Source organism: Brienomyrus brachyistius, unplaced genomic scaffold, assembly GCF_023856365.1.
Source record: "Brienomyrus brachyistius isolate T26 unplaced genomic scaffold, BBRACH_0.4 scaffold76, whole genome shotgun sequence".
NCBI lineage: Eukaryota > Metazoa > Chordata > Actinopteri > Osteoglossiformes > Mormyridae > Brienomyrus > Brienomyrus brachyistius.
In genome coordinates, this window is record NW_026042351.1 from 921,249 (window position 1) to 1,062,003 (window position 140,755).

At 43.6% G+C, this 140,755-nt stretch overlaps 3 protein-coding genes across 7 annotated transcripts; all 3 read right to left on the minus strand.

The window, feature by feature from the left end:
- Positions 1-9,182: 9,182 nt before the first annotated feature.
- On the minus strand, positions 9,183-98,486 carry LOC125726803 (uncharacterized). 2 transcript variants are annotated; one of them, XM_049003292.1, is made up of 2 exons: positions 98,242-98,486; positions 9,183-10,038 (listed from the first exon to the last, which is right to left on the minus strand). In XM_049003292.1, the coding sequence occupies exons 1-2, from the start codon at positions 98,351-98,353 to the stop codon at positions 9,293-9,295; spliced, it is 858 nt and encodes a 285-aa protein (XP_048859249.1). In that variant the 5' UTR covers positions 98,354-98,486; the 3' UTR covers positions 9,183-9,292. The 2 variants fall into 2 exon arrangements, with proteins under 2 accessions (XP_048859249.1, XP_048859248.1); XM_049003291.1 differs by lacking the exon at positions 98,242-98,486 and adding an exon at positions 11,312-11,746.
- On the minus strand, positions 33,798-86,315 carry LOC125726802 (E3 ubiquitin/ISG15 ligase TRIM25-like). The gene is made up of 5 exons (XM_049003290.1): positions 85,817-86,315; positions 82,814-82,909; positions 82,008-82,241; positions 81,678-81,836; positions 33,798-33,857 (listed from the first exon to the last, which is right to left on the minus strand). The coding sequence occupies exons 1-5, from the start codon at positions 86,300-86,302 to the stop codon at positions 33,828-33,830; spliced, it is 1,005 nt and encodes a 334-aa protein (XP_048859247.1). The 5' UTR covers positions 86,303-86,315; the 3' UTR covers positions 33,798-33,827.
- Positions 98,487-119,571: 21,085 nt separating the features above from the next.
- On the minus strand, positions 119,572-121,274 carry LOC125726804 (stonustoxin subunit beta-like). 4 transcript variants are annotated; one of them, XR_007388407.1, is made up of 3 exons: positions 120,781-120,809; positions 120,565-120,639; positions 119,589-120,282 (listed from the first exon to the last, which is right to left on the minus strand). XR_007388407.1 is itself a non-coding variant. In XM_049003293.1 (2 exons), the coding sequence occupies exons 1-2, from the start codon at positions 120,412-120,414 to the stop codon at positions 119,753-119,755; spliced, it is 552 nt and encodes a 183-aa protein (XP_048859250.1). In that variant the 5' UTR covers positions 120,415-120,545; the 3' UTR covers positions 119,592-119,752. The 4 variants fall into 4 exon arrangements, 1 of the variants encoding a protein (XP_048859250.1); XR_007388408.1 differs by lacking the exons at positions 120,565-120,639; positions 120,781-120,809 and adding an exon at positions 121,147-121,274 and having other exon boundaries at positions 119,572-120,282; XR_007388406.1 differs by having other exon boundaries at positions 119,572-120,282; positions 120,565-120,908.
- Positions 121,275-140,755: the final 19,481 nt, after the last annotated feature.

Below are 140,755 nucleotides of genomic sequence, written 5' to 3' on the forward strand. Positions count from 1 at the left end.
GGACAGGGACTAACAAACATCCACAATGACGGACCAGGGTAACAGGCAAGACCAGGACTTAAAACAGGACAAGACTAAGCAAAGTAATCAGACAAGGCTGGAGACAATCAGGGACGCACACGCGGGTAATCAGGGGGCGTGGCACACACGAGGAGCCGACGAGCCGGGTCATGACAGGTATATTTTTGGGGGATTATTTATGGGTGTATGTGTATAAATGCGTTTTTATATGTGTATATTTCATGCCCGTATGAGGGTATATTTGTACGTTGATTTGTGTATATACATGTGTATATGTGGGTGTATATGTGTATATGTATTTATCTTTTTTAATTATTTGTTGTATGTTTAATGATTTTTTTTTTCAGGACCCCAGGAAGAATAGCTGCAGCATGGCTGTAGCTAATGGGGATCCTTTGAATAAAACTCAAACTCAAACCCCTTCTTCAACCGGGGGTATTCCTTTTAAAGCCGCTGTTCTATCCTCAGCGGTCCAGGGTCTATATACTAACATAGTTTCGGGTCCTGCATTATTTGGGCCTCGATTTGGATTTGCCACTTCTACGAGTGGACACACCAAATCATTCTCCCAGTCTTCCTGTTCTGTGTCATTTTTTGGATGCCAGCGTACTTTACTTGTCTCCAAATCCTTTAACGGATACAGAGAAGGGTTAGACCCTCGGGTCATCATTCGAGATGATTCCCCTCCTCCTATTTGTCGTCTATTTACAGCTGGAACTGGTGCAGGCGCAATCAGTGGAATTTGTGGGGGCAGTAAAGGAACTGGAGCGGCAGAAGATTTTGTTGCCGTCTCCTCATCTAGTGTAATTAAAGTCGCCTGTAATTTTTTCTCCTTATTTCCCTTTTTTTGCTGTCTTTTATTATCTCTTAATTTACTCTGTTCTAACCATGCATCAGAAAAAACATATTCTTTTTTTCTGTCTTTACCTTCTTTCTTATTGGTAGTCTGTAACATCTCCAGTTTTAAGTTTCCCTGTAATTTTAATATATCTGGAGTGTGGAGTTTTCCTTCAAACCCATGTTTTTTCCTCCATCTCTGACTACTTATTTGTCCTGATCCTGGCTTATATCCTTCCATAAACTTCTCATCTCCCTCTAGTTCCATTTGTTTACTTTGATTCTTCCCCATTGTTACCTTTTAATGGATACACTACAAAAAATAAAAAATCCTAAAAGCAAGTCCCTGGCATGAGACCTCAGGAGGACACCAACACGGCCTTCTACTGCTCACTATTAGAGCAGCGGTGTTAGTTTTCAGGGATGAAACCCGTCCTTTATCCTTCAGTCACCAGTATGTTGTTGCTTTTAGGGTGGATCGTGTAGGTTAATCTAAAACCTATAAAAACACATCCACATACATCAATATATATATTTCCAACAACGCCTACTTTCTCTCCCGGTTAATTTCGGCTAACCTCAACCACATGCATGTCTTGGCCACCTACTTATTTAGGTGCCGTATCTCTCACTTGGCCACCTACTCACTTAGGTGCCGTATCTCTCACCTGTATAGTGTGCTCTCTGATCCGTCACCGAGGTCCTTCAGACATCACCAGACGTCGAGCGCAGTTCTAACCACCGGCCTGATGACGAATTCACATCACAGGTCTTTCTTGCACCCGACTTCGAGTGGCTGTCGACAGACTTCGGTGTCGCTTCTCTCGGCGTACTGGAGACGTCTTCGGGGTTCCTCGGATCCGGCTCGAAGGACCAAATTCTATGTTGGGGAAAGCGCCCGGCGTTTCCACCCCAACTCCACATTTACGAGACACACACAGGTTACAGTTTTACTTGCAAGGGTACCCACACTCTCTGCAATGCAAACTACAGCAGAATGTGTTACAAAGGGTGGTTCCCCTTGACTTCTTTATTTATAGTCAATGGGGGGCGCAAGAGAGGGAAGTGAGATTCTTATCTAAGTAGGCAGCTGTTAACCACTTACTTAGAGTACAATAGCTAAGAGTATGAGGCTAGAAGATAAGAAATAACGTATACATATATATTTACACTCATTGCTGATCATACAGAAATGATTAACAACTGTTTCTTCAACCTAACACAGGTCCAATTCGCAGTGTCACCCCTCCTTGGGACAGAACCAGGACTCCAGCTCAGATGGTGCCCCCCCCCCCGGGCAGCACCTGGAAATGTGGGGAGGCAGAGAGCATGGATGGTCAGAACATGCGTTGACACATAAATGGACAAGCATATTGGATAAGAATGGCATTGCTTAATGTGACAGTACCCCCCCCCCCCCCAACCCACCAGAAGCATGTGCTCCGGCCATGAAGTCCAAGGGGGTTAGACAACAGGGATGGAACCAGACTGGACTCTGGACTAGACAGGGGACGACAGAACAGATGGTAGACAGGACAAGACCAGACAAGACTAGACAGAACACTAGACAGACAGCAACACCAGACATAAGAGCAGTTGCAGGACATCACTAAGGACATGGAGCGGATAAAGAAAAAGCTAGGAACCACAGGTACAGCAGTCCTGTCAGACCCCAAAACAGGACGGACAGGTGGAGGGTCAACAAGAACAGGGGCACAGGATGCACAAGACAAGGAGAGATACAGGTGGGACAGAGCAACAAGACAAACACTGAGGCACAAAAAGGAATAACATGGGGCATCCAGGGAAGCCAGGTGAAGATTCGGGGCTGGGGACCCTCCTAGGCCCCTTTCCAGGTGAGGCTGAACTCTGCCGAATCACAGGACCAGAGGGTCTGGGAGGGCCAGCAGGGCAGGAGGACGTGAGGGGTTGGCGGGCGATGAGAGAACCGCAGAGCAGTAGGGCAGCAAGGAGACAACAGGACAGGAACAGGAAGATGGCAAGGGACATACAGGGCAAGAGCAGAGACTGGCAGACCCTCTCTGGGAGACAGACATTCTGCCTGCCGCTTTCTTGGACTCCTGTTGATACTGGTGACCAGAAACTGGGACCAGAGTAAACGGAGTCTGGGATGAAGGAGGGACCCACGTATCAGGACCCAGGGCACTCTAGCAGGACATCCTCTGGATCCATCTTCTCTGGGCTGGTGGCAGCCTGCAGGCATGTGCCGGTGGGACGTCAGGATAGAAAGTGGGCACCGGCTGGACGTCTGGGGACATTGAGGTGGGTGCTGGCCAGGCATCAGGGGACAGAGAGGTGGACGCTGGCCTGACATTATGGAGCAGTGTTTCAGGTTTCGGCTGGTACCGGGAACAGGGAACCGTGTCAGATTCTATGAGAAGCCTAGAGGCAACCAAGGCCTCACCTGTGTTGGACACTGTGGGTGCGGCCTGAGCGGCCCTCTCTGGGCCGGGAGCCTTAAGTGCGGATGTAACGACTGCAACGGCTGGCTCTCCTGGGCCAGATGCTGTAGATGCAGTGTCTTTCAATCACGAGTGCGCTTCCCTAACCATTACGTCACCACTGCTCACTACTATGTGTACTATTAAAAGAGGCAGTAGGGTCTTGTCCAGCCAGCTGACAAAACGTTTCCACATTTAATTGGAACGAAGGACGGTAGGAAACATCTGTATTGTGTGCAGACTTCCAATAAAACCATGTTGAAGCAAAGTCCGACCTCTACTGTGGTCCAGCACTCTGACAACCATAGAACTAGGAGTGAAGCCTGTTCTTCTGTGCTGGAGAGCTTTGGGGAGCATGTTTTGGCGAACAGGGGGATCACAGTAAATCCCAGAGAAGCATCATCGTCAGACTTCAAGTGACAATGAGGACGCAGGTCGCCCTACGGCAAACGACATGGAGACGGCGGGCTCCTTTTCTCCAGAGCACCCCACCTCTGCGGGGTTCAGCACACTCACTCCATTCCAGAGGGCCCTGAGGATCTCCGCTATAGCTGTCACACCCTCCACTTGGGAGTCCGGGGAGAGGGCGGCTATGCCCTCCGTCAGAGATGGGTCATTCTCTCTGGGGAAAGATGTACTGCGGCCTGAACCAGCGACATTAGGTATGCTTGACACAAGCAGCAGTGATCGGCTGTAGGGACCTGGGGAACCTACTGGGGCTTGTCGAGTTCCTTCAGTCTGTTGGGTGCCAGGATGAACGACTCTGGGAGCAGGTGTTGTCAGACAATAAACTGGGATTTACTGGGATCAAGATGGGAGGCTAGGGAACGAGCAACATGGAGGGCACCACATCAATGGGGAACACAGGGCCAGGAAGCACTTATACAGGAATAACAAGGGAACAGACTGGAAGTAGCTGGGAGTGTTTAACATGAGGGATGGAACGAGACGCGAGACCAATGAGCAGCAGGCATGGCTTATTAGAGCCACGTCAGGGAGGTGGCAGGACATGACGTTTGGGGCTATGGTTAGGGTTAGGATTAGGCTTAGGTTTAGGGTAAAGTGTTTGTGGCAGAGAGCGGTCAGTAGTACAAGGACACGACTACGCCACCTGGGGTATTTCACCACAGGAAAAATTACTCTAAATTAAGAGCACACAAGTTCATTTACCGAATGGAGCTAGAGACGTGTTTGTACTATTAACAGGTTGTTGAAAATATAAAACAAAGAAACAAGACAAGCGCTTTAGCATCAACAACCTTAAAAAATAAACCAGCAACCAGCCTTTGGCCACTGGCTGACTAAACTCAAGCAGGAGACAGGTGTCCGGGGAAGTTGATCAAAAGGGGGAATAGAGTCCCTTAAACTAACACACACACACACACACACACAGACACAGACACACACACACACACACACACGCACACGTACACACACACCTGTGCTCCACCACACTGATCCCCACACAAATATACTGCACAAGGTGAAAGTGTGAACACTACCACCCCAGACCAATCAAATCTTAGTTAGCCAGATCAATCGAGGCAGCCACTGCTCACAGTCTCCCAGAAAATACCCCAATCTAACCAAGAATCTGAGTGTTGAAAACTATGAAGAGTGCAAACAATGAGTAGCAGAATACAGGCTGTCCCTCTGTATCAGTCCCATACAGAAAGAAAGGGCGGCCCAAAGTCTGTTAAGTCGCAGAACTAGGGAATGAAACAGCTCCAAATGCAGGAAAAGGTGCGACGATCCTTAGCGCGTTCCAAGGCTCCCAGCACATCGCCGATGTCCCACCGAGGATCAGGAGCTTCAAGCAGCAGTTGTTGGGCGACATCGGACCGGCTGAGGACAAGACAAGACTGATGGAAAAGAAAAACTGACGTAGGAAACACAGCAGCCACAGTGCAGGTTCAAACTATTATTGTCTGACAAACCTGCTGGAAGAGGCATAAACTGAAGCTGACGAGCAACTGAAACTGTAATCCTGGCAACAACCGTAACTACAATTAAAACACATCAAGTAAAGCAACTGACAAGTAGCTATAGGCCTAGTCACCAGAATAACTTGCAACCACTGGAGCTGCAACACAGACACAAGAGAAACACTGCAATATAAAATATTACCATTAGCCATTTAAATCAAGCAGAGGATTAACGCTAATTAAAACAGCAAAACCTCCCACCAAGACACAGAATAAGTGTGAACCTCAGCCAGCATGCCAGCGTACCACGGCAGACCACTGCGGTGTGGAAGGGGAGTTACCGGACCGGGAAACGCCAATGACGCCTCCACACACTAGGGGTCCCCACACACACTTACCGGAAATAATCAACAAGTCCTACCCGCAAAATTCCACACTGCTACAGTTGGATGGCCCTGGGATTTTTCTCAAGAACCCCAAGGCTCAATGGAAGTACCGCGAGATTCTTAAACCCTTACCTGAGGGAGGAGGCTTCCAGCGTAAGGAGAGGTTCACCAGAATCCCTGGGCTGGATGGACATCGTTCATCCTTTACCTGGGGAATGAGGCTCCCAACTCGTGGTGACTTACCCAAGCCCTGGTGCTGGATCATCATTAAATGCTTACATGGGGAAAGAGAGACCTTACCCTTGGCCTCCAAGCCTGGAAGTACCCTGAGCTCTAGACCCAAGCTTAACCCTAACCCATAAGCATAGGTTCGCAGCATGAACGGTTCTCAAATGATACCAGAAAACCATACATGTTCTTAATCTGAAAATCAGTTCATCGTTTTCCCAGAAGGTGGCAGCACATCAACACTGCAAGCTTGGCACATCCCTTTGGATACAATGAGCTATCCTTACATTTTGAAATTTTTTAAAACTTATTTAAATCAGTAAAACAAATTACTTCCAAAAAGGATAGAATCATGTCTACCCAATACCACTTGGCACCATGTTAGTGTGAATGGAGTTTTCACTCCAGCCCTGAGGGATTCAGAGCAGACACAAAAGATTGTGAAGCCATGTGTGATTTACAGTGAAAGGTGACTGAACACAACGCACAGCCTCTGTTATGACTCCACTGTTCACCATGGTTCAGCACCATCTATATTTCTATTATTTTTAAGGTATTTTACTTGTGGTTTTACACTTAACATGGTATCGACAGGCTTGCTCCAAAGAGATCTCATTGTATTTACACAGTGACAGTAACGCTGCCTTATCTTGCGAGAGGAAGTAGCATATGGGTGCGCTGCTAACGTTAGCATTAGCAAACCTAGCTGCCTAGCAGTGTTGGTAGTAACTCGTCAGTGTAATTCCACTACTTTTGTTTGCACCATGTATTTCAACATCGACGCGATGTTACTGTGATCACTATGCAACCTTTAGCCCACTGTTATTTTCCTTGATTATGTAATTATACTGGGCAGGTCAGGCAGAGGGAGCAGACGCTGATGCAGCACATTGCCGCACCAACCACACGTCCAAACTGCTGGCGATCCTGGCCGGCGACCCCCCAGGCAGACACACGGTCGAATCCCACCCTTATTATAATTACTTTTATATACAGTAATTGGTAATTAGTAATTTTCAGTAGCTTGCACAAGGCTGCTGACTAGCAACGTTATTCGTTGGCTGAATCCGAAATAGCTGTAGTGCTACGATGCTGGATTGTTACAGGGACAGTGATAAATGCAGACCCCTTTATTCTGATTGCGTTAAAAATCAAATGTTTTTACTCAGATTTCATCCATTTGGTGGTGTGCTCTCTATAATGTGCCATGTTTTCCTAAAAGCAGATTTTTTAAAAAGAATGGCAAAATAGAGCAGCGCACTGAATTGTAATGCCTGTATCTTGAAACGTAGCGTGTTGTCAGACTCTCTGATACACAGCTCTATGGTCCATACAGAGGAGATGAGGAACATGCAGTCTGCTAAGTCACGTGGTTACCTTTCGTTAGGTGGCTACGTTTACATGCCTTAACGCAATTAAGATGTTTTCATGTAAACAGATTAATCGGGGAGCTCATTTATAAAGGCTTCGTGTGACTGAAAAAGACGAGAAGCATTCATACATACATTTATAGGAAGATTTTGGGATTTACAAAAAAAAACGTTTTGTGAAAACAAATCTTGTGAACGAGGTTGAGAGATGCTGTTTCGACAGAATCCTGTAGAGGGCACTGTGTATGCTAAATCGAAGGCTCCAGGAATGTATTTGGCATTTATGATCATAAACAATAATAATTGAAATATTTGTGGGCACATGGCAATTGGCTCTGAGATTAAAGTTTTTTAAAATGAATTTGTTTAAATTTTTGGGCCGGCATGGTGGTGCAGTGGTTAGCACTGTTGCCTCACACCTCTGGGACCCAGGTTCGAGTCTCCGCCTGGGTTACATGTGTGTGGAGTTTGCATGTTCTCCCCATGTCGTCGTGGGGTTTCCTCCGGGTACGCCGGTTTCCCCTCACAGTCCAAAAACATGCTGAGGCTAATTGGAGTTGCTAAAAAATTGCCTGTAGGTGTGAATGGTGTGTGAGTGTGCCCTGCGATGGGCTGGCCCCCCCATCCTGGGTTGTTCCCTGCCTTGTGCCCATTGCTTCCGGGATAGGCTCCGGACCCCCCGCGACGCAGTAGGATTAGCGATTTGGAAAATGGATGGATAGATGTATGATAGAATGATTAAGCTGTAGCACATTTCAAATAATATTTCATTTGTAACACATTTGTTCTCCAAACTTCTACATTTTTAACCTTTGGCCACAAGATCATCTTCTTCCTGCCAGTATCTTTTCTTTTCCTTTGATCCTCGGTTGTTGGAATCTGCTCTGCTGCTTGGAAGTTCCCTGGGGAGTTAGTGTTGGGGGGTTCTGGTGGAATGTGACCATCGGCAGCCATGGGCTGGATAGCGCTGTGGTGCTCAGCCTGGCTCTGTGCCCTTCTAGGGGCTCTGTGTCCTTTGTTAGCACAAACATTTTGCACACCTGACATTACCATGCATACAGTATTTCTCGTATTTTACAAAATACAAAAACACTGATCTGTAGAAAAAAACATTTTATTTCATGAACTAAGTCAAATATGAATCATAAAACACAATTAAAATACTTTTTTTGAATACATGCCTCAGAAATTGCACATCCCTGATTGTGCGTTACCTTCATGCTGCCTTGAAATTTTTGATTTCTTCACTGTAGCCCTGTTATACAATCTTATCTTAACCTTCTGAATTAATCCTATTTTTATTTCTTAAATATTCCCTCCACCACCCCCCCTCTGAGGAGGACTGCTTTATTTACAATTAATCTAATCCTATGTTATACAATCTTATCTTAAAAATAGGATTAATTAAGATAAGGTTATTTCTTAAATATTCCCTCCACCACCCCCCCTCTAAGGAGGACTGCTTTATTTATAATTAATCTAATCCTATGTTATACAATCTTATCTTAACCTTATGTTAACTAACCCTATTTTTATTTCTTAAATATTCCCTCCACCACCCCCCCTCTGAGGAGGACTGCTTTATTTATAATTAATCTAATCCTATGTTATACAATCTTATCTTAACCTTATGTTAACTAACCCTATTTTTATTTTTTAAATATTCCCTCCACCACCCCCCCTCTAAGGAGGACTGCTTTATTTATAATTAATCTAATCCTATGTTATACAATCTTAAGCTTACCGTAACCTATCCTATCTTAATTTTATTCTATGTTATCTTATCCTATCTTTCTTATCTTATGCTATGCAATCCTATCTTATTCTTATACTATGTTATCTTATATAATCGTATCCTAAACTTATGGTAATTTATCATGTCTTTGTAAAACATAAAATGGCATACAAGTTAAGACTATCTTAACTTGTCCTATCGTATTATATACAATCTTAACCTTATCCTATCTTAATCTTATCCTATAGTACCTTATGCTATAGAACTACATGGTATTTTATCTTATCCTAAGTATGTATGACAACTCTCGTGTAATTATGTGCTGAATCTACAGGGAAATGTAGCTATGTGCATCTGACTGATAGCCCATTTCCACACCCATCTCCTGAGCCCTGGGCATGGTACTTAGCTGCTCCAGTGCATCAATAGGAAAGATGAACTCATCTTCATCAATCCTACGCCTCTTGGTTGAATGAGTACCCTCATTATCCTCATTCTTCCCCTGTTTCGCTAAGTTAATTTCATTTAAATGTCTGTTCCAAAACTCCTGACACCAGTACTCAGTAAAGCACTTGGCGTCATAGGTCATTTTAGAGTACTTTGTTACATAATAGTTATACAACCAATAGAATTTTTCCAGGTGAGATGAGGCGGCTACAGCCTGTGCTGGAGCCTGAAGCAGAGGGGTCAGATGAACCAGGCCTGGAGCTGAAAATGGATGTGGAGCTGGGCTTACAGGTGTGACTAAGTGTGGGGATAAAACAGAGGAGCCCATAAAAAGAAATGGGGATGAAACAAAAGGGGAGGGGGCTGAAGACAGAAATAAAAATGAAGAGGAGGAGAAGGTTGGTGAGCTGGGCTTAGGCTCTAACCCCTTCTGTTGGTCATACCTCCTTCTTCGCCCTGACTGGCCTCCCGCCGTATTTCTACGGCGGCCTGTGCCCTGCTGACCCCTGCTGGTTGCCACCGGGATGGCAGCAGATCCAGGAGAGGCAGACGTGGTCAGGGAGCTGGCTGCCGGCGGCCTGGTGCGGCACTTCTTCCGACGGCCAGCATCACTGGAACTGGTTTGTCCTTTGGGATTATAAAGACAGGGGACAGCATATTTAATTTAAATGAAACATTATGTCACTGTACAACAACACTACATCACAACCATCACAGATATCACACTTGGCAGTCGGTATTGCACACTAAGAAAAATTCTGCAGTCTTTATTGGATACAGGAAACACACGCTTGGGAAACTTATGCGCTGGTCTTGACTTGGGCCGTCTGCGTTTCAGCAGGGGAACCTGACCTATAAAAACAAGCCAGTTTGTGCACAGATTCCCTGATACGCAGAACAACAGCGAAAAACAACACTGGAAAGGTTCATGTGCATCAAATATAGCAGCCCACTCAATCCAAATGCTGGCATCAACAACTGACTATTAAGTCAAATCCTTTACATATCTTACACTTTCCATAAGTTGCATTATTTATTCACTCTCAAGGTACCAAACTAAGATTTATGCTTTTTCTGATTACTACCGCGTTTCCCCGCAAATAAGCCCTAACATGATTTTTCAAGAAGCTCGTAATATAAGCCCTAGTTATTGTCCCATGGATTGTACGGTAACTAGAATGAGATGCGGTTATACTACGAGAAGGCTACATGGACAAGAGGCGCTCATTTAAGGACAGAGTTATTGCTAAACATGAGAGATTGGGGACACTGGTTCTACAGGAAATTGAGTTGCGAGATATTCAGGACGGAATTTGGAACTTGGAGATTTACGATGATGTTCCAGAAGAACATGACTACGACTATATTTGAATAAACATATGCAGTATACAGCAGAATTTTGTTCATGAATAAATTCACCGTCAAATTGTTTACATGGAAAGATACTGTTGATGACATGATGTCTGTGTTTGAATAAATGTGGATTTTTTTTCATGAATACCGGTAAATATACTGTAGCATGTTATACTTGGGAAAATACTACCTTAATATAAGCCGTAACGCGTCATTTGGAGCAAAAATTAATATAAGACCCTGTCTTATTTTCGGGGAAACACCGTATATTAGGACATATTCAGCTGTTACTTTACCACTTCATGATGATTTTCTCTGATTTTTAAACACAGCACAGCCACAGATTTTACTGATTTCATTATATAATGCAGTAGACATGCAAAAAGACTCCCGTATATTAAAGCTAAAGGTGAACTACTTTATTATTTAGACATGTACTTCTAAAACAAGATAATAGAACAGAAGATTCAAGAAGACTAGTCAAGCATATTCTGACTTTAACTCTTTAAGTGCTGAGTTAGTCTGGGCATCATTTTGCCATCCTTACCTCGGCCAACTGGACCGGGGATGTATTCCGGGGCGATCCGCACACTGACTGCACCTTTCGGCAGCAGCCAGTCAATCCTCTGGAGATTCACGGTGGTTTTCACGATGGACATCTTTCGCGTCTTCTCTCTTGCTGATAAACTGCAAGTCTGAGCTGCTTTAAATGTTCAAATGAAAACTCTAAACGGAAAAGAATTGTTATGATTCGGTTGCTAAGCTACGGTGGCCGATTGGTGTCAGAGCGCTGCAAAGTCTTCAAACGCTTTAATCAAATGACGAAACATACGATCTACATTTACAAAAGCGCAGAAACGTAGAAGTACCACAAATTTTTAAGACAAGTTTAAAAACATATAAGCGCTGAAAATCCGCTCACAACACAGTTGTGAAGTTTCTGGGTGACAAAGAAACAAGACGGACCAATTATGGTTTAACTGTATATCGAATGTTTACGAAATGTCGATATCTTATCAAAACAGGATATAGAATGAAACACTACATTATATCAATCAATCATTCGGTCGCCATTAAAAATATAGAATAATATTCCTTCCTTGTTATAAGTAACACGAGAGCTGCGGTCTTGAAGTTGCACAGACTCCCAGAATTCATAGCGATAATTACGCGACCCATTCAATTAGTGGGTTTTTTTGATAATTGGGAATGCGTTGGGTGCGTTCGACTTCACTTAGGTCTGACTGCAGCTGACGTGAGGGGGAGCGCCATCTGCCGGCGGCTGCAGGAGTGTAATATAATAATATAAACTGTAATATAAACTTGTAATATAAACTGACAGCAGCCAAACTAGACAACTTCTACTCCTCGTAGTGCGAGACCTGACTGAGATGGCCGCACTGCCAGAAGGGTGTAGATACATCTATACAAATATCACCTGCATGCACATTACTTCTTCTACAATAACCAACTCCTGATCCAAACTGCTAGCAGTGAAAAGATAGCTGCCAGGAAAAAGATCAAATACATTTATTTCAAGGATTCAAAGTTTTTATTGTCATGCACAGAATACAATGCAATTCTTACTTGAATGCCTTCTTCACAGACTAGACGATTAAACACATAAAGCAGCGCAAGATTACAGTAACTAACAATAAATAAACGATTAACTTATGTGTACTATTAGAGCATTTATTGAAACTTTACTTCTTTACAGGCTTTTCGGGAGAAATAGCAGATAACGCATCGGAACTTCCAGAGATACAAACGTCATGCTAAAATTGTTCAGCCAATAAGGGCAAAGTTGTGTCACGGAGGCAGTTCCAGTTTGTGCAGCCGGCTGAGAGGTTTTTTTTATTATTTTTGTTATTGAAGCTTTAAATTACAACAGAAGTAATAGCTGACCAGTGACCATTAACATTAACAAAACAAACAAGAACATTTACGAGACATTTACAAAATAAGCCAGGGGCACATAGTAGCGACATTTACAGTTATGCCGGCTGAAAGGTGCTGCACGATCTTACTTGCTCTCTGCACGTGCTGCACGATCTGTCACGATCGTCTTGTAGGTTTTTGTACCATGTGACTTGGTGACGTTAGGTGACGTTTTGCAGGGCCGGCTTTATGTCGGACAAAAGAAATCTAACCATGATGCAGTAATTCTAGAGGCAGCAAAGCAGACTAACCAAAGATCTCATAGTAAACAAAGGAATGTGATACTGCAGTTAAGTCTCAAAACAAAGCTTTTACAATGTTAAATAGTACTCACAACTTTCAGAATTTGATTGAGTACAAAAAGTTGCAGGCTAACGTAAGGAGGGTAGTTAAATGAGCAAAGAGGGAGTTTTGGAGGTCCTTCTGTAATTCAGTAGGACGGGAAACTGACATTAGTAAAGTCTGGGGAATGATAAAAAAGATGCATGAGATTAAAAGGGAGTATGGATATTCAGTTCTAAATGATAATAACATAATAACAGTTACAGATGGGGAAAAAGGCAAAATGTTAGTTTTGTGGTTTTTCATTCCCTGCTAAATCAGAAGTCAGAAGCCGCCGGTGTAGATCCAAATTCAGTCTTTATTGCAAACAAGTTACAACCAAGGCCGGACACTTAAAGTGTGTCCAGTACTGTTTTATACCTATTTTTATACAAGTTCTTATCATTTAACAATATCTCGTCACTTAAGCATCATCATTCCTTCAACCATTCACAATCATTGTTTTTTACATCAATCCACACCCCTAGGTGATAAGTTTGTCCATCATTTCTTTTACTGTTTGGTCCCTCAGCCGAACATAATGGTGGTGCGACCATCTCCAATTGGTTTTTTAAAAATGCTCAGTCGTGAACTTTTGGGGAACTCGGGCGAATACCTTCCTTCAGTAGCAAACCTTGGCAGCTTCAACCTGTTGCACATTGTCTAATTAGAGGGTTGATAATATATTTGTCATTCAACATAATGATAAGGCATAACACTAATAAAGGTGGATATTCATGCATTCAGGGCTAACATAAAGTAGCTAACAGAAAGTTTGAGGCTAATACAAGGTGCAAATACATACTCAATTGATTACATTGTGTTGATTACATTATAATGATTACATTGCAATGATTACATCACGGGAATTTGGCATGCTTTTTAATAATACCGTAATGATTATATTCTACATTGTATAGTGCTAAATAATATCCCATATATTTCCCCCCTTTGGGATTCTAAAGAGTCCCACACACAATTCTGTCCATCCAGCCTAGGAGGGAGGGCTAAAACCCTAAGATCTAGGGAAATTCCACTCCCAGCCCGCCACAGGCGCGGCCCCCCTTCGGGGTCCATGGCTGACATGGCTCACAAACTATCAACACTCAGAATCAACCAACAGCAATGAACTCCCCAGGATACATTGCATATATTATCAGGAATACATAATCTACCAGGAGTACATCACCTACCACAAGCTCATTACATAAACATATACGGCTAATGCAAAGATAACTGAAAGGTTAACTGATAACACTGTAGATTACTATAACAGGCACTCTGTCATGAGCAGGAAAGTCCCAGGTGTCGTGGGCAGCAGGCAGGCTGCAGCGTTTCCAACATGGAGTATTCACAGGCGGTACGGCCGAACTTCAGCTATGGGCAGGAGCGTATCCAAGGTGTCTATGTCGCCATCCGTTTCCGTGTTGGTCCAGGAGGTTGCCGCTCCAAACGGTCCTCCCACCACTCTAAACATTGCAGCTATAGTCGCCTGCTGAGACAGCGCTCTTCCCACTAGGGAGCGAACAAGAGGAACTACACAACAAAAGATTAGTAGCAAAGCAAGAATGAACACAGCACGCACACAGAGTGCTTTCATAAGGGCTTACTGCCAACTACCCCACATATTATAGCACCAGTCAAACAACCCGTCATGTTGTCCCGAATTTCTCGCCATCTCATCCTGTAACCCCTGCAACTTTCTCATACCCTCAGTAAATGAAACATCCAGGGCTGTATTAATGGGAATAAATGTACAGCACTGATCCCCGAACAGCACACACACTCCCCCTTTCTCTGCCAGGAGTCAATCCAGGGCCATCCTGTTCTGTCATGCCTTCAGACTGGTGGCCTGAAGCTGCTCCCCCAGAGATGCGAGTGCCTCCTGAGTATAGTTGGTAAACCTCTGCTGATTATAGTACAAATAATTTTTCCATTCCACATTTTTGTTAACAGTAGGCCAAATTAATATTGATTCAAACCCTGCAGCTATCTCACTTCTCACCTTATATTTGTCTGAAATGCCCCTCGGCTGGCATATGGCATCTATATACACACTGGGATCATCTTCGCAGCTCGTAACAAACCTGTGGGACCTAGAGGGCTGTTTGTCAGAGTAAATATCCACCTGGCTAGCTAACATCCCCCTAGTGCAGAGGCCTCCATAATTATTGGGGAGAGGAGGCCTCAATCCTCCCTCCTGACCACACAGCCACCACGTATCTGCCAGAGGTACGCTCTGGTTCTCTAATGCATCCAGCGGAATGCTCCATACTTCTCCATTCTGCACTTGGTCGCCTTTCACATCCCAAACAGTTCCACAGTTTCCCCCGGAGATCCCCACCTCCTCTGTCCCATTATTCTTAAAACACTCACAAGGAAGTCCCTTGAAAAAAACTCAATTTCTGCCCCATAATATATCGCTGTCCACCTTCCCAAGGCCTAAACTGTCCACCCTATAAGCATATTTAATATTTCCCTGGTATATCAGGCACCAATATGGACAGTACTGCATGCGCACTTTCGGACTAGATTTAAGTTTGCATACTTTATCAGGGGAATCAAACCATCCTGACACAGACCCTTCCAGACCCTTCTAACTCTCTCCATTCCCCAGTCTCCACACTGGTTATTAGTGGACTCCCTGAGCTGGAATCTCTGCACTCGCACACACCACACAATCCTCCTCCCTAATGAAGCAGCGGTGTATCAGCCCCTTTATACCACCAATTTCCACTATTATGTTTTGGTAACCCATCCTGGTTTACGTCATCTTGGGTATATCCTACAGTTTGCTCACTCTTCTCACTTCCATAGCTCCCACCTACATCTCTCCGCTTTCGCTCATTGTCACCTGAGAGGTTATTCAGCATCAGTGGACCAGGTCGAGTCAGTGAAGTCAGTTGTCCTGAACTCTCCTGTCTTGTGGTCCTGCTGCACACCCAGACCTGAAGGGCCTGGTATATCATTGGTAGAGTAGTAGTAGATATCTTTATTGCCATTTGCACAGGAACAGGTCAGTAGAAGTACATTGGAATTCTTGTGCGTATCTCCCAGAGTCATTTTAAAAAAATAGAGAGACAGAGGAGAAGAGATAGTTTTTTAAAACATTAAATAACATAATATAAAAAATGTAAATAATAAAAGCAGCCAACACACTAATTCCAGAACGTAATACAGTAAGTGGTTACACACTGTGTACAGATGCAGATACAGGATACAGAGTGCATGGCCTGGGTGTGTGAGTGAATTATTTCACAGAAATAATATCAAGACAGTATAATGTACAGAAAAGTGGAATATTGCACATGTTTGTTAGACTATTGCACTGAAAGAGTTATTTGACTACCTAAGAGAAAGAATGAAAGTGAGGCTGTAGTGCTCCGATGTGTCTGATTGCCTCTTTGGAGTGGTAACTGTCCAGGTAATGTCCACGGGGGAAGTGGGGGGCCTGTATTTCATACCCACTTTAATGTGCTTAGCCATCAGTCTAACTGTGGCTGGGATAAAGCTGTTGTAGAATCGTGTTTTGTAGGCGGTCATGCTCTCTGGCCTGCGGTGTCTTAGGTTGTATCATAAAGTTCTTCCTCCTAAACAGGCATAATGCTGGGTGATGTTGATCACTGAGTATGTTTTGAGTTTTCCTCCGACAGCATTGTGTATATAATGTGTCCAAAGAGGGGAGGTCAGAGCCAATGATCCTTTATCCTGCAGTTTTTACAACAACTCCTTGAAGAGATTTCCTCTCACTGCCACTGGTAAGGATACTTTCAGTGATTCCTCTATAGGTCTGTGTGAGAGGCTGACGTCTGAGTCCTCTATAAGCCTGTGTGGGGGGCCGACGTCCGAGTCCTCTATAAGCCTGTGTGAGGGGCTGACGTCTGAGTCCTCTATAGGTCTGTGTGAGAGGCTGACGTCTGAGTCCTCTATAAGCCTGTGTGGGGGGCCGACGTCCGAGTCCTCTATAGGCCTGTGCGAGGGGCCGGCGTCCGAGTCCTCTATAGGCCTGTGCGAGGGGCTGACCTCCGAGTCCTCTATAGGGGCTAGTCCGGACTCGGACGTCCGAGTCCTCTATTGGCCTGTGCGAGGGGCTGACGTCCGAGTCCTCTACAGGCCTGCGAGGGGCTGGCGTCCGCGTCCTCTATAGGCCTGTGTGAGGGGCGTCTGAGTCCACTATAGGCCTGTGTGAGGGGCTGACGTCTGAGTCCTCTATAGGCCTGTGCGAGGGGCTGACGTCCGAGTCCTCTATTGGCCTGTGCGAGGGGCGTCTGAGTCCTCTATAAGCCTGTGTGGGGGGCCGACGTCCGAGTCCTCTATAGGCCTGTGCGATGGGCTGACGTCCGAGTCCTCTATTGGCCTGTGCGAGGGGCTGATGTCCGAGTCCTCTATAGGCCTGTGCGAGGGGCTGACGTCCGAGTCCTCTATAGGCCTGTGCGATGGGCTGACCTCCGAGTCCTCTATAGGCCTGTGCGAGGGGCTGACCTCCGAGTCCTCTATAGGGGCTAGTCCTGACGTCCGAGTCTTCTACAGGCCTGTGTGAGGGGCTGACGTCCGAGTCCTCTATAGGCCTGTGTATACATCAAATATCATATATATCCATCCATCCATCCATTTTCCAAATCGTTTATCCTACTGGGTTGCGGGGGGTCCTTTCCCGGAGGCAATGGGCACGAGGCAGGGAACAACCCAGGACGGGGGGCCAGCCCATCACAGGGCACACTCACACACCATTCACTCACACATGCACACCTATGGGCAATTTAGTAACTCCAATTAGCCTCAGCATGTATTTGGACTGTGGGGGGAAACCGGAGTACCTGGAGGAAACCCCACAATGACATGGGGAGAACATGCAAACTCCACACACATGTGACCCCGGCGGAGATTCGAACCTGGGTCCCAGAGGTGTGAGGCAACAGTGCTAACCACTGCACCACCATGCCACCCCCAGGATAAAACATATAAAATGATAAACAATAAAAACTATACAATTAGGAAGCAATCAGTCCCGCGTACATGATCAGCCAGAAAATACTTGCATTCATCTAAACTTTTATAAACTTTAAACTGCCTTTGCTTGCTGGCCTGTGGGCTGATGGACAAACTTGAATGCCTTGCAGGATAGGATAGGATGCACATTCTTTATTGTCCATTAAATCCCTCTATCAAGTGTCAATAGGCTCCAAACAACCAAATGTAATGAAAGAATATTTAAAAAAAGGGAAAAACATACAGAAATAACCAAAAATAAAAAAATTGTAAATAAATAAAGACTAACCAAAGTAACTTTACTGTCCCCGTCAGTTATCAGTCATCAGTCAGTCATCACCCTGACTAAACTGTATAATGAGCAGATAGGACTGTCTCTACATGGTTAGATTGTGTTTAATACAACAACTGGAATACCGCATACAAGGCACAAAAGCACTGTGGGGAATAGAGCATTATGGGAACAGTAGTCCTATTATTACACCTCCTCCTTTTAGCTTAAGTCAAATGTGCTGTGTACCTTTTGACATTAATTTCTGTTACTGCTATCAACAACCTCCTTCTCTCTCTCTCTCTCTCTCTCTCTCTCTTCTACTGAACTTCCCTCTTTGTTCACAAGTCCATTCTGTCAGGTGGTTTTCCAGTCAACTTGACTTAGTAACAGTCCCTGTAGGCCAAAGATGACCTTTACAGTCTCTACAACATATGGTCTAGGAGTATCTGCAGGTCTGACGACTCCCAGCAGTCCCTTCTGTGCTAATCCAAACTGTCTGACCAGATGTCAGTTCTGCGAGAGGTCTGGAGTGGAGTCTGCGGTTGTAGTGTTTTGCCTGCTGACGCCTTCTCTCCTCATCCTGCTTGCGAAAAACTTGCAGATCTGGCCATTTAGGACCCAGCTGTCCACCATCTGGCTAATCTGTGCTGTGATACCGGGCCACCATACTGACAGTGTAGCTCTGGCTCGGCATTTTGTAATTCCCTGATAGCCTTCATGCAGACGCTGAAGAACATCCGCTCTCAAGGGGGGAGGTATCACAAGTCCTTCTCCCTTCATGAGAAGGTCGTGAACAAGGTGAAAATCCATTGTGCGCTGCCAGTATGGTTTAATGTCTGGATCTAACTTACATCTCTCTGGCCATTCTGTGAAACAGTGGTTTGTCACTTGTCTGCATACGTCGTCTTCTTTCTGCACTGTCTTTATCTCCTCCAGCCTTTTGTCTCCACGTCTTTCTCTAGCTGAAGATGCCGTTCAATCAAAATGAATATTTTACTCACTTATCTTTTGGTCTTTTATGATTCTATGTGTACCACCTCCAAATTATTTTGAAGATTTGAATTTCATTGTATCCAAATTAATTTGGAACGGCAGACAACCCAGGAAACGGTTCTCAGTTTTACAGCGCACCAAATCAGACCGTGGCCTCGCCCTCCCTGATTTTAAGCTCTAGCATTGGGCATTTCAAATTAGGGCTATGCGCACTTGGACAGACGCAGGCAGTGTAGTGTCGTGGAGAGGTATTGAATCGGCTATAGTGCATCCCCACGGACTCCAGGACTTACCTTTCCCAGGGATAGGTCTTCGTAAATCACGACACAAACTTGGTTGTATCTTTTCATCCACCTTAGCTGCATGGTACAACGCTGAAAAAGTAATAGGTCAACAATCTCCTTTATGGAACAATTTCCACTTTCTGTCAGACTATAAAGCTTTTGTTTGTCCCCCCTGGTCATCCAAGGGGGTTTTCACATTTTCTAATACGTTTGATGCGAATGTTGTGCGCACATTCCAGGACATTCAAAAAGAATACAGTCTGCCTGGCTTCTCATTTTTCTTCTACCTCAGGCTACAATCCACAATGAAGGCCTATGTTGTGCCATGGAATTCTGTCTTAGATGATCACCCAATGTTTAGCTTTGTGACAACATTATTGTCCATAATGACAACAGAGGATAAAACTAGACAGGATACACAAAGCCCAGCAAACAAAATTTACTCAAAATAGTACCGACTCCTGAGAAACAAATGCTGCTGTTTTACTTTGCCTTTCCACTAATACACATTAAACACCAAAAAATAAAAAAACAAAAAAATCTCACCTAACCTTCCCAGGGAGCGATCAGGGAGTCACATCTCCACCATATACTGGTGAAATCCTGCCGACTGCGTCAAATCTGTAGCGGTTAGGGAGGAAGCAGAGAGGGACACAGAAATGGAGACCCGACTACGCCACTCTGGGAAATTCACCCAGAGAATTAAGTACAGGAGTTTGCAACCCACTCCGATATAAAAGGACACAGATTCGTAATCACCGCCTGGGGGACGTGAAGACCATGAACACTGCCTTTATTATTTTGCTTCCAGTTAACACTCCAAAGGAAAAACCAAACAGCAAACAAATTACTACCCACAAATGGTACAAATCAAATCATGTTAGAATAACACTCCAATCACACAAAGAAACCCAAACCCAGCAGCTATTACCTTGGGGTGGGGGGACACACTGTCAGAAGGTACTCCATGGGGTCAGCACATCACATGGCGTAGATACACACACCAGGGGGGTGGGCTAAGAAGGCAGAGCGACCACGACCACGACCTAACCCCCCCCCCAAACCAGATCCTCACCACCCAACACCAAGCCTCCCCAACGGCGCCCCACGGTTTACGTACAACAAACTAAACAAAACACATAAATACTTAATACTAATTAAACAGGAAACCCGAAAACAAAATAAACGAAACAAAAGCAGAAAACACAGCAGGACAAAACAGCAGCAATTGCAGTGGCTCAGTATCCCGCCGGCTGCCTGGCTCACGCCGGTCCGGGACACTCCACCAAATCGCCATCCACTGACTGAGTACAAGCGCTATTAAAAGGGAACCTTAAAACGGGAAACAACTGCAAGTGGCTAGGTTACCAAGCCCTCGCAAACTGCAGCGATGGAGATACCCACAACTTTGAAAAAGGAGATACTGGCACATGGAGAGTCGCGTCACTGGTTACAGGGCGGTCCAACAGACAACTACAACTGGATCTTATATACGCACGCTGGCCACAACAATTAATCAATCAATTTAACAAAATCACGATACCTTAAGAGATCGCACCCTCCAGCTCCATCTCACTACAATAGTTACTACTCTCGCTGCTGAAGGTTTATACAAACAAGATTAATTCAGTGAGGAACCTCCCTCAAAGGTACAACGGCAAACACCCGCCTGCTTCAGATCACAGGCCCAAGTTCTGAATCACTATTCTACCAACACACAGGTAGAAGATGAAGAACTCTCCTCAAAGTAGTGCTGTCAGTTGGACCTTGTAACATGAATAATCATAGTGGAGAGTTACAATTTTATAATTTTAATGGGAAGATGTGAGATTTTTATTGGGGGGGGGGGGGGTCCCACTTTCAGAAACAGCCAGTGAGACTCGTTTACCTCAATCCTTCTGACCATGTGAGTCTCATTAATGAAACCGTATCTTAAGCCCAGCCGGAGCCCACCTCCCCAAGGGTACACTCTACTTTCCCAGAAAATACCAAGATGGATTCAAATTCAACTCCGAAACCTACTGTCAGTTTTTAGAAGACACTTTCTTCAAGCAGTGGTACAGGAAACAGTCAGCATCTTTCAGCAGGACCATGATTTTTATGCAGGACAATGCTCCATCGCATGCATCGAAGTACTCCACTGCATGGCTAGTCAGTAAAGGCCTTAAGGATGACAGAATAATGACATAATCACCTGACATAATCCCTATTGAGAACTTGTGGGCCCTGCTTAAACGGGAGATTTACAGTGAAGGAAAGCAGTACAGCTCTCTGAACAGTATCTGGGAGGCTGTGGTTGCTGCTGCACAAAAAGTTTATTGTCAACAGATCAAGAAAATACCAGATTCCATGAATGGAAGACTTATTGCTGTTCAGGAGCCGGACTGCTTGGGGGAAGAAGCTATTGCACAGTCGTGCAGACCTGCTCCTGATGCTGCAGAATCTTCTTCCGGATGGAAGAGGGGTAGTAGACAGTTGGTGGGTATTGTGCAGTTTGGGGATTTGCGTTGGTGTTTTTGGGCTCATCATCCCAGGTCCTGCGGACCCATACATGCTGGTGCTGAGCTCTGTTACTGATATTCTTAAGTATTATTTTTAATAATTGATGCACTTGCACTCGATCTTTGATACAATGTTTTGTCGCTTTTAATCTTTCCAAGCACTTTGCATACCGGGGCGACGCCCAGCACCGTACAGTGTCAATCTGCTTCCTCATTTGTATGTCGTTTTGATAAAAGCTTCTGATAAATAAGTAAAATGTAAGTCAGTATAAATGTATATACAACAGTAACTATGGTAGATTTCTCTCTGGTAGGTCTCTCTGACCTTACTGCCCTGGGAGAAAAGCCCAGTGTAACATGGGCTAAAATGTAAATGTGTAGTTTTTTAGATCTTAATCTGAAAATCCGTTCTTCGTTTTCCCAGAAGGTGGCAGCACATGATCACTGCAAAACTGCAAGCTTGGCTTGTCGCTTTGTATACAATAGTGCGCTATCCGTATATTAAAAATACTACATAATTACATACATCAATCAATATCAAGAACAGAAAGATGCCCACACAATATACCAAAATCTTAAAATCCCCCTTGGCTGCATGTTACGCTGTAGTTTGGTTTGTCTAAGCTCCACACTTTCCCAGAATTACCCTGGACTGCTTCCAGTACGGAAGCCCAAAGAATCAGACACGAAGCTCACATAACTTGGCAAGAGGCCCCTGAATTACCTGAAGTGGATGGAGTTTTCACCTCGGCGCATGGGGATTCAGAGCAGACACAAATGAGCGCGAACCCATGTGTGATTTACAGTAAAAGGTGACTGAACACAATACACAGCCTCTGTAGTGTCTCCACTGTCCAGCAGGGGGTGCCACATGAAAGCTGCCCAGCAGGAGTAAACAGGTTTCCGGAGATGATGCATTGCAGTCCCACAGTCCTCTAGTCTTAAGTGCTCAAATTTTGTGGTGCCTCTATACCTTAGTCTCATAGTCCATAGTGCCCAATTCCCCTTTGCCCCACTTCCATGATCCACAAGTCCCTAGTCTCCTTGTTTCTTAGTCCCATAGTCCCTAACACTGTAGCCCCTTTTCCCCTGGTCCCCTATTCCCTTAGTCCCATAGTCTCCTAGTCCTGTGGCCCCTAATACCATAGTCCACTACTCCTTGGTCCCCCAGTTCCTACTCCCTATTCACCTTGTATTAAGCAGGGAGCAGGATTCTGAGGCCATCTGATATGCTTTACAATGAAGCTGTGCTAAAACCAGTATATGCATGAGGGTGTTTGCGCTGCCCTGCACTAGACTGGCTGTTCCTGTAAATCACTTATATGGAAGTGCCTGTGGAACACAGATAAAATCCACATGTCTGAGGTGGCTGGCATCTGGTCTTTCTCATGTGTCAGGCCTGCGATGCAGCATTCAAACACATGGTCTCCTTTTACAGCCAGCAGGTTACGCAAACGTACCGCTCAATCGGGGCCATGCGGACAGCTGTCTGCCATCTCTGATTGGCCGTCGAGTCTACGGACCCCAAAGGTTAAACTGGACACTGGCAGGCGTGTCTGATTCATCAGATTCCCGTCTGCTGGGTTGGGCAGCATCACATTGAGGAAGAACCTCATTGTGTTTTCAGCTACCTGGCATTAGGAGCTGATTACTTCAAGTCATTAGGACTTTTTTCATAGAGATTCTCTAGCTGAACAAGTAGAGTGTTGCATTTATGATGCATTGGTCATGGGTTCAAATCCCCCAAGAATATGCATAAAACATAACCCTTCCCACTGCTGTAAGTCACTTTGGGTAAACAAGTCTGGTAAATGCAAAAGTGTTTCTACAAGTGATACAACAGCATGCCCTACTGGTCAGATTAAAATGCTGTTTGGATATATTCCATTTCATAATGTGGCTTCTGATTATAACATCAATGTGTAATAGGAATTGATTGGAAACGTATTCACTACTTCTTTTACAAATGTATTTATCTGGACGAATTGGTCCAATTGATCTCTCTTACCTTAGACCCCTGGGAGAAAAGCTTAGTGTCCATGGGGTTAAATGTAAATGGATATTCTATGTGATGAGTAATATAATCTGGGTTAAGGACGACTCAGATGCAGTAGCTCTGGGAAAGACACAGGCTTTATTAAGGGAATACAGCAAACAACACTTGGAACAACGATGACGGAGCTGAGGAACCATGAGAGCAGGAACATTTATACACAGTAATCACCGATGGGAGAGAGGTGTAGGAGGCTAACAGATCAGGGTGGAGAACGTCAATGATGGGATACAGCTGGGGAGGGTTAGGAGAGTTACGGAGGGCATTTAGTGACCTCTGCTGGCTCAATTGGGAGGAGACGGGATAGATCGTCACAAGTACTAAGATGTGATGCATCCATCTTCCAAACACTTATCACAAGGGTATCCCAGAGCCAATTACAGGAAACGCAGGGCACAAAGCTGGGGTCCACCATGGATAGAATGCCATTTAATCACAAGGCACACTCACAGTTATGGAGTCCGGACAATTTACAGATGCCTGTCTGAGTCGCTGCAGGAAGAAACCCATGTGGGATAAAGAGAGCAAACAAACGCCACACAGACAGTGTAGGAGAAGGATGGAAACATTCAACACTGCAGCTGCAAGGCAGCCCTGTTACCCACTGAGTCGCCCCTCACTGGATTCTCATGGTTAAAACAGGACAACATGCCCAATACATTCAAAATGCACATGTGGAGGATTTCAGCCATATGGTTTTGAGTAACTTCTACACCCACGTACCATGTGTGAGATGGAGCCGGCCAGTTCCTCTTATGGTCCAATTCTGCTCATGCGTTACTAAGATTATGGTACTTAGGTCCTCCATCCATCAGATCCTCTTCTCACTGTGGTCATGCTCATCCACTCTGGACACCGTACGCTTGGTAAAAGACTCTCATCTCTGTATCCTTGGTAGCGAAAGAAAAAGGGGGTTTGCTGAACTAGATGGGCTGAGACTGGAAACAAAGAGGATCGTGAGGGATCACAAATGGGAGGACTGGCAACCGGGAAGGTCACAGGCAGCAGGAAGGTTTAACATCAATGACCGGACTGGGGCTGACGAGACAAATAGATACTTAAATGCAAAGACTAACGAGGGGCAACAAGCAACAGGCATGAATCATCAGGGTCACGCTAATGAGGAGACAGGAGGGTCAGGCAGGTGTGATGGGTAGGACATGACAGTGGTCATGTGACACGGGCTGTTACTGTCACCATGAGGAAGCGCAGGAATGTAAACAGCTTGGAAAAGGCAGCTGGTGTTTTTCTCCTTTATTTCTGTGTGAGCCTATAGTGGATCCCGTGTTGGATGGGATCCTGTCTCTACTGCGTGTCAGTCGTAAGCGGATCACACTTCTTACCGTTAGGGGGATGCCTGTGGTTTACAGTGGCTTGCAAAAGTATTCGGCCCCCTTGAACTTTTCCACATTTTGTCACATTACAGCCACAAACATGAATCAATTTCATTGGAATTCCACGTGAAAGACCAATACAAAGTGGTGTACACGTGAGAAGTGGAACGAAAATCATATATGATTCCAAACATTTTTTACAAATAAATAACTGCAAAGTGGGGTGTGCGTAATTATTCAGACCCCTTTGGTCTGAGTGCAGTCAGTTGCCCATAGACATTGCCTGATGAGTGCTAATGACTAAATAGAGTGCAACTGTGTGTAATCTAATGTCAGTACAAATACAGCTGCTCTGTGACGGCCTCAGAGGTTGTCTAAGAGAATATTGGGAGCAAAAACACCATGAATTCCAAAGAACACACCAGACAGGTCAGGGATAAAGTTATTGAGAAATTTAAAGCAGGCTTAGGCTACAAAAAGATTTCCAAAGCCTTGAACATCCCACGGAGCACTGTTCAAGCGATCATTCAGAAATGGAAGGAGTATGGCACAACTGTAAACCTACCAAGACAAGGCCGTCCACCTGAACTCACAGGCCGAACAAGGAGAGCACTGATCAGAAATGCAGCCAAGAGGCCCATGGTGACTCTGGACGAGCTGCAGAGATCTACAGCTCAGGTGGGGGAATCTGTCCATAGGACAACTATTAGTTACAGGACAACCTGTAGCAGGACTTGTAGTCTTTCAGGCACTCGGCCCCAGATTTTTAATTACTTTGACTTTATATCTGAATCCGAATGTGGCCATTAGCAATTTCATATATATATGTATATATTCAGGACGCTAATTGTCGCACTGCCTTTATTGTTATTTATTCTATTCTACTGCCTTTATTGGCCCTACTACCCCATTTCGTTGTGCTCATACACAATGACAGTAAAGTTGACTTTGACTTATGAAGTGAGAAGGCCATGGATAGAGAAGTTGTGCTAATGCTAACTGTGACTACGGCGGTCAGATTTATTGGACCCAGCTGATGACTCCTATGACTCCCTAAGACTTTTGCACAGTACTGTATATATCTCAGGATTCCTAATGAAACAGGATTTATGTGATTTTTTTCTGGTAATTGGTAATCACCTACACTACTTGATGATGATCAGGTGCTTTTCTGTTGTTGTACTAACGTGCCTTATTAAGATTTTATGTTATTTATGTTTACTTAGTTAATATATGATTAATTTGATTATGTTATTATCTTTACTAAGTTACCTCAGGACCGCTGTAGGTTTTGAGTTAATAAACGGTCTGCCATCTGCCGCCCCCTGCTGGCCAAAGCGTCGCCGCTGCGATATCAGGCTGCTGCGCTCAGTGAGCAGAGAGCGCGGATTAAGTCTGTTACTCAGTTACGTTCTGGGCAGCGCGGAACCGGGACATTAATGGGATAGAATAGGAAGCCTTTATTGTCAGTGTACAGGTAGCAAATACAATATATAGACAGAAATATAAAATATACATATAGAGGGGAGGGGAAAAGCTCCCCCCACTCATCAGGCTTAGATTTCATTACATTTTATTTTTTTCAGAATCAGAATTCACTCTATTGGTACAACTGCATGTACTATGAATTTGTTTTGGCAGTTTTGGTGCATTTACAGACAACATAGAACATAAGTCAGAGAAAAACAGTCATTTTGTATGTTTGTTCAGCTTACAGAACCCAATTATTAACATACGTCACACTTCAGACAGAGTAAAAAGGGTTATACTGGTTATAAAGCAGAGATTTTACCTTTTTGCCACGGAGAAGCAGCGACATGTGAGACTCTGATAAGGTAAAAATGATTCCTCCAGCACACAGTGAGCTATCCCAGCATGCACAGCGACACGGGGGGGTTTGGATAAACCCAAAACTCTGGATTGAGGGGTTCAGTGAATGAGGAGGTGAATCTGTACAGGAGGGTCAGTCCATCAGAGGAGACTCTGTAGAAGGACAGAGCACCAGCCCCCCAGTCCAGATACACTCCTACTCTGCGGGAGCCTGAGGGCTCTATGGGTATGAGAGTCGGTTTATTATTGTGCAGGACAGAGTAACTGTTAGTATTACAGTACAGACTCCATGACTTGTCATTGAATCCAAGCCCACAGTCACTCCCTCCTTTCCTCCTGATCCCTTTATAAGTCACTGCTATCCAGGCTCCATTTCCACTCCACTCAGCCTCCCAGTAACAGCGACCAGTCAGACTCTCTCTCCACAGAACTTGGCTCCATCTGTCAAATCTCTCTGGATGATCAGGATATGGCTGCTCTGCCCCCCCTGTCACCTTCCTGTCCCCCCCCCCCGACAGAGACACTTCTCTGCTGTTGGGGTCCAGCGTCAGCTGGCAGGAGTCTGTAGGCAAGAGGAAGAGCGATTGATGCCATGACAAAGCCCAGCATCTCCATCATTATCACTGTCACACCTCACACACTCACTCACACAGAACTCGCTCCAATACACACATTTTATTCCCAATATACTCATGTAGCCGCCCGAGTCTGCGGCGCTCCGGCTGCCCCCTGCGCTGTGAGACACGCCGCGCTGAGAGACTCGCTGGGGCCAAACTGCACTTTAGCCTGCGCTCTATTATTCTGTACGATACATAAAATATAAAAAGTCTAATATGTGAATTACCTCAGGAAATGTTGGTCGCCCGCGCGACGCCGGTGGGAAGACGCGCCGAAATGACGCGCATGTTAAACTAATAGGCTTAATTACAGGTAAATAAAATTACAAACAGCATTCATCAAACATATTAACCATAAAATTACACAACAAAGATTACCACTAAAAGTGAGTTTGTCTTTAGGTCACAATATGAACGTCTTTTAATCCACTTTGGACACACACCTCTCTCCAGCAGCGCGCCGACTCGACGCTCCCAACGCGGACGCATCTAGGCTGGTTCTCCGCAAAGCGCAGCACTCGCGTATTACACCGCGTATGCGTACATGGAAACGTTCATATTTCTCTGGTCAAGCTGTGTACTTTGCACATGCGCACGTGTCCTATTTAAGTATTAGTAGTAATTCTGATATTCCCTGCACACGTACCACAGCCGCGAGGTCTGTGTATGTTTCCCTACGTTTTACAAATTCAGAGCGGCAGTTCACGGGGCTGCCAGCTTTGATCAACTGGCTGGTGTGAGATTTTCAATTTGGTCAACAAGTCTGCACACATATGCATACGCATTTATATGTATGTAACAGTTTTATTACCGTGCAAATTGGCTGTAGGGTTTGCAAACTACCCCAATCCTCATCAAAATCATCTATGTTGGCGTTTAAAGACAAATTTGGAGTGCGGCAGGCGGTCGTCCGCGGAGGAGTAAAATGCATCATAAAAGTCTATACAAACACGTCCGCTTATACGTGCGCGGAGAGGTACCAGTCTGGCTGCCACGTTTTCTGTGTTGATTCCGGCTTCGTCTGTGCACTTACATGAGGATAACAAGACGCATGCGCGACGTGCAGTGCCACCAGAAATTGGGGTGGCAGTATGGTCACGTTTTGTCACGGAACATTGTCTTTACTAACGGTACAGATAGTATTAAAGTAGCATCTGATTTTTTTAAGAATGAGTGTCCAGAAGAGCTGTATATTTTCACAGACAAGAAAAGAAATATTCCGAACACTATTGTGTCCTTCTTTGTACAGCGTCTTCAAAATTTAATGGCAGTATAAGTTTCTAAGAAAGCAGTGTCATGCGTACAAGGTACAATGAAATTCTAACCTGAAATTCTTACTTGCCTACTTTCATGAGCAGCATTATTTTTCATACAGTTCCATCCATCCATCGATTTTTCTGACACTTATCTAATATATAACATATAATCTATTTGTGTGTGTGTGTGTGTGTGTGCGGTTATATATATTATATATATATCCATCCATTTTCCAAACCGCTTATCCTACTGGGTCGCGGGGGGTCCGGAGCCTATCCCGGAAGCAATGGGCACGAGGCAGGGAACAACCCAGGATGGGGGGCCAGCCCATCGCAGGGCACACTCACACACCAGTCACTCACACATGCACACCTATGGGCAATTTAGTAACTCCAACTAGCCTCAGCGTGTCTTTGGACTGTGGGGGGAAACCGGAGTACCCAGAGGAAACCCCACAACGACATGGGGAGAACATGCAATCTTTGTCATCGTCTACTGGATATAAAATATCTTCAAACTGGATAATAAACAGATCAATCTTGAGAAATAAAGTAGCTATTTTAAATATAGAATAATTAACTGACTTACACTGGAACAGACCCAATACAGAAAAACGTATTGCAATAATAACATCATGTAGCAAAATTTGTCAGAAGGTTTAGTAGTGACTTGGCTCGAATCGGAAGAGATGAAGAAAACAAAATTATAAATGAGATTTACTGCTTTAACCTGCAAACCAGTCATTCGTCTTACTGATACAGAAAAAATTGTAGGAGGTGACTTACAGAATAAATTGTATGATTATATATAAACATAAGGCAGAAGGAGCCTTTGTTAGATTGTGGCAAAAATGGCTTGAACAAGGTGAGCAGAACTCAGCCTATTTCTTTAGGCTAGAAAGTCAGCAAGCCTATCATCAAGCTAACCATGACTATGTATAGTTATTGCAGTCACTGGATGATTAAATAAAACCAGACAGTAGTAAAACTGCATATAGTTCACAGTACATGGTAAACAAACCAAGCGGGCTTGTAGCTCTAATCAAAGCGTGTTCTTCAGAGTGCCGTCTTGACTCCTTGTACAACATTTAATGCCACAACCTCATACTAACAAGTGAGACTGGAAACGAAGGAACCGACCAAGATGGTTTTCTCGCACTGCCCCCCGGTGGACATGACCTTCAGTCCTCCAGATAGATGTAAACTACGCACGCAAGTGTAGTCGTGCCGTGTGAAGTCATGGCCCTAAAGCACAGACTTAGGAGATGTTCAGTGTCACAGCCAGTTTGGGTAAGACTGCAGGTGCCGTCTTAGGCAATATTAATGAATCTGAAAAAAAGTACAGTCAGCGAATGCACAAAAAGGGCAAATGTGAGGGAAGGAAGCCCCCCCCCCCCCCCCCCCGGACCTCACTGCTCATAGATACTGTAGCTCACACAAGATAAGGATGCAGATAAAAGGTTTTGATGAGCTGTTACTGAGTGATACCAAAAGTTCCTGCTACCCAAACAAAGCGAGGGCAGTTTCCCAGCTTTCAGCATTACAGTGCATGATGACACCTAGGACAGGCTGGGCTCTTACCCCACCGCCCGCCGCTGACTTGGTTTGGATCCCCTGCTGTAGCTACAGCCCACACTAGGCAGTGAGGAGCAGCCCCAGTGTCAGCCATTCCTGCTCTGACTGACTTCAGGGGGAACAAAGTGCATCAAAGCCCACAGCTACTCTCTCTCTCATCTGACTCCAGTTGTGTGTCACCTACACACTGGGTCAGACAATGTGTTTAATACATTAAACTGATCTTTACTGAATATCAGGTCTGTGGCTGGAAAATCATTATTAATGACTGATTTTAATATCAAGATAAACCTTGATTTTTATGCGTTAAACTGAAATGGGGTCAAATGAAAACTATGCAGCAGCCCTGATCAAACCAGCTACTCCTACCTGCCCTTTATCAGTGAGACTAGAGCACTTAGGGAAGGAGGTGGAGCCGCCGCCTTATTTAATGGGTTTGAATTATTTTTACAAGTCAGGCACTACTTTCTGTCAGAAGGGTAATTATGAATCTGAATGAACAGAAATTACATGTGGAGTTCCTCAAGGGTCCGTTATTGGCAGTGGGCAGTGGTGGCTTAATGGTTGTTGGATTGAATCCCCGACCAGCAAGGCACCGCTGAGGGACCCTAAGCAAAACACTGCTCTCAGGGCGCTGAATTAGCTGCCCCTTGCTATGTCACGATGTCACATATGGGTTAAATGCAGAGGACACATTTCGGTGTTGTGCACTGTGTGCTGTGGTGTGTCAACACTGATCACCAATTAGAATTATAATCCTCACTGAGCCTCTTTGTTCATCATCTACATGCTTCCATTTGCTCAGATTACGGAACACTATAAAATCTCTGGAACACTTAAGGCCATGTTGTTAGTAATTTAAAAAAAATCACAACAAATAATAATCCATTCTTATGCATTATAATCATGGCTTTAAATATTTATCAAAAGGCATAACACATTATAGGCATGCTTATTATGCATAATGAATGATGTATGAAGCTTTCATCTTTAGTGCCTTATAAATACCTTCATAATGCATTACAATGATCGGTATAAGCATTAAGGATGCTTTGTATTGCATTATGAAGGTATCTATAGTGCCTTATAGCTGAGTGTGTCATAAAGCATTCATAAAGCGTTATAATGGTGGATATAATGTGTTATGCTTTTTTATAAATATTTATAGCTGTGTTTATAATGCTTTATGAGTGCAGTATAATTAAGCAATAACATATAAGAAGATACTCCGGTATATCATGGCTGTGATTCGGTCAAAGGTAGAAGGCTATAGGCCACCACAAAAAAAAAAAAAAAGTTCTCATAACATCAGTGCAAGTGGGAGGGGCCATCGTGTCCAAACCGTCCGCATACCTGGATAATTCAGTCAATCACCAATATAGTTTTGTCTAATATTTCCGGTGCCAGCAGTAAAACAACTAGCCAGCTTATTATCGGAGTAACTTTGCATTATAAATGAAAACCAGGTCTAATAAATAAAATAGTGGCACTTGAGTGGCGAAGAGATCATGAGGCAGATTGCAAAGTTCAGTTATTGGCATCTTTAATAGCGCGATCGGTAAGAGGACAGTTGGCAGCTTATAAAAACTTACTCTGGAACAGATTAGAACAAATCCAACAAAACGGAATACATATGAGCCTTTACTCTCACTGTCACCTATGTTCATTTTTTAAACTGGTGGAAATGCAGGCAGGTTCTGAAAAGGCATCAAGTGACAACCAGCCCAGCACCGGCTCCATGTTGGTGGAAATGAGGCATCAGTACAGTGTTCCCAGGTCCAGCCCAAGGTCTGCTTAAGATCCACCCAACAGAAGCTGAAACTAGCACAATAAGAGAGAGAGAGAAGGATTTCTCTCTAAACCAGATACGGAAAAGCTTGTTCATGTGTTTATTTCCAGCAGGCTAGACTATTGAAATGGTGTCTTTGCAGGTCTTGGTAATAAATCAGTCAGACAGCTGCAGCTCATCCAGGATGCTGCCACCAGAGTCCTCACTAACACCAAGGAAGTGGAGCATATCACACAGCTCCTTAATCACTGCACTGGCTTCCTGGGTTGATTTTTAAATATATTATTCGTTGTCTACAAGGCACTAAATGGCACTAACTTCCTTAAACCTTTGAAGCATCCAGACCCCTGAAACTTTACTCAGTGTCCCAGAATGAAGACCAAACAGGCTGAAGCAGCTTTTAGTTTCTATGCTCCCTGTCTATGGAATAAGCTTCCTGAAGACCTGAGGTCTGCTAACACTGTCAGTTCATTATAATCAGGGATTAAAACGTTACTGTTTGCTGCAGGTTCTCAATAAATTAAATCAGCAGGAGTTGAGTCATACGCTGCCTCTACAATGTCACTTCTTTTAAGTTAACTGTTTGTTTTTTGGGCTTTTAGACTTTTTAAAATTGTCTTTTAAATTGACAATTGTCACGATCTCGCTGGACGCGGGTAATCGCACAGGTGGGCGAGCAAGCGGAAAGCAGGCAAACAGGCAGGATTCAGGGTATACGGGGGTTTAATGGGGAGACTCAGGACTGAAAACATCTGACGCCGACTAACATCTATGACTGACAAGGGAAACAGGTAAGACCAGGACTTAAATAGGACGGGACTAATCAAAGTAAGTGGACAAAGCTGGAGACGATCAGGGAAGCACAAGTGGGTAATCAGGGGGCGTGGCACACATGAGAAGTGGACGAGCCGGGCAAGACAACAATGAACGTGTTTGTAAGTCCCACACCAAAGTTCTGAAGTACCGAAAAAGTATCGCAGTTGCAGTGGTGCTTTTTGGTACTGGAACTTCTGGTACTGGTACTCAACTGGAAGTTAATGGAAAAGGGAAAGAACCAAAAGTACCGAACCTGGTGCAGTGGAAAAGCACCCTGAATAAACTTGCCTTACTTAGCAATTGGATTTAAAGTCCACTGAGATAAAAAGCTCATGTAAATGTGAAAGACCCGGAGGCAGCGGGAGAGAGAAAGAGAAGCTCCACTAGCAGTAGAAAATGAAACACAATAAAACACACTCCACCTCATACAGGGAGAGAGAAGTGTGTGTGTGAACAGACTCACAGTGTAAGAATTCTTCTCTGGTCCTGGGCACTAATACTGGTAGGACGGTGTCTTTGGTAACTAGAAGGAGACAGAGAGAAACAGCGATGTGAGTAAAAGGAATTTACTTGTGGGAGATGGACTTCACTCACTGTGGAGATAACAGCAGTGGGGTATTATCATTATGAGGGACAATAAAAAATAAAATTGCATTTTAACAAACTGCAAATCATGGTAAGTTACACATAATACAGATTTTTGGTTTCTGTAATGTAGAAGAAACATGTTTCATGTGATCTGGGTTTTGCAGCCAGTAGAATGTGAAGCTCTTTCACCAGTTATCACAAAGATTTAAACTTATTGTAAACAAACTGACTTGGTCACACAAATGTGAGGCTGACTGTACTGCATACTCTCTCTGCAGCTGTTCAACCCCAGGTGTGAGACCCTTCAGCCAATCAGTCCTCTAATTAGTAATCCAGCAAAAGCAGCCCTTTCTGGGTAAGATTGGCCAGCCCTGGTCTATATTAACATGAACAGACTAGAAAATGTATTAACCTGGTGATGGATCTCTGCCATTTTCATTCTGCAAACATTCTCCAGTTGATCTTTCAGCTCAGAAACCGCCTTCCTCAAATTCCCAAAATCAGATCTGGGACTGACAGAGATTCTGGGTCCAAATCCAGCTTCAGGAGTGACAGGAAGAGCCTGGCGCCTCTACAGACACACAGTCTGATTAAACAGCTTCATCAACACAAATGTGTATTGCAATCTAATTAACAGAACCTTTAACATCTGACCAATGACAGACTAGTTGAAATACAAATGAGAACATGCATCCATTTGAATACTCTGGTTTTCTTATTGCCAAAGTAGCTGTTCTGTTACCTGGAGGAAATGGACGTGATCCTTTGTGTGTGAAAGCTGCTCCAGCTCAGAGTGTCTCCTCTTCAGTTCATCAATCTCCTGCTTCAGTCTGTCCATGTCTCCTTCAGCCTGACTCACTGCAGCCTTCTCCTGATCTCTGATCAGCTTTGTCACCTCAGAGTGTCTTCTCTCAATGGAGCGGATCATCTCAGTGAATATCCTCTCGCTGTCCTCCACTGCTGACTGTGCTGAGCTCTGTTGGTGACACAGGGAGCAGAGGACGGTAAATTACAATTGGCCCCTTTTGAGACTCCAGAGAGCCTCATTGTACAATAGAGATGTGAGCCGACAGGAGGTATAAAAACAGCACAGGGCTGGGGTTTGGAGCGACACCATGCTGGACGCCTCAGGTACTGAAACCCATCCAGCACAGATTGGAAATGATCGCTCATTAAGCTCATACACTGTCAGCTGCAGGGATTTGGCAGAGACTGGTGGCTGTATGGGGCAGGTTGGTTGTCACCATTAGGTCTCAGTTTAATAGGTGACTTTTTTAGTGTTTATTTGCATTACGCTGGGTTGTGAAAAGTTGCATTTTTCTCAAATGGGCCTTTTATGGTATTTTTTAAATAAATAAACTACTACTGCTGCAACACTTGGTTAAACTCTGTAATCCAGCAACTTTATCCCACTGACCCAGAATAACCCACAGCAGCATTAATTTGATTAATCCGCACAAGTCTGTAAATCTGCAATCTGTTGAATCTGAAAGAAGATACAATATGATTACAAGCCAGCTGTTATCTTCTCCTCAGGTTCATACTCACTGTGACTGAGCCCACAGCCTCTCTCAGCTCCTGCAGCTCCTTCTCTCTCATCTGAATTCTCTGCTGAAATTCCCTCTGTATTTCACCCATTTGTTTCTACAGATAGAAAACAAGACAACAAAACAAGTTTGTTTCATTAGCTGAGATTACATTCATTTATCATCCTGTCCAGGGTGGACCCCAGCCTTGGGCCCTATGCTGCCTGGGAAAGGCTCCAGGCACTCCCCCTGACCCTGACCTGGATTACCGGATAGGAGATGGATGGATGGATGGATGGATGGATGGATGGATATTCATTAATGATTTATTGACTGTAGGTAGGATTCAATGGACATAGACCCTTTGGTCCTGTTTCCACCTGGTATTAACATGCGTCCTGGGTGATCCAATCACAAGTGGACAGCGCTAATTACCCAGGACGCATTGAAGATGCATTGAGATCCGATCACTCAAACCACATTAGGAGGTGGTCTGGGCTGCATATGGCCACATTCTTATAGCAATGTGAAGGCGAATGTGTCCTGGGCTGCACTGCAGGACCGGCTACTCAACTGACGTCCTATTAGATTGATGTCAGATCGCATGTCAGTTGATAATGGGCCACTGTGTATAAACTGCACTGTGAACAACAACAATGCATCTTTTCTCCTGCGACCCTAAAAACTCTGAATCTGCAGGGAAGTTGGTTTAATATTGGACTGTTTGACCCATTCATATGGAAACTGTGACAAAGTCTGCATCACTGATGTTCCACGCAAATTCAGAAAGGAAAATGTGTAAAATGGGATTCATTAAAGATTCTTCAGAATTTGAACATATCATATATTTAATGTGCATGTTGGGGCGCAGCCTGGTGCAGGCAGGGAAACAAGGTGAGGATCCACTTAAAAGCTCCAAGACAAAGGGAATTAAGGAGACTGAACCAAACTGGAAAGACACACAATAAAGGAACAATAAGGGGTCAAAACTCACCAGGGAAAAAGTAGCTAAGAAAATGACACGTAGACTAACAGAGGGAATGGGGCAGCTAGTGATGTTAAGCTTGACAATAAAAAAGCGATTCACTACATTCTGAAGCACAGCTTCAGTTTCCTTCGTTCCACCCTGAACACGTGACCATGGTCATCTGAAGCTTCATTCTGCACTCAACCATGTGACTGCTTTGGAAACTGAAAATGTGGCACAATCCTCATTACCGGTTTCAAACCTGTTGTACAGCACATATTTCGGCGTACACACACACTGCAGCGTAAGTTTTAATCATCATAATAATTTAATAATAATTCATTTTCAATAATTAATTTAATAATTCAATAATTTAATAATAATTGTATGAATGATAATAATAATTGTATGAATACATAATATCAGATTTGGGTGAGGGTATTACCCAATAATCTGTATAATTTTCCCAGTATAGAGACCAAGAAACAAATGATTGATGAGGCTTTGGTCAATATGCACAACCCTTCACCATAGTGGATAACGCAGGATTTAGGGAGGTTGTGGGGATCCTGGATCCAACCTACATTCTCCCATCCAGGCAAACATGAAAGGGTTTGGTGACAGAAACATTTAAGATAGAAAAAGAGAAAGCAAAGGAAGAGGTGAGAAATGCCAAAGCAGTAAGACTAACATCTGACATGTGGACATTCATACATATGGAAGCTTATTTAGCAGTCAAATGCCATTTTATAAATGATAAGACTGAGCTGTTGACCTTATTATTGGGAGCAGGAAAATTCCCAGAGTCTCATTCTGCAGAAAACATGGCTGCAGTCGAGGCAGCCTGATGGAGGAGTGGGGAATACAGAATAAAGTCCGATGGCTCACACTGACGCTGCACAAAATGTGATTGTCTGTGTCAGACACACAACCTGCATTGCAGGTTTCTGTAGCCAATCTAATGCTCAGGCTGCTGTAGCGAATTAACAAAGACAGATGTGAGACAATTAACCAATAACAACAGTGCAGGGAAAACAGGCAACAAGTGCAGTAACTTATATTAATGAACACAAGACTAGGAAAACTCCCACAAACACTGAAAGTAAGAAACACACACAAGGAATTCAATACTTAGAAAGTACAGAAACATGTGGAACATAATAAAACAAGGCACAAGCTTCACAAGCAGAACAGAGAACTAACAAACACTGGGAAGAATAGAAAAGCAATAATTAAATGAAAGAGGTGAGGTTGGTTCCTGACCTGCCTCAAACCCTTAACCAGCTGGTCCCAGCCTCTGTGTCACACACTCATCCCAATGAGCCAAATGCAGCCATGTGGGGAAAAGGAAGAACACACTAGGGCCAAAGACGATGAGAGGACAAAGGGGATGGATAGCGATGGCTGCTGGCCACACGGGGAAGAGACACAAGGACAGGCACTGAGGCGAAGCTTCATTATTTATGTCAAAGCTGCTCCACGCGTTATTAATATTAGTGAAATGTGCCGGTAAAAATGACATGAAGGTAAAATTAAAGCATGTAGGTAAGAATGTGTGTTCAGTAGCCAAGCAAATGGATGTGTGAATAGAAACATATAATAACAGTGTAATTGTTTATATAGTTTTATATTGGGCTGTCCGGGGGCTTGAATTCCAGGTTAGATATTCAGTCCCACTGCAGCCCTGACTACTTTTACTTCATTTGTTCCAAGTCAGACATAATTCAGCATATTAGACAAAACAATGAACCTCTTTGTTAATATTGTCATAAATTTTGAGCTTCACTGGTTATCATTGAAAGCCAAAATATTATCCTATGGCAACCAACACAATGCTTTAAAGGCTGAACCCTTTAACCTTGAATAGAAAAGTATTAATCTACGTATATCTTGGTACCGAAAGACCTTTTTTAACATGTACATTTGTACTGTGTTGATGTAGGTAAGGTAAGGTAAGGTAAGGTAAGGTACGGAGGTAAGGAGCACACACTGAGTACAGTGCCTTACCGCACCCACCACACGACGAACCACCTCAGGGATGAGAACCTGAGTGCAGCCGTGCAGTGGGTGACACCTCAGCACCACACCAGTCCCAATGGAACAGTGTGAGTTTTATCCGGTGGCTGCAGTGCCAATCCTGCAAAACACCTCCTGATGCAGTATAAATATGCATGTGGATAATGTGAAAAGTTAAACTTTATTGTGAAAATATTATTTTATAATAATAATTGTCTAATGAAAATCGCAACATTATTACGAAACAATAAATTGTCAAATTTAAAAATTATACATAGAAGACAAGTGTTATTATGAAACATAATTTTATGAAATTTATGAAATTTTATGAAATTATTTAAAAATAAAAGGATTCATTATTGAAATATTTATCATTTTATTTATATTTTTTGATATACTTATTATTTTATTTTGAGTGTCATGGCGTCCCGTACAAACATCTTCGGCGGCACGGCCTTACTGTACTGTGGCTCTAGTGAGTTCTTCTGTACTATGAAGGGTTACTGGCTTTTCGGGGTAACTTGTCGGATGTAAGGTACCACAGTTTAAATGGACTTCATATTCGTTTACTTACATTTTGCCCAGACTACCTTAAATCCGACAAGCTAGTAACCCCGCTAGTAAGACCGGACAAGTAGGTCATGACAACTTTACCGAACCAGACTTGATCTGAGTGTTTCGTAGCAATTACACTAACATGTGTTAAGACAAAATCCATTTATTTAAAATTTACTTTTAGATAAGAACAATAATTGATACTTTCGCTGATCCCTTTGGGGAAATTCTTTTAGATAGAAAGGGGAAATTCTTTTAAATTAGCCTGACCTGTATCTCCGCCCTTCCTGTAGCAGCTGAGACTGTATCATGGCCTCTGTGTTCATCCATCGTAGAGAGATAACAGATACACTGCTGGTCGGTACGGCAGTAGACCTCCAGCGGTTTGTCATGGTGGGAACAGACCTTGTCCTTCAGATGGCCGATGGCATCAATGAGCTTGTGCTGTTTTGCATGGTGGAGTTTGTTGTGAAGCTGCAGGTCAGTTTCACAGTAGGAGGCCAGACACACCAGGCAGGACTTGACAGCTTTGTGTTTTCTCCCAGTACAGACGTCACACTCCACATCTCCAGGTCCAGCATACTGGTCAGCAGGAGCAGCTGCTTGTAGTCCAGTCTTCTTCAGTTTCTCCACCACTTCAGCCAGCATGGTGTTTCTGCCCAGAACAGGTCTGGGTACGAAGGTTTGTCTGCACTGGGGGCAGCTGTAAACTCCAGCATGATCTTCCTGATCCCAGCAGCTCTTAATGCAGCTCATACAGTAACTGTGTCCACAGGGAATAGCCACTGGATCCTTTAGTAGATCCAGACAGATTGCACAGCTGAACTCGTTTACATCCACTGCAACTCTGGCTTCTGCCATTTTACCACGAACACTGATAGGATTCAGTCTCGTTTTCTCTCACAGTCGTCTGTGTGTGACAGTGGGAGGAACTTCCTGCTTCTCAGGCTGCAGCAGGTGTGGTTTTGGACTGAGACCAGACTGAGAAGAGCAGACTGGGCAAACAGTGGAGCTGCAGTTTATGAACAAAATAGTACATTATACAAACTGTACCCAAAGCGAACATTTATTTATCTTTTATGAGAATAACAGCTACTGACATTGTTTTTCTGTAAACAAACTATAATCCTACTCTTTGATTTTGTGCAGTAGATAGAAATTAGGTATAAAGGTATAAGAGAGCAGATCTACTGAGAATGAATTTCTGTGTCTGTTTAGAATCACGTTTGGGATCATGTGGTTTCAGGTGAAACATGCAGGGATGTGCAGTTATAGACAGACTGTGTCAGGATTAGACAGAACAAGCTTTGACAAGTACTGTCAATGCACAGATTTGTTTTTTTACATTATTCTATATACAATATTCATGAAAATATATGTCATCTCTTCCTTTTCTTTCTGTGTGTTTGTGCAGGGAGTGTATTTATGTTAGGAAGGACAGTCAAGTTCAGAGTGATCATTTTAATCATCCAAAATAATTCCATACTCTAATAATGAAAATTTATTCTAGATATTCATTGAACACTACTCTTATATTTAAACCAAAAGTTAATGGACCAGCTTCAGCCATCCCCATGAACAGAAAGATCATATATCAAAAAAGTATCCAACAAATTCCAATAACCGCAGTACAGGGTTATGGGACACACACATCACAGGAAGCACAGGGCACAAGGCAGAGACACCCTGGATGGGATGCCAGTCCATCACAGGGCAAACACTCACTCACATGCTGAGGACAATCAAGAGACACTAATTCACCAAACTGCATGATCTTGGACAGCATGAGGAAACCTGAGGAAACCAGCAGGAACACGGGGAGAACATGCAAGCTGTACATGCAGAACCAGGAGTGGGAACCACACCCACAAACCTGGAGGTGTGAAGTGAGAGCAGCTGGTCTGAAGTCCTGAAGGGAGCTGGAGCGCCATTTCTTTGGAACAGTGTGGAGCCGTCCTGCATTACTGCTTATCCTGTACAGGGGGGTGGGGAGCCTGGAGCCTGTCCCAGGTGGCACAGGGCGGGGGACACAATGGACAGGATACTAGTTTATAGCAGAGCACAAACTCACACATACAGACTCACACTAAGGGCAGCTTAGAGATCCCAATCGGCTGATCGCAGTTTCATGTTCTCCAAAGTAGGAGGAGAAAGCCCACATTGGAAGAACATGCAGACTTCACACATACAGCAGGAGGGACAGGAAACAAGCCAAGAGACAGAGGTTACACCCCGAGACCCCACACCCCCCCACAATCACACATACTGTTAGGATTTATGTAAAAGTTATATTTTAATGCTACAAAATGATGACTGACTATGAACTTCATATTCCAGAACTGTGTTGGAATCTATGCTGACTGTAAGAATGTTACCTTACAGGATTTACCCGTTTCTGTGCCCTGTACCTACAGTAAGGAGCTGGGATCTCTGCTCCTACAAAGCAGACAGACTCACTCACATATGATTACAGTTCTAGTACATAGCAGATACCGTTGCTGAAAGTGGTGAACAAGTGAGGCAAATATAACAATGCAAACATGCCGCTGTCAAGGTGCTGCCTGGGCACTAGTGCAGCTAGGCTGGTATTTCTGGGCTCCACAGACATCACTGGTGGTTGGTGTCGTGATCACCGGGGTGAAAGACTCGTGCAGCAGGTGTTTCTCGGACAACAAACAGGGACTTACTGGGATCAGGATGGGAGGCTATGGAACCGGCAACACGTAAGGCACAACATCAGTGATCGAACTGGGGAACACAGGACCAGGAAGCACTTAAATGGAGGACTAATGATGGAAGAGACTGGAGACAGCTGGGAGTGTTTAACACGAGGGCTGGAACGAGACGTGAGACCAACAAGCAGCAAACATGGCCTGTTAGAGCCACGTCAGGGAGGAGGCAGGACATTTAATTTCATTTTTATATAGTGCCTCACAGAGTCGTCCCAAGGCACTTTACATAGATGTGTAGTCATACATTACAACATCATTAAAGACAGTAATACACAACGGGAAAAAGGAAAGAAAGATATTAAATAAAGAAAGCCAGATGACAAAGGAGGAGAGGAACCAAAACCCCCAAGTAAGGAGATAAAACAGCCCTCTGGGGGTCCATGGACAACTGGCTGCCCAACCCCCCCGGCAGACTAATATTACTGAGAACAGAAAAGAGTGGAGCTGCTTGCTAAAGGCCAGGTGTGAGGTGTGATTAAAGTCTGTCAATAAGCCTGTTCTCCACGCTGGCCTGTGTAGGGTGACACTCAAGGCTGCACCCAGGATGACACAGTTAGCAGGTCCAATTCGCAGTGTCACCCCTCCATGGGACAGAACCAGGACTCCAGCTGAGATGGTGCCCCCCCCGGGCAGCACCTGGAAATGTGGGGAGGCAGAGAGCAAGGATGGTCAGAACATGCGTTGACACATAAATGGACAAGCATAGTGGATAAAAATGGCATTGCTTAATGTGACAGTACCCCCCCCCCCCCCCAACCCACCAAAAGCATGCGCTCCGGCCATGAAGTCCAAGGGGGTTAGACAACAGGGATGGAACCAGACTGGAGTCTGGACTAGACAGGGGACAACAGAACAGATGGTAGACAGGACAAGACCAGACAAGACTAGACAGAACACTAGACAGACAGCAACACCAGACATAAGAGCAGTTGCAGGACATCACTAAGGACATGGAGCGGATAAAGGAAAAGCTAGGAACCACAGGTACAGCAGTCCTGTCAGACCCCAAAACAGGACGGACAGGTGGAGGGTCAACAAGAACAGGGGCACAGGATGCAGAAGACAAGGAGAGATACAGGTGGGACAGAGCAACAAGACAAACACTGAGGCACAAAAAGGAATAACATGGGGCATCCAGGGAAGCCAGGTGAAGATTCGGGGCTGGGGACCCTCCTAGGCCCCTTTCCAGGTGAGGCTGAACTCTGCCGAATCACAGGACCAGAGGGTCTGGGGGGGCCAGCAGGGCCGGAGGACGTGAGGGGTTGGCGGGCGATGAGAGAACCGCAGAGCAGTAGAGCAGCAAGGAGACAACAGGACAGGAACAGGAAGATGACAAGGGACATACAGGGCAAGAGCAGATACTGGCAAACCCTCTCTGGGAGACAGACATTCTGCCTGCCGCTTTCTTGGGCTCCTGTTGATACTGGTGACCAGAAACTGGGACCAGAGTAACCGGAGTCTGGGATGAAGGAGGGACCCACGTATCAGGACCCAGGGCACTCTAGCAGGACATCCTCTGGATCCATCTTCTCTGGGCTGGTGGCAGCCTGCAGGCATGTGCCGGTGGGACATCAGGATAGAAAGTGGGCACCAGCAGGCCGTCAGGAGATGAGGTGGGCACCGGCTGGACGTCTGGGGACATTGAGGTGGGTGCTGGCCAGGCATCAGGGGACAGAGAGGTGGACGCTGGCCTGACATTATGGAGCAGTGTGGCAGGTGTCGGCTGGTTACCAGGGAACCGTGTCAGATTCTATGAGAAGCCTAGAGGCAACCAAGCCTCACCTGTGTTGGACACTGTGGGTGCGGCCTGAGCGGCCCTCTCTGGGCCGGGAGCCTTAAGTGCGGATGTAACGACTGCAACGGCTGGCTCTCCTGGGCCAGATACTGTAGATGCAGTGTCTTTCAATCACGAGTGCGCTTCCCTAACCATTACGTCACCACTGCTCACTACTATGTGTACTATTAAAAGAGGCAGTAGGGTCTTGTCCAGCCAGCTGACAAAACGTTTCCACATTTAATTGGAACGAAGGACAGTAGGAAACATCTGTATTGTGTGCAGACTTCCAATAAAACCATGTTGAAGCAAAGTCCGACCTCTACTGTGGTCCAGCCCTCTGACAACCATAGAACTAGGAGTGAAGCCTGTTCTTCTGTGCTGGAGAGCTTTGGGGAGCATGTTTTGGCGAACAGGGGGATCACAGTAAATCCCAGAGAAGCATCATCGTCAGACTTCAAGTGACAATGAGGACGCAGGTCGCCCCACGGCAAACGACATGGAGACGGCAGGCTCCTTTTCTCCAGAGCACCCCACCTCTGCGGGGTTCAGCACACTCACTCCATTCCAGAGGGCCCTGAGGATCTCCGGTATAGCTGTCACACCCTCCACTTGGGAGTCCGGGGAGAGGGCGGCTATGCCATCTGTCAGAGATGGGCCATTCTCTCTGGGCAAAGATGTACTGCGGCCTGAACCAGCGACATTAGGTATGCTTGACACAAGCAGCAGTGATCGGCTGTAGGGACCTGGGGAATCTACTGGGGCTTGTCGAGTTCCGTCAGTCTGTTGGGTGCCAGGATGAACGACTCTGGGAGCAGGTGTTGTCAGACAATAAACTGGGATTTACTGGGATCAAGATGGGAGGCTAGGGAACGAGCAACATGGAGGGCACCACATCAATGGCGAACACAGGGCCAGGAAGCACTTATACAGGAATAACAAGGGAACAGACTGGAGGTAGCTGGGAGTGTTTAACATGAGGGATGGAACGAGACGCGAGACCAATGAGCAGCAGGCATGGCTTATTAGAGCCATGTCAGGGAGGTGGCAGGACATGACGTTTAGGGCTATGGTTAGGGTTAGGATTAGGCTTAGGTTTAGGGTAAAGTGTTTGTGGCAGAGAGCGGTCAGTAGTACAAGGACACGACTATGCCACCTGGGGAATTTCACCACAGGAAAAATTACTCTAAATTAAGAGCACACAAGTTCATTTACCGAATGGAGCTAGAGACGTGTTTGTACTATTAACAGGTTGTTGAAAATATAAAACAAAAAAACAAGACAAGCGCTTTAGCATCAACAACCTTAAAAAATAAACCAGCAACCAGCCTTTGGCCACTGGCTGACTAAACTCAAGCAGGAGACAGGTGTCCGGGGAAGTTGATCAAAAGGGGGAATAGAGTCCCCTAAACTAACACACACACACACACACACACACAGACACAGACACACACACACACACACACACACACACACACACGCACACACACACACCTGTGCTCCACCACACTGATCCCCACACAAATATACTGCACAAGGTGAAAGTGTGAACACCACCACCCCAGACCAATCAAATCTTAGTCAGCCAGATCAATCGAGGCAGCCACTGCTCACAGTCTCCCAGAAAATACCCCAATCTAAACAAGAATCTGAGTGTTGAAAACTATGAAGAGTGCAAACAATGAGTAGCAGAATACAGGCTGTCCCTCTGTATCAGTCCCATACAGAAAGAAAGGGCGGCCTAAAGTCTGTTAAGTCGCAAAACTAGGGAATGAAACAGCTCCAAATGCAGGAAAAGGTGCGACGATCCTTAGCGCGTTCCAAGGCTCCCAGCACATCGCCGATGTCCCACCGAGGATCAGGAGCTTCAAGCAGCAGTTGTTGGGCGACATCGGACCGGCCGAGGACAAGACAAGACTGACGGAAAAGAAAAACTGACGTAGGAAACACAGCAGCCACAGTGCAGGTTCAAACTATTATTGTCTGACAAACCTGCTGGAAGAGGCATAAGCTGAAGCTGACGAGCAACTGAAACTGTAATCCTGGCAACAACCGTAACTACAATTAAAACACATCAAGTAAAGCAACTGACAAGTAGCTATAGGCCTAGTCACCAGAATAACTTGCAACCACTGGAGCTGCAACACAGACACCAGAGAAACACTGCAATATAAAATATTACCATTAGCCATTTAAATCAAGCAGAGGATTAACGCTAATTAAAACAGCAAAACCTCCCACCAAGACACAGAATAAGTGTGAACATCAGCCAGCATGCCAGCGTACCACGGCAGACCACTGCGGTGTGGAAGGGGAGTTACCGGACCGGGAAACGCCAATGACGCCTCCACACACTAGGGGTCCCCACACACACTTACCGGAAATAATCAACAAGTCCTACCCGCAAAATTCCACACTGCTACAGTTGGATGGCCCTGGGATTTTTCTCCAGAACCCCAAGGCTCAATGGAAGTACCGCGAGATTCTTAAACCCTTACCTGAGGGAGGAGGCTTCCAGCGTAAGGAGAGGTTCACCAGAATCCCCGGGCTGGATGGACATCGTTCATCCTTTACCTGGGGAATGAGGCTCCCAACTCGTGGTGACTTACCCAAGCCCTGGTGCTGGATCATCATTCAATGCTTACATGGGGAAAGAGAGACCTTACCCTTGGCCTCCAAGCCTGGAAGTACCCTGAGCTCTAGACCCAAGCTTAACCCATAACCCATAAGCATAGGTTCGCCGCATGAACGGTTCTCACCTGATACCAGAAAACCATACATGTTCTTAATCTGAAAATCAGTTCATCGTTTTCCCAGAAGGTGGCAGCACATCAACACTGCAAGCTTGGCACATCCCTTTGGATACAATGAGCTATTCTTATATTTTGCAATTTTTTAAAACTTATTTAAATCAGTAAAACAAATTACTTCCAAAAAGGATAGAATCATGTCTACCCAATACCCCTTGGCACCATGTTAGTGTGAATGGAGTTTTCACTCCAGCCCTGAGGGATTCAGAGCAGACACAAAAGATTGTGAAGCCATGTGTGATTTACAGTGAAAGGTGACTGAACACAACGCACAGCCTCTGTTATGACTCCACTGTTCACCATGGTTCAGCACCATCTATATTTCTATTATTTTTAAGGTATTTTACTTGTGGTTTTACACTTAACATGGTATCGACAGGCTTGCTCCAGAGATCTCATTGTATTTACAGTGACAGTAACGCTGCCTTATCTTGCGAGAGGAAGTAGTGGATATGGGTGCGCTGCTAACGTTAGCATTAGCAAACCTAGCTGCCTAGCAGTGTTGGTAGTAACTCGTCAGTGTAATTCCACTACTTTTGTTTGCACCATGTATTTCAACATCGACGCGATGTTAATGTGATCACTATGCAACCTTTAGCCCACTGTTATTTTCCTTGATTATGTAATTATATTGGGCAGGTCAGGCAGAGGGAGCAGACGCTGATGCAGCACATTGCCACACCAACCACACGTCCAAACTGCTGGCGATCCTGGCCGGCGACCCCCCAGGCAGACACACGGTCGAATCCCACCCTTATTATAATTACTTTTATATACAGTAATTGGTAATTAGTAATTTTCAGTAGCTTGCACAAGGCTGCTGACTAGCAACGTTATTCGTTGGCTGAATCTGAAATAGCTGTAGTGCTACGATGCTGGATTGTTACAGGGACAGTGATAAATGCAGACCCCTTTATTCTGATTGCGTTAAAAATCAAATGTTTTTACTCAGATTTCATCCATTTGGTGGTGTGCTCTCTATAATGTGCCATGTTTTCCTAAAAGCAGATTTTTTAAAAAGAATGGCAAAATAGAGCAGCGCACTGAATTGTAATGCCTGTATCTTGAAACGTAGCGTGTTGTCAGACTCTCCGATACACAGCTCTATGGTCCATACAGAGGAGATGAGGAACATGCAGTCTGCTAAGTCACGTGGTTACCTTTCGTTAGGTGGCTACGTTTACATGCCTTAACGCAATTAAGATGTTTTCATGTAAACAGATTAATCGGGGAGCTCATTTATAAAGGCTTCATGTGACTGAAAAAGACGAGAAGCATTCATACATACATTTATAGGAAGATTTTGGGATTTACAAAGAAAAACGTTTTGTGAAAAAGACACAAATCTTCTGAACGAGGTTGAGAGATGCTGTTTCGACAGAATCCTGTAGAGGGCACTGTGTATGCTAAATCGAAGGCTCCAGGAATGTATTCGGCATTTATAATCATAAACAATAATACTTGAAATATTTGTGGGCACATGGCAATTGGCTCTGAGATTAAAGTTTTTTAAAATGAATTTGTTTAAATTTGTGGGCCGGCATGGTGGTGCAGTGGTTAGCACTGTTGCCTCACACCACTGGGACCCAGGTTCGAGTCTCCGCCTGGGTTACATGTGTGTGGAGTTTGCATGTTCTCCCCATGTCGTCGTGGGGTTTCCTCCGGGTACGCCGGTTTCCCCCCACAGTCCAAAAACATGCTGAGGCTAATTGGAGTTGCTAAAAAATTGCCTGTAGGTGTGAATGGTGTGTGAGTGTGCCCTGCGATGGGCTGCCCCCCCCATCCTGGGTTGTTCCCTGCCTTGTGCCCATTGCTTCCGGGATAGGCTCCGGACCCCCCGTGACCCAGTAGGATTAGCGGTTTGGAAAATGGATGGATAGATGTATGATAGAATGATTAAGCTGTAGCACATTTCAAATAATATTTCATTTGTAACACATTTGTTCTCCAAACTTCTACATTTTTAACCTTTGGCCACAAGATCATCTTCTTCCTGCCAGTATCTTTTCTTTTCCTTTGATCCTCGGTTGTTGGAATCTGCTCTGCTGCTTGGAAGTTCCCTGGGGAGTTAGTGTTGGGGGGTTCTGGTGGAATGTGACCATCGGCAGCCATGGGCTGGATAGCGCTGTGGTGCTCAGCCTGGCTCTGTGCCCTTCTAGGGGCTCTGTGTCCTTTGTTAGCACAAACATTTTGCACACCTGACATTACCATGCATACAGTATTTCTCGTATTTTACAAAATACAAAAACACTGATCAAAGTCTGTAGAAAAAAACATTTTATTTCATGAACTCAAATATGAATCATAAAACACAATTAAAATACTTTTTTTGAATACATGCCTCAGAAATTGCACATCCCTGATTGTGCGTTACCTTCATGCTGCCTTGAAATTTTTGATTTCTTCACTGTAGCCCTATGTTATACAATCTTATCTTTACCTTATATTAACTGATCCTATTTTTATTTCTTAAAATATCCCCTCCACCACCCCCCTCTGAGGAGGACTGCTTTATTTATAATTAATCTAATCCTATGTTATACAATCTTATCTTAACCTTATGTTAACTGATCCTATTTTTATTTCTTAAATATTCCCTCCACCACCCCCCCTCTGAGGAGGACTGCTTTATTTATAATTAATCTAATCCTATGTTATACAATCTTATCTTAACCTTATGTTAACTGATCCTATTTTTATTTCTTAAATATTCCCTCCACCACCCCCCTCTGAGGAGGACTGCTTTATTTATAATTAATCTAATCCTATGTTATACAATCTTATATTTACCTTATGTTAACTGATCCTATTTTTATTTCTTAAATATTCCCTCCACCACCCCCCTCTAAGGAGGACTGCTTTATTTATAATTAATCTAATCCTATGTTATACAATCTTATCTTAGCCTTATGTTAACTAACCCTATTTTTATTTCTTAAATATTCCCTCCACCACCCCCCCTCTAAGGAGGACTGCTTTATTTATAATTAATCTAATCCTATGTTATACAATCTTATCTTAGCCTTATGTTAACTAACCCTATTTTTATTTCTTAAATATTCCCTCCACCACCCCCCCCCTCTAAGGAGGACTGCTTTATTTATAATTAATCTAATCCTATGTTATACAATCTTAAGCTTACCGTAACCTATCCTATCTTAATTTTATTCTATGTTATCTTATCCTATCTTTCTTATCTTATGCTATGCAATCCTATCTTATTCTTATACTATGTTATCTTATATAATCTTATCCTAAACTTATGGTAATTTATCATGTCTTTGTAAAACATAAAATGGCATACAAGTTAAGACTATCTTAACTTGTCCTATCTTAACCTTATCCTATCTTAAGTTTATCCTATAGTACCTTATGCTATAGAACTACATGGTAACATATCCTAATTTTATCTTATCCTAAGTATGTATGACAACTCTCGTGTAATTATGTGCTGAATCTACAGGGAAATGTAGCTATGTGCATCTGACTGATAGCCCATCTCCACACCCATCTCCTGAGCCCTGGGCATGGTACTTAGCTGCTCCAGTGCATCAATAGGAAAGATGAACTCATCTTCATCAATCCTACGCCTCTTGGTTGAATGAGTACCCTCATTATCCTCATTCTTCCCCTGTTTCGCCAAGTTAATTTCATTTAAATGTCTGTTCCAAAACTCCTGACACCAGTACTCAGTAAAGCACTTGGCGTCATAGGTCATTTTAGAGTACTTTGTTACATAATAGTTATACAACCAATAGAATTTTTCCAGGTGAGATGAGGCGGCTACAGCCTGTGCTGGAGCCTGAAGCAGAGGGGTCAGATGAACCAGGCCTGGAGCTGAAAATGGATGTGGAGCTGGGCTTACAGGTGTGACTAAGTGTGGCAATAAAACAGAGGAGCCCATAAAAAGAAATGGGGATGAAACAAAAGGGGAGGGGGCTGAAGACGGAAATAAAAATGAAGAGGAGGAGAAGGTTGGTGAGCTGGGCTTAGGCTCTAACCCCTTCTGTTGGTCATACCTCCTTCTTCGCCCTGACCGGCCTCCCGCCGTATTTCTACGGCGGCCTGTGCCCTGCTGACCCCTGCTGGTTGCCACCGGGATGGCAGCAGATCCAGGAGAGGCAGACGTGGTCAGGGAGCTGGCTGCCGGCGGCCTGGTGCGGCACTTCTTCCGACGGCCAGCATCACTGGAACTGGTTTGTCCTTTGGGATTATAAAGACAGGGGACAGCATATTTAATTTAAATGAAACATTATGTCACTGTACAACAACACTACATCACAACCATCACAGATATCACACTTGGCAGTCGGTATTGCACACTAAGAAAAATTCTGCAGTCTTTATTGGATACAGGAAAGACACGCTTGGGAAACTTATGCGCTGGTCTTGACTTGGGCCGTCTGCGTTTCAGCAGGGGAACCTGACCTATAAAAACAAGCCAGTTTGTGCACAGATTCCCTGATACGCAGAACAACAGCGAAAAACAACACTGGAAAGGTTCATGTGCATCAAATATAGCAGCCCACTCAATCCAAATGTTGGCATCAACAACTGACTATTAAGTCAAATCCTTTACATATCTTACACTTTCCATAAGTTGCATTAGTTATTCACTCTCAAGGTACCAAACTAAGATTTATGCTTTTTCTGATTACTACCGCGTTTCCCCGCAAATAAGCCCTAACATGATTTTTCAAGAAGCCCGTAATATAAGCCCTAGTTATTGTCCCATGGATTGTACGGTAACTAGAATGAGATACGGTTATACTACGAGAAGGCTACATGGACAAGAGGCGCTCATTTAAGGACAGAGTTATTGCTAAACATGAGAGATTGGGGACACTGGTTCTACAGGAAATTGAGTTGCGAGATATTCAGGACGGAATTTGGAACTTGGAGATTTACGATGATGTTCCAGAAGAACATGACATGAATATTTGAATAAACATATACAGTATACAGCAGAATTTTGTTCATGAATAAATTCACCGTCAAATTGTGTACATGGAAAGACACTGTTAGAAGATGACATGATGTCTGTGTTTGAATAAATGTGGATTCTTTTTCATGAATACCGGTAAATATACTGTAGCATGTTATACTTGGGAAAATACTACCTTAATATAAGCCGTAACGCGTCATTTGGAGCAAAAATGAATATAAGACCCTGTCTTATTTTCGGGGAAACACCGTATATTAGGACATATTCAGATGTTACTTTACCACTTCATGATGATTTTCTCTGATGTTTAAATATAATATAATGCAGTAGACATGTAAAAAGACTCCCGTATATTAAAGCTAAAGGTGAACTACTTTATTATTTAGACATGTACTTCTAAAACAAGATAATAGAACAGAAGAAGATTCAAGAAGACTAGTCAAGCATATTCTGACTTTAACTCTTTAAGTGCTGAGTTAGTCTGGGCATCATTTTGCCATCCTTACCTCGGCCAACTGGACCGGGGATGTATTCCGAGGCGATCCGCACACTGACTGCACCATTCGGCAGCAGCCAGTCAATCCTCTGGAGATTCACGGTGGTTTTCACGATGGACATCTTTCGCGTCTTCTCTCTTGCTGATAAACTGCAAGTCTGAGCTGCTTTAAATGTTCAAATGAAAACTCTAAACGGAAAAGAATTGTTATGATTCGGTTGCTAAGCTACGGTGGCCGATTGGTGTCAGCGCGCCGCAAAGTTTTCAAACGCTTTAATCAAATGACAAAACATACGATCTACATTTACAAAAGCGCAGAAACGTAGAAGTACCACAAAATTTTAAGACAAGTTTAAAAACATATAAGCGCTGAAAATCCGCTCACAACACAGTCGTGAAGTTTCTGGGTGACAAAGAAACAAGACGGACCAATTATGGTTTAACTGTATATCGAATGTTTAAGAAATGTCGATATCTTATCAAAACAGGATATAGAATGAAACACTACATTATATCAATCAATCATTCGGTCGCCATTAAAGACATAGAATAATATTCCTTCCTTGTTATAAGTAACACGAGAGCTGCGGTCTTGAAGTTGCACAGACTCCCAGAATTCATAGCGATAATTACGCGACCCATTCAATTAGTGGGTTTTTTGATAATTGGGAATGCGTTGGGTGCGTTCGACTTCACTTAGGTCTGACTGCAGCTGACGTGAGGGGGAGCGCCATCTGCCGGCGGCTGCAGGAGTGTAATATAATAATATAAACTGTAATATAAACTTGTAATATAAACTGACAGCAGCCAAACTAGACAACTTCTACTCCTCGTAGTGCGAGACCTGACTGAGATGGCCGCACTTCCAAAAGGGTGTAGATACATCTATACAAATATCACCTGCATGCACATTACTTCTTCTACAATAACCAACTCCTGATCCAAAGTGCTAGCAGTGAAAAGATAGCTGCCAGGAAAAAGATCAAATACATTTATTTCAAGGATTCACAGTTTTTATTGTCATGCACAGAATACAATGCAATTCTTACTTGAATGCCTTCTTCACAGACTAGACGATTAAACACATAAAGCAGCGCAACATTACAGTAACTAACAATAAATAAACGATTAACTTATGTGTACTATTAGAGCATTTATTGAAACTTTACTTCTTTACAGGCTTTTCGGGAGAAATAGCAGATAACGCATCGGAACTTCCAGAGATACAAACGTCATGCGTGTGACTAAAATTGTTCAGCCAATAAGGGCAAAGTTGTGTCACGGAGGCAGTTCCAGTTTGTGCAGCCGGCTGAGAGGTTTTTTTTAATTATTTTTGTTATTGAAGCTTTAAATTACAACAGAAGTAATAGCTGACCAGTGACCATTAAGATTAACAAAACAAACAAGAACATTTACGAGACATTTACAAAATAAGCCAGGGGCACATAGTAGCGACATTTACAGTTACGCCGGCTGAAAGGTGCTGCACGATCTTACTTGCTCTCTGCACGTGCTGCACGATCTGTCACGATCGTCTTGTAGGTTTTTGTACCATGTGACTTGGTGACGTTAGGTGACGTTTTGCAGGGCCGGCTTTATGTCGGACAAAAGAAATCTAACCATGATGCAGTAATTCTAGAGGCAGCAAAGCAGACTAACCAAAGATCTCATAGTAAACAAAGGAATGTGATACTGCAGTTAAGTCTCAGAACAAAGCTTTTACAATGTTAAAAAGTACTCACAACTTTCAGAATTTGATTGAGTACAAAAAGTTGCAGGCTAACGTAAGGAGGGTAGTTAAATGAGCAAAGAGGGAGTTTTGGAGGTCCTTCTGTAATTCAGTAGGATGGGAAACTGACATTAGTAAAGTCTGGGGAATGATAAAAAAGATGCATGAGATTAAAAGGGAGTATGGATATTCAGTTCTAAATGATAATAACATAATAACAGTTACAGATGGGGAAAAAGGCAAAATGTTAGTTTTGTGGTTTTTCATTCCCTGCTAAATCAGAAGTCAGAAGCCGCTAGTGTAGATCCAAATTCAGTCTTTATTGCAACAATTAAGTTACAACCAAGGCCGGACACTTAAAGTGTGTCCAGTACTGTTTTATACCTATTTTTATACAAGTTCTTATCATTTAACAATATCTCGTCACTTAAGCATCATCATTCCTTCAACCATTCACAATCATTGTTTTTTACATCAATCCACACCCCTAGGTGATAAGTTTGTCCATCATTTCTTTTACTGTTTGGTCCCTCAGCCGAACGTAATGGTGGTGCGACCATCTCCACTTGGTTTTTTAAAAATGCTCAGCCGTGAACTTTTGAGGAACTCGGGCGAAAACCTTCCTTCAGTAGCAAACCTTGGTAGCTTCAACCTGTTGCACATTGTCTAATTAGAGGGTTGATAAAATATTTGTCCTTCAACATAATGATAAGGCATAACACTAATAAAGGTGGATATTCATGCATTCAGGTCTAACATAAAGTAGCTAACAGAACATTTGAGGCTAATACAAGGTGCAAATACATACTCAATTGATTACATTGTGTTGATTACATTATAATGATTACATTGTAATGATTACATCACGGGTATATGGCATGCTTTTTAAAAATACCGTAATGATTATATTCTACATTGTATAGTGCTAAATAATATCCCATATATTTCCCCCCCCCGGGTTCGAGTCTCCGCCTGGGTCACATGTGTGTGGAGTTTGCATGTTCTCCCCATGTCGTCGTGGGGTTTCCTCCGGGTACTCCGGTTTCCCCCCGCAGTCCAAAAACATGCTGAGGCTAATTGGAGTCGCTAAATTGCCCATAGGTGTGCATGTGTGAGTGAATGGTGTGTGAGTGTGCCCTGCGATGGGCTGGTCCCCCATCCTGGGTTGTTCCCTGCCTCATGCCCATTGCTTCCGGGATAGACCCCGGACCCCCCGCGACCCAATAGGATAAGCGGTTTGGAAAACGGATGGATGGATGGATATTTCCCCGCTTTGGGATTCTAAAGAGTCCCACACACAATTCTGTCCATCCAGCCTAGGAGGGAGGGCTAAAACCCTAAGATCTAGGGAAATTCCACTCCCAGCCCGCCACAGGCGCGGCCCCCCTTTGGGGTCCATGGCTGACATGGCTCACAAACTATCAACACTCAGAATCAACCAACAGCAATGAACTCCCCAGGATACATTGCAAATATTATCAGGAATACATAATCTACCAGGAGTACATCACCTACCACAAGCTCATTACATAAACATATACGGCTAATGCAAAGATAACTGAAAGGTTAACTGATAACACTGTAGATTACTATAACAGGCACTCTGTCATGAGCAGGAAAGTCCCAGGTGTCGTGGGCGGCAGGCAGGCTGCAGCGTTTCCAACATGGAGTATTCACAGGCGGTACGGCCGAACTTCAGCTATGGGCAGGAGCGTATCCAAGGTGTCTATGTCGCCATCCGTTTCCGTGTTGGTCCAGGAGGTTGCCGCTCCAAACGGTCCTCCCACCACTCTAAACATTGCAGCTATAGTCGCCTGCTGAGACAGCGCTTTTCCCACTAGGGAGCGAACAAGAGGAAGTACACAAAAAAAGATTAGTAGCAAAGCAAGAATGAACACAGCACGCACACAGAGTGCTTTCATAAGGGCTTACTGCCAACTACCCCACACATTATAGCACCAGTCAAACAACCCGTCATGTTGTCCCGAATTTCTCGCCATCTCACCCTGTAACCCCTGCAACTTTCTCATACCCTCAGTAAATGAAACATCCAGGGCTGTATTATTGGGAATAAATGTACAGCACTGATCCCCGAACAGCACACACACTCCCCCTTTTTCTGCCAGGAGCCAATCCAGGGCCATCCTGTTCTGTCATGCCATCAGACTGGTGGCCTGAAGCTGCTCCCCCAGAGATGCGAGTGCCTCCTGAGTATAGTTGATAAACCTCTGCTGATTATAGTACAAATAATTTATCCATTCCACATTTTTGTTAACAGTAGGCCAAATTAATATGGATTCAAACCCTGCAGCTATATCACTTCTCACCTTATATTTCTCTGGAATGCCCCTCGGCTGGCATATGGCATCTATATACACACTGGGATCATCTTCGCAGCTCGTAACAAACCTGTGGGACCTAGAGGGCTGTTTGTCAGAGTAAATATCCACCTGGCTAGCTAACATCCCCCTAGTGCAGAGGCCTCCACAATTATTGGGGAGAGGAGGCCTCAATCCTCCCTCCTGACCACACAGCCACCACGTATCTGCCAGAGGTACGCTCTGGTTCTCTAATGCATCCAGCGGAATGACATCTGAGTCCTCTATAGGCCTGTGTGGGGGGCTGACGTCTGAGTCCTCTATAGGCCCGTGTGAGGGGCTGACGTCTGAGTCCTCTATAGGCCTGTGTGAGGGGCTGACATCTGAGTCCTTTATAGGCCTGTGCGAGGGGCTGAAGTCTGAGTCCTCTATAGGCCTGTGTGAGGGGACCGACGTCCGAGTCCTCTATAGGCCTGTGTGGGGGGCTGACGTCTGAGTCCTCTATAGGCCTGTGTGAGGGGCTGACGTCTGAGTCCTCTATAGGCCTGTGTGAGGGGCTGACGTCTGAGTCCTTTATAGGCCTGTGCGAGGGGCTGAAGTCTGAGTCCTCTATAGGCCTGTGTGAGGGGACCGACGTCTGAGTCCCCTATAGGCCCGTGTGAGGGGCCGACGTCTGAGTCCTCTATAGGCCTGTGTGGGGGGCTGACGTCTGAGTCCTCTATAGGCCCGTGTGAGGGGCTGACGTCTGAGTCCTCTATAGGCCTGTGTGAGGGGACCGACGTCTGAGTCCCCTATAGGCCCGTGTGAGGGGCCGACGTCTGAGTCCTCTATAGGCCTGTGTGGGGGGCTGACGTCTGAGTCCTCTATAGGCCTGTGTGAGGGGCCGACATCTGAGTCCTCTATAGGCCTGTGTGGGGGGCCGGCGTCTGAGTCCTCTATAGGCCTGTGTGGGGGGCTGACGTCTGAGTCCTCTATAGGCCCGTGTGAGGGACCGACATCTGAGTCCTCTATAGGCCTGTGCGAGGGATTGACGTCTGAGTCCACTATAGGCCTGTGTATACATCAAATATCATATATATCCATCCATCCATCCATCCATTTTCCAAATCACTTATCCTACTGGGTTGCGGGGGGTCCGGAGCCTATCCCGGAAGCAATGGGCACGAGGCAGGGAACAACCCAGGATGGGGGGCCAGCCCATCGCAGGGCACATTCACACATCATTCAAATATCATATATATGATTTATTAAATTTAGATTTAAGTTTGCAGTCAATTCAATTTCCACGTTTCTCAATTTTCACGTTGCCTTTTTAAACGCAATTATGTGAATTTTAAGTAAAAATGTAGAATAAAATTGTTGTGATAATTATCAATGTCATTTCCTATGAAAAAAACTTTACTATTGTACAATATTGCCCAGCCATAGGCTGATTTCAAAATTGATTTACATATTGTCTGTCTGTCATTATACATAAGAACATAAGAACTATACAAACGAGAGGAGGCCATTCGGCCCATCAAGCTCGCTTGGGGAGAACTAAACTAATAGCTCAGAGTCGTTAAAATCTTATCTAGCTCTGATTTAAAGGAACCCAAGGATTCAGCTTGCACTACATTATCAGGAAGGCTATTCCATACTCTGACTACACGCTGTGTAAAGAAGTGCTTCCTTAAATCCAGCTTGAAATGTTCTCCCGCTAATTTCCACCTATGGCCACGAGTTCGTGTATTTAAACTAATGCTGAAGTAACTATTTGGTTGAACAGCATCCAAACCTGTTAGAATCTTATATACCTGGATCATGTCCCCCCTCAGTCTCCTTTGCTTGAGACTGAACAGATTAAGCTCAAGTAACCGTTCCTCGTATGACATTCCTCTAAGACCAGGAATAATTTTTGTGGCCCTACGCTGCACCTTTTCTAAGGCCACAATGTCCTTTTTAAGATATGGTGACCAAACCTGCACACAATATTCTAGGTGAGGTCTCACCAAGGAATTGTATAATCTTAGCATTACCTCCCTTGACTTAAACTCCACACACCTGGAGATATACCCCAACATCCTATTGGCCTTTTTTATTGCTTCCCCACACTGGCGAGAATGGGACATGGAAGCATCAACATACACACCAAGGTCTTTCTCATGATCAGCTACCTTTATTTCAGTGACACCCATGAAATACCTGTACTTTATATTTCTGCTCCCTAGATGGAGTACCTTACATTTATCGACGTTAAATTTCATCTGCCAGGTATCGGCCCAGTCACTAATTAAATCAAGATCCCGCTGTAGCTGCTGAGCCACTAATTCAGTATCTGCTACACCACCCACCTTGGTGTCATCTGCAAATTTCACCAGTTTACTGTATATATTGGTATCCATATCATTTATGTAAATTAGGAACAATAGTGGTCCTAAAATCGAACCCTGCGGTACCCCACTATGAACGCAAGCCCACTGTGACATTGTGCCTCTTATAACTACTCGCTGTTTCCTATCTGTTAACCAGTTATCAATCCAGGTCGCTACGGTACCTAAAATACCTGTCGCTTTGAGTTTAAGTAGGAGCCTCTTGTGGGGGACAACATCAAAAGCCTTTTGGAAATCTAAGTAGATGACATCATAGGCCTTCTTATCATCAACTTCCTGAGTAGCTTCCTCAAAAAACTCCAACAGATTTGTTAAACAGGATCTACCTCTCCTAAATCCATGCTGGCTATCCCGCAAAATGTTATTGGAGTCCAGGTAATCTACCATTTTCTCTTTGATTATAGCCTCCATAACTTTACCAGTTATACAAGTTAGACTGATTGGCCTATAGTTAGACAAATTACTTCTATCCCCTTTTTTGAAAATATGCGTTATGAAGGCGTGCTTCCAATCAGAAGGTACCACACCTTCAGATAAGGATTTTTGAAACAGTAAAGTTAAGGGTCGGCAAATAATATCCCTCATCTCTTTTAACACTATAGGTAAGATGCCATCAGGGCCCTGTGATTTATTTATTTTGAGCTTAGCTAGGCTTTGCAAAACATCTGCTTCAGTTATATATATATTAGCTATAGACAATGCTGGATAGGTAATAACTGGTAAATTACTATGGTCCTCAACAGTGAATACCCGTGCAAAACTATCATTGAACTAATTTACTATATCAATGTCGTTTACTATTATAAGACCCTTACTATCCTGCAGATTAGTAATTTCAGGTTTTAGAGCTCTTTTAGAGTTAAAATACTGGAAGAAACTTTTAACGTCATCCTTAGCTTCCAATGCAACCATCCTTTCGACATTTCTTTTAGCTCGTCTAATATAATTTTTTAACTCAGCCTGTAGACTTAGATATTCCTGCTTAATTCTGTCATCATCAGTTATTTTCCATTGCTGGAACAAAGCCCTTTTCCTCCTTACTTTATACTTTATTTCCCTAGTAAACCACCTAGGTTTCAATTTCCTAGATTTATTCTTGCTGGAAACAGGTATGAAGTCCTCTTGCACTTGCAATAATGTGCTTTTAAAAAATTCCCAGGCCTCTTCAACAGTTTTGTTATTTAACTCCATCCAGTTCACATTTTCTAGTTTTAGTCTCATACACTTAAAGTCAGCCTTCCTAACGTTATATATTTTTGATTTGGACTTAGCTCTTCGAACACTAAACTTAACCTCAAATTTGACCATGTTATGATCGCTACTGTCAAGTGGTTCTAAAATGTCTAATTTACCAATCCTGTCCTGGTTATTAGAGAGAACAAGATCAAGAATGGCATCTCCCCTGGTAGGGGTGTTAACAAACTGAGTAAAAAAACAATCCTGTACTAATTCCACCATCTCCAGTTCATTTTCTGAAGAGGCAGTGACAATGTCCCACTGCATTCCTGGTAGATTAAAATCACCCATAACTACCACATCATTTTTATTGCTCATAGTCCTAATATCACTGTATAACAATCTGCTTTCTTCAGCAGCTATATTAGGTGTTCTGTAACAAACACAGACAATTAGGCTATTTGAGTTTTTAGCATCTAATTTTACCCATATTGCTTCCGTAGTTTTATTTATATCAGTAAGTTCCCTTGCCTGCAAGTTTTCCTTTACATATACTGCAACACCACCTCCCTTTTTTCCTATACGATCCTTACGGAACAACGTGTAACCATCCATATTATATTCTTGTCCATCCTTTTCACTCAACCACGTTTCAGTTATTCCTATAATATCATAAGAGTCTGATGAGATAAAAGCCTCTAAATCATGAATTTTATTCCTAATACTTCTGGCGTTTAAATACAGACAACAAAGGGTAGGCCTATTACGGTGCCCACTTACAATATGATTATTTGGGGCTTTCCGTTTCCCCCCACTGACATAGTTAACTAACCTCCCTGCCCCCCCAGTCCCTAGTTTAAACATTCCTCAACTACTCTTCACATACGCCTCCCCAATACACTGGTTCCCCTCTGGTTCAGGTGCAACCCATCCGGCTTGAACAAGTCCCACCTGTTCCAGAAGGTCCTCCAATGCCCCATAAACCTAAACCCCTCTTTCCTACACCATCCTTTTAGCCACGCATTTAATTTCCTTATCTCAGCTAACTTAGCCTGACTTGCACGTGGCACGGGGAGTATTTCGGAGAATACCACCGTGGACGTTCTGCTTCTAAGCTTATTGGCGACTTCTATAAATTTATCCTGCAGAACAGCCCTTCTACCCTTGCCTATGTCGTTGGTGCCAACATGCACCACGACAACTGGATCCACCCCAGCTGGGGCCAAAAGCTTATCCACACGATCTGGAAGGTCTCCTACCTGGGCACCAGGCAGGTAAGACACCGTACGGGACCCTCTATCACGCGTGCACACATAACTGTCTACTCCCCTAATAATGGAATCCCCCACTAGCACAACCTCCCTCTTCCTGGGGGGAGGGGGCTCCTCAGTGCCCAAGGGCCCACCTGCCTCCCCAGTCCGTTCCGGCTCTAAAGCTGGAAGAACCTGAAACCTGTTCGACACAGTCACCTCAGGTGATGCCGCCTCTGCAACGTGTGTACGCCCTTTCCTGCGTTTACGACCTACGGTCACCCAGCTCTCTCAACCTCTCTGCTCTTCATTCTCCCCCCTCCCGGCTAGTGGCATACACACCTTCTCCCTAAAAGGCGTATTAACTTGCTCCTCTAACTCACTGTTGCATTGGATGAGAGCCGGTTGCTCCTCAAGGTCGCGAACCTTGACCATGAGCGAGTCCACTAGCTTACATCGCTCGCAGATGAAGTCCGACTGGACACTAACGTCCAGAAGGGCAAACATGTTGCAAACGCAACACTGAGCCGGCCCCATAATTAACTAACTCACTATGACCCCGTACTCCCAGCCCAGTAAATTTATATAGCGTATTTAACTTTAAAGATTAATTAGCATACCGTTAAATGCAATAAAGTGCCGAGTACACTAAAATAAGTTACTTGGGTTGAAACGGAACTTAATTATTATTTTTATTTAAAATTTTAAATCCGATAAATTTACTACTACTTACCAAAAGAACTTCTGCCTGAACCAAGTATGAACTAAAAACAAAACAAAATCGAAGTTGCTCTTGGGAGGTCGAAAAACCACAAAAACCTTGCAGAATTAATCAGGATAAAACATATAAAACGATAAATAATAAAAACTATACGATTAGGAAGCAATCAGTCCCGTGTACATGATCAGCCAGAAAATACTTGCATTCATCTAAACTTTTATAAACTTTAAACTGCCTTTGCTTGCTGGCCTGTGGGCTGATGGACAAACTTGAATGCCTTACAGGATAGGATAGGATGCACACTCTTCATTGTCCATTAAATCCCTCTATCAAGTGTCAATAGGCTCCAAACAACCAAATGTAATTAAAGAAAATTTAAAAAAAGGGGAAAAAATACAGAAATAACCCAAAATAAAAAAATAATAAATAAATAAAGACTAACCAAAGAAACTTAACTGTCCCCCTCAGTTATCAGTCATCAGTCAGTCATCACCCTGACTAAACTGTATAATGAGCAGATGGGACTGTCAGTACATGGTTAGATCGTGTTTAATACAACTGGAATACTGCATACAAGGCACAAAAGCACTGTGGGGAATAGAGCATTATGGGAACAGTAGTTCTATTATTACACCTCCTCCTTTTAGCTTAAGTCAAATGTGCTGTGTACCTTTTGACATTAATTTCTGTTACTGCTATCAACAACCTCCTTCTCTCTCTCTCTCTCTCTCTCTCTCTTCTACTGAACTTCCCTCTTTGTTCACAAGTCCATTCTGTCAGGTGGTTTTCCAGTCAACTTGACTTAGTAACAGTCCCTGTAGGCCAAAGATGACCTTTACAGTCTCTATAACATATGGTCTAGGAGTATCTGCAGGTCTGACGACTCCCAGCAGTCCCTTCTGTGCTAATCCAAACTGTCTGACCAGATGTCAGTTCTGCGAGAGGTCTGGAGCGGAGTCTGCGGTTGTAGTGTTTTGCCTGCTGACGCCTTCTCTCCTCATCCTGCTTGCGAAAAACTTGCAGATCTGGCCATTTAGGACCCAGCTGTCCACCATCTGGCTAATCTGTGCTGTGATACCGGGCCACCATACTGACAGTGTAGCTCTGGCTCGGCATTTTGTAATTCCCTGATAGCCTTCATGCAGACGCTGAAGAACATCCGCTCTCAAGGGGGGAGGTATCACAAGTCCTTCTCCCTTCATGAGAAGGTCGTGAGCAAGGTGAAAATCCATTCTGTGCTGCCAGTATGGTTTAATGTCTGGATCTAACTTACATCTCTCTGGCCATTCTGTGAAACAGTGGTTTGTCACTTGTCTGCATACGTCGTCTTCTTTCTGCACTGTCTTTATCTCCTCCAGCCTTTTGTCTCCACGTCTTTCTCTAGCTGAAGATGCCGTTCAATCAAAATGAATATTTTACTCACTTATCTTTTGGTCTTTTATGATTCCATGTGTACCACCTCCAAATTATTTTGGAGATTTGAATTTCATTGTATCCAAATTAATTTGGAACGGCAGACAACCCAGGAAACGCTTCTCAGTTTTACAGCGCACCAAATCAGACGGTGGCCTCGCCCTCCCTGATTTTAAGCTCTAGCATTGGGCATTTCAAATTAGGGCTATGCGCACTTGGACAGACGCAGGCAGTGTAGTGTCGTGGAGAGGTATTGAATCGGCTATAGTGCATCCCCACGGACTCCAGGACTTACCTTTCCCAGGGGTAGGTCTTTGTAAATCACGACACAAACTTGGTTGTATCTTTTCATCCACCTTAGCTGCATGGTACAACGCCAAAAAAGTAATAGGTCAACAATCTCCTTTATGGAACAATTTCCACTTTCTGTCAGACTATAAAGCTTTTGTTTGTCCCCCCTGGTCATCCAAGGGGGTTTTCACATTTTCTAATACGTTTGATGCGAATGTTGTGCGCACATTCCAGGACATTCAAAAAGAATACAGTCTGCCTGGCTTCTCATTTTTCTTCGACCTCAGGCTACGATCCACAATGAAGACCTATGCTGTGCCATGGAATTCTGTCTTAGATGATCACCCAATGTTTAGCTGGATCGATCCTGTCGAGGCATCTAAAGGCACAGTCACAAACATTTACAACAATTTACTCCTTAACGTTCATAAGCCTTTGAAGATTCTGTCAAAATGGGATTTAGAACTTTCTAGGTTAGGATTCCACCCGGTTTGGGAAACAGTGCGGTCAAATCTTTGCCTTACTTCCAAAAACCTTAGTCATGTACGTATTCACTTTAAAACTATCCATTGTTTCTATTGTAACTCTACAAACGGTATCTCATCAAACCTGCTCCCCATCCATACTGCAGCATTTGCAACACTGACACTACCGGTACGTTTCTACATGTTCTGGGACTGTCCAGTGACCCAACATTTATGGAAGCTTGTCACTCGTATGTAATGTGATCTTACTGGACTATACTTTGACATGGAGCCTTGCTTACTACTGCTTAACGATGACTTGATGTACCAGTTCTCATTACGTGATAAAAAACTGTTAAAGGCAGGCTTTACAGCTGCTAAGAAAACCACACTACAGCGATGGATACACCCTGATACAAACCTGAAGCAATTCTGGATTGTCTCATTCCATTACATTGTCTGTTTAGAGTATACAACTGCAAAGATTAACAAGGCAAAGCAATCACTGTAAATACCTGGAGGAATATGGCTGCTGCTCTTAAAGAGCTTCTTTGAATGGTCTAATTTATATGAGTTTGCTGCCAACATGTCAAGTGTGAAAAGTTGTTCTGTGTTTCCTTTTCTTTTTTTCTTTTCTTTTTTCTCCTTTCTCTTGCTGCTTTTTTGTCATTTATTCTTGTGGTATCTCTGTCCTGCATGTGCCTTCTGATAAATTGACGGAATGATAAAATTATAATCACAAAAAAAACAGCCTCAACTACAACATTATACATTTTTGCTGTACACAGTATCTTGTCACGGTTGATCAAAACATGATTCACCCCTGTATTCCCATAAAGTGTCCTGTAGGGCCTGGATTAGGTCCACAGCTCTAGCTAGATCAAGGGAAGGTGCTTGAAGCATGTCTGACAGATATTTGGCTTCCCCAAGAATCTTCCTAAGAACTGCTAGAATTCCAATAAAGGTAAGGTCTACTTGTGAAAGCAGGCCCCGTGCATCCACTGATCTCTCCGCACTGCTCTCTCCATCTATCTCATGTAGTACACGCAATACAGCTGGCAGTCTGTCCATGAGATTTTTACATGCATAGTACCTGCATGCCCATCTGGTATCACTGACTTTCTGTAGCTCTCTTGGTGCATCCTGATACATGTCTTGTTGAACTGACAACCATTTCTGGTGAACATAAGACCCTGACATGTACCAATGAAAAAAAACATGAGTTCCATGTGCGATCTTTTCAGGTATCGTGATTTTGTTGAATTGATAGATTAATTGTTGTGGCCAGCGTGCGTATATAAGATCCGGTTGTAGTTGCGTGTGGGACCACCCTGTAACCGGAGACGTGACTCTCCATGTGCCAGTATCTCCTTTTTGGGTCACCCCATTCAACAGCAGGGCCATATTTAATCTCCTCCTTAGCTTCCGCTTCTAAATGGTCAAAAAGAAAAAATGCTTGATCAGCAGACGACAGAAGCCGGGCCCGCATACAAACTCGCACCTCTTCCTCCCACTCCTCAAAGCTCACACCAGACCTGCCCCCAAACATTGGACACTTCCGGTCTCTAGAAATAAAAGTAAAACGTTCAGTATAGACACGAGGCTCGACCGAAACAGGTGGAGGTGCGGGGGAGGATTGGGTGGCAGTAGAGGGACCTGGAACTTCTGCTCGTTCCTGGTGCAAACGATCATTATCAGGCTGGAGCTGCCCCAACAAATTCCTGAGCTGCTGCACTTCGTCGTCCATAATGACAATAGGACAATAAAACTAGACGGCACAAACGAAGCCCGGCAAACAAAATTTACTCAAAATAGTAGTGGCTCCTGGGAAACTAATGCTGCTGTTTTGCTTTGCCTTTCCACTATGACAAATTAAACACCAAAAAAATAAAAAACCAAAAAAAAATCTCACCTAACCTCCTCAGGGAGCGATCAGGGAGTCACATCTGCACCATGTACTGGTGAAATCCTGCCGACTACGCCCACTCCGATATAAAAGCACACAAATTCATAATCACCGCCCGGGGGACGTGAAGACCATGAACACTGCCTTTATTATTCTGCGTTCAGTTAACACTCCAAAGGAAAAACCAAACAGCAAAGCAATTACTTTAAAAATTACCCACAAATGGTACAAATCAAATCATGTTAGAATAACACTCCAATCACACAAAGAAACCCAAACCCGGCAGCTATTACCTTGGGGTGGGGGGGGGGACACTGTCAGAAGGTACTCCACAGGGGCACCACATCACATGGCGTAGATACACACACCAGGGGGGTGGGCTAAGAAGGCAGAGCGACCACGACCACGACCTACCCCCCCCCCCCCCCAAACCAGATCCTCACCACCCAACACCAAGCCTCCCCAACGGCGCCCCACGGTTTACGTACAACAAACTAAACAAAACACATAAATACTTAATACTAATTAAACAGGAAACCCGAAAACAAAATAAAAAACGAAACAAAAGCAGAAAACAGCAGCAATTGTAGTGGCTCAGTATCCCGCCGGCTGCCTGGCTCACGCTGGTCCGGGACACTCCACCAAATCGCCATCCACTGACTGAGTACAAGCGCTATTAAAAGGGAACCTTAAAACGGGAAACAACTGCAAGTGGCTAGATTACCAAGCCCTCGCAAACTGCAGCGATGGAGATGCCCACAACTAGGCTAATTTAGTGAGGAACCTTCCTCAAAGGTACAACGGCGACTCCCGCCTGCTTCAGATCACAAGCCTATGTTCTGAATCACTATTCTACCAACACACAGGTAGAAGATGAAGAACTCTCCTCAAAGTAGTGCTGTCAGTTGGACCTTGTAACATGAATAATCGTAGTGGAGAGTTACAATTATTATTTTAATTTGAAGACGTGAGATTTTTATTGGGGGAGGGTCCCACCTTCAGAAACAGCCAGTGAGACTCGTTTACCTCAAACCTTCTGACCATGTGAGTCTCATTAATGAAACCGTATCTTAAGCCCAGCCGGAGCCCACCTCCCCAAGGGTACACTCTACTTTCCCAGAAAATGCCAAGATGGATTCAAATTCAACTCCCAAACCTACTGTCAGTTTTTAGAAGACACTTTCTTCAAGCAGTGGTACAGGATAAAGTCAGCATCTTTCAGGAGGACCATGATTTTTATGCAGGACAATGCTCCATCGCATGCATTGAAGTACTCCACTGCATGGCTAGCCAGTAAAGGCCTTAAGGATGACAGAATAATGACATAATCACCTGACATAATCCCTATTGAGAACTTGTGGGCCCTGCTTATATGGGAGATTTACAGTGAAGGAAAGCAGTACAGCTCTCTGAACAGTGTCTGGGAGGCTGTGGTTGCTGCTGCACAAAAAGTTAATCGTCAACAGAACAAGAAAATACCAGATTCCATGAATGGAGGACTTATTGCTGTTCAGCAGCCGGACTGCTTGGGGGAAGAAGCTATTGCACAGTCGTGCAGACCTGCTCCTGATGCTGCAGAATCTTCTTCCGGATGGAAGAGGGGTAGTAGACAGTTGGTGGGTTGGATGGTACCGGTCAGTCACAATGCTGGTGGCCTTACGGATGCAGTGGGAAGTGTAAGTGTCCTGCAGGCTGGGGAGGGAGCTGCCGATGATGCACTCAGCGGTCTGCACAGTCTTCTGAAGGGTCCGGACCGCTGAGCGCGTCATCAGAAGCTCTCCAGCCTGCAGGACACTCGCACTTCCCACTACATCCGTAAGGAGGTGGCTATATTGCTCACTAATTGATATTTCATGTCAGAATTGTTTATTTGGAAATTATGTGATGTTTGTTTATTAATCGCACTTTGAAAGATGATAATGAACAAGGGAGATGGGAAAATGTAGGTGTTCCATTTAGTTGCATAATAATTGTGCACACTAATAGTTGTGTAATAATTCTGCACACTAATAGTTGTGTAATAATTCTGCACACTAATAGTTGTGTAATAATTCTGCACACTAATAGTTGTGTAATAATTCTGCACACTAATAGTTGTGTAATAATTGTGCACAGACATGTATTCCCCTGATAATGTTCACACTCACATTTCTGGGAACATTGGGAGCAGCGTGTGGCTCTGTGGGCTAAGCCTGTGTGCTTGTAATCAGAAGGTCGCAGGTTCAAACCCAGCCTCAGCCTGTGGGTCCTTGAACAAGGCCCTTAACCCCTGGGTGCCGCTACAGGTGGCAGCCCTTCGCAGACAACTTCCTCTATGGAAAAAAAAGAGCAAGTTGTGGGAGGCGTAAAGACAATTTCCCTACAGGGACAATAAAAGTGTCGGTTATTATTATTATTTCCCTTGCATAACATTCAGGCTTCAGGTTCATTAACATTTTGGACTGACTGATGACACTATATTTGTTTATTATTAAAATTAATCCCAAAAACACAACTCGCCTAATAATTGTGAACACAGTGTATTACATTGTGGGAACCAAATGTCCCCCACGATGAGATAAAAACCTTTTGCCATGTAAGGATATTTTTCACTCCCCACACCCCACAAACATAACCTCAATTTCATAAAAAAATCTGTGAATAGAATCACAAAACTGGAAATACCTAAAATCTTGTATTTTGTTTGCTTACTTATGGTTAAGGTTGGGGCTGGGTAGACTGTCATTGTTGGGATTAGAGTTTTCACCATAGAAACAAATGGAGAGTCCCCACAAAGACATAATTACAAACCTCTGTGTGTGTGCGCGTGTGCGTGCGTGTTTGTGTGCGCATGTGCGTCTGTGTGTGTGTGCGCATTAGCGTGCATGTGTGCGCCTCTGTGTGTGTGCGTCTGTGTGTGTGTGCGTCTGTGTGTGTGCGTCTGTGTATACCTGGCTACAGAAGATGGATGGATGGACAGATGGAATTTGCAACCTTACTAAAGAGTAGCAGAAGCACTTCTGACACTTGAACCCTGATGATAAGTACAATTATTTATGTAAAAGTGCATCAGTTTTGTACTTAGTGGCATTTGCCAAACATGCTTGTAAAGGTGAATTCTGCCAGAGGTCAGTGCTGTGGGTTGGCGTTTGGCTCAGTGGCTTATATCACTATGCTCCTGTGACTAAGGCCCTTAACCCCAAACGCACCGGTGACTGCCTGCGTCTGCCTTCTCAAAGAAACAATTTTAAATTGTTTGACTGTGGAATTTGAGCTTCATGGGTCCAAACCTGCTTAGTCACACCGCCTTAAGTTTGCTGCTCAACTCGCCGCTTTCTAAATTGTAAGTCGCTTTGCAAAAAAATATCTCCAAAATAAAAGTAAATGTTCTTTTTTGCAGGAGAAAAAATGATCAACATGTGTTTCAAACGGTACAAAAGTGGGTCTGACCTTCATGCAGTTTCAACAAAACGTGGGTGGGGACAAGGGACGTCGCGATATAATGTGATCATACGATTACGTTTGCAGCAAAATAAAAGGACAGCGATAATGGTTCCCAGCAACACAAACCAAAGACAATTGGATGAAAGCAGAGTGGAATATGGGAGTATGGTAGACGATCCTTTCATAGCATCCAGATTTCTTAATGTTTGCTAGGCTGAGTTTGTTTATATGGCGAGGAGCCCAGCACCAAGTTACACAAGAAAATAAGCTGGAGGAAAGCAGCAGGCAAAAGCCTGACCCAGACGCAGCCCCGGTGCACGCCGGTTGGCGGCTGGGGAAACTTGCCGCGTATCGCCCCTACGGCGGCTGTTTCAGCTCACGGTAGGAAGCCGCCATCTAGTGGTGCGCTTTTGGAATTGCATGCAGCGATAAAGTTCCTCGAAATTATTACAGTATCATGGACCTAAAGACTCATTGAGGTTTCACTCAAAACACAATATTGTGCAGTTTGGGGATTTGCGTTGGTGTTTTTGTGCTCATCATCACAGGTCCTGAGGGCCCATACATGCTGGTGCTGAGCTCTGTTACTGATATTCTTAAGTATTATTTTTAATAATTGTTGCACTTGGACTCGATCTTTTATACAATGTTTTGTCGCTTTTAATCTTTCCAAGCATTTTGCATACCGGGGCGACGCCCAGCACCGTACAGTGTCAATCTGCTTCCTCATTTGTATGTCGTTTTGATAAAAGCTTCTGATAAATAAGTAAAATGTAAGTCAGTATAAATGTATATACAACAGTAACTATGGTAGATTTCTCTCTGGTAGGTCTCTCTGACCTTACTGCACTGGGAGAAAAGCCCAGTGTAACATGGGCTAAAATGTAAATGTGTAGTTTTTTAGATCTTAATCTGAAAATCCGTTCTTCGTTTTCCCAGAAGGTGGCAGCACATGAACACTGCAAAACTGCAAGCTTGGCTTGTCGCTTTGTATACAATAGTGCGCTATCCGTATATTAAAAATACTACATAATTACATACATCAATCAATATCAAGAACAGAAAGATGCCCACACAATATACCAAAATCTTAAAATCCCCCTTGGCAGCATGTTACGCTGTAGTTTGGTTTGTCTAAGCTCCACACTTTCCCAGAATTACCCTGGACTGCTTCCAGTACGGAAGCCCAAAGAATCAGACACGAAGCTCACATAACTTGGCAAGAGGCCCCTGAATTACCTAAAGTGGATGGAGTTTTCACCTCGGCCCATGGGGATTCAGAGCAGACACAAATGAGCGTGAACCCATGTGTGATTTACAGTAAAAGGTGACTGAACACAATACACAGCCTCTGTAGTGTCTCCACTGTCCAGCAGGGGGTGCCACATGAAAGCTGCCCAGCAGGAGTAAACAGGTTTCCGGAGATGCTGCATTGCAGTCCCACAGTCCTCTAGTCTTAAGTGCTCAAATGTTGTGGCCCCTCTATACCTTAGTCTCATAGTCCATAGTGCCCAATTCCCCTTTGCCCCACTTCCATGATCCACAAGTCCCTAGTCTCCTTGTTTCTTAGTCCCATGGTCCCTAACACTGTAGCCCCTTTCCCTCTGGTCCCCTATTCCCTTAGTCCCATAGTCTCCTAGTCCTGTGGCCCCTAATCCCACAGTCCACTACTCCTTAGTCCCCTAGTTCCTACTCCCTATTCACCTTGTATTAAGCAGGGAGCAGGATTCTGAGGCCATCTGATATGCTTTACAATGAAGCTGTGCTAAAACCAGTATATGCATGAGGGTGTTTGCGCTGCCCTGCACTAGACTGGAAGTTCCTGTAAATCACTTATATGAAAGTGCCTGTGGAACACAGATAAAATCCACATGTCTGAGGTGGCTGGCATCTGGTCTTTCTCATGTGTCAGGCCTGCGATGCAGCATTCAAACACATGGTCTCCTTTTACAGCCAGCAGGTTACGCAAACGTACCGCTCAATCGGGGCCATGTGGACAGCTGTCTGCCATCTCTGATTGGCCGTCGAGTCCACGGACCCCAAAGGTTAAACTGGACACTGGCAAGCGTGTCTGATTCATCAGATTCCCGTCTGCTGGGTTGGGCAGCATCACATTGAGGAAGAACCTCATTGTGTTTTCAGCTACCTGGCATTAGGAGCTGATTACTTCAAGTCATTAGGACTTTTTTCATAGAGATTCTCTAGCTGAACAAGTAGAGTGTTGCATTTATGATGCATTGGTCATGGGTTCAAATCCCCCAAGAATATGCATAAAACATAACCCTTCCCACTGCTGTAAGTCACTTTGGATAAACAAGTCTGGTAAATGCAAAAGTGTTTCTACAAGTGGTACAACAGCATGCCCTACTGGTCAGATTAAAATGCTGTTTGGATATATTCGATTTCATAATGTGGCTTCTAATTATAACGTCAATGTGTAATAGGAATTTATTGGAAACGTATTCACTACTTCTTTTACAAATGTATTTATCTGGACGAATTGGTCCAATTGGTCTCTCTTACCTTAGACCCCTGGGAGAAAAGCTTAGTGTCCATGGGGTTAAATGTAAATGGATATTCTATGTGATGAGTAATATAATCTGGGTTAAGGACGACTCAGATGCAGTAGCTCTGGGAAAGACACAGGCTTTATTAAGGGAATACAGCAAACAACACTTGGAAGAATGATGACGGAGCTGAGGAACCATGAGAGCAGGAACATTTATACACAGTAATCACCGACGGGAGAGAGGTGTAGGAGGCTAACAGACCAGGGTGGAGAACGTCAATGATGGGATACAGCTGGGGAGAATTAGGAGAGTTACGGAGGGCCATTAGTGGCCTCTGCTGGCCCAAACAGGAGGAGACGGGACAGATCGTCACAAGTACTAAGATGTGATGCATCCATCTTCCAAACACTTATCACAAGGGTATCCCAGAGCCAATTACAGGAAACGCAGGGTACAAAGCTGGGGTCCACCATGGATACAATGCCATGTAATCACAAGGAACAATCACAGTTATGGAGTCCGGACAATTTACAGATGCCTGTCTGAGTCGCTGCAGGAAGAAACCCATGTGGGATAAAGAGAGCAAACAAACGCCACACAGACAGTATAGGAGAAGGATGGAAACATTCAACACTGCAGCTGCAAGGCAGCCCTGTTACCCACTGAGCCGCCCCTCACTGGATTCTCATGGTTAAAACAGGACAACATGCCCAATACATTCAAAATGCACATGTGGAGGATTTCAGCCATATGGTTTTGAGTAACTTCTACACCCACGTACCATGTGTGAGATGGAGCCGGCCAGTTCCTCTTATGGTCCAATTCTGCTCATGCGTTACTAAGATTATGGTACTTAGGTCCTCCATCCATCAGATCCTCTTCTCACTGTGGTCATGCTCATCCACTCTGGACACTGTAAGCTTGGTAAAAGACTCTCATCTCTGTATCCTTGGTAGCGAAACAAAAAGGGGGTTTGCTGAACTAGATGGGCTGAGACTGGAAACAAAGAGGATCGTGAGGGATCACAAATGGGAGGACTGGCAACCGGGAAGGTCACAGGCAGCAGGAAGGTTTAACATCAATGACCGGACTGGAGCTGACGAGACAAATAGATACTTAAATGCAAAGACTAACGAGGGGCAACAAGCAACAGGCATGAATCATGAGGGTCACGCTAGTGAGGAGACAGGAGGGTCAGGCAGGTGTGATGGGTAGGACATGACAGTGGTCATGTGACACGGGCTGTTACTGTCACCATGAGGAAACGCAGGAATGTAAACAGCTTGGAAAAGGCAGCTGGTGTTTTTCTCCTTTATTTCTGTGTGAGCCTATAGTGGGTCCCGTGTTGGATGGGATCCTGTCTCTACTGCATGTCAGTCGTAAGCGGATCACACTTCTTACCGTTAGGGTGATGCCTGTGGTTTACAGTGGCTTGCAAAAGGCCGTCCACCTGAACTCACAGGCCGAACAAGGAGAGCGCTGATCAGAAATGCAGCCAAGAGGCCCATGGTGACTCTGGACGAGCTGCAGAGATCTACAGCTCAGGTGGGGGAATCTGTCCATAGGACAACTATTAGTTACAGGACAACCTGTAGCAGGACTTGTAGTCTTTCAGGCACTCGGCCCCAGATTTTTAATTACTTTGACTTTAATGAATCCGAATGTGGCCATTAGCAATGTCATATATATATATATATATATATATATATATATATATATATATATATATAATATATATTCAGGACGCTAATTGTCGCACTGCCTTTATTGTTATTTATTCTATTCTACTGCCTTTATTGGCCCTACTACCCCATTTCGTTGTGCTCATACACAATGACAGTAAAGTTGACTTTGACTTATGAAGTGAGAAGGCCATGGATAGAGAAGTTGTGCTAATGCTAACTGGGACTACGGCGGTCAGATTTATTGGACCCAGCTGATGGGCTCCACAAGTCCCCACGTGTTCTGAGCTACAGATACAGCTAAACTGTCTGACAACAAGCCAGTGAAGTCAAACAGCCTGCAGGGCCAGTCACCCCATCTGGGCGCAGGAGCCCAAAACAGAACAAAGGCTTTTGTTTTCTGACTTTGACTCACAATTGGGCAAATAGTGATAAATCATCCTCCCCCCTGAGAGTTACCCCAAAACACATCATCTTTCACACGTTGTTCTGTTGATCATGTCCCCAAGAGGGAAGCCAGACTTTCCCAGAATGGCAGCTGCTCACTGTAACATGCATTAAGAGATTGAAAAGTGCTGGTGAACATCCTGCCTGGACGCTGGCCACTGCGATGGTGAACATGAATAGGGTGAATGGAATGATATATGTGGACTTTCATGGAATATAAACTGTGAATCGTCCATTTATCCAGCAAACCCCACTATAACAGTACCACCACCCAGTCCACCCGCCTGCATCCTGAAATATCACCTGAAATATCAGGCGAAACATCAACACAAGCAGATGGCTTCCATATTAATGCAATGGGAGCAGAAACAGCTGTGGGCTGGCCCCCCATCCTGGGTTGTTCCCTGCCTCGTGCCCATTGCTTCCGGGATAGGCTCCGGACCCCCCGCGACCCAGTAAGCGGTTTGGACAATGGATGGATGGATGGATGGATATATATATATATATTAATATATATATATATTAGGCAGTCACATAAACTTTTAAAATGATCTCCATGTTGATTTAAACCTATGATATTATGTCTGTCAAACTGTTTGCCCTTAACCGTTTCAAAATCTCTCCTAAAGTCATCCCAGTATTGGCAGTATTTTCAATATACTCATGTATTTTTTGACATGACCACTAGCTCACCTCATATAGCTAATCAATACCTCAGTGACTTTTCAAAACTAGTTTCATGAATTAATTGAGCTGGTGGTGAAATTTCAATTTCAATACATGAAATGGCCGAGGTGAACCTGAGGAGAGGTTTAGGAACCATATTGGTGTTCATCTAGCCATCCAACAAGATATCAGTAACTTTTTGGAGAACATAAGAAATTCCTTTTAGTTTTTTTTGTTTTACTCATAATTTGCACATGTTCTAATATTAAAATTTGTTTTTAATACTGAGAAAATATAAATTTACTACCCAGATAAATAGCATTAAACATTAAACATTTCCTATGACTCCCTAAGACTTTTGCACAGTACTGTATATATCTCAGGATTCCTAATGAAACAGGATTTATGTGATTTTTTTCTGGTAATTGGTAATCACCTACACTACTTCATTGATGATCAGGTGCCTTTCTGTTGTTGTTGTACTAACGTGACTTATTAAGATTTTGTGTTATTTATGTTTACTTAGTTAATATATGATTAATTTGATTATGTTATTATCTTTACTAAGTTACCTCAGGACCGCTGTAGGTTTTGAGTTAATAAACTGTCTGCCGTCTGCCGCCCCCTGCTGGCCAAAGCGTCGCCGCTGCGATATCAGGCTGCTGCGCTCAGTGAGCAGAGAGCGCGGATTAAGTCTGTTACTCAGTTACGTTCTGGGCAGCGCGGAACCGGGACATTAATGGGATAGAATAGGAAGCCTTTATTGTCAGTGTACAGGTAGCAAATACAATATATAGAAAGAAATATAAAATATACATATAGAGGGGAGGGGAAAAGCTCCCCCCACTCATCAGCCTTAGATTTCATTACATTTTATTTTTTTCAGAATCAGAATTCACTCTATTGGTACAACTGCATGTACTATGAATTTGTTTAGGCAGTTTTGGTGCATTAACAGCCAACATAGAACATACGTCAGAGAAAAACAGTCATTTTGTATGTTTGTTCAGCTTACAGAACCCAATTACTTGTTTTATTAACATACATCACACTTCAGACAGAGTAAAAAGGGTTATACTGGTTATAAAGCAGAGATTTTACCTTTTTGCCACGGAGAAGCAGCGACATGTGAGACTCTGATACGGTAAAAATGATTCCTCCAGCACACAGTGAGCTATCCCAGCATGCACAGCGACACGGGGGAGTTTGCCCCCCCCCATGTCACCTTCCTGTCCCCCCCTGACAGAGACACTTCTCTGTTTGCAGTGTTGGGGTCCAGCGTCAGCTGGCAGGAGCCTGTAGGCAAGAGGAAGAGCCATTAATCCCATGACGAAGCCCAGCATCTCCATCATTATCACTGTCACACCTCACACACTCACTCACACAGAACTCGCTCCAATACACACATTTTATTCCCAATATACTCATGTAGCCGCCCGAGTCTGCGGCGCTCCGGCTGCCCCCTGCGCTGTGAGACACGCCGCGCTGAGAGACTCGCTGGGGCCGAACTGCACTTTAGCCTGCGCTCTATTATTCTGTACGATACATAAAATATAAAAAGTCAAATATGTGAATTACCTCAGGAAATGTTGGTCGCCCGCGCGACGCCGGCGGGAAGACGCGCCGAAATGACGCGGGTGTTAAACTAATAGGCTTAATTACAGGTAAATAAAATTACAAACAGCATTCATCAAACATATTAACCATAAAATTACACAACAAAGATTACCACTAAAAGTGAGTTTGTCTTTAGGTCACAATATGAACGTCTTTTAATCCACTTTGGACACACACCTCTCTCCAGCAGCGCGCCAACGCGACGCTCCCAACGCAGACGCATCTAGGCTGGTTCTCCGCAAAGCGCAGCACTCGCGTATTACACCGCGTATGCGTACATGGAAACGTTCATATTTCTCTGGTCAAGCTGTGTACTTTACACATGTGCACGTGCCCTATTTAAGTATTAGTAGTAATTCTGATATTCCCTGCACACGTACCACAGCCGCGAGGTCTGTGTATGTTTCCCTACGTTTTACAAATTCAGAGCGGCAGTTCACGGGGCTGCCAACTTTGATCAACTGGCTGGCGTGAGCTTTTCAATTTGGGACAAGTCTGCACACATATGCATACGCATTTAAATGTATGCAACAGTTCTATTACCTTGAAAATTGGCTGTAGGGTTTGCAAACTACCCCAATCCTCATCAAAATCATCTATGTTGGCGTTTAAAGACAAATTTGGAGTGCGGCAGGCGGTCGTCCGCGGAGGAGTAAAATGCATCATAAAAGTCTATACAAACACGTCCGCTTATACGTGCGCGGAGAGGTACCAGTCTGGCCGCCACGTGTTTTCTGTGTTGATTCCGGCTTCGTCTGCGCACTTACATGAGGATAACAAGACGCATGCGCGACGTGCAGTGCCACCAGAAATTGGCGTGGCAGTATGGTCACGTTTTGTCACGGAACATTGTCTTTACTAACGGTACAGATCGTATTAAAGTAGCATCTGATTTTTTTAAGAATGAGTGTCCAGAAGAGCTGTATATTTTCACAGACAAGAAAAAAATATTCCGAACACTATTGTGTCCTTCTTTGTACAGTGTCTTCAAAATTTAATGGCAGTATAAGTTTCTTAGAAAGCAGTGTCATGCGTACAAGGTACAATAAAATTCTAACCTGAAATTCTTACTTGCCTACTTTCATAAGCAGCATTATTTTTCATACAGTTCCATCCATCGATTTTTCTGGCACTTATCTAATATATAACATATAATCTATTTGTGTGTGTGTGTGTGTGTGCGGTTATATATATATATATATATATATATATATATATATATATATATATATATATATATATATATATATATATATCCATCCATCCATTTTCCAAACCGCTTATCCTACTGGGTCGCGGGGGGTCCGGAGCCTATCCCGGAAGCAATGGGCACGAGGCAGGGAACAACCCAGGATGGGGGGCCAGCCCATCGCAGGGCACACTCACACAGCAGTCACTCACACAGGCACACCTATGGGCAATTTAGTAACTCCAACTAGCCTCAGCGTGTCTTTGGACTGTGGGGGCAAACTGGAGTACCCAGAGGAAACCCCACGACGACATGGGGAGAACATGCAATCTTTGTCATCGTCTACTGGATATAAAATATCTTCAAACGGGATATTAAACAGTTCAATCTTGAGAAATAAATTAGCTATTTTAAACATAGAATAATTAACTGACTTACACTGGAACAGACCCAATACAGAAAAAAGTATTGCAATAATAACATCATGTAGCAAAATTTGTCAGAAGGTTTAGTAGTGACTTGGCTCGAATCGGAAGAGATGAAGAAAAGAAAATTATAAATGAGATTTACTGCTTTAACCTGCAAACCAGTCAGTTGTCTTACTGATACAGAAAAAATTGTAGGAGGTGCCTTACAGAATAAATTGTATGATTATATATAAACATAAGGCAGAAGGAGCCTTTGTTAGATTGTGGCAAAAATGGCTTGAACAAGGTGAGCAGAACTCAGCCTATTTCTTTAGGCTAGAAAGTCAGCAAGCCTATCATCAAGCTAATCATGACTATGTATAGTTATTGCAGTCACTGGATGATTAAATAAAACCAGACAGTAGTAAAACTGCATATAGTTCACAGTACATGGTAAACAAAAGAAGTGGGCTTGCAGCTCTAATCAAAGCGTGTTCTTCAGAGCGCCATCTTGACTCCTTCGTCCTTGTACAACATTTAATGCCACAACCTCATACTAACAAGTGAGACTGGAAACGAAGGAACCGACCAAGATGGTTTTCTCGCACTGCCCCCCGGTGGACATGACCTTCAGTCCTCCAGATAGATGTAAACTACGCATGCAAGTGTAGTCGTGTCGTGTGAAGTCATGGCCCTAAAGCACAGACTTAGGAGATGTTCAGTGTCACAGCCAGATTGGGTAAGACTGCAGGTGCCGTCTTAGGACAATATTAATGAATCTGAAAAAAAGTACAGTCAGCGAATGCACAAAAAGGGCAAATGTGAGGGAAGGAAGCCCCCCCCCCCCCCCCCGAACCTCACTGCTCATAGATACCGTAGCTCACACAAGATAAGGATGCAGATAAAAGGTTTTGATGAGCTGTTACTGAGTGATACCAAACGTTCCTGCTACCCAAACAAAGCGAGGGCAGTTTCCCAGCTTTCAGCATTACAGTGCATGATGACATCTAGGACAGGCTGGACCCTTACCCCACCGCCCGCCGCTGACTTGGTTTGGATCCCCTGCTGTAGCTACAGCCCACACTAGGCAGTGAGGAGCAGCCCCAGTGTCAGCCATTCCTGCTCTGACTGACTTCAGGGGGAACAAAGTGCATCAAAGCCCACAGCTACTCTCTCTCATCTGACTCCAGTTGTGTGTCACCAACACACTGGGTCAGACAATGTGTTTAATACATTAAACTGATCTTTACTGAATATCAGGTCTGTGGCTGGAAAATCATTATTAATGACTGATTTTAATATCAAGATAAACCTTGATTTTTATGCTTTAAACTGAAATGGGGTGAAATGAAAACTATGCAGCAGCCCTGATCAAACCAGCTACTCCTACCTGCCCTTTATCAGTGAGACTAGAGCACTTAGGGAAGGAGGTGGAGCCGCCGCCTTATTTAATGGGTTTGAATTATTTTTACAAGTCAGGCACTACTTTCTGTCAGAAGGGTAATTATGAATCTGAATGAACAGAAATTACATGTGGAGTTCCTCAAGGGTCCGTTATTGGCAGTGGGCAGTGGTGGCTTAATGGTTGTTGGATTGAATCCCCGACCAGCAAGAACACTGCTCTCTGGGCACTGAATTAGCTGCCCCTTGCTATGTCACAATGTCACATATGGGTTAAATGCAGAGGACACATTTCGGTGTTGTACACTGTGTGCTGTGGTGTGTCAACACTGATCACCAATTAGAATTATAATCCTCACTGAGCCTCTTTGTTCAACATCTACATGCTTCCATTTGCTCAGATTACGGAACATTATAAAATCTCTGGAACACTTAAGGCCATGTTGTTAGTAAAATTCACAACAAATAATAATCTATTGTTATACATTATAATCATGGCTTTAAATATTTATCAAAAGGCATAACACATTATAGGCATGCTTATTATGCATAATGAATGATGTTTGAAGCTCTCTTCTTTAGTGCACTATAAATACCTTCATAATGCATTATAATGATCGGTATAAGCATTAAGGATGCTTTGTATTGCATTATGAAGGTATCTATAGTGCCTTATAGATGAGTGTGTCATAAAGCATTCATACAGCATTATAATCATGGGTATAATGTGTTATGCTTTTTATAAATATTTATAGCTGTGTTTAGAATGCTTTATGAGTGCAGTATAATTAAGCAATAACATATAAGAAGATACTCCGGTATATCATGGCTGTGATTCAGTCAAAGGCACAAGGCTACAGGCCACCACAAAAAATTTAAAAAAATAGTTCTCATAACATCAGTGCAACTGGGAGGGGCCATCGTGTCCAAACCATCCACATACCTGGATAATTCAGTCAATAACCAATATAGTTTTGTCTAATATTTCCGGTGGCAGCAGTAAAACAACTAGCCAGCTTATTATCGGAGTAACTTTGCATTGTAAATGAAAACCATGCCGCAGATTATGAGGCAGATTGCAAAGTTCAGTTATTGGCATCTTTAATAGCGTGATCCTTAAAAGGACAGTTGGCAGCTTATAAAAACTTATTCTGGAACAGAAAAGAACAAATCCCACAAAACGGAATACATATGAACCTTTACTTTCACTGTCACCTATGTAAATTTTTTAAACTGGTGGAAACACAGGCAGGTTCTGAAAAGGCATCAAGTGACAACCAGCCCAGCACCGGCTCCATGTTGGTGGAAATGAGGCATCAGTACAGTGTTCCCAGGTCCAGCCCAAGGTCTGCTTAAGATCCACCCAACGGAAGCTGAAACCAGCCCAATAAGAGAGAGAGAGAAGGATTTCTCTCTAAACCAGATACGGAAAAGCTTGTTCATGTGTTTATTTCCAGCAGGCTAGACTATTGAAATGGTGTCTTTGCAGGTCTTGGTAATAAATCAGTCAGACAGCTGCAGCTCATCCAGGATGCTGCCACCAGAGTCCTCACTAACACCAAGGAAGTAGAGCATATCACACAGGTCCGTAATCACTGCACTGGCTTCCTGAGCATCATAGGATTAATAATTAAATATTACTTGTGTACAAGGCACTAAATGGCACTAACTTCCTTGAACCTTGTGAAGCATCCAGACCCCTGAAAGTTTACTCAGTGTCCCAGAATGAAGACCAAGCAGGCTGAAGCAGCTTTTAGTGTCTATGCTCCCTGTCTGTGGAACAAGTTTCCTGAAGACCTGAGGTCTGCTAACACTGTCAGTTCATTATAATCAGGGATTAAAACGTTTTTGTTGCTGCTTTGTTTCAATAAATTAAATTAGCAGGAGTTTAGTCATACGCTGCCTCTACAATCTCACTTCTTTTTAGTTAACTGTTTATTTGTATTTTGGGCTTTTAGACTTTTTAAAATTGTTTTTTAAATTGACAATGAACGTGTTTGTAAGTCCCACACCAAAGTTCCGAAGTATCGAAAAAGTACCACAGCTGCAATGATGCTTTTGGTACTGGAACTTCTGGTACTGATACTCGACTGGAAGTTAATGGAAAAGGGAAAGAACCAAAAGTACCGAACCTGGTGCAGTGGAAAAGCACCCTGAATAAACTAGCCTTACTTAGCAATTGGATTTAAAGTCCACTGAGATAAAAAGCTCATGTAAATGTGAAAGACCAGGAGGCAGCGGGAGAGAGAAAGAGAAGCTCCACTGGCAGTAGAAAATGAAACACAATAAAACACACTCCACCTCATACAGGGAGAGAGAAGTGTGTGTGTGAACAGACTCACAGTGTAAGAATTCTGCTCTGTTCCTGGGCACTAATACCGGTAGGACGGTGTCTTTGGTAACTAGAAGGAGACAGAGAGAAACAGGGATGTGAGTAAAAGGAATTTACTTGTGGGAGATGGACTTCACTCACTGTGGAGATAACAGCAGTAGGGTATTATCATTATGAGGGACAATAACAGGCATTTTAACAAACTGCAAATCATGGTAAGTTACACATAATACAGATTTTTGGTTTCTATAATGTAGAAGAAACATGTTTCATGTGATCTGGGTTTTGCAGCCAGTAGAATGTGAAGCTCTTTCACCAGTTATCACAAAGATTTAAACTTATTGTAAACAAACTGACTTGGTCACACAAATGTGAGGCTGACTGTACTGCATACTCTCTCTGCATGGTCCACATCGGGGGGGGGGGGGGCAATTCTACCCGCAAAGTCCAGTGTGTACGCAGGTCTTTGGGGTAACCTTTAGGTCAGCTGTTCAACCCCAGGTGTGAGACCCTTCAGCCAATCAGTCCTCTAATTAGTAATCCAGCAAAAGCAGCCCTTTCTGGGTAAGACTGGCCAGCCCTGGTCTATATTAACATGAACAGACTAGAAATGTATTAACCTGGTGATGGATCTCTGCCATTTTCATTCTGCAAAAATTCTCCAGTTGATCTTTCAGCTCAGAAACCGCCTTCCTCAAATTCCCAAAATCAGATCTGGGACTGACAGAGATTCTGGGTCCAAATCCAGCTTCAGGAGTGACAGGAAGAGCCTGGCGCCTCTACAGACACACAGTCTGATTAAACAGCTTCATCAATACAAATGTGTATTGCAATCTAATTAACAGGACCATTAACATCTGACCAATGACAGACTAGTTGAAATACAAATGACAATATGCATCCATTTGAATACTCTGGTTTTCTTATTGCCAAAGTAGCTGTTCTGTTACCTGGAGGAAATGGATGTGATCTTCTGTGTGTGAAAGCTGCTCCAGCTCAGAGTGTCTCCACTTCAGTTCATCAATCTCCTGCTTCCGTCTGTCCATGTCTCCTTCAGCCTGACTCACTGCAGCCTTCTCCTGATCTCTGATCAGCTTTGTCACCTCAGAGCGTCTTCTCTCAATGGAGCTGATCATCTCAGTGAAGATCCTCTCGCTGTCCTCCACTGCTGACTGTGCTGAGCTCTGTTGGTGACACAGGGAGCAGAGGACAGTAAATTACAATTGGCCCCTTTTGAGACTCCAGAGAGCCTCATTGTACAATAGAGATGTGAGCTGACAGGAGGTATAAAAACAGCACAGGGCTGGGGTTTGGAGCATCACCATGCTGGATGCCTCAGGTACTGAAACCCAGCCAGCACTGATTGGAAATGATCACTCATTAAGCTCATACACTGTCAGCTGCAGGGATTTGGCAGAGACTGGTGGCTGTATGGGGCAGGTTGGTTGTCACCATTAGGTCTCAGTTTAATAGGTGACTTTTTTAGTGGTTATTTGCATTACGCTGGGTTGTGAAAAGTTGCATTTTTCTCAAATAGGCATTTATGGTATTTTTTTAAATAAATAAGCTACTACTGCTGCAACACTTGGTTAAACTCTGTAATCTAGCAACTTTATCCCACTGACCCAGAATAACCCACAGCAGCATTAATTTGATTAATCCGCACAAGTCTGTGAATCTGCAATCTGTTGAATCTGAAAGAAGATACAATATGATCACAAGCCAGCTGTTATCTTCTCCTCAGGTTCATACTCACTGTGAATGAGGCCACAGCCTCTCTCAGCTCCTGCAGTTCCTTCTCTCTCATCTGAATTCTCTGCTGAAATTCCCTCTGTTTTTCACCCATTTGTTTCTACAGATAGGAAACAAGACGACAAAACAAGTTTGTTTCATTAGCTGAGATCACATTCATTTATCATCCTGTCCAAACTGGAAAGACACACAATAAAGGAACAATAAGGGGTCAAAACTCACCAGGGAAAAAGTAGCTAAGAAAATGACACGTAGACTAACAGAGGGAATGGGGCAGCTAGTGATGTTAAGCTTGACAATAAAAAAGCGATTCACTACATTCTGAAGCACAGCTTCAGTTTCCTTCGTTCCACCCTGAACACGTGACCATGGTCATCTGAAGCTTCATTCTGCACTCAACCATGTGACTGCTTTGGAAACTGAAAATGTGGCACAATCCTCATTACCGGTTTCAAACCTGTTGTACAGCACATATTTCGGCGTACACACACACTGCAGCGTAAGTTTTAATCATCATAATAATTTAATAATAATTCATTTTCAATAATTAATTTAATAATAATAATTGTATGAATGATAATAATAATTGTATGAATACATAATATCAGATTTGGGTGAGGGTATTACCCAATAATCTGTATAATTTTCCCAGTATAGAGACCAAGAAACAAATGATTGATGAGGCTTTGGTCAATATGCACAACCCTTCACCATAGTGGATAACGCAGGATTTAGGGAGGTTGTGGGGATCCTGGATCCAACCTACATTCTCCCATCCAGGCAAACATGAAAGGGTTTGGTGACAGAAACATTTAAGATAGAAAAAGAGAAAGCAAAGGAAGAGGTGAGAAATGCCAAAGCAGTAAGACTAACATCTGACATGTGGACATTCATACATATGGAAGCTTATTTAGCAGTCAAATGCCATTTTATAAATGATAAGACTGAGCTGTCGACCTTATTATTGGGAGCAGGAAAATTCCCAAAGTCTCATTCTGCAGAAAACATGGCTGCAGTCGAGGCAGCCTGATGGAGGAGTGGGGAATACAGAATAAAGTGCGATGGCTCACACTGACGCTGCACAAAATGTGATTGTCTGTGTCAGACACACAACCTGCATTGCAGGTTTCTGTAGCCAATCTAATGCTCAGGCTGCTGTAGCGAACTAACAAAGACAGATGTGAGACAATTAACCAATAACAACAGTGCAGGGAAAACAGGCAACAAGTGCAGTAACTTATATTAATGAACACAAGACTAGGAAAACTCCCACAAACACTGAAAGTAAGAAACACACACAAGGAATTCAATACTTAGAAAGTACAGAAACATGTGGAACATAATAAAACAAGGCACAAGCTTCACAAGCAGAACAGAGAACTAACAAACACTGGGAAGAATAGAAAAGCAATAATTAAATGAAAGAGGTGAGGTTGGTTCCTGACCTGCCTCAAACCCATAACCAGCTGGTCTCAGCCTCTGTGTCACACACTCATCCCATTGAGTCAAATGCAGCCATGTGGGGAAAAGGAAGAACACACTAGGGCCAAAGACGATGAGAGGACAAAGTGGATGGACAGCGATGGCTGCTGGCCACACGGGGAAGAGACAGAAGGACAGGCACTGAGACGAAGCTTCATTATTTATGTCAAAGCTGCTCCACGCGTTATTAATATTAGTGAAATGTGCCGGTAAAAATGACATGAAGGTAAAATTAAAGCATGTAGGTAAGAATGTGTGTTCAGTAGCCTAGCAAATGGATGTGTGAATAGAAACATATAATAACAGTGTAATTGTTTATATAGTTTTATATTGGGCTGTCCGGGGGCTTGAATTCCTGGTTAGATATTCAGTCCCACTCCAGCCCTGACTACTTTTACTTCATTTGTTCCAAGTCAGACATAATTCAGCATATCAGACAAAACAATGAACCTCTTTGTTAATATTTTCATAAATTTTGAGCTTCACTGGTTATCATTGAAAGCCAAAATATTATCCTATGGCAACCAACACAATGCTTTAAAGGCTGAACCCTTTAACCTTGAATAGAAAAGTATTAATCTACGTACATCTTAGTACCGAAAGACCTTTTATAACATGTACATTTGTACTGTGTTGATGTAGGTAAGGTAAGGTAAGGTAAGGTACGGAGGTAAGGAGCACACACTGAGTACAGTGCCTTACCGCACCCACCACACGACGAACCACCTCAGGGATGAGAACCTGAGTGCAGCCGTGCAGTGGGTGACACCTCAGCACCACACCAGTCCCAATGGAACAGTGTGAGTTTTATCCGGTGGCTGCAGTGCCAATCCTGCAAAACACCTCTTGATGGAGTATAGAAATGCATGGCGATAATGTGAAAAGTTAAACTTTATTATGAAAATATTATTTTATAATAATAATTGTCTAATGAAAATCGCAACATTATTACGAAACAATAAATTGTCAAATTAAAAAATTATACATAGAAGACAAGTGTTATTATGAAATATAATTTTATGAAATGTATGAAATTTTATGAAATTATTTAAAAATAAAAGGATACATTATTGAAATATTTATCATTTTATTTATATTTTTTGATATACTTATTTATTTTATTTTGAGTGTCATGGCGTCCCGTACAAACATCTTCGCCGGGCACGGCCTTACTGTACTGTGGCTCTAGTGAGTTCTTCTGTACTATGAAGGGTTACTGGCTTGTCGGATGTAAGGTACCACAGTTTAAATGGACTTCATATTCGTTTACTTACATTTTGCCCAGACTACCTTAAATCCGACAAGCTAGTAACCCCGCTAGTAAGACCGGACAAGTAGGTCATGACAACTTTACCGAACCAGACTTGATCTGAGTGTTTCGTAGCAATTACACGAACAAGTGTTAAGACAAAATCCATTTATTTAAAATTAACTTTTAGATAATAACAATAATTGATACTTTCACTGATCCCTTTGGGGAAATTGTTTTAGATAGAAAGGGGAAATTCTTTTAAATTAGCCTGACCTGTATCTCCGCCCTTCCTGTAGCAGCTGAGACTGTATCATGGCCTCTGTGTTCATCCATCGTACAGAGATAACAGATACACTGCTGGTGGGTACGGCAGTAAACCTCCAGCGGTTTGTCATGGTGGGAACAGACCTTGTCCTTCAGATGGCCGATGGCATCAATGAGCTTGTGCTGTTTTGCATGGTGGAGTTTGTTGTGAAGCTGCAGGTCAGTTTCACAGTAGGAGGCCAGACACACCAGGCAGGACTTGACAGCTTTGTGTTTTCTCCCAGTACAGACGTCACACTCCACATCTCCAGGTTCAGCATACTGGTCAGCAGGAGCAGCTGCTTGTAGTCCAGTCTTCTTCAGTTTCTCCACCACTTCAGCCAGCATGGTGTTTCTGCCCAGAACAGGTCTGGGTATGAAGGTCTGTCTGCACTGGGGGCAGCTGTAAACTCCAGCATGATCTTCCTGATCCCAGCAGCTCTTAATGCAGCTCATACAGTAACTATGTCCACAGGGAATAGTTACTGGATCCTTTAGTAGATCTAGACAGATTGCACAACTTAACTCATTTACAGTTGAAACCAAAAGTTTACATACACTGTATAAAAAGACATATAACTTTTTTTTCTTACTGTCTGATATTAAATCATACAAAACCCTTTCAGTTTTAGGCCCGTTCGGATTCCCAAAGTAATTTATTTTTGCTAAATTTCAAGAAAAAGTGTGAGAAAATTTTTTAGAGATTTTTTTAGTACTCTCTTCAAAGTCAAAAGTTTACATAAATTTGCTTAGTATTTGGTAGAATTGCCTTTAAACTAAATGACTTGACGCAAACGCTTTGGGTATCCGTCCACAAGCTTCTCACAACAGTTTAATGGAATTTTGGCCCATTCCTCCTGACAGAACTGGTGTAATTGAGTCAGGTTTGTAGGCCGCCTTGCTCTCACACGTCTTTTCAGCTCTGACCACAAATTTTCTATGGGATTGAGATCAGGGCTTTGTGATGGCCACTCCAAAACATTGACTTTGTTGCCCTTAAGCCACTTTGTAACCAATTTTGCAGTATAAAAAGTTATATGTCTTTTTATACAGTGTATGTAAACTTTTGGTTTCAACTGTACATCCACTGCAACTCTGGCTTCTGCCATTTTACCACGAACACTGATAGGATTCAGTCTCGTTTTCTCTCACAGTCATCTGTGTGTGACAGTGGGAGGAACTTCCTGCTTCTCAGACTGCAGCAGGTGTGGTTTTGGACTGAGACCAGACTGAGAAGAGCAGACTGGGCAAACAGTGGAGCTGCAGTTTATGAACAAAATAGTACATTATACAAACTGTACCCAAAGCAAACATTTATTTATCTTTTATGAGAATAACAGTTACTGACATTGTTTTTCTGTACACAAACTATAATCCTACTCTTTGATTTTTTGCAGTAGATAGAAATTAGGTATAAAGGTATAAGAGAGCAGATCTACTGAGAATGAATTTCTGTGTCGGTTTAGAAACATGTTTGGGATCATGTGGTTTCAGGTGAAACATGCAGGGATGTGCAGTTATAGACAGACTGTGTCAGGATTAGACAGAACAAGCTTTGACAAGTGCTGTCAATGCACAGATTTGTTTTTTTACATTATTCTATATACAATATTCATGAAAATATATGTCATCTCTAACTTTTCTTTCTGTGTGTTTGTGCAGGGAGTGTATTTATGTTAGGAAGGACAGTCAAGTTCAGAGTGATCATTTTAATCATCCAAAATAATTCCATACTCTAATAATGAAAATTGAACACTACTCTTATATTTAAGCCAAAAGTTAATGGACCAGCTTCAGCCATCCCCAGGAACAGAAAGATCATATATCAAAAAAGTATCCAACAAATTCCAATAACTGCAGTACAGGGTTATGGGACACACACATCACAGGAAGCACAGGGCACAAGGCAGAGACACCCTGGATGGGATGCCAGTCCATCACAGGGCAAACACTCACTCACATGCTGAGGACAATCAAGAGACACTAATTCACCAAACTGCATGATCGTGGACAGCATGAGGAAACCTGAGGAAACCCACAGGAACACGGGGAGAACCAGAACCAGGACTGGGAACCACACCCACAAGCCTGGAGGTGTGAAGTGAGAGCAGCTGGTCTGAAGTCCTGAAGGGAGCTGTAGCGCCATTTCTTTGGAACAGTGTGGAGCCGTCCTGCATTACTGCTTATCCTGTATGGGGGGGTGGGGAGCCTGGAGCCTGTCCCAGGTGGCACAGGGCGGGGGACACAATGGACAGGATACTAGTTTATAGCAGAGCACAAACTCACACATACAGACGCACACTAAGGGCAGCTTAGAGATTCCAATCGGCTGATCGCAGTTTCATGTTCTCCAAAGTAGGAGGAGAAAGCCCACATTGGAAGAACATGCAGACTTCACACATACAGCAGGAGGGACAGGAAACAAGCCAAGAGACAGAGGTTACTCCCCGAGACCCCACACCCCCCCACAATCACACATACTGTTAGGATTTATTTAAAAGTTACATTTTAATGCTACAAAATGATGACTGACTATGAACTTCATATTCCAGAACTGTGTTGGAATCTATGCTGACTGTAAGAATGTTACCTTACAGGATTTACCCGTTTCTGTGCCCTGTACCTACAGTAAGGAGCTGGGATCTCTGCTCCTTCAAAGCAGACAGACTCACTCACATATGATTACAGTTCTAGTACATAGCAGATACTGTTGCTGAAAGTGGTGAACAAGTGAGGCAAATATAACAATGCAAACATGCCGCTGTCAAGGTGCTGCCTGGGCACTAGTGCAGCTAGGCTGGTATTTCTGGGCTCCACAGACATCACTGGTGGTTGGTGTCGTGGTCACCGGGGTGCAGCAGGTGTTTGTCAACAACAAACAGGGACTTACTGGGATCAGAATGGGAGGCTATGGAACCGGCAACACATAAGGCACAACATCAGTGATCGAACTGGGGAACACAGGACCAGGAAGCACTTATATGGAGGACTAATGATGGAAGAGACTGGAGACAGCTGGGAGTGTTTAACACGAGGGCTGGAACGAGACGTGAGACCAACAAGCAGCAAACATGGCCTGTTAGAGCCACGTTAGGGAGGAGGCGGGACATTTAATTACATTTTTATATAGTGCATCACAGAGTCGTCCCAAGGCACTTTACATAGATGTGTAGTCATACATTACAACATCATTAAAGACATTAATACACAACGGGAAAAAGGAAAGAAAGATATTAAATAAAGAAAGCCAGATGACAACGGAGGAGAGGAACCAAAACCCCCAAGTAAGGAGATAAAATAGACCTCTGGAGGTCCATGGACAACTGGCTGCCCAACCCCCCCCCCCCCCCCCCCCGCAGACTAATATTACTGAGAACAGAAAAGAGTGGAGCTGCTTGCTAAAGGCCAGGTGTGAGGTGTGATTAAAGTCTGTCAATAAGCCTGTTCTCCACGCTGGCCTGTGTAGGGTGACACTCAAGGCTGCACCCAGGATGACACAGTTAGCAGGTCCAATTCGCAGTGTCACCCCTCCTTGGGACAGAACCAGGACTCCAGCTCAGATGGTGCCCCCCCCCGGGCAGCACCTGGAAATGTGGGGAGGCAGAGAGCATGGATGGTCAGAACATGCGTTGACACATAAATGGACAGGCATAGTGGATAAAAATGGCATTGCTTAATGTGACAGTACCAACCAGAAACTGGGACCAGAGTAAACGGAGTCTGGGATGAAGGAGGGACCCACGTATCAGGACCCAGGGCAGTCCAGCAGGACATCCTCTGGATCCATCTTCTCTGGGCTGGTGGCAGCCTGCAGGCATGTGCCGGTGGGACGTCAGGATAGAAAGTGGGCACCAGCAGGCCGTCAGGAGATGAGGTGGGCGCCGGCTGGACGTCTGGGGACATTGAGGTGGGTGCTGGCCAGGCATCAGGGGACAGCGAGGTGGACGCTGGCCTGACATTATGGAGCAGTGTGGCAGGTGTCGGCTGGTTACCAGGGAACCGTGTCAGATTCTATGAGAAGCCTAGAGGCAACCAAGGCCTCACCTGTGTTGGACACTGTGGGTGCGGCCTGAGCCTCCCTCTCTGGGCCGGGAGCCTTAAGTGCGGATGTAACGACTGCAACGGCTGGCTCTCCTGGGCCAGATGCTGTAGATTCAGTGTCTTTCAATCACGAGTGCGCTTCCCTAACCATTAAGTCACCACTGCTCACTACTATGTGTACTATTAAAAGAGGCAGTAGGGTCTTGTCCAGCCAGCTGACAAAACGTTTCCACATTTAATTGGAACGAAGGACGGTAGGAAACATCTGTATTGTGTGCAGACTTCCAATAAAACCATGTTGAAGCAAAGTCCGACCTCTACTGTGGTCCAGCACTCTGACAACCATAGAACTAGGAGTGAAGCCTGTTCTTCTGTGCTGGAGAGCTTTGGGGAGCATGTTTTGGCGAACAGGGGGATCACAGTAAATCCCAGAGAAGCATCATCGTCAGACTTCAAGTGACAATGAGGACGCAGGTCGCCCTACGGCAAACGACATGGAGACGGCGGGCTCCTTTTCTCCAGAGCACCCCACCTCTGCGGGGTTCAGCACACTCACTCCATTCCAGAGGGCCCTGAGGATCTCCGCTATAGCTGCCACACCCTCCACTTGGGAGTCCGGGGAGAGGGCTATGCCATCTGTCAGAGATGGGCCATTCTCTCTGGGCAAAGATGTACTGCGGCCTGAACCAGCGACATTAGGTATGCTTGACACAAGCAGCAGTGATCGGCTGTAGGGACCTGGGGAATCTACTGGGGCTTGTCGAGTTCCGTCAGTCTGTTGGGTGCCAGGATGAACGACTCTGGGAGCAGGTGTTGTCAGACAATAAACTGGGATTTACTGGGATCAAGATGGGAGGCTAGGGAACGAGCAACATGGAGGGCACCACATCAATGGGGAACACAGGGCCAGGAAGCACTTATACAGGAATAACAAGGGAACAGACTGGAGGTAGCAGGGAGTGTTTAACATGAGGGATGGAACGAGACGCGAGACCAACGAGCAGCAGGCATGGCTTATTAGAGCCACGTCAGGGAGGTGGCAGGACATGACGTTTGGGGCTATGGTTAGGGTTAGGATTAGGCTTAGGTTTAGAGTAAAGTGTTTGTGGCAGAGAGCGGTCAGTAGTACAAGGACATGACTATGCCACCTGGGGAATTTCACCACAGGAAAAATTACTCTAAATTAAGAGCACACAAGTTCATTTACCGAATGGAGCTAGAGACGTGTTTGTACTATTAACAGGTTGTTGAAAATATAAAACAAAAAAACAAGACAAGCGCTTTAGCATCAACAACCTTAAAAAATAAACCAGCAACCAGCCTTTGGCCACTGGCTGACTAAACTCAAGCAGGAGACAGGTGTCCGGGGAAGTTGATCAAAAGGGGGAATAGAGTCCCTTAAACTAACACACACACACACACACATACACACACACACACACACACACACACGCACCTGTGCTCCACCACACTGATCCCCACACAAATATACTGCACAAGGTGAAAGTGTGAACACCACCACCCCAGACCAATCAAATCTTAGTCAGCCAGATCAATCGAGGCAGCCACTGCTCACAGTCTCCCAGAAAATACCCCAATCTAACCAAGAATCTGAGTGTTGAAAACTATGAAGAGTGCAAACAATGAGTAGCAGAATACAGGCTGTCCCTCTGTATCAGTCCCAAACAGAAAGAAAGGGCGGCCCAAAGTCTGTTAAGTCACAAAACTAGGGAATGAAACAGCTCCAAATGCAGGAAAAGGTGCGACGATCCTTAGCGCGTTCCAGGGCTCCCAGCACATCGCCGATGTCCCACCGAGGATCAGGAGCTTCAAGCCGCGGTTGTTGGGCGACATCGGACCGGCTGAGGACAAGACAAGACTGACGGAAAAGAAAAACTGACGTAGGAAACACAGCAGCCACAGTGCAGGTTCAAACTATTATTGTCTGACAAACCTGCTGGAAGAGGCATAAACTGAAGCTGACGAGCAACTGAAACTGTAATCCTGGCAACAACCGTAACTACAATTAAAACACATCAAGTAAAGCAACTGACAAGTAGCTATAGGCCTAGTCACCAGAATAACTTGCAACCACTGGAGCTGCAACACAGACACAAGAGAAACACTGCAATATAAAATATTACCATTAGCCATTTAAATCAAGCAGAGGATTAACGCTAATTAAAACAGCAAAACCTCCCACCAAGACACAGAATAAGTGTGAACCTCAGCCAGCATGCCAGCGTACCACGGCAGACCACTGCGGTGCGGAAGGGGAGTTACCGGACCGGGAAACGCCAATGACGCCTCCACACACTAGGGGTCCCCACACACACTTACCGGAAATAATCAACAAGTCCTACCCGCAAAATTCCACACTACTACAGTTGGATGGCCCTGGGATTTTTCTCCAGAACCCCAAGGCTCAATGGAAGTACCGTGAGATTCTTAAACCCTTACCTGAGGAAGGAGGCTTCCAGCGTAAGGAGAGGTTCACCAGAATCCCCGGGCTGGATGGACATCGTTCATCCTTTACCTGGGGAATGAGGCTACCAACTCGTGGTGACTTACCCAAGCCCTGGTGCTGGATCATCATTCAATGCTTACATGGGGAAAGAGAGACCTTACCCTTGGCCTCCAAGCCTGGAAGTACCCTGAGCTCTAGACCCAAGCTTAACCCTAACCCATAAGCATAGGTTCGCAGTATGAACGGTTCTCACCTGATACCAGAAAACCATACATGTTCTTAATCTGAAAATCAGTTCATCGTTTTCCCAGAAGGTGGCAGCACATCAACACTGCAAGCTTGGCACATCCCTTTGGATACAATGAGCTATCCTTACATTTTGAAATTTTTTTAAACTTATTTAAATCAGTAAAACAAATTACTTCCAAAAAGGATAGAATCATGTCTACCCAATACCCCTTGGCACCATGTTAGTGTGAATGGAGTTTTCACTCCAGCCCTGAGGGATTCAGAGCAGACACAAAAGATTGTGAACCCATGTGTGATTTACAGTGAAAGGTGACTGAACACAACGCACAGCCTCTGTTATGACTCCACTGTTCACCATGGTTCAGCACCATCTATATTTCTATTATTTTTAAGGTATTTTACTTGTGGTTTTACACTTAACATGGTATCGACAGGCTTGCACCAGAGATCTCATTGTATTTACAGTGACAGTAACGCTGCCTTATCTTGCGAGAGGAAGTAGCATATGGGTGCGCTGCTAATGTTAGCATTAGCAAACCTAGCTGCCTAGCAGTGTTGGTAGTAACTCGTCAGTGTAATTCCACTACTTTTGTTTGCACCATGTATTTCAACATCGACGCGATGTTAATGTGATCACTATGCAACCTTTAGCCCACTGTTATTTTCCTTGATTATGTAATTATACTGGGCAGGTCAGGCAGAGGGAGCAGACGCAGATGTAGAACATTGCCGCACCAACCACACGTCCAAACTGCTGGCGATCCTGGCCGGCGACCCCCCAGGCAGACACACGGTCGAATCCCACCCTTATTATAATTACTTTTATATACAGTAATTGGTAATTAGTAATTTTCAGTAGCTTGCACAAGGCTGCTGACTAGCAACGTTATTCGTTGGCTGAATCCGAAATAGCTGTAGTGCTACGATGCTGGATTGTTACAGGGACAGTGATAAATGCAGACCCCTTTATTCTGATTGCGTTAAAAATCAAATGTTTTTACTCAGATTTCATCCATTTGGTGGTGTGCTCTCTATAATGTGCCATGTTTTCCTAAAAGCAGATTTTTTAAAAAGAATGGCAAAATAGAGCAGCGCACTGAATTGTAATGCCTGTATCTTGAAACGTAGCGTGTTGTCAGACTCTCCGACACACAGCTCTATGGTCCATACAGAGGAGATGAGGAACATGCAGTCTGCTAAGTCACGTGGTTACCTTTCGTTAGGTGGCTACGTTTACATGCCTTAACGCAATTAAGATGTTTTCATGTAAACAGATTAATCGGGGAGCTCATTTATAAAGGCTTCGTGTGACTGAAAAAGACGAGAAGCATTCATACATACATTTATAGGAAGATTTTGGGATTTACAAAGAAAAACGTTTTGTGAAAAAGACACAAATCTTGTGAACGAGGTTGAGAGATGCTGTTTCGACAGAATCCTGTAGAGGGCACTGTGTATGCTAAATCGAAGGCTCCAGGAATGTATTCGGCATTTATAATCATAAACAATAATAAATGAAATATTTGTGGGCAAATGGCAATTGGCTCTGAGATTAAAGTTTTTTAAAATGAATTTGTTTAAATTTTTGGGCCGGCATGGTGGTGCAGTGGTTAGCACTGTTGCCTCACACCTCTGGGACCCAGGTTCGAGTCTCCGCCTGGGTTACATGTGTGTGGAGTTTGCATGTTCTCCCCATGTCGTCGTGGGGTTTCCTCCGGGTACGCCGGTTTCCCCCCACAGTCCAAAAACATGCTGAGGCTAATTGGAGTTGCTAAAAAATTGCCTGTAGGTGTGAATGGTGTGTGAGTGTGCCCTGCGATGGGCTGGCCCCCCCATCCTGGGTTGTTCCCTGCCTTGTGCCCATTGCTTCCGGGATAGGCTCCGGACCCCCCGCGACCCAGTAGGATTAGCAGTTTGGAAAATGGATGGATAGATGTATGATAGAATGATTAAGCTGTAGCACATTTCAAATAATATTTCATTTGTAACACATTTGTTCTCCAAACTTCTACATTTTTAACCTTTGGCCACAAGATCATCTTCTTCCTGCCAGTATCTTTTCTTTTCCTTTGATCCTCGGTTGTTGGAATCTGCTCTGCTGCTTGGAAGTTCCCTGGGGAGTTAGTGTTGGGGGGTTCTGGTGGAATGTGACCATCGGCAGCCATGGGCTGGATAGCGCTGTGGTGCTCAGCCTGGCTCTGTGCCCTTCTAGGGGCTCTGTGTCCTTTGTTAGCACAAACATTTTGCACACCTGACATTACCATGCATACAGTATTTCTCTTATTTTACAAAATACAAAAACACTGATCAAAGTCTGTAGAAAAAAACATTTTATTTCATGAACTAAGTCAAATATGAATCATAAAACACAATTAAAATACTTTTTTTGAATACATGCCTCAGAAATTGCACATCCCTGATTGTGCGTTACCTTCATGCTGCCTTGAAATTTTTGATTTCTTCACTGTAGCCCTATGTTATACAATCTTATCTTAACCTTATGTTAACTGATCCCATTTTTATTTCTTAAAATATCCCCTCCACCACCCCCCTCTGAGGAGGACTGCTTTATTTATAATTAATCTAATCCTATGTTATACAATCTTATCTTAACCTTCTGAATTAATCCTATTTTTATTTCTTAAATATTCCCTCCACCACCCCCCCTCTAAGGAGGACTGTTTTATTTACAATTAATCTAATCCTATGTTATATAATCTTATCTTAACCTTATCTTAATTAATCCTATTTTTATTTCTTAAATATTCCCTCCACCACCCCCCCTCTAAGGAGGACTGCTTTATTTATAATTAATCTAATCCTATGTTATACAATCTTATCTTAACCTTATGTTAACTAACCCTATTTTTATTTCTTAAATATTCCCTCCACCACCCCCCCTCTAAGGAGGACTGCTTTATTTATAATTAATCTAATCCTATGTTATACAATCTTATCTTAACCTTATGTTAACTAACCCTATTTTTATTTCTTAAATATTCCCTCCACCACCCCCCCTCTAAGGAGGACTGCTTTATTTACAATTAATCTAATCCTATGTTATACAATCTTATCTTTACCTTATGTTAACTGATACTATTTTTATTTCTTAAATATTCCCTCCACCACCCCCCCTCTAAGGAGGACTGCTTTATTTATAATTAATCTAATCCTATGTTATACAATCTTATCTTAACCTTATGTTAACTAACCCTATTTTTATTTTTTAAATATTCCCTCCACCACCCCCCCTCTAAGGAGGACTGCTTTATTTATAATTAATCTAATCCTATGTTATACAATCTTAAGCTTACCGTAACCTATCCTATCTTAATTTTATTCTATGTTATCTTATCCTATCTTTCTTATCTTATGCTATGCAATCCTATCTTATTCTTATACTATGTTACCTTATATAATCTTATCCTAAACTTATGGTAATTTATCATGTCTTTGTAAAACATAAAATGGCATACAAGTTAAGACTATCTTAACTTGTCCTATCTTATTCTATACAATCTTAACCTTATCCTATCTTAATCTTATCCTATAGTACCTTATGCTATAGAACTACATGGTAACATATCCTAATTTTATCTTATCCTAAGTATGTATGACAACTCTCGTGTAATTATGTGCTGAATCTACAGGGAAATGTAGCTATGTGCATCTGACTGATAGCCCATTTCCACACCCATCTCCTGAGCCCTGGGCATGGTACTTAGCTGCTCCAGTGCATCAATAGGAAAGATGAACTCATCTTCATCAATCCTACGCCTCTTGGTTGAATGAGTACCCTCATTATCCTCATTCTTCCCCTGTTTCGCTAAGTTAATTTCATTTAAATGTCTGTTCCAAAACTCCTGACACCAGTACTCAGTAAAGCACTTGGCGTCATAGGTCATTTTAGAGTACTTGGTTACATAATAGTTATACAACCAATAGAATTTTTCCAGGTGAGATGAGGCGGCTACAGCCTTTGCTGGAGCCTGAAGCAGAGGGGTCAGATGAACCAGGCCTGGAGCTGAATATGGATGTGGAGCTGGGCTTACAGGTGTGACTAAGTGTGGCAATAAAACAGAGGAGCCCATAAAAAGAAATGGGGATGAAACAAAAGGGGAGGGGGCTGAAGACGGAAATAAAAATGAAGAGGAGGAGAAGGTTGGTGAGCTGGGCTTAGGCTCTAACCCCTTCTGTTGGTCATACCTCCTTCTTCGCCCTGACCGGCCTCCCGCCGTTTTTCTACGGCGGCCTGTGCCCTGCTGACCCCTGCTGGTTGCCACCGGGATGGCAGCAGATCCAGGAGAGGCAGACGTGGTCAGGGAGCTGGCTGCCGGCGGCCTGGTGCGGCACTTCTTCCGACGGCCAGCATCACTGGAACTGGTTTGTCCTTTGGGATTATAAAGACAGGGGACAGCATATTTAATTTAAATGAAACATTATGTCACTGTACAACAACACTACATCACAACCATCACAGATATCACACTTGGCAGTCGGTATTGCACACTAAGAAAAATTCTGCAGTCTTTATTGGATACAGGAAACAAACGCTTGGGAAACTTATGCGCTGGTCTTGACTTGGGCCGTCTGCGTTTCAGCAGGGGAACCTGACCTATAAAAACAAGCCAGTTTGTGCACAGATTCCCTGATACGCAGAACAACAGCGAAAAACAACACTGGAAAGGTTCATGTGCATCAAATATAGCAGCCCACTCAATCCAAATGCTGGCATCAACAACTGACTAAAGTCAAATCCTTTACATATCTTACACTTTCCATAAGTTGCATTATTTATTCACTCTCAAGGTACCAAACTAAGATTTATTCTTTTTCTGATTACTACCGCGTTTCCCCGCAAATAAGCCCTAACATGATTTTTCAAGAAGCCCGTAATATAAGCCCTAGTTATTGTCCCATGGATTGTACGGTAACTAGAATGAGATGCGGTTATACTACGAGAAGGCTACATGGACAAGAGGCGCTCATTTAAGGACAGAGTTATTGCTAAACATGAGAGATTGGGGACACTGGTTCTACAGGAAATTGAGTTGCGAGATATTCAGGACGGAATTTGGAACTTGGAGATTTACGATGATGTTCCAGAAGAACATGACATGACGACTATATTTGAATGAACATATACAGTATACAGCAGAATTTTGTTCATGAATAAATTCACCGTCAAATTGTTTACATGGAAAGATACTGTTAGAAGATGACATGATGTCTGTGTTTGAATAAATGTGGATTCTTTTTCATGAATACCGGTAAATATACTGTAGCATGTTATACTTGGGAAAATACTACCTTAATATAAGCCGTAACGCGTCATTTGGAGCAAAAATTTATATAAGACCCTGTCTTATTTTCGGGGAAACACCGTATATTAGGACATATTCAGCTGTTACTTTACCACTTCATGATGATTTTCTCTGATGTTTAAATATAATATAATGCAGTAGACATTTAAAAAGACTCCCGTATATTAAAGCTAAAGGTGAACTACTTTATTATTTAGACATGTACTTCTAAAACAAGATAATAGAACAGAAGATTCAAGAAGACTAGTCAAGCATATTCTGACTTTAACTCTTTAAGTGCTGAGTTAGTCTGGGCATCATTTTGCCATCCTTACCTCGGCCAACTGGACCGGGGATGTATTCCGGGGCGATCCGCACACTGACTGCACCTTTCGGCAGCAGCCAGTCAATCCTCTGGAGATTCACGGTGGTTTTCACGATGGACATCTTTCGCGTCTTCTCTCTTGCTGATAAACTGCAAGTCTGAGCTGCTTTAAATGTTCAAATGAAAACTCTAAACGGAAAAGAATTGTTATGATTCGGTTGCTAAGCTACGGTGGCCGATTGGTGTCAGAGCGCTGCAAAGTCTTCAAACGCTTTAATCAAATGACGAAACATACGATCTACATTTACAAAAGCGCAGAAACGTAGAAGTACCACAAAATTTTAAGACAAGTTTAAAAACATATAAGCGCTGAAAATCTGCTCACAACACAGTTGTGAAGTTTCTGGGTGACAAAGAAACAAGACGGACCAATTATGGTTTAACTGTATATCGAATGTTTACAAAATGTCGATATCTTATCAAAACAGGATATAGAATGAAACACTACATTATATCAATCAATCATCCGGTCGCCATTAAAAATATAGAATAATATTCCTTCCTTGTTATAAGTAACACGAGAGCTGCGGTCTTGAAGTTGCACAGGCTCCCAGAATTCATAGCGATAATTACGCGACCCATTCAATTAGTGGGTTTTTTGATAATTGGGAATGCGTTGGGTGCGTTCGACTTCACTTAGGTCTGACTGCAGCTGACGTGAGGGGGAGCGCCATCTGCCGGCGGCTGCAGGAGTGTAATATAATAATATAAACTGTAATATAAACTTGTAATATAAACTGACAGCAGCCAAACTAGACAACTTCTACTCCTCGTAGTGCGAGACCTGACTGAGATGGCCGCACTGCCAGAAGGGTGTAGATACATCTATACAAATATCACCTGCATGCACATTACTTCTTCTACAATAACCAACTCCTGATCCAAACTGCTAGCAGTGAAAAGATAGCTGCCAGGAAAAAGATCAAATACATTTATTTCAAGGATTCAAAGTTTTTATTGTCATGCACAGAATACAATGCAATTCTTACTTGAATGTCTTCTTCACAGACTAGACGATTAAACACATAAAGCAGCGCAAGATTACAGTAACTAACAATAAATAAACGATTAACTTATGTGTACTATTAGAGCATTTATTGAAACTTTACTTCTTTACAGGCTTTTCGGGAGAAATAGCAGATAACGCATCGGAACTTCCAGAGATACAAACGTCATGCTAAAATTGTTCAGCCAATAAGGGCAAAGTTGTGTCACGGAGGCAGTTCCAGTTTGTGCAGCCGGCTGAGAGGTTTTTTTTTATTATTTTTGTTATTGAAGCTTTAAATTACAACAGAAGTAACAGCTGACCAGTGACCATTAAGATTAACAAAACAAACAAGAACATTTACGAGACATTCACAAAATAAGCCAGGGGCACATAGTAGCGACATTTACAGTTACGCCGGCTGAAAAGTGCTGCACGATCTTACTTGCTCTCTGCACGTGCTGCACGATCTGTCACGATCGTCTTGTAGGTTTTTGTACCATGTGACTTGGTGACGTTAGGTGACGTTTTGCAGGGCCGGCTTTATGTCGGACAAAAGAAATCTAACCATGATGCAGCAAAGCAGACTAACCAAAGATCTCATAGTAAACAAAGGAATGTGATACTGCACTTAAGTCTCAAAACAAAGCTTTTACAATGTTAAAAAGTACTCACAACTTTCAGAATTTGATTGAGTACAAAAAGTTGCAGGCTAACGTAAGGAGGGTAGTTAAATGAGCAAAGAGGGAGTTTTGGAGGTCCTTCTGTAATTCAGTAGGACGGGAAACTGACATTAGTAAAGTCTGGGGAATGATAAAAAAGATGCATGAGATTAAAAGGGAGTATGGATATTCAGTTCTAAATGATAATAACATAATAACAGTTACAGATGGGGAAAAAGGCAAAATGTTAGTTTTGTGGTTTTTCATTCCCTGCTAAATCAGAAGTCAGAAGCCGCTGGTGTAGATCCAAATTCAGTCTTTATTGCAAACAAGTTACAACCAAGGCCGGACACTTAAAGTGTGTCCAGTACTGTTTTATACCTATTTTTATACAAGTTCTTATCATTTAACAATATCTCGTCACTTAAGCATCATCATTCCTTCAACCATTCACAATCATTGTTTTTTACATCAATCCACACCCCTAGGTGATAAGTTTGTCCATCAATTCTTTTACTGTTTGGTCCCTCAGCCGAACGTAATGGTGGTGCGACCATCTCCACTTGGTTTCTTAAAAATGCTCAGCCGTGAACTTTTGGTGAGCCTGTTGCACATTGTCTAATTAGAGGGTTGATAATATATTTGTCCTTCAACATAATGATAAGGCATAACACTAATAAAGGTGGATATTCATGCATTCAGGGCTAACATAAAGTAGCTAACAGAACATTTGAGGCTAATACAAGGTGCAAATACATACTCAATTGATTACATTGTGTTGATTACATTGTAATGATTACATCACGGGTATTTGGCATGCTTTTTAATAATACCGTAATGATTATATTCTACATTGTATAGTGCTAAATAATATCCCATATATTTCCCCCCTTTGGGATTCTAAAGAGTCCCACACACAATTCTGTCCATCCAGCCTAGGAGGGAGGGCTAAAACCCTAAGATCTAGGGAAATTCCACTCCCAGCCCGCCACAGGCGCGGCCCCCCTTCGGGGTCCATGGCTGACATGGCTCACAAACTATCAACACTCAGAATCAACCAACAGCAATGAACTCCCCAGGATACATTGCATATATTATCAGGAATACATAATCTACCAGGAGTACATCACCTACCACAAGCTCATTACATAAACATATACGGCTAATGCAAAGATAACTGAAAGGTTAACTGATAACACTGTAGATTACTATAACAGGCACTCTGTCATGAGCAGGAAAGTCCCAGGTGTCGTGGGCGGCAGGCAGGCTGCAGCGTTTCCAACATGGAGTATTCACAGGCGGTACGGCCGAACTTCAGCTATGGGCAGGAGCGTATCCAAGGTGTCTATGTCGCCATCCGTTTCCGTGTTGGTCCAGGAGGTTGCCGCTCCAAACGGTCCTCCCACCACTCTAAACATTGCAGCTATAGTCGCCTGCTGAGACAGCGCTCTTCCCACTAGGGAGCGAACAAGAGGAACTACACAACAAAAGATTAGTATCAAAGCAAGAATGAACACAGCACACACACAGAGTGCTTTCATAAGGGCTTACTGCCAACTACCCCACATATTATAGCACCAGTCAAACAACCCGTCATGTTGTCCCGAATTTCTCGCCATCTCATCCTGTAACCCCTGCAACTTTCTCATACCCTCAGTAAATGAAACATCCAGGGTTGTATTATTGGGAATAAATGTACAGCACTGATCCCCGAACAGCACACACACTCCCCCTTTTTCTGCCAGGAGCCAATCCAGGGCCATCCTGTTCTGTCATGCCATCAGACTGGTGGCCTGAAGCTGCTCCCCCAGAGATGCGAGTGCCGCCTGAGTATAGTTGATAAACCTCTGCTGATTATAGTACAGATAATTTTTCCATTCCACATTTTTGTTAACAGTAGGCCAAATTAATATTGATTCAAACCCTGCAGCTATCTCACTTCTCACCTTATATTTCTCTGGAATGCCCCTCGGCTGGCATATGGCATCTATATACACACTGGGATCATCTTCGCAGCTCGTAACAAACCTGTGGGACCTAGAGGGCTGTTTGTCAGAGTAAATATCCACCTGGCTAGCTAACATCCCCCTAGTGCAGAGGCCTCCACAATTATTGGGGAGAGGAGGCCTCAATCCTCCCTCCTGACCACACAGCCACCACGTATCTGCCAGAGGTACGCTCTGGTTCTCTAATGCATCCAGCGGAATGACATCTGAGTCCTCTATAGCCCTGTGTGAGGGGCTGACGTCTGAGTCCTCTATAGGCCTGTGTGAGGGGCTGACGTCTGAGTCCTCTATAGGCCTGTGTGAGGGGCTGAAGTCTGAGTCCTCTATAGGCCCGTGTGAGGGGCTGACGTCTGAGTCCTTTATAGGCCTGTGCGAGGGGCTGAAGTCTGAGTCCTCTATAGGCCTGTGTGAGGGGACCGACGTCTGAGTCCCCTATAGGCCCGTGTGAGGGGCCGACATCTGAGTCCTCTATAGGCCTGTGTGGGGGGCTGACGTCTGAGTCCTCTATAGGCCCGTGTGTGGGACCGACATCTGAGTCCTCTATAGGCCTGTGTGAGAGGCCGACATCTGAGTCCTCTATAGGCCTGTGTGGGGGGCCGACGTCTGAGTCCTCTATAGGCCTGTGTGGGGGGCTGACGTCTGAGTCCTCTATAGGCCCGTGTGTGGGACCGACATCTGAGTCCTCTATAGGCCTGTGCGAGGGATTGACGCCTGAGTCCTCTATAGGCCTGTGTATGCATCAAATATCATATATATATATATCCATCCATCCATTTTCCAAACCGCTTATCCTACTGGGTTGCGGGGGGTCCGGAGCCTATCCCGGAAGCAATGGGCACGAGGCAGGGAACAACCCAGGATGGGGGGCCAGCCCATCGCAGGGCACATTCACACATCATTCAAATATCATATATATAATTTATTAAATTTAGATTTAAGTTTGCAGTCAATTCAATTTCCACGTTTCTCAATTTTCACGTTGCCTTTTTAAACGCAATTATGTGAATTTTAAGTAAAAATGTAGAATAAAATTATATCGTGATAATTATCAATATCATTTTCTATGAAAAAAACTTTACTATTGTACAATATTGCCCAGCCATAGGCTGATTTCAAAATTGATTTACATATTGTCTGTCTGTCATTATACATAAGAACATAAGAACATAAGAACTATACAAATGAGAGGAGGCCATTCGGCCCATCAAGCTCGCTTGGGGAGAACTAAACTAATAGCTTAGAGTTGTTAAAATCTTATCTAGCTCTGATTTAAAGGAACCCAAGGATTCAGCTTGCACTACATTATCAGGAAGGCTATTCCATACTCTGACTACACGCTGTGTAAAGAAGTGCTTCCTTAAATCCAGCTTGAAATGTTCTCCCGCTAATTTCTACCTATGGCCACGAGTTCGTGTATTTAAACTAATGCTGAAGTAACTATTTGGTTGAACAGCATCCAAACCTGTTAGAATCTTATATACCTGGATCATGTCCCCCCTCAGTCTCCTTTGCTTGAGACTGAACAGATTTAGCTCAAGTAACCGTTCCTCGTATGACATTCCTCTAAGACCAGGAATCATTTTTGTGGCCCTACGCTGCACCTTTTCTAAGGCCACAATGTCCTTTTTAAGATATGGTGACCAAACCTGCACACAATATTCTAGGTGAGGTCTCACCAAGGAATTGTATAATCTTAGCATTACCTCCCTTGACTTAAACTCCACACACCTGGAGATATACCCCAACATCCTATTGGCCTTTTTTATTGCTTCCCCACACTGGCGAGAATGGGACATGGAAGCATCAACATACACACCAAGGTCTTTCTCATGATCAGCTACCTTTATTTCAGTGACACCCATGAAATACCTGTACTTTACATTTCTGCTCCCTAGATGGAGTACCTTACATTTATCGACGTTAAATTTCATCTGCCAGGTATCGGCCCAGTCACTAATTAAATCAAGATCCCGCTGTAGCTGCTGAGCCACTAATTCAGTATCTGCTACACCACCCACCTTGGTGTCATCTGCAAATTTCACCAGTTTACTGTATATATTGGTATCCATATCATTTATGTAAATTAGGAATAATAGTGGTCCTAAAATCGAACCCTGCGGTACCCCACTATGAACGCAAGCCCACTGTGACATTGTGCCTCTTATAACTACTCGCTGTTTCCTATCTGTTAACCAGTTATCAATCCAGGTCGCTACGGTACCTAAAATACCTGTCGCTTTGAGTTTAAGTAGGAGCCTCTTGTGGGGGACAACATCAAAAGTCTTTTGGAAATCTAAGTAGATGACATCATAGGCCTTCTTATCATCAACTTCCTGAGTAGCTTCCTCAAAAAACTCCAACAGATTTGTTAAACAGGATCTACCTCTCCTAAATCCATGCTGGCTATCCCGCAAAATGTTATTGGAGTCCAGGTAATCTACCATTTTCTCTTTGATTATAGCCTCCATAACTTTACCAGTTATACAAGTTAGACTGATTGGCCTATAGTTATACAAATTACTTCTATCCCCTTTTTTGAAAATAGGCGTTATGAAGGCGTGCTTCCAATCAGAAGGTACCACACCTTCAGATAAGGATTTTCGAAACAGTAAAGTTAAGGGTCAGCAAATAATATCCCTCATCTCTTTTAACACTATAGGTAAGATGCCATCAGGGCCCTGTGATTTATTTATTTTGAGCTTAGCTAGGCTTTGCAAAACATCTGCTTCAGTTATATATATATTAGCTATAGACAATGCTGGATAGGTAATAACTGGTAAATTACTAAGGTCCTCAACAGTGAATACCCGTGCAAAACTATCATTGAACTCATTTACTATATCAATGTCGTTTACTATTATAAGACCCTTACTATCCTGCAGATTAGTAATTTCAGGTTTTAGAGCTCTTTTAGAGTTAAAATACTGGAAGAAACTTTTAACGTCATCCTTAGCTTCCAATGCAACCATCCTTTCGACATTTCTTTTAGCTCGTCTAATATCATTTTTTAACTCAGCCTGTAGACTTAGATATTCCTGCTTAATTCTGTCATCATCAGTTATTTTCCATTGCTGGAACAAAGCCCTTTTCCTCCTTACTTTATACTTTATTTCCCTAGTAAACCACCTAGGTTTCAATTTCCTAGATTTATTCTTGCTGGAAACAGGTATGAAGTCCTCTTGCACTTGCAATAATGTGCTTTTAAAAAATTCCCAGGCCTCTTCAACAGTTTTGTTATTTAACTCCATCCAGTTCACAGTTTCTAGTTTTAGTCTCATACACTTAAAGTCAGCCTTCCTAACATTATATATTTTTGATTTGGACTTAGCTCTTCGAACACTAAACTTAACCTCAAATTTGACCATGTTATGATCGCTACTGTCAAGTGGTTCTAAAACGTCTAATTTACCAATCCTGTCCTGGTTATTAGAGAGAACAAGATCAAGAATGGCATCTCCCCTGGTAGGGGTGTTAACAAACTGAGTAAAAAAACAATCCTGTACTAATTCCACCATCTCCAGTTCATTTTCTGAAGAGCCAGTGACAATGTCCCACTGCATTCCTGGTAGATTAAAATCACCCATAACTACCACATCATTTTTATTGCTCATAGTCCTAATATCACTGTATAACAATCTGCTTTCCTCAGCAGCTATATTAGGTGTTCTGTAACAAACACCGACAATTAGGCTATTTGAGTTTTTAGCATCTAATTTTACCCATATTGCTTCCGTAGTTTTATTTATATCAGTAAGTTCCCTTGCCTGCAAGTTTTCCTTTACATATACTGCAACACCACCTCCCTTTTTTCCTATACGATCCTTACGGAACAACGTGTAACCATCCATATTATATTCTTGTCCATCCTTTTCACTCAACCACGTTTCAGTTATTCCTATAATATCATAAGAGTCCGATGAGATAAAAGCCTCTAAATCATGAATTTTATTCCTAATACTTCTGGCGTTTAAATACAGACAACAAAGGGTAGGCCTATTACGGTGCCCACTTACAATATGATTATTTGGGGCTTTCCGTTTCCCCCCACTGACATAGTTAACTAACCTCCCTGCCCCCCCAGTCCCTAGTTTAAACATTCCTCAACTACTCTACACATACGCCTCCCCAATACACTGGTTCCCCTCTGGTTCAGGTGCAACCCATCCGGCTTGAACAAGTCCCACCTGTTCCAGAAGGTCCTCCAATGCCCCATAAACCTAAACCCCTCTTTCCTACACCATCCTTTTAGCCACGCATTTAATTTCCTTATCTCAGCTAACTTAGCCTGACTTGCACGTGGCATGGGGAGTATTTCGGAGAATACCACCGTGGACGTTCTGCTTCTAAGCTTATTGGCGACTTCTATAAATTTATCCTGCAGAACAGCCCTTCTACCCTTGCCTATGTCGTTGGTGCCAACATGCACCACGACAACTGGATCCACCCCAGCTGGGGCCAAAAGCTTATCCACACGATCTGGAAGGTCTCCTACCTGGGCCCCAGGCAGGCAAGACACCGTACGGGACCCTCTATCACACGTGCACACATAACTGTCTACTCCCCTAATAATGGAATCCCCCACTACCACAACCTCCCTCTTCCTGGGGGGAGGGGGCTCCTCAGTGCCCAAGGGCCCACCTGCCTCCCCAGTCCGTTCCGGCTCTAAAGCTGGAAGAACCTGAAACCTGTTCGACACAGTCACCTCAGGTGATGCCGCCTCTGCAACGTGTGTACGCCCTTTCCTGCGTCTAAGACCTACGGTCACCCAGCTCTCTCGACCTCTCTGCTCTTCATTCTCCCCCCTCCCGGCTAGTGGCGTACACACCTTCTCCCTAAAAGGCGTATTAACTTGCTCCTCTAACTCACTGTTGCATTGGATGAGAGCCGGTTGCTCCTCAAGGTCGCGAACCTTGACCATGAGCGAGTCCACTAGCTTACATCGCTCGCAGATGAAGTCCGACTGGACACTAACGTCCAGAAGGGCAAACATGTTGCAAACGCAACACTGAGCCGGCCCCATAATTAACTAACTCACTATGACCCCGTACTCCCAGCCCAGTAAATTTATATAGCGTATTTAACTTTAAAGATTAATTAGCGTACCGTTAAATGCAATAAAGTGCCGAGTACACTAAAATAAGTTACTTGGGTTGAAACGGAACTTAATTATTATTTTTATTTAAAATTTTAAATCCGATAAATTTACTACTACTTACCAAAAGAACTTCTGCCTGAACCAAGTATGAACTAAAAACAAAACAAAATCGAAGTTGCTCTTGGGAGGTCGAAAAACCACAAAAACCTTGCAGAATTAATCAGGATAAAACATATAAAACGATAAACAATAAAAACTATACGATTAGGAAGCAATCAGTCCCGTGTACATGATCAGCCAGAAAATACTTGCATTCATCTAAACTTTTATAAACTTTAAACTGCCTTTGCTTGCTGGCCTGTGGGCTGATGGACAAACTTGAATGCCTTACAGGATAGGATAGGATGCACACTCTTCATTGTCCATTAAATCCCTCTATCAAGTGTCAATAGGCTCCAAACAACCAAATGCAATTAAAGAAAATTTAAAAAAATGGGAAAAAATACAGAAATAACCCAAAATAAAAAAATAATAAATAAATAAAGACTAACCAAAGTAACTTAACTGTCCCCCTCAGTTATCAGTCATCAGTCAGTCATCACCCTGACTAAACTGTATAATGAGCAGATGGGACTGTCAGTACATGGTTAGATCGTGTTTAATACAACAACTGGAATACTGCATACAAGGCACAAAAGCACTGTGGGGAATAGAGCATTATGGGAACAGTAGTTCTATTATTACACCTCCTCCTTTTAGCTTAAGTCAAATGTGCTGTGTACCTTTTGACATTAATTTCTATTACTGCTATCAACAACCTCCTTCTCTCTCTCTCTTCTACTGAACTTCCCTCTTTGTTCACAAGTCCATTCTGTCAGGTGGTTTTCCAGTCAACTTGACCTAGTAACAGTCCCTGTAGGCCAAAGATGACCTTTATCAGTCTCTACCACATATGGTCTAGGAGTATCTGCAGGTCTGACGACTCCCAGCAGTCCCTTCTGTGCTAATCCAAACTGTCTGACCAGATGTCAGTTCTGCGAGAGGTCTGGAGCGGAGTCTGCGGTTGTAGTGTTTTGCCTGCTGACGCCTTCTCTCCTCATCCTGCTTGCGAAAAACTTGCAGATCTGGCCATTTAGGACCCAGCTGTCCACCATCTGGCTAATCTGTGCTGTGATACCGGGCCACCATACTGACAGTGTAGCTCTGGCTCGGCATTTTGTAATTCCCTGATAGCCTTCATGCAGACGCTGAAGAACATCCGCTCTCAAGGGGGGAGGTATCACAAGTCCTTCTCCCTTCATGAGAAGGTCGTGAACAAGGTGAAAATCCATTCTGTGCTGCCAGTATGGTTTAATGTCTGGATCTAACTTACATCTCTCTGGCCATTCTGTGAAACAGTGGTTTGTCACTTGTCTGCATACGTCGTCTTCTTTCTGCGCTGTCTTTATCTCCTCCAGCCTTTTGTCTCCACGTCTTTCTCTAGCTGAAGATGCCGTTCAATCAAAATGAATATTTTACTCACTTATCTTTTGGTCTTTTATGATTCCATATGTACCACCTCCAAATTATTTTGAAGATTTGAATTTCATTGTATCCAAATTAATTTGGAATGGCAGACAACCCAGGAAACGCTTCTCAGTTTTACAGCGCACCAAATCAGACGGTGGCCTCGCCCTCCCTGATTTTAAGCTGTAGCATTGGGCATTTCAAATTAGGGCTATGCGCACTTGGACAGACGCAGGCAGTGTAGTGTCGTGGAGAGGTATTGAATCGGCTATAGTGCATCCCCACGGACTCCAGGACTTACCTTTCCCAGGGGTAGGTCTTCGTAAATCACGACACAAACTTGGTTGTATCTTTTCATCCACCTTAGCTGCATGGTACAACGCCGAAAAATTAATAGGTCAACAATCTCCTTTATGGAACAATTTCCACTTTCTGTCAGACTATAAAGCTTTTGTTTGTCCCCCCTGGTCATTCAAGGGGGTTTTCACATTTTCTAATACGTTTGATGCGAATGTTGTGCGCACATTCCAGGACAAGAATACAGTCTGCCTGGCTTCTCATTTTTCTTCGACCTCAGGCTACGATCCACAATGAAGACCTATGCTGTGCCATGGAATTCTGTCTTAGATGATCACCCAATGTTTAGCTGGATCGATCCTGTCGAGGCATCTAAAGGCACGGTCACAAACATTTACAACAATTTACTCCTTAACGTTCATAAGCCTTTGAAGATTCTGTCAAAATGGGATTTAGAACTTTCTAGGTTTGGATTCCACCCGGTTTGGGAAACAGTGCGGTCGAATCTTTGCCTTACTTCCAAAAACCTTAGTCATGTACGTATTCACTTTAAAACTATCCATCGTTTCTATTGTAACCCTACAAACGGTATCTCATCAAACCTGCTCCCCATCCATACTGCAGCATTTGCAACACTGACACTACCAGTACGTTTCTACATGTTCTGGGACTGTCCAGTGACTCAACATTTATGGAAGCTTGTCACTCGTGTGTAATGTGATCTTACTGGACTATACTTTGACATGGAGCCTTGCTTACTATTGCTTAACGATGACTTGATGTACCAGTTCTCATTACGTGATAAAAAACTGTTAAAGGCAGGCTTTACAGCTGCTAAGAAAACCACACAACAGCGATGGATACACCCTGATACAAACCTGAAGCAATTCTGGATTGTCTCATTCCATTACATTGTCTATTTAGAGTATACCACTGCAAAGATTAACAAGGCAAAGCAATCACTGTAAATACCTGGAGGAATATGGCTGCTGCTCTTAAAGAGCTTCTTTGAATGGTCTAGTTTATATGAGTTTGCTGCCAACATGTCAAGTGTGAAAAGTTGTTCTGTGTTTCCTTTTCTTTTTTTCTTTTCTTTTTTCTCCTTTCTCTTGCTGCTTTTTTGTCATTTATTCTTGTGGTATCTCTGTCCTGCATGTGTCTTCTGATAAATTGACGGAATGACAATAAAATTATAATCACAAAAAAACAGCCTCAACTACAACATTATACATTTTTGCTGTACACAGTATCTTGTCACGGTTGATCAAAACATGATTCACCCCTGTATTCCCATAAAGTGTCCTGTAGGGCCTGGATTAGGTCCACAGCTCTAGCTAGATCAAGGGAAGGTGCTTGAAGCATGTCTGACAGATATTTGGCTTCCCCAAGAATCTTCCTAAGAACTGCTAGAATTCCAATAAAGGTAAGGTCTACTTGTGAAAGCAGGCCCCGTGCATCCACTGATCTCTCCGCACTGCTCTCTCCATCTATCTCATGTAGTACACGCAATACAGCTGGCAGTCTGTCCATGAGATTTTTACATGCATAGTACCTGCATGCTCATCTGGTATCACTGACTTTCTGTAGCTCTCTTGGTGCATCCTGATGCATGTCTTGTTGAACTGACAACCATTTCTGGTGAACATAAGACCCTGACATGTACCAATGAAAAAAAACATGAGTTCCATGTGCGATCTTTTCAGGTATCGTGATTTTGTTGAATTGATAGATTAATTGTTGTGGCCAGCGTGCGTATATAAGATCCGGTTGTAGTTGCGTGTGGGACCACCCTGTAACCGGTGACATGACTCTCCATGTGCCAGTATCTCCTTTTTGGGTCACCCCGTTCAACAGCAGGGCCATATTTAATCTCCTCCTTAGCTTCTGCTTCTAAATGGTCAAAAAGAAAAAATGCTTGATCAGCAGACGACAGAAGCCAGGCCCGCATACAAACTCGCACCTCTTCCTCCCACTCCTCAAAGCTCACACCAGACCTGCCCCCAAACATTGGACACTTCTGGTCTCTAGAAATAAAAGTAAAACGTTCATTATAGACACGAGGCTTGACCGAAACAGGTGGAGGTGCAGGGGAGGATTGGGTGGCAGTAGAGGGACCTGGAACTTCTGCTCGTTCCTGGTGCAAACGATCATTATCAGGCTGGAGCTGCCCCAACAAATTCCTGAGCTGCTGCACTTCGTCGTCCATAATGACAATAGGACAATAAAACTAGACGGCACAAACGAAGCCCGGCAAACAAAATTTACTCAAGATAGTAGCGGCTCCTGGGAAACTAATGCTGCTGTTTTACTTTGCCTTTCCACTATGACAAATTAAACACCAAAAAATAAAAAATCTCACCTAACCTCCGCAGGAAGCGATCAGGGAGTCACATCTGCACCATGTACTGGTGAAATCCTGCCGACTACGCCCACTCCGATATAAAAGCACACAAATTCATAATCACCGCCCGGGGGACGTGAAGACCATGAACACTGCCTTTATTATTCTGCGTTCAGTTAACACTCCAAAGGAAAAACCAAACAGCAAAGCAATTACTTTAAAAATTACCCACAAATGGTACAAATCAGATCATGTTAGAATAACACTCCAATCACACAAAGAAACCCAAACCCGGCAGCTATTACCTTGGGGTGGGGGGGGGGACACTGTCAGAAGGTACTCCACAGGGTCACCACATCACATGGCGTAGATACACACACCAGGGGGGTGGGCTAAGAAGGCAGAGCGACCACACAGCGCTATATCGCCAGGACCTACCCCCCCCCCAAACCAGATCCTCACCACCCAACACCAGGCCTCCCTAACGGCGCCCCACGGTTTACGTACAACAAACTAAACAAAACACATAAATACTTAATACTAATTAAACAGGAAACCCGAAAACAAAATAAACGAAACAAAAGCAGAAAACAGCAGCAGTTGTAGTGGCTCAGTATCCCGCCGGCTGCCTGGCTCACGCCGGTCCGGGAACACTCCACCAAATCGCCATCCACTGACGGATTACAAGCGGTATTAAAAGGGAACCTTAAAACGGGAACAACTGCAAGTGGCTAGGTTACCAAGCCCTCGCAAACTGCAGTGATGGAGATGCCCACAACTAGGCTAATTTAGTGAGGAACCTTCCTCAAAGGTACAACGGCGAACACCCGCCTGCTTCAGATCACAAGCCCATGTTCTGAATCACTATTCTACCAACACACAGGTAGAAGATGAAGAACTCTCCTCAAAGTAGTGCTGTCAGTTGGACCTTGTAACATGAATAATCGTAGTGGAGAGTTACAATTATTATTTTAATTTGAAGACGTGAGATTTTTATTGGGGGAGGGTCCCACCTTCAGAAACAGCCAGTGAGACTCGTTTACCTCAAACCTTCTGACCATGTGAGTCTCATTAATGAAACCGTATCTTAAGCCCAGCCGGAGCCCACCTCCCCAAGGGTACACTCTACTTTCCCAGAAAATGCCAAGATGGATTCAAATTCAACTCCCAAACCTACTGTCAGTTTTTAGAAGACACTTTCTTCAAGCAGCGGTACAGGATAAAGTCAGCATCTTTCAGGAGGACCATGATTTTTATGCAGGACAATGCTCCATCGCATGCATTGAAGTACTCCACTGCATGGCTAGCCAGTAAAGGCCTTAAGGATGACAGAATAATGACATAATCACCTGACATAATCCCTATTGAGAACTTGTGGGCCCTGCTTATATGGGAGATTTACAGTGAAGGAAAGCAGTACAGCTCTCTGAACAGTGTCTGGGAGGCTGCACAAAAAGTTAATCGTCAACAGAACAAGAAAATACCAGATTCCATGAATGGAGGACTTATTGCTGTTCAGCAGCCGGACTGCTTGGGGGAAGAAGCTATTGCAGTCGTGCAGACCTGCTCCTGATGCTGCAGAATCTTCTTCCGGATGGAAGAGGGGTAGTAGACAGTTCGTGGGTTGGATGGTACCGGTCAGTCACAATGCTGGTGGCCTTACGGATGCAGTGGGAAGTGTAAGTGTCCTGCAGGCTGGGGAGAGAGCTGCCAATGATGCACTCAGCGGTCTGCACAGTCTTCTGAAGGGTCCGGACCGCTGAGCGCGTCATCAGAAGCTCTCCAGCCTGCAGGACACTCGCACTTCCCACTACATCCGTAAGGAGGTGGCTATATTGCTCACTAATTGATATTTCATGTCAGAATTGTTTATTTGGAAATTATGTGATGTTTGTTTATTAATCGCACTTTGAAAGATGATAATGAACAAGGGAGATGGGAAAATGTAGGTGTTCCATTTAGTTGCATAATAATTGTGCACACTAATAGTTGTGTAATAATTGTGCACACTAATAGTTGTGTAATAATTCTGCACACTAATAGTTGTGTAATAATTCTGCACACTAATAGTTGTGTAATAATTCTGCACACTAATAGTTGTGTAATAATTGTGCACAGACATGTATTCCCCTGATAATGTTCACACTCACATTTCTGGGAACATTGGGAGCAGCGTGTGGCTCTGTGGGCTGAGCCTGTGTGCTTGTAATCAGAAGGTCGCAGGTTCAAACCCAGCCTCAGCCTGTGGGTCCTTGAACAAGGCCCTTAACCCCTGGGTGCCGCTACAGGTGGCAGCCCTTCGCAGACAACTTCCTCTATGGAAAAAAAAGAGCAAGTTGTGGGAGGCGTAAAGACAATTTCCCTACAGGGACAATAAAAGTGTTGATTATTATCATTATTTCCCTTGCATAACATTCAGGCTTCAGGTTCATTAACATTTTGGACTGACTGATGACACTATATTTGTTTATTATTAAAATTAATCCCAAAAACACAACTCGCTTAATAATTGTGAACACAGTGTATTACATTGTGGGAACCAAATGTCCCCCACGATGAGATAAAAACCTTTTGCCATGTAAGGATATTTTTCACTCCCCACACCCCACAAACATAACCTCAATTTCATAAAAAAATCTGTGAATAGAATCACAAAACTGGAAATACCTAAAATCTTGTATTTTGTTTGCTTACTTATGGTTAAGGTTGGGGCTGGGTAGACTGTCATTGTTGAGATTAGAGTTTTCACCATAGAAACAAATGGAGAGTCCCCACAAAGATATAATTACAAACCTATGTGTGTGTGCGCGTGTGCGTGCGTGTTTGTGTGCGCATGTGCGTCTGTGTGTGTGTGCGCATTAGCGTGCATGTGTGCGCCTCTGTGTGTGTGCGTCTGTGTGTGTGTGTGTCTGTGTGTGTGCGTCTGTGTATACCTGGCTACAGAAGATGGATGGATGGACAGATGGAATTTGCAACCTTACTAAAGAGTAGCAGAAGCACTTCTGACACTTGAACCCTGATGATAAGTACAATTATTTATGTAAAAGTGCATCAGTTTTGTACTTAGTGGCATTTGCCAAACATGCTTGTAAAGGTGAATTCTGCCAGAGGTCAGTGCTGTGGGTTGGCGTTTGGCTCAGTGGCTTATATCACTATGCTCCTGTGACTAAGGCCCTTAACCCCAAACGCACCGGTGACTGCCTGCGTCTGCCTTCTCAAAGAAACAATTTTAAATTGTTTGACTGTGGAATTTGAGCTTCGTGGGTCCAAACCTGCTTAGTCACACCGCCTTAAGTTTGCTGCTCAACTCGCCGCTTTCTCAATTGTAAGTCGCTTTGCAAAAAAATATCTCCAAAATAAAAGTAAATGCTCTTTTTTGCAGGAGAAAAAATGATCAACATGTGTTTCAAACGGTACAAAAGTGGGTCTGACCTTCATGCAGTTTCAACAAAACGTGGGTGGGGACAAGGGACGTCGCGATATAATGTGATCATACGATTACGTTTGCAGCAAAATAAAAGGACAGCGATAATGGTTCCCAGCAGCACAAACCAAAGACAATTGGATGAAAGCAGAGTGGAATATGGGAGTATGGTAGACGATCCTTTCATAGCATCCAGATTTCTTAATGTTTGCTAGGCTGAGTTTGTTTATATGGCGAGGAGCCCAGCACCAAGTTACACAAGAAAATAAGCTGGAGGAAAGCAGCAGGCAAAAGCCTGACCCAGACGCAGCCCCGGTGCACGCCGGTTGGCGGCTGGGGAAACTTGCCGCGTATCGCCCCTACGGCGGCTGTTTCAGCTCACGGTAGGAAGCCGCCATCTAGTGGTGCGCTTTGGGAATTGCATGCAGCGATAAAGTTCCTCGAAATTATTACAGTATCATGGACCTAAAGACTCATTGAGGTTTCACTCAAAACACAATATTGTGCAGTTTGGGGATTTGCGTTGGTGTTTTTGTGCTCATCATCACAGGTCCTGAGGGCCCATACATGCTGGTGCTGAGCTCTGTTACTGATATTCTTAAGTATTATTTTTAATAATTGTTGCACTTGGACTCGATCTTTTATACAATGTTTTGTCGCTTTTAATCTTTCCAAGCACTTTGCATACCGGGGCGACGCCCAGCACCGTACAGTGTCAATCTGCTTCCTCATTTGTATGTCGTTTTGATAAAAGCTTCTGATAAATAAGTAAAATGTAAGTCAGTATAAATGTATATACAACAGTAACTATGGTAGATTTCTCGCTGGTAGGTCTCTCTGACCTTACTGCACTGGGAGAAAAGCCCAGTGTAACATGGGCTAAAATGTAAATGTGTAGTTTTTTAGATCTTAATCTGAAAATCCGTTCTTCGTTTTCCCAGAAGGTGGCAGCACATGAACACTGCAAAACTGCAAGCTTGGCTTGTCGCTTTGTATACAATAGTGCGCTATCCGTATATTAAAAATACTACATAATTACATACATCAATCAATATCAAGAACAGAAAGATGCCCACACAATATACCAAAATCTTAAAATCCCCCTTGGCAGCATGTTACGCTGTAGTTTGGTTTGTCTAAGCTCCACACTTTCCCAGAATTACCCTGGACTGCTTCCAGTACGGAAGCCCAAAGAATCAGACACGAAGCTCACATAACTTGGCAAGAGGCCCCTGAATTACCTAAAGTGGATGGAGTTTTCACCTCGGCGCATGGGGATTCAGAGCAGACACAAATGAGCGTGAACCCATGTGTGATTTACAGTAAAAGGTGACTGAACACAATACACAGCCTCTGTAGTGTCTCCACTGTCCAGCAGGGGGTGCCACATGAAAGCTGCCCAGCAGGAGTAAACAGGTTTCCGGAGATGCTGCATTGCAGTCCCACAGTCCTCTAGTCTTAAGTGCTCAAATTTTGTGGTCCCTCTATACCTTAGTCTCATAGTCCATAGTGCCCAATTCCCCTTTGCCCCACTTCCATGATCCACAAGTCCCTAGTCTCCTTGTTTCTTAGTCCCATGGTCCCTAACACTGTAGCCCCTTTTCCCCTGGTTCCCTATTCCCTTAGTCCCATAGTCTCCTAGTCCTGTGGCCCCTAATCCCATAGTCCTTAGTCCCCTAGTTCCTACTCCCTATTCACCTTGTATTAAGCAGGGAGCAGGATTCTGAGGCCATCTGATATGCTTTACAATGAAGCTGTGCTAAAACCAGTATATGCATGAGGGTGTTTGCGCTGCCCTGCACTAGACTGGCTGTTCCTGTAAATCACTTATATGAAAGTGCCTGTGGAACACAGATAAAATCCACATGTCTGAGGTGGCTGGCATCTGGTCTTTCTCATGTGTCAGGCCTGCGATGCAGCATTCAAACACATGGTCTCCTTTTACAGCCAGCAGGTTACGCAAACGTACCGCTCAATCGGGGCCATGTGGACAGCTGTCTGCCATCTCTGATTGGCCGTCGAGTCCACGGACCCCAAAGGTTAAACTGGACACTGGCAAGCGTGTCTGATTCATCAGATTCCCGTCTGCTGGGTTGGGCAGCATCACATTGAGGAAGAACCTCATTGTGTTTTCAGCTACCTGGCATTAGGAGCTGATTACTTCAAGTCATTAGGACTTTTTTCATAGAGATTCTCTAGCTGAACAAGTAGAGTGTTGCATTTATGATGCATTGGTCATGGGTTCAAATCCCCCAAGAATATGCATAAAACATAACCCTTCCCACTGCTGTAAGTCACTTTGGATAAACAAGTCTGGTAAATGCAAAAGTGTTTCTACAAGTGGTACAACAGCATGCCCTACTGGTCAGATTAAAATGCTGTTTGGATATATTCCATTTCATAATGTGGCTTCTGATTATAACGTCAATGTGTAATAGGAATTGATTGGAAACGTATTCACTACTTCTTTTACAAATGTATTTATCTGGACGAATTGGTCCAATTGGTCTCACTTACCTTAGACCCCTGGGAGAAAAGCTTAGTGTCCATGGGGTTAAATGTAAATGGATATTCTATGTGATGAGTAATATAATCTGGGTTAAGGACGACTCAGATGCAGTAGCTCTGGGAAAGACACAGGCTTTATTAAGGGAATACAGCAAACAACACTTGGAAGAATGATGACGGAGCTGAGGAACCATGAGAGCAGGAACATTTATACACAGTAATCAGCGACGGGAGAGAGGTGTAGGAGGCTAACAGACCAGGGTGGAGAACGTCAACGATGGGATACAGCTGGGGAGGGTTAGGAGAGTTACGGAGGGCCATTAGTGACCTCTGCTGGCTCAATTGGGAGGAGACGGGACAGATCGTCACAAGTACCAAGATGTGATGCATCCATCTTCCAAACACTTATCACAAGGGTATCCCAGAGCCAATTACAGGAAACGCAGGGCAAAAAGCTGGGGTCCACCATGGATACAATGCCATTTAATCACAAGGAACACTCACAGTTATGGAGTCCGGACAATTTACAGATGCCTGTCAGAGTCGCTGCAGGAAGAAACCCATGTGGGATAAAGAGAGCAAACAAACGCCACACAGACAGCGTAGGAGAAGGATGGAAACATTCAACACTGCAGCTGCAAGGCAGCCCTGTTACCCACTGAGCCGCCCCTCACTGGATTCTCATGGTTAAAACAGGACATGATGCCCAATACATTCAAAATGCACATGTGGAGGATTTCAGCCATATGGTTTTGAGTAACTTCTACACCCACGTACCATGTGTGAGATGGAGCCGGCCAGTTCCTCTTATGGTCCAATTCTGCTCATGCGTTACTAAGATTATGGTACTTAGGTCCTCCATCCATCAGATCCTCTTCTCACTGTGGTCATGCTCATCCACTCTGGACACTGTATGCTTGGTAAAAGACTCTCATCTCTGTATCCTTGGTAGCGAAACAAAAAGGGGGTTTGCTGAACTAGATGGGCTGAGACTGGAAACAAAGAGGATCGTGAGGGATCACAAATGGGAGGACTAGCAACCGGGAAGGTCACAGGCAGCAGGAAGGTCTAACATCAATGGCCGAGACAAATAGATACTTAAATGCAAAGACTAACGAGGGGCAACAAGCAACACTCATGAGTTATTTTTTTTTATTAATTCTGTTGAAGCATGGTTAAAAATCAATGTCTGACTTTTATTAGTTAAATTTCATAGAATTTTTATTTATTATTACTTTTGTCAGATTAAAGTTATTTCTGTGACCATTGTGAGTTTTTCTTTCATTGACTGAAGGGTACCAACAATTTTGTCCACGTGTGTAGCTAATCAATACCTCAGTGACTTTTCAAAACTAGTTTCATGAATTAATTGAGCTGGTGGTGAAATTTAACAAATACATGAAATGGCCGAGGTGAACCTGAGGAGAGGTTTAGGAACCATATTGGTGTTCATCTAGCCATCCAACAAGATATCAGTAACTTTTTGGAGAACAGAAGAAATTCCTTTTAGTTTTTTTTGTTTTACTCATAATTTGCACATGTTCTAATATTAAATTTTGTTTTTAATACTGAGAAAATATAAATTTACTACCCAGATAAATAGCTTTAAACATTTCCTATGACTCCCTAAGACTTTTGCACAGTACTGTATATATCTCAGGATTCCTAATGAAACAGGATTTATGTGTTTTTTTTCTGGTAATTGGTAATCACCTACACTACTTCATTGATGATCAGGTGCCTTTCTGTTGTTGTTGTACTAACGTGACTTATTAAGATTTTATGTTATTTATGTTTACTTAGTTAATATATGATTAATTTGATTATGTTATTATCTTTACTGTTACCTCAGGACCGCTGTAGGTTTTGAGTTAATAAACTGTCTGCCGTCTGCCGCCCCCTGCTGGCCAAAGCGTCGCCGCTGCGATATCAGGCTGCTGCGCTCAGTGAGCAGAGAGCGCGGATTAAGTCTGTTACTCAGTTACGTTCTGGGCAGCGCGGAACCGGGACATTAATGGGATAGAATAGGAAGCCTTTATTGTCAGTGTACAGGTAGCAAATACAATATATAGACAGAAATATAAAATATACATATAGAGGGGAGGCTAATTGGAGTTGCAAAATTGCCCATAGGTGTGTATGTGTGAGTGACTGGTGTGTGAGTGTGCCCTGCGATGGGCTGGCCCCCCATCCTGGGTTGTTCCCAGCCTCGTGCCCATTGCTTCCGGGATAGGCTCCGGACCCCCCGCGACCCAATAGGATAAGCGGTTTGGAAAATGGATGGATGGATGGATAGAGGGGAGGGGAAAAGCTCCCCCCACTCATCAGGCTTAGATTTCATTACATTTTATTTTATTCAGAATCAGAATTCACTCCATTGGTACAACTGCATGTACTATGAATTTGTTTAGGCAGTTTTGGTGCATTTACAGACAACATAGAACATAAGTCAGAGAAAAACAGTCATTCTACATGTTTGTTCAGCTTACAGAACCCAATTATTAACATACGTCACACTTCAGACAGAGTAAAAAGGGTTATACTGGTTATAAAGCAGAGATTTTACCTTTTTGCCATGGAGAAGCAGCGACATGTGAGACTGATACGGTAAAAATGATTCCTCCAGCACACAGTGAGCTATCCCAGCATGCACAGCGACATGGGGGGGTTTGGATAAACCCCAAACCCTGGATAGAGGGACTCAGTGAATGAGGAGGTGAATCTGTGCAGGGGGGTCAGTCCATCAGAGGAGACTCTGTAGAAGGACAGAGCACCAGCCCCCCAGTCCAGATACACTCCTACTCTGCGGGGGCCTGAGGGCTCTATGGGTATGAGAGTCTCTTTATTATTGTGACAGACAGAGTGTCTGTGAGGAGAGCAGCACAGCATCCATGACTTGTTATTGGCTCCAAGCCCACAGTCACTCCCTCCTTTCCTCCCGATCCCTTTATAAGTCACTCCTATGCAGGCAGCATCTCCATCCCACTCAGCCTCCCAGTAACAGCGACCAGTCAGACTCTCTCTGCACAGAACTTGGCTCCAGCTGTCAAATCTCTCTGGATGATCAGGATATGGCTGCTCTGCCCCCCCTGTCACCTTCCTGTCCCCCCCTGACAGAGACACTTCTCTGTTTGCTGTGTTGGGGTCCAGCGTCAGCTGGCAGGAGTCTGTAGGCAGGAGGAAGAGCGATTGATCCCATGACGAAGCCCAGCATCTCCATCATTATCACTGTCACACCTCACACACTCACTCACACAGAACTCGCTCCAATACACACATTTTATTCCCAATATACTCATGTAGCCGCCCGAGTCTGCGGCGCTCCGGCTGCCCCCTGCGCTGTGAGACACGCCGCGCTGAGAGACTCGCTGGGGCCGAACTGCACTTTAGCCTGCGCTCTATTATTCTGTACGATACATAAAATATAAAAAGTCAAATATGTGAATTACCTCAGGAAATGTTGGTCGCCCGCGCGACGCCGGCGGGAAGACGCGCCGAAATGACGCGCGTGTTAAACTAATAGGCTTAATTACAGGTAAATAAAATTACAAACAGCATTCATCAAACATATTAACCATAAAATTACACAACAAAGATTACCACTAAAAGTGAGTTTGTCTTTAGGTCACAATATGAACGTCTTTTAATCCACTTTGGACACACACCTCTCTCCAGCAGCGCGCCGACGCGACGCTCCCAACGCGGACGCATCTAGGCTGGTTCTCCGCAAAGCGCAGCACTCGCGTATTACACCGCGTATGCGTACATGGAAACGTTCATATTTCTCTGGTCAAGCTGTGTACTTTGCACATGCGCACGTGTCCTATTTAAGTATTAGTAGTAATTCTGATATTCCCTGCACACGTACCACAGCCGCGAGGTCTGTGTATGTTTCCCTACGTTTTACAAATTCAGAGCGGCAGTTCACGGGGCTGCCAACTTTGATCAACTGGCTGGCGTGAGATTTTCAATTTGGGACAAATCCGCACACATATGCATACGCATTTATATGTATGTAACAGTTCTATTACCTTGAAAATTGGCTGTAGGGTTTGCAAACTACCCCAATCCTCATCAAAATCATCTATGTTGGCGTTTAAAGACAAATTTGTAGTGCGGCAGGCGGTCGTCCGCGGAGGAGTAAAATGCATCATAAAAGTCTATACAAACACGTCCGCTTATACGGGCGCGGAGAGGTACCAGTTTGGCCGCCACGTTTTCTGTGTTGATTCCAGCTTCGTCTGTGCACTTACATGAGGATAACAAGACGCATGCGCGACGTGCAGTGCCACCAGAAATTGGCGTGGCAGTATGGTCACGTTTTGTCACGGAACATTGTCTTTACTAACGGTACAGATCGTATTAAAGTAGCATCTAATTTTTTTAAGAATGAGTGTCCAGAAGAGCTGTATATTTTCACAGACAAGAAAAAAATATTCCGAACACTATTGTGTCCTTCTTTGTACAGCGTCTTCAAAATTTAATGGCAGTATAAGTTTCTAAGAAAGCAGTGTCATGCGTACAAGGTACAATGAAATTCTAACCTGAAATTCTTACTTACCTACTTTCATAAGCAGCATTATTTTTCATACAGTTCCATCCATCCATCGATTTTTCTGCCACTTATCTAATATCCATCCATCCATTTTCCAAACCACTTATCCTACTGGGTCACGGTGGGTCCGGAGCCTATCCCAGAAGCAATGGGCACGAGGCAGGGAACGACCCAGGATGGGGGGCCAGCCCATCGCAGGGCACACTCACACACCAGTCACTCACACACCAGTCACTCACTCATGCACACCTACTGAATGGGCAATTTAGTAACTCCAATTAGCCTCAGCATGTCTTTGGACTGGGGGGGGAAACCGGAGCACCCAGAGGAAACCCCACGACGACATGGGGAGAACATGCAAACTCCACACACATGTAACCCAGGCGGAGACTCGAACCCGGGTCCCAGCGGTGTGAGGCAACAGTGCTAAACACTGCACCACCATGCCATCCTTAATTTTTAATTAAGAATTAAAAATGAGTATATTGGGTCCTAATTTGGTACTAAACACCTGTTTTGTTTTATAGAGAGTCCACCCCACAGCCTGCCAGACACATTCAGTAAACTGATTATGCTATTAATGATCGTATTGTGCTAATTTTGCTCAGTAAGCAATGTGCAAAATTAACTAATGTGCAAAGCTAATTAATGTCTATCATTATTTGAGATTGTTATGTTTATTACTTATTGCTGCTCACAATGATCTGCCTGATATTTTGACCAAGCAATGGACACAAATAAAATAGTGAGTTTAATATTGATTCTACAACAGCTATTAATAAAAGTGAGTTTGTCTTTAGATCACTATATGAACGTCTTTTAATCCACTTTGGACACACACCTCTCTCCAGCAGCGCGCCAATGCGACGCTCCCAACGTAGATGCATCTAGGCTGGTATATAATGTAGTATATATTATATATAATCTCTCAGGTTATATATAATATATAATCTCTGGGTCTGCCCCCAGGCCTCCTCCTGGTTGGACATGCCTTGAAACACCTCCCCAGGGCGCCGTCCAAGAGGTATCCTAGAACCATCAACTGACTCCTTTCAATGCGGAGAAGCAGCGACTCTACTTTGAGCCCGGATGTCTGAGCTCCTCACCCTCTCTAAGGCTGAGCCCAGACACCCTGCTGAGGAAACTCATTTCTGCTGCTTATACAGTATTCACAATCTCATTTATTCGGTCATCACCCAGAGCTCATAACCATAAGTGAGGGTAGGAACGTAGATCAACTGGTAAATTAAAAGCTTCACCTTCCAGCTCAGTTCCCTCTTTTTCCAAATTGCTGCACCGTGAACAAACCCCCAAGATCAAAGCCAAATTGAACTTTATTGTCATCTGCACCATATATAAGTATAGAGAGAGATGAAATGGCGAAGCTCAGGGCCCACAGTGTAAGCATAAACTTAGTCCAATATAGAGAACAAGACAAGACAATGTGCAAAGGACTTACAGGACAGTGCAACTGAGGAAGAGGAGTAGATTATGCAATATACAGTAATGTGCAATACTGGACAATGTGCAATATTGTTAGAACTATATTAAATATATGATGTATTTCTGCAGTCAGTTAGACCTGAATTCACCATCATGTACGCTGTAACAGCCTGAGTTCACAGTGTAAACAGTGTATGATAATAGTAGTAACAGCAGTAACACGTCTAACATTTCTAACAGCTGAAAATAGGAATAGAAGCAGAATAATGGGGCAGACAGAGAATAATGGGGATTCTTATTATTGCCCCCATGTCAGAGTGACAAAGTGTTAAGTTCAGTGCAGTGCTTAAGGGTCAGTCTGTGGCCTTTAGTTGTGGGTTACGGGGGGGTTGAGGCAGTGAGGAGGCAGAGTGAGGGATCCTGGGAGGCAGCATGGTGTTGAGGAGCCTGACAGCCTGGGGGTAAAAACTGCCACGCAGCCTGGCAGACCCGGCTCTGATGCTGCAGTATCTTCTCTCAGGTGGCTGGAGTGTGAAATGACCATGTGAGGGATGTGATGGGTCCTGCACAATGCTGCAGGCCTTGCGGACACTGCGTTTGCAAAAAGCGGCTTGTAGGGAAGGGAGAGGCATCCCATAATGTTCTCTGCTGTTTTCACTGCTCTCTGCAGGAATTTGCGGTCAGATTTGTTGCAGCTGCCACACCAGATGGTGATGCAGTTAGTCAGAACACTGCCGATGGTGCCTCTATAGAACATGGTGAGGATGGGAGGGGAAGGTTTGCTTATTTCAGCGCCTCAGGAAGTTTAGTCTTTGCTGGGCTTTCTTGAATAAGGAGCTGGTGTTATTTGTCCATGTAAATTCCTCAGTTATGTCCACACCGAGGAACTTGGTTCTCCTTACAATCTCCACAGCAGTACCGTTGATGCTGAGTGGGGTGTGGGCAGGACGTGTCCTTCTGAAGTCCACAATCATCTCTTTTGTCTTGTCAGCGTTGACAGATAGATTATAGTCTCTGCACCTTGTGGACAGACTTTCCACCTCTTCTCTGTATGCTGATTCATCTTCTCTATTTATCAGTCCCACCACAGTTGTATCATCCACAAACTTGATGATGATGGTGTTGGACGTGTTGCAGCCCATACATACTGACTGGGGCGTCTCTGTCAGGAAATCCAAGATCCAGCTGCAGAGAGTGGTGTTCAAGCTTAACCCCCTCAGTTTTTGAGGGACATGTTGAAGGTAGAGCTGAAGTCTATGAATAACATCCTGACATCTGTGACTCTCTTACCCAGATGTGTCAGGGAAAGGTGACGGGCAGAGGCTACGGTGTCCTCAGTAGACCTGTTGGACCGGTATGCAGATCAGAGAGGGTCTAGAGAGGTGGGAAGATTAGTCTTTATGTATTACTGCCATGACCAGCCTTTCCAAGCACTTCATGATGATTGACATGAGTGCTACTGGGCAGTAGTCATTCAGGCCTGTCACTGATGGCTTCTACAGCACTGGGATGATGGCGGTTAATTTGAAGCATGCTGGGACAGACCACTGGCTTAAAGAGGTGCATTCTGTGAGGACCCCAGCCATGTGGTCAGTGCATTCTCTCAGCACTCAGCCAAGTATGTTGTCGGCTCAGACATCACCGCCATTGATGTGTAGGATGGGCTCGTAGATCGTGATTGGCTGAATTCCCTGCCATATACGGCGTGTGTCTTTAGTGCATTTAAAGTGTACATTGATCGTCTGTGCATGTGCCTGATTGGCTATCCTCATAGCTCGGGACAGGTTGTCTGTGGGCGTCCTGAGGGCAGCCTTGTCTTTAGATCTGAAAGCTGCATTTCTGATTCTTAGCTATGTGAGCACTTCCCTCATCATCCAGGGCCTTTGGTCGGCTCTCGTGGTCATCGATCACAGAGTTTATATACTCCTCCAGGTTGATGGCGTCACCATTTATAGCAGCCTCCTTAAAAATGTCCCAGTCAGTAGATCCAAAGCAGCCTTGGAGAGCTGAGACGGCACCAGCTGGCCACACTCTTACTGACTGGTTTGTTGTGCTTCAGCAGGGATTTATACACAGGAACCATGATCACAGTGACATGGTCTGAGTAGCCGAGGTGGGGGGGGGGGGAAGGGCCTTGTAGGCCTCACAGACGTTTGTGTAAACATTGTCCAGACAGATTCTCCCTCTAGCTGGGATGTTCATATATTGGAAGAATTTGGGGAAAACTGGCTTCAGATTTGCCTGATTGAAGTCTCCAGCAATGATGAAAAAAGCAATTTTTTTAATTTTAACTTTTTTTTTTTTTTTTTTTTTTTTTAAGCAATTTATTGCTGCACACATCTCAGTTAAACCAACTGGGACGTCACAAAGTTCACGATCCACATCAGTTATTCCCGTGATGTTTGAGAAGAAATCAAAAATTTTGGATCAAGACTCCTGACATACAAATTATTAAAGAACTCAGTGCAGAATTCGGCTATTTTCTTGATGTCATCTGCAGCATTTCCATAAATCCTCACCCGCATAATGCAGTTGTTCCTGACTTGCTGACTTTCCAGCCTAAAGAAATAGGCTGAGTTCTGCTCACCTTGTTCAAGCCATTTTTGCCACAATCTAACAAAGGCTCCTTCTGCCTTATGTTTATATATAATCATACAATTTATTCTGTAAGTCACCTCCTACATTATTTTCTGTATCAGTAAGACGATTGACTGGTTTGCAGGTTAAAGCAGTAAATCTCATTTATAATTTTCTTTTCTTCATCTCTTCCGATTCGAGCCAAGTCACTACTAAACCTTCTGACAAATTTTGCTACATCATGTTATTATTGCAATACTTTTTTCTGTATTGGGTCTGTTCCAGTGTAAGTCAGTTAATTATTCTATATTTAAAATAGCTACTTTATTTCTCAAGATTGAACTGTTTAATATCCCGTTTGAAGATATTTTATATCCAGTAGACGATGACAAAGATTGCATGTTCTCCCCGTGTCGTCGTGGGGTGTCCTCCGGGTACTCCAGTTTGCCCCCACAGTCCAAAGACATGCTGAGGCTAATTAGAGTTGCTAAATTGCCCATAGGTGTGCATGTGTGAGTGAATGGTGTGTGAGTGTGCCCTGCGATGGGCTGGCCCCCCATCCTGGGTTGTTCCCTGCCTCGTGCCCATCACTTCTGGGATAGGCTCCGGACCCCCCGCGACCCAAGCGGTTTGGAAAATGGATGGATAGATGGATAGACGATGACAATATGGATATATGGATGTCAATGGCTCGGTGGTCAGAAAATGGTGAAGCTATAATGTTTGTTTAAATATTTCCTAATTCATTAGAAATAAGCCAAAAATCAGTCTGTGACTGATTTGAAAAGGTCCAACACATTTGGTTGGAAAATCTCTTGTTTAATCTCTTCCATCATTTTTTCTTTTTTCAGAGCCTGTCATCATGACTATGTATAGTTATTGCCGTCACTGGATGATAAATCCAGACAGTAGTAAATCTGCATATAGTTCACAGTACATGGTAAACAAAACAAGTCGGCTTGCAGCTCTAATCAAACAGTGTATGATAGAGTGCCATCTTGACTCCCTCCTCCTTCTACATTTAATGCCACAACCACATGCTCACAAGTGAGACTGGAAACGAAGGAACCGACCAAGATGGTTTTCTCGCACTGCCCCCTGGTGGACATGACCTTCAATCCTCCAGATAGATGTAAACTACGCACGCAAGTGTAGTCGTGTCGTGTGAAGTCATGGCCCTAAAGCACAGACTTAGGAGATGTTCAGTGTCACAGCCAGATTGGGTAAGACTGCAGGTGCCGTCTTAGGACAATATTAATGAATCTGAAAAAAAGTACAGTCAGCGAATGCACAAAAAGGGCAAATGTGAGGGAAGGACTTCAGGGGGAACAAAGTGCATCAAAGCCCACAGCTACTCTCTCTCTCATCTGACTCCAGTTGTGTGTCACCTACACACTGGGTCAGACAATGTGTTTTATACATTAAACTGATCTTTACTGAATATCAAGCCTTTGGTTGGAAAATCTTTATTAATGACTGATTGTATTATCAGGATAAACCTTGATTTTTATGCGTTAAACTGAAATGGGGTCACATGAAAACTATGCAGCAGCCCTGATCAAACCAGCTACTCCTACCTGCCCTTTATCAGTGAGACTAGAGCACTTAGGGAAGGAGGTGGAGCAGCCGCCTTATTTAATGGGTTTGAATTATTTTTACAAGTCAGGCACTACTTTCTGTCAGAAGGGTAATTATGAATCTGAATGAACAGAAATTACATGTGGAGTTCCTCAAGGGATCCGTTATTGGCAGTGGGCAGTGGTGGCTTAATGGTTGTTGGATTGAATCCCCGACCAGCAAGGCACCGCTGAGGGACCCTAAGCAAAACACTGCTCTCAGGGTGCTGAATTAGCTGGCCCTTGCTATGTCACGATGTCACATATGGGTTAAAAGCAGAGGACACATTTCGGTGTTGTACACTGTGTGCTGTGGTGTGTCAACACTGATCACCAATTAGAATTATAATCCTCACTGAGCCTCTTTGTTCAACATCTACATGCTTCCATTTGCTCAGATTACGGAACACTATAAAATCTCTGGAACACTTAAGGCCATGTTGTTAGTAATTAAAAAAAAAATCACAACAAATAATAATCCATTGTTATGCATTATAATCCATCCATCCATTTTCCAAACCGCTCATCCTATTGGGTTGTGGGGGGTCCGGAGCCTATCCCGGAAACAATGGGCACGAGGCAGGGAACAACCCAGGATGGGAGGCCAGCCCATCGCAGGGCACACTCACACACCATGCACTCACACATGCACACCTACGGGCAATTTAGCAACTCCAATTAGCCTCAGCATGTTTTTGGACTGTGGGGGGAAACCGGAGTACCCGGAGGAAACCCCACGACGACATGGGGAGAACATGCAAACTCCACACACATGTGACCCAGGCGGAGACTCGAACCCGGGTCCCAGAGGTGTGAGGCAACAGTGCTAACCACTGCACCACCATGCCGCCCCTGCATTATAATCATGGCTTTAAATATTTATCAAAAGGCATAACACATTATAGGCATGCTTATTATGCATAATGAATGATGTATGAAGCTCTCTTTAGTGCACTATAAATACCTTCATAATGCATTATAATGATCGGTATAAGCATTAAGGATGCTTTGTATTGCATTATGAAGGTATCTATAGTGCCTTATAGTTGAGTGTGTCATAAAGCATTCATAAAGCGTTATAATGGTGGATATAATGTGTTATGCTTTTTTTAAAATATTTATAACTGTGTTTATAATGCTTTATGAGTGCAGTATAATTAAGCAATAACATAATGTATAAGAAGATACTCCGGTATATCATGGCTGTGATTCGGTCAAAGGCACAAGGCTATAGGCCACCACAAAAAAAAAATAGTTCTCATAACATCAGTGCAAGTGGGAGGGGCCATCGTGTCCAAACCATCCGCATATCTGGATAATTCAGTCAATCACCAATATAGTTTTGTCTAATATTTCCGGTGCCAGCAGTAAAACAACTAGCCAGCTTATTATCGGAGTAACTTTGCATTGTAAATGAAAACCATGCCACGGGTCTGATAAATAAAATATTATGGCACTTGAGTGGCAAAGAGATCATGAGGCAGATTGCAAAGTTCAGTTATTGGCATCTTTAATAGTGCGAAAAGGACAGTTGGCAGCTTATAAAACTTATTCTGGAACAGAAAAGAATAAATCCAACAAAACGGAATACATATGTGTGATGCCCGGCCCGTCCGCTCCTCGTGTGTGCTACGCCCCCTGATTACCCACGTGTTCTTTCATGATTGTACCCAGCTGTGTCCGATTATTTTCAATCAGTCCTGTGTATTTCAGTCCGTGTCTTACCTGAGTCCTTTGTCTGTCATTGATGTTAGTTGGCGTTTCATGTCTCCTGCTCCCTGTTTATTTATTAAATCCCTGGTTTACCCCGACTTCCGCCTGTCCGCCTGCTTCCTGCCCGTTCGCCTCGCACGATCGCCGTTCCGTCCGGCTTTGAACGTGACAATATGAACCTTTACTGTCACTGTCACCTATGTTCATTTTCTAAACTGGTGGAAACACAGGCAGGTTCTGAAAAGGTATCAAGTGACAACCAGCCAGTATTGTGCATGAACGAGTTCAAAAGAACGCGTTCATTGAACACGTTCATATTTCAGTGAACTTTGAACTGAACGCAACTTATTAGTAAATCAAGAACTTGAACGTGAATTTTATGTGTGATGAACGGCGTAGACGTCGTTCACTGTTGGAATGCAATTAAACATCGGGATTTATTTTCACCTGATGAGTCGAGTGACAAGGTCGGCTCACACATTTAAACAGCATGTTGTGTTGTCACTCAAGCACTAGCGAAGGGCTCCTCCGCTCGAAAAATAAAATGCTCAGCCTGACTCTCGCTCAGTGCTTGTGTGCAGTGCATCTTGGGTAACGTAGTGTAAAGCCAAGGACAGTCGAATCTAATGTCTTTAGCTTCACACTACGTTTCCCATAATGCGCACACACACACTTCTCAAAGGGCACAGCCTTGGCAACGCATGAGCGCGAAGCGAACTGCTGCAGCAGTAACCATGGCAAGCGCAGAGGAGGAAAGCTCAACCACTAGTGGAGCTGGCACAGAAAACACGGATGATGCTGGCTGTAACTTTGACAATTTACGGGCATTTTACACACTGTTTCACAGAGACTCTGACGGTAAAAACCTAACCTTTCTGTGCAAGCTTTGTCCACCTGCGCTGAAAAAACAAGTTAGAACATCAATGACCTCATTTTCCAATTTGAAAAGACACGTTGAGTTGAAGCATTCGTCCAGCGTGAAAGCATATATGCAAGCCCTTCAAGGTCATAGAGGGAAGGGCAAAACCCCCAGCCAAAGTCCCCAAACGACTCAAGTCACACTGCCTGCTGCCTTCAGGGGTATAATCTCCCAGCAACAGGTAGACAGATTAATAATAGACTACATTGTTGGAGATTTACAGCCACTGAGTAAGGTTGAAAAACCCTCCTTCATAAAACTAGTAACTGGTTTGCAACCAGGCAGACATGTGCCCTCAAGAAGACAGGTGCAGGGACTAATGAATAAGGAATTCATTGAGGTTATCAGTAATTTAAAAGCTGAACTTGCTGAGCTTGACTTTGTATGCACAACAGCTGACTGCTGGTCAGCTGTCAACAAAGGATTCATGGGCATCACAATTCATTGGCTTGATAAAAATGATGTGTCACTCAGGAGATCAGCAGCCCTTGCATGTCGTCGTGTCAGAGGGTCACACACATATGATGTCCTGGCTAAAGTGCTGACGGATGTGTACAAGGAATTTAAAATTCAAAACAAAATTGTGTGCACAGTGACTGACAATGCTTCAATTTCGTCAAAGCATTCAGCTGTTTTGGAGACAGTGTTGTTATTAGAGCAGCTGATGAGGTGACTGAAGGCAGTGACACAGGATCTACCCCTGCTGAGAGCTCCGATGATGAGGACGATGGTCTTGAGCCTGCACCTCTGTCAGAGTTAGAGGATCCCTGCCTCCCACCTCATAGAAGGTGCATGGCCCATACTTTAAATCTTGTTGCCACAGATGCAAAGAATGTAACGGATAGGCTGTACAACAAATTAGCGAGGCCTGTATTTTCCAAGGCATCTGCTCTGTGGAATAGGGTGAAAAGGAGTGCGAAAGCCTCAGATTTTGTTGAGTAAAAGCTAAAGATTGGCTTTGTCACTCCGAACGACACACGTTGGAATTCTATGTTCCTCTCAATGCAGCGCCTGGCTCACATAGCCACCTTGACTCCCCAGACCAGCAATCTAACAGTGCCATTGGATGCCACTCCTGAGTATGACAGACTCCTTCTGCACACCATCTGTGATGAGTTTGGGCTTCGTTGATTCACTCCAGAGGAAATAGACTTCATCAACAAGTTTGTGAGTGTGATGGGTCCCTTGGCATGTGCTCTGAACATCCTTCAGGGGGAAAAAAACACATTCCTCGGCTACCTGGCTCCTACCATTGTGCAATTGAAAAATGATTTGGATGGTCTGTTGGATGAGAGTTCAAAGCCTACAGCTACACCAGGTCTGACGGCATGCCGCCCCCTCATCCAAACCTTTATTTTAACCCCCTGATGACCTAGAGGGGAAAAAGAGTGCTTCATCCTTTTTTAAGTTCAAGCAAAGCCCATCAGCTGTCAATAAGTCTGAGGTGGACATCTATCTGGACGCCCCAACCACTGACGAGTTTACTGAATACATGCTGCTGCCCAAACTGAAGAAGCTCTTCATCAAATATAACACAGCAATCCCATCAAGTGCTCCAGTGGAGAGACTCTTCAATACTGGTGGCCAGATATTTAGGCCCAGGAGAAACCGATTGGGAGATGCCAACTTTGAAAAGCAACTGCTGTTAAACGTGAACAAAAAACAGTTTGGACTGAAGCCATAGGCATGGTCTGTGGAGTGTTCATTACTTACTACAACAATGGCTTCTGTATGTGAAAGTTTTTATTTTTAATAGTTCAGTGAGATGGTGCCACACACCTTCAAGAAGCGTGAGTTTTTTTTTTTTTTTTTAAATAAAACTAAAGAGATATTTTGCTGAATAATAAATATTCTGTTCTGTCTAGTTTTCATTTGAGATGGATATGATGCCGATATGTGTTTACAGTACTTTTCTTTTCCTTCCCTTGTCTAGTATTGGGGCAAGAGATAAATAAACCATAAATAAGAATAATATTTTGTGTCCTTTGTCTATACATGTCCATATATGCAAGAATGTAGGTAGGTTATAGATGTATGTTAAAACAAAATAAATTTTGATTTAGACTATATATTGCACCTAAAAATAAAATGAACTGAACTTTGAACTAGTTCAAAAATTTAAATTGTGAGCTATGAATGTGAACAGTTCACTTTGAGCATGTATGAACTGAACTTTGAACTAGATCATGAAAAGTGTGAACTTGCACAACACTGCTCCATTCTGAGAGCACAGTGATATCCACAAGCATCACAAACCAGCCAATCACAGGTTGGAGAATTTAGCCAACTGGTCCTGTGTGTATATTAAATGTTTAATGTACATGACATTAAAACGTCATGCTTTTTAAAGCCATTTAAGGCGTTGTTTGTCAATTAAACCATTTTTAATGCTATGTAAGACCAAATTGGTTTAATTACTTCTAATCCTAATAATGTCCCACGGAAACCCAGTCTTAGAGCTGTCCAGAAAAAAAAAAATTTTGATGATATTTCAAGGAAATTACTTTGTAACGGTGCTTAATAGGAGGTGTGATGTCCTGGAGGCAAACCTCAAGTGCTTCTGTTCTTTCTACAAGAAACCACAAACATTTCAGGTATGTAGCAATTTGAAACATTGTTCAAAATTAAGTTCAGTTCACTCCACATAAGCAATAGCTTCCATTATTTCCATTCCACATTTAATATTTCGGAATTAGGTTAAATGACTGATATTTTAAACTATATTTGTCAAACACTGCGCCCACTAACAGGTGAATAATATTGATTACCTGGTAATAGTGGCACCTGCTAGTAGGTGGGACCTATTAGGCAGCAAATAAACAATGTGTAGGATATACTGGGATGCAGAAAAGTGGACAAGCCTAAAGATTTGAGTTGACAAGGGCCAAGTTGTGATGGCTTGATGATTCGGTCACAGCATCTCCAAAACTGTAGGGAAATACATGAACGGGTGACGGAGGCTCATTACATGGCAGATAGTACAGCAAACCTTCAGAGGTCTAGAGGTGTTGGGGAAAGCGCCCGGCGTTTCCACCCCAACTCCACATTCATGAGACACACACAGGTTACAGTTTTACTTGCAAGGGTACCCACACTCTCTGCAATGCAAACTACAGCAGAATGTGTTACAAAGGGTGGTTCCCCTTGGCTTCTTTATTTATAGTCAATGGGGGGCGCAAGAGAGGGAAGTGAGATTCTTATCTAAGTAGGCAGCTGTTAACCACCTACTTAGAGTACAATAGCTAAGAGTATGTGGCTAGAAGATAAGAAATAACGTATACATATATATTTACACTCATTGCTGATCATACAGAAATGATTAACAACTGTTTCTTCAACCTAACACAAATATTTACAAGGGCTGTCAATAATTGTGGAGGGCGCTGTAGCTTCTCTAGCTATATTTTTATCAGTGAGCTCCCTTGCCTGCAAGTTCTCTTTTACATATTCTGCAGCACCACCTCCCTTCTTGCTTATCTGCTCCCTACTATGTAAATGATTCTCACTGACTGAACAACATTGAAATAATTGCTGTAGTCATGTTACAGTTTACTATGAAATGTTTCTGTGCAACAGGTCAGCAAAAGAAATGGGTGTGCAGAGGCCTAACAGTGAGGATACGTAAAGACCACCATCCTCAGCCTCAGCAAGTGGTCCATCAACGTCAAGCGGATGACAGTGAACAGCAAACCCCACTTCTGCCAACCATAGTTACCCCATCAGCTTGGAGGGAATCTGTGGCTGAGGGGATGAGGAGATCCACGGGGCGGAAGGACCCATTCTCTGTGCCTGAGTACGAGATCCACCACTGGTCCGGAGTGAGATACTGGTCACGAGAGGCAAAGAAGACATCTGTAAATGAAAAATCCATTCTGGACCTTTGTAATGCCCTGCAATCGTTTACTCTCTCTTGAGGGGAAGGCTGACAGGATGTCCAACACCCAGAATTGTATTTAAACCTTTAAAATTATTGTCACGGGTCGTGGGCAGCGATCGCGAACAGAGAGCGGCGATCGTGCGGAAGGAGCAGGCAGGCAAGCGGGATACGGAAAAACGGGGGTTTATTCTTAGGAATCGGGGCTAGGGACATCAGACACAGACTGACATAAGGTAACATCAGTGACAGACACGGGTTAGTACAAATCAGGAACTTAAATACATGAAACAAGGCAGCAGGAAACAAGACACGACTGGGCACGATCAGGAAATCACACGTGGGTAATTAGGGGGCGTGGCACACACGAGGAGCGGACGGAGCGGGCGTCACAATTATAAAATAAGTTTGATATTGTGTCAGCCAAATAGTTTCATCAATGTGCATCATAAATAAAACACATAGCTTATGGTGGACCTAAATTTTCCAAACAAACCAGAAATCATATGAATCATGTCAGTGCACTTTGTACTGAATTGCACTAGTATAGTGATGTATGCAGGGTTTCATCTATTCCCTTACATAGTCATGTGTGACGTATTGCTGTAATGCAAATAAACTTCCCATTCATTTGTGTTCCTGCCACTCTATAGCTAAGTACAAACATTAAATGCCAAAGGCATAGCGGAAACTCGATGAGCGCATTTGAGTGAGATCCAGTGATGGATGTCATCTTCTCATGGACTGTGAGTGTTAGTGTCTCGGCCCCAAGATGCATTTTACCATAGATTACACAGATCCATTCATGTCACTTTTGCAGGCTTGCTTATAATTTGCTGAGCTTCCATTGTGAGTCAAGTGTCCCGGTCATAAGCTCAGGTCTGCCGGTTGCCCCACTGGCCAAACGCCCACGGCCCTGACTTTCTGAGCTGGATATTGTGGTTTTAAGTCCCATCTGGGGTGATTCTTTTTTTACTTTTCCCTGCTGCCTTCTGCTTTGTGATATAATAAATATTGCAATAAGTTTCATCTTCATTTTCAATTAATCAAACTGTATGAAAACTATATTTGCAGCAATTACAGCTTTGCAGTCCTTTGCCATTAGAGCTGTCCGTTTATGACAATATTAGGGGAAATTTCAATCCTGCTATTCCCAGAGGTGGGACTGGCTTGGTATTTTCTCTGACCTCACGGTGAAGCTGGTCTCACATGAGCTTGATAGGCTGGAGATGTGATGATTCTGTAGGCCAGTCAAGCAGGACAGTTCTCTGGATTCCTCATCTTTCACCAGTGTGCTTTGAATCAGCCTTGCTGCTTGATAGAAGTGCTGACCACAGGGGGTGGCATGAGTTGTAAAACAGAGCGGTAACCTTGCTGGTTCATTGCACCTTGTACTCTGTGTAAATCACCCACCTTACCAGCACCAATGCAGTCCCATACCATTTTACTCCCTCTGCCATGCTAGGCAGAAGCATGGCAGCTATTCTTTTAAGTTGTGCTTCTAAGGCCAGCATACAAGTTGTATTTTCCCTGTTGAAAAAAACACTGGTAGAGATGGCACAACGAGGCACTGAAGGTTTGAGCCTTGTTACGTGCCGTAAGGTTTGGGGGGGGGATTGTCCTGATCGTTGTCCGGCTGCCTTCGTCTCCGCCTCCCGGACCTGGCCACGCCCCGAGCTATACGCTACTTCCGCATTTATGATTTAAAAGGCCGTGGCGGGAGAGTAGCGGCAGCTCTGCTCACAGTTGGTTTTTGCGTTATTGGGTTGCTTGTGTTCTTTTGATTGATCGTGTATGACAGTTTTGGTTTTCTGGTTTTCGTCTCTTGCCTTATCCCTCTGTACCTTTGCCTTTGGTTTTGACTGCTTTCTGGTTTGTGATCTATTGCCTTCCTCCTGACTCCTCTCTTGCTTCGCCCCTCGGATACTGTGTTTCGGCTTTGGTGTTCTGTATGTTGGTTTCTGTTAAGTGCGTAGGGAGTGACGGCTGTTTTGTTTTGCGTACGTGTTGCTTATTCTGTGTTTTGGTTAGGGAGTTAGGATTAGTCTGTGTCATTTTTCTTTTCGTTTAGAGTTAGCTTAGTTTGGGACGTGTTCGTTAGTGGTGTTTTGTTTATTGTTTTGGCGGTGTCACTCCCGAAGTCTGTTGCCCTATTGTGTGTGAAAGTCTTTGTGAATAAACATAAAAAAATACAAAAATAGATCCCTTTGTGTCCCGTGTTCCCTTTTCCCATACCCTGGTTGTCTCGTTTTCCCCTCTCCTTTCCCTTTACCTTTCTGGCGGTCCTCAACCCTAGACTGAGGATCGTAACAGCCTTTTTAACCATTGTATTGAAAACTGGTTCACTACTCGAAGACAGTGCACATGGGTGACATATCGTGGTGAAAGTACCACTCCTGACTATATATATACATTTATGAATGCATTTGACTGTGTGTGTGTGTGTGTGTGTGTGTGTGTGCGTGCAAACTGACAGACTGAGAAAATGAATTCAGAAGTTTTGTCTTGCTAAAAGTAAATTCTTTTTTAGAGAAAATTAGTTACAAATGAAAACAAAAGAAACTGATGGATTTTTCTCTCTTTTCTATTAAGAGAAGCAATAATAAAAGAAGACTTAGTTAGTTATTGAATTTATATAAAGAATAACAATCTGCCATTCTTTGCGGTCCCTTTTGCCAAGTTTAATGCCCTTTCTTGTCAATGACCATCATGAGCCTGGTATCAGTTCACACAGACACACACACACACACAAGCAACTAGGACAACCTCCTAGACGCCGCTCTGAGAAGTGTAATGTTTGTGATCGTGGTTAATCTTATGCTACATTAAGGCCCCATAGTTAATGATGGGGATTAAATCAGGCGATGAAGACAGCCAGGTTACAATTTCATCACCTTCCAAGCTGGTTTTAAGGTGATGTCATGGTCTGTGCCTATTCTTGAAGTTTCAACTTGTGAGCCTTGTGCATTGTATTAAGCTGATGTCTTTGTCAAAGTACGCATGAAAGAAAATAAGAGTATTTTACTGGGGAACGAGGATCATGACTACAGACTGTTGTGTGTCTGGCTGTAGTACCAACAGCAAGAAAATCCGAGATAGAACACTTTAAACCCAAATCTAAGTTTGTTCTTAGGTCCTACAGGCTTGTTGGCTCTGCATGTAATATGCATGTTCTGCTGCTTGTTTCCTTGTGCCTGTGTGTGTCTGTGTCTGTCAGTGAGTCCTATGATGCACTGACCTTCTTGGCAGAATATTCCCCTTCCTTACAGTATGTCCTATTGTGACTCCCCTATGATCCTGTACTGAATAGATTATAAAATGCATGGACATAATCAAATGCTACATCTTCCTTAACTATTCATTTAACATTTTTTAAATGATTTATTTTTCCACTTTTACGTTTAGTGGTCACTCCATAAGAGCTGTCCTTTAACGTGCTGCGCAGTGTCCCTGGATGCTTTGCAGTCCACTGCAAGGCTTGGACTTGAGGAGTCGATTCATTATGAAATGACTCCCAGTCTGAGCTGTGAGCTAATGCACAATAACCAGAAGCCAGGTAGTGACTCTTGGTTGTTGTAGTTGTTCTCTTCTGACCTGGGAGGTGTTCCACTAAGCAGGATTTCTCAGTTAGCGGAGTTAACTTAAGCTAGAAGTCATGATTGTTCAATAGGAATGCTCCTTATCTCTTATTGGACAATTATGAGTGAGCCAGTGTCTTGTTTAATAAGAGAAAATCTGTATCCATCTTCTGAATTATTCAGAATTATTCTACTTCAAAACAAACAGTTATCCTCAGAGGCAGCATAACATCCTGGCAACTGCTCAATGCAGCATTGAAAAGCACTACAGAGAGTAATGAACTCACAGATGTAATGAGCACAGAGCATCACCAGCACGCTGCTCTCAGCAGTTGAGGACATTAATCTTTCCCCACAGAATACTCTGCTTGTGTAGTGTTTGTACTTGGCCTGATACTGAAGGGGCATAAGTGATAATTAAGTGACATGATAATAAAGTGCATTGCTGGGTGTCTCTTTGCCAATCTCACATGAAACAGTACTGTGATGCAAGACAGGGAGCTCGCACTCCCTCATTCAGAGAAGGGCACAGAGTGCGGCTGTGGAAACCAGCGCATGTGCAAAAAGGGCATCAGAAATTCTCTGCACCCATCGAGACCCATCCTGGCTGACGGGAAAGCATGGCATGCTGCCCATTTGGCCTCAGTACCCAGTGGACTTCCCAAATTTCCAGCCCTGCCAAAGACTGGTCCTGAAAGAACAGTTGAGCTTGGAATGGCCTAAGGAACTGGAAGCTGTGCAGCCAGGGCACACAAACCATCATCGGCTCAAGGACTATGGAACTTCACAGAATTAAACAAAGAAATGAAATGCATGTTCTGACCGTGATTTTCTGGTTAGAAAGAGATACCTTAAAGGAAAAGATAGATTCAGTGTAAAATATATAACAGTTGTTCATAGATCCTCTTACTGTGGTCCTCAGTGAATGGAACATTTCTAATTGTAATTGATTTCTGTTGGAAGCAAAACAGGCAGTTCATAGTGAAAAGGTTGTGCACTTACAGGAAGGCACAAGCACAATGTTTTTTGTTGAACTTACATTATTGTTTTTTCTGGGGTGTAGTGACCTTATAGGAATAAATGTTTCAGGTAAGGCGTGTCTTTTATAGATTACAGTGCTGCTGCAGGAAGAAGAATACATAAGTAAAGGGGGGATGTTGCGTTCAGTTAGTAATTGTTCTGTTTTCCATATTACTGTATGTCACAAGAGGGTGCTGTAAGGCTGTTTTATTCGACTTCAATTCCTATTCCAAGAGTCAAGAATGGATAGTTGATCCCAGGCAGCAGTTTTCCAGATTATCAACTTCAAAAACTTAAAAATATGATAGGAAAAAAGTCTTTGTAAAATTAAGAAGTATATAATACTATGAATGACAAGGGGTCTTAATACTTTTCATTTAATTTTATTAACTCAATCTTTTGCTGGCAAGTATACCTTTTAAATTATATACATAACAGTACAACTGCATTAGTTGTGTCTTGTATGCACACTCCATACAAAGTAAAAGGATAGGGCGGCTACTTCATTAATAGTATTTCTTATTGATACTTTACATTTCCTTTCTACTGCCCAACTCCCAGAGGACCATACAGTTTTATTACAACATAGGAGTCTACCGAAATGTCGATACTAATCATATTGTAGTGGTGGGCTTTTTTATTTATTCTACATAATTGTAAGATATAAATGCGTTAATTAGTAAAGAAGTTATGGCCAAAAGATCTTTCCATCTACACCCTGACATGTTGCTTGTTTATGCCTAATTACCGCTCCAAGATGGTGGCGCTGCTGACACGTTGTGGAAAAGCGAGGTGAGGCATCTAGGCTTTCAAATTCATGAGCACCACGATGTACTTCGTTTAAATGGGAGGTTCACCCCAAAACTATAAAAAGATATTTTAGAGGGGCCTTAATGCTATCTATCCATCAAAGTTGTGCTGGGAGTTGTTCAGATTTGGAAATATCAGTCGTAGAAATGTCGGGCTTCTATCGAAGTACACTACTCGTATCACTGCGCATTAGACACGAGCGCGAGCTCCCTGGCGATATCTGCTGCGCAGTGATATTATTGGTGTGTGGAGTTGGGTAGAAGGAAATAGTTCGTATATTAAACTGCTCGCGACGAAGTCTGTGGATTTTCTTAACCTGTTCCTGATTTCTGGTAAGAGATATAGCTGTTGATTTTTTCAAATGCGTTGTTCTGGCGCTTTAAGTAGTGAAAGCAAAATTGAATCTTATTATATTGTTTATTCATTAATGAGTCGCTATATCATGTATACTGCTCAATGTTTTGATTTAATAAATATTAAAATTTAATAAATATTTCAAAAAAACTTCAACATTTAAAATGGTTCATGATTTTCAGGAGCGGTGCAGTGGTTAGCACTGTTGCCTTACACTTGCCTGTCCCCCCATCCTGGGTTGATTGATAGATGATTTTCAGGTCACACCGCCCCCTCAGAGCCCACCAGTCAGTGACTGTCTCAGAGTGTGATGTAATACACAAAGTCCGCACCACCCACTTTTCAATGAGCAGTAAAAACACACCAGCTTGTCTCAGCGGACAGCGGCTCTTATCAGATAAGGGGAAAAGGATGAGATATCAAAAGTAAAAATAAAAATATCACGTTTGGTTAATATCAAATGAAAACAGCCCTGTAATAATATATTGGATTCTAGGATATCATCTATTAAAAGGGTGAATCTATTCTAGCAGACCATAAAAATCCAATTATGAACAGTGAAAATGGGCATAATAGGTCCCTATAAACGACAGGTTTCTGTCCATGGTGCTGAAAACCAGGATTGGCAGATTTCAAATTACAGCGATTCCCCCACTAAATCACAGATTTTTCTCCGACGCCTCACGATTCTCTGCGTTTCCCGTACATTGTTTGTGGTCCGATTGTTTTCGTTTTGTTCTAAGCCCTACGATGGAAGACGTTGACCATTCAGGAGAAGGTAAAACTTCTGGATGTGCTTCGGGAAGGAAAGCGTTATGCGGACGGCGTTCGCCATTATGGCTTGAATGAATCAACAGTATGCTACATGAAGAAGTATGAAAAGAATATGTAAGAGCCATATATGTTTTTATTTTTATATATTCCATTACATATATAGAGAGAAAGTTGTGTGTGTGTATATATATATATTACATATTATTATTTCATTTTTATTATTATTATTATGTCACTCATATCCTTAGCCCGACATACAGATATATGTGTTGTTTTAATGAGTTTACATATGTTTAAAGCATGTGGGAGGGGTATTTTAAGGCTTAAACTTCAAAAAAACTTCTGTATCGTGGATTTTCACCTATCGCTGATGGGTCTGGAACGCATCTTCCGCGATAGGCGGAGGA

Coding starts and splice junctions, on each gene's coding strand:
- LOC125726802 (XM_049003290.1), bottom strand. CDS start 86,302: ATGAGCTGCATTAAGAGCTGCTGGGATCAGGAAGATCATGCTGGAGTT. Junction 82,242..82,813: donor AGGCTGTGGCCTCATTCACA/GTGAGTATGAAC, acceptor TGTCACCAACAG/AGCTCAGCACAGTCAGCAGT. Junction 81,837..82,007: donor ATCACATCCATTTCCTCCAG/GTAACAGAACAG, acceptor GTGTGTCTGTAG/AGGCGCCAGGCTCTTCCTGT.
- LOC125726803 (XM_049003292.1), bottom strand. CDS start 98,353: ATGTCCATCGTGAAAACCACCGTGAATCTCCAGAGGATTGACTGGCTG. Junction 10,039..98,241: donor CCCCGGTCCAGTTGGCCGAG/GTAAGGATGGCA, acceptor ATAATCCCAAAG/GACAAACCAGTTCCAGTGAT.
- LOC125726804 (XM_049003293.1), bottom strand. CDS start 120,414: ATGAGTATATTGGGAATAAAAT. Junction 120,283..120,392: donor GAGTATATTGGGAATAAAAT/GTGTGTATTGGA, acceptor TCCTGCCTACAG/ACTCCTGCCAGCTGACGCTG.